Source organism: Aythya fuligula, chromosome 1 (genome assembly GCF_009819795.1).
Source record: "Aythya fuligula isolate bAytFul2 chromosome 1, bAytFul2.pri, whole genome shotgun sequence".
Classification (NCBI taxonomy): Eukaryota; Metazoa; Chordata; class Aves; order Anseriformes; family Anatidae; genus Aythya; species Aythya fuligula.
Window position 1 is genome coordinate 43,098,385 of NC_045559.1, and position 139,490 is coordinate 43,237,874.

The 139,490-nt window shown below is 49.1% G+C and overlaps 7 protein-coding genes across 11 annotated transcripts; 3 read left to right on the forward strand and 4 right to left on the reverse strand.

Moving 5' to 3' along the window:
• The first annotated feature begins 2,619 nt into the window (after positions 1–2,619).
• WBP2NL (WBP2 N-terminal like) lies at positions 2,620–9,276 on the forward strand. The gene is made up of 8 exons (XM_032195997.1): positions 2,620–2,760; positions 3,638–3,746; positions 4,265–4,400; positions 4,856–4,948; positions 5,713–5,994; positions 6,236–6,364; positions 6,725–6,801; positions 7,320–9,276. The coding sequence occupies exons 1-8, from the start codon at positions 2,702–2,704 to the stop codon at positions 7,365–7,367; spliced, it is 933 nt and encodes a 310-aa protein (XP_032051888.1). The 5' UTR covers positions 2,620–2,701; the 3' UTR covers positions 7,368–9,276.
• Positions 9,277–9,795: 519 nt separating this feature from the next.
• Positions 9,796–14,570, reverse strand: NAGA (alpha-N-acetylgalactosaminidase). Its single transcript, XM_032207582.1, has 9 exons — positions 14,429–14,570; positions 13,676–13,802; positions 13,287–13,461; positions 13,014–13,191; positions 12,666–12,760; positions 12,315–12,476; positions 11,912–12,109; positions 11,525–11,668; positions 9,796–11,380 (listed from the first exon to the last, which is right to left on the reverse strand). The coding sequence occupies exons 1-9, from the start codon at positions 14,568–14,570 to the stop codon at positions 11,198–11,200; spliced, it is 1,404 nt and encodes a 467-aa protein (XP_032063473.1). The 3' UTR covers positions 9,796–11,197.
• Positions 13,971–19,867, forward strand: PHETA2 (PH domain containing endocytic trafficking adaptor 2). Its single transcript, XM_032196826.1, has 2 exons — positions 13,971–14,033; positions 14,432–19,867. Exon 2 carries the CDS (start codon positions 14,924–14,926, stop codon positions 15,698–15,700), a length of 777 nt encoding a protein of 258 aa, XP_032052717.1. The 5' UTR covers positions 13,971–14,033; positions 14,432–14,923; the 3' UTR covers positions 15,701–19,867.
• Positions 19,868–20,004: 137 nt separating this feature from the next.
• On the forward strand, positions 20,005–21,437 carry SMDT1 (single-pass membrane protein with aspartate rich tail 1). Its single transcript, XM_032207625.1, has 3 exons — positions 20,005–20,139; positions 20,223–20,362; positions 21,150–21,437. Exons 1-2 carry the CDS (start codon positions 20,005–20,007, stop codon positions 20,358–20,360), a joined length of 273 nt encoding a protein of 90 aa, XP_032063516.1. The 3' UTR covers positions 20,361–20,362; positions 21,150–21,437.
• A 1,150-nt stretch (positions 21,438–22,587) lies between these two features.
• Positions 22,588–24,325, reverse strand: NDUFA6 (NADH:ubiquinone oxidoreductase subunit A6). Its single transcript, XM_032207624.1, has 3 exons — positions 24,186–24,325; positions 23,952–24,067; positions 22,588–23,232 (listed from the first exon to the last, which is right to left on the reverse strand). Exons 1-3 carry the CDS (start codon positions 24,304–24,306, stop codon positions 23,101–23,103), a joined length of 369 nt encoding a protein of 122 aa, XP_032063515.1. The 5' UTR covers positions 24,307–24,325; the 3' UTR covers positions 22,588–23,100.
• A 1,399-nt stretch (positions 24,326–25,724) lies between these two features.
• On the reverse strand, positions 25,725–33,419 carry LOC116502036 (cytochrome P450 2D17-like). Of its 3 annotated transcripts, none has more exons than XM_032207744.1 (9): positions 33,084–33,419; positions 31,447–31,618; positions 31,035–31,187; positions 30,294–30,454; positions 29,992–30,117; positions 28,497–28,638; positions 27,627–27,814; positions 26,554–26,695; positions 25,725–26,163 (listed from the first exon to the last, which is right to left on the reverse strand). In XM_032207744.1, exons 1-9 carry the CDS (start codon positions 33,282–33,284, stop codon positions 25,985–25,987), a joined length of 1,464 nt encoding a protein of 487 aa, XP_032063635.1. In that variant the 5' UTR covers positions 33,285–33,419; the 3' UTR covers positions 25,725–25,984. The 3 variants fall into 3 exon arrangements, with proteins under 3 accessions (XP_032063635.1, XP_032063634.1, XP_032063636.1); XM_032207743.1 differs by having other exon boundaries at positions 29,992–30,165; XM_032207745.1 differs by lacking the exon at positions 25,725–26,163 and having other exon boundaries at positions 26,685–26,746; positions 29,992–30,165.
• Positions 33,420–47,330: 13,911 nt separating this feature from the next.
• On the reverse strand, positions 47,331–89,295 carry TCF20 (transcription factor 20). 3 transcript variants are annotated; one of them, XM_032196846.1, is made up of 5 exons: positions 83,639–89,295; positions 62,149–62,242; positions 55,917–55,966; positions 52,836–52,930; positions 47,331–49,481 (listed from the first exon to the last, which is right to left on the reverse strand). In XM_032196846.1, the coding sequence occupies exons 1-4, from the start codon at positions 89,261–89,263 to the stop codon at positions 52,880–52,882; spliced, it is 5,820 nt and encodes a 1,939-aa protein (XP_032052737.1). In that variant the 5' UTR covers positions 89,264–89,295; the 3' UTR covers positions 47,331–49,481; positions 52,836–52,879. The 3 variants fall into 3 exon arrangements, with proteins under 3 accessions (XP_032052737.1, XP_032052729.1, XP_032052746.1); XM_032196838.1 differs by having other exon boundaries at positions 52,836–52,963; XM_032196855.1 differs by lacking the exon at positions 52,836–52,930.
• Positions 89,296–139,490: the final 50,195 nt, after the last annotated feature.

Genomic DNA, 139,490 nt, shown 5'->3' on the forward strand with positions numbered 1-139,490 from the left:
GCAAGTTGGAAGTGGATAGATGGGAGAAGTGACAGACTGACATGTTTTGTGGTGCGGGGGAAGTGAGTGGGGGGAGGAGACGCAGAATTAGATTTTGGGCTGTAGCAGCTACCTGAAAAGCATCAAAGTACTTGGGGGAAAGAGCCGTATTTTCCAAAAGTAAAGAGTAAAAGAACATCAGGATGTCTCCCTTGGTCTCCACTGGTGGTAGGAACACAAGAAATACTTTCTCCTCACATCTGTGCTGGCTACTCCAGCAGTCTCAGCCCGGTGCTACTCCCCAGCCCTCCTACTCTTCTCCTGGCTTCCCTGTCCTCCTTTATTTTTGTCCTCATTCCCTTTTAACTCTCCATACCCCTTTACCCCTTCCTTTCATTCCCTTTCTTTTTTCTTTCTCTCTTTCTTTTTTCATTCTCTTTCTCTTTCTCTTTCTCTTTCTCTTTCTCTTTCTCTTTCTCTTTCTCTTTCTCTTTCTTTCTCTTTCTCCTTCCTTCCTTCCTTCCTTCCTTCCTTCCTTCCTTCCTTCCTTCCTTCCTTCCTTCCTTCCTTCCTTCCTTCCTTCCTTCCTTCCTTCCTTCCTTCCTTCCTTCCTTCCTTCCTTCCTTCCTTCCTTCCTTTCTCCCTTCCTTCCTTCTCTGCTCACTCCCCTTTCTGTTTCTCCTTCATTTCCTCGCAAACCTTCCTCTTCCCCAGGCCCTTTCCTTCCTCTCCATCTCCCCCAGCTCTCACACCTCCTCCTTATCAATGCGCTGTTGTGTCACGTTGGTGCTGCTTTACCCTCCCTTGGAGGAGGCAGGGAGGGAAGGCAGAGACCCAGGAGCAGAGGCACGACTTTTCTGAAGGCTAAATGCTCACGTCTGCCGGTGGCCAGCTCTTCTCTGCATGTCCCCAGCCAAGCCGAGGGCACCAGGGCTGCCTGGGCAGAAGGGAGGAGCAGGGGACATCTGAGTGTGGCAGTCTCTGCCTGTCACCTGGCCGATGTCACACAGCTGCCAGGGGCTGTCCCCTCCAGAAGAACAGCTGGTGGCGTTGGCAATGCGCATGCAGAAGGTCTGGGTGTGGGGTGGCAGAGCTGTGGGTCGGGATGGGGGAATGGAAAGGCTGGTGCGGGGGGAAGGGGTCCCTGTGAGGGGACAGCAGGGGTGACTCAAGCAAAGCCCGAGGTTTGCGGGTGGAGCTGTTTGGGGCTAGGACTGGGATGAGGGTCCACCAAGCCTCAGCAGAACCACCTAAGAGCTTGTGTCCACCTTGTGGCTTTCTCTGGTGCTCTTCCATCTCGCTCCAACCCATCCGCACAGATCAGCCATTCTCAGCACCGCCAGGACATGCAGGCCCTCCCAGCCCTTCTCACTCCCCTCACCACCCATGTTCATGGCTCCCAGTGCTCCATACAACCTCACACCCACCACCCCATCCACACCAGCCCTCCGAGGCCCCGCCGGGATCGAAGCCTCCTCAGGGCTGCCCACCACCACCACACGGGCCTTGCAGAAGCCCCCCGGTCACGCTGCCAGCCGTCCTGCCAGCCCCATTGCCCAGCGTGGCGCAGGAGCCTCCTCCCAGCTCGTCCCACCAGGAGGCCACTCCAGGAGGCCACCAGGAACATCTCCTCAGCCTCGCCAGCCTCCATGCGACGCGTTAAACCCAGTGCAACGGGAAAGCCCCCGCCCGGACACCCCGCCACGCTCCATGGGGTGGAGGTGCTCGTTCACACAGGCCCTCGGTGGCCGTGCCGCTGCCTCATGGGGACCGTGCCACCACCGGGCTGTGTCACCCTGCCTGTGGCAGGCACTGCCGGTGCTATGTGCCATCGGTATGGCCACCTCGGTGACGCTGGGCGCAGCCGGGGCCGTGGCATGGAGCTGGCACCGCTGGTACGAGTTTCCCTCGCTCGTACCTTGAGCTGCAGGGACAAGGTGGTGTGGCTCGCCCCATGTGTTTGGGATTTTTGGGGTGCGCTTGTGACCAGGGGGGGTTTAATCTCTGCTCTGTAATTCTGCGGTGGGCTGTTTATAAAGGATGCATAAACGGGTGACCCCAACCCTTCAAATGAATGCTCCTGGCGTGTGATGGTGCTGTGCTGGGGGGGCAAGAAGGGGCAGGGGCCCCGTTATGCCCTTGGGGATGGGGGTTGTCCATAAAAAAAAGGAAAAATGAAAAAAAAAAAGGAAAAAGAAAAAAAGAAGGAAAAAAATAAAAAAAGAGAGAAAAATAAAAAAAAAGAAAAAAAAAGAAAAAAGAGGAAAAAAAAGAAAAAAAAGAGGAAAAAAGGGAAAAAAAGAAAAAAAAAAAGGAAAAAATAAAAAAGGAAAAAAAAGGAAAAAAGGAAAACAGAAAAAAAATAAAAAGGAATAAAAAAGAAAAATAAAAAAGGAAAAAAATAAAAAATGAAAAAAGAAAAAAGGGAAAAAGGAAAAAAAAGGAAAAAATAAAAAAGGAAGAAAAAAGGAAAAAAATAAAAATAAAAAAAGGAAAAAAATAAAAATGAAAAAAAAAAGGAAAAAAATTTAAAAAAAGAAGAAAAAGGAAAAAATAAAAAATAAAAAAAAAAAGAAGAAAAAATGAAAAAATAAAAGAAAAAGAAAAAAGGAAAAAATAAAAGGAAGCCAAAGCCCCGGCCCCGCCCCGCTCCCCGTCCCGCTGTGACGTCCCGCGCGGCGGGCGGGGCCGTGACGTCACGGGGCGGAGGCGGCGGGGCAAGATGGCGCTGAACAGGAACCACTCCAAGGAGGGCGGCGTCGTCGTGCCCGGCGGGGAGAGGTGCGGGGACGGCGGGCACCGGGGGCACCGGGGGCACCGGGGGGAGGTCCCGGGGCTCGGGGGCGCGGCCGGGCGGGGCCCTGCTGCTCTGCGCCGCGGGCAGGCGCCGGGTGAGCGTCCCAGCGGGCGCCCTTCGTCGGGGCCTGCGCCCCTCGCTAGAGCCGGGCCCGGTGTCGGGTCCCCCCCCGGTGTGCCGGTTTTCCGGGTGCGCCCCCGCTGCCGCGGCTGCTCGGCCCCGATGGCCGCGCCTCGTGAAACCGCGGGGCTCCTGGGTGTCGCCCCGTGCCCTGGCCCTGCTAATTGCAGCGTCCTGCCCTGCTCGGGTGCCTGGGGCAGGCCCATGGCGCAGTCACTTCAGATCCGGCCTCTTCTGGCTTGTGTTGAGTCATGTTTGTTGTTTTTTTTCTTCTTTACACTCCCGAACCAAAAAATACTTCCAATATTCCTGCTGTCAAACACACTGCAAGCTTGTCACACCCAAGGCTGTTCCGTTTATTCTGGAACTTTTCTTAGCAGGTGGCAGGTTGAGGGTCCATGCCTTGATCTCAAGCCCGTGGTTTCAGGCAGCTCACCCCTTTCTGTGCCCTGATCTCTGGGCTCAGGCTCGTGCCAAGCAGAGGGAGCAGCTCCTTCAGCCTGATGGTTTTGGATGCGGTTTCTCTTCCCATCTTTTAAAGTTTCTCTTTGTGGAGGAGGACAGGGGTTGTCAACAGTAAGAGAAGGAATTCTTCCGCTCTGGGTAAATCATCCCTGTGTGTCCAAAGGAAAACCGGAGGGCTTGCTTTAGGATCCAGTATTTTGGGATAACATTCAGGGACTGCGTGATAGGAGCTGCCAGTGAGGCTGTCTCTCCAACTGGTCCGATTTCCTCCTGCAGTGTGCTCAAGCAGTGCAAAGATGTGGAGCTCTCCTTCAGTGACGTGACGGGCAAGCCTGAAGCCTTCAAAGGCACGAAGAAGGGGATGCTGTATCTCACCCCTTACAGGGTAAGTCTGATTTGAACAGGGCTCCCATGTTCTCCAGGGAGCTTGTAGACAAGAAATGTAGCTGGTAACAGGAGTGATTTGTGTTATGAGGGGAACCACGGGGGATGCTAGGCAGGAGGAAGGCTAGTGGAAACAGGACAGTGCTTGCCTGTGTCACGGTCCTGGATGTGTCCAAAGGAATGTACACACCTGGAAATCACTATGTGGAGAATATGTTCAGGAGGCATTACTCTCTTTGAAAACTGTCATAGCTGATCCTTAAAACATGGAAAAATAGAACTGTAAATGCCTGTGTATGTCTTAAGCAGTATGCTATTTTGGAACATGCATTCTTCAGGTGAGTTAGTCATGCTGTCAGATCTGTTTGGGATTCCATCTCACGAAGGCTGTGAAACAACACAACACATACTGATAATAGGGGGTAAATTATCCTCTTTTTGGATGCTACCACAACCAGAACTCCACAACCACATTATATCTGATTAACTAACTCAGAAGTGTTCCTTCCTGTCTTGCAGATGATCTTTGTGTCAAAGGGCAAGGATCCTATGCTGTCCTTCATGATGCCATTTTATTTGGTGAAGGAGTGCTCTGTTGAGCAGCCTGTTTTCTCTGCCAATTACATCAAAGGACAGATCCACGCTGAGCCAGGAGGTACGTGCCTGTGCTCTGCAGACTGAAATCTTCCTGAGTGTCACAAGTCTTTTTCTCTTCTGCTGACCACTGAATAGTGCTCACATGCACAGGGACAGGTGGACAGTGTAGCTACGGCAGCGTAGTTTGCTTGTCCAGGCTAAGGTAACCCAGGTCTGCTGAACTTTTGGTGTTACTGTCTGCCCCCAAAGCTGGTAACTGACTTTTGCAGGATGGCTTTTATTTAATCCTGTAGCTTTCGTCTTGCTCTGCGTATCATGTTTATTTGGTTTCTGCTTGTGCTTGTTTTCCCGTCCTTGACCTGGAAGTCTGGGCAAGAGACCAAGTTGCCAGCCACTGATGTTGATAGAATTAGCAGCCACTTTTTTGCTAATTGTTTTCGCTAAACTGTTCTGCTGTCTTGACGGGTACTGAGGAGGTTAATAGTCTTTTACAATTCCAATTCTCTCTCCTAGGTGGCTGGGAAGGACAGGGAACATTTAAATTGACTTTCAACAGCGGAGGAGCCATTGAATTTGGACAGCTGATGTTCAAAGCTGCCTCTAGTGGTAAGGGATCTTCAGGCTGCAGTTCCCCCACAGCTGGCTGAGCTGGTTAAAGAACGGTGCTCTTTGAAGTTTGTGGGTTGGGGGGCACCCTATATATCTTCCATAACAATATATTTTTTGTTTTCCAGGAAACCTTTTGTTTTTCCTTCCAATCCTTTTTCTTTATTTCATCTTAATGCTTTTCTAAGTGATATTCTGGAATCTGTGCTTCTGGGGTGGCATATGTTTTTCTATGGCACTTAGGGGAAAAAAAATTGAAATACGTAGTGGAGAAAGATTGATCCATGTACCTAGTGTCAACTCAGTTCTCTAATCACGGAGTGAAATGGGGCAAATTTACATCTCCACATTTGGAGAAGGGTAAAATACATTTTTAAATAATAATATTAATTTCTATTTAAAGCTTTTAAAAGGAAAATGTACATTCTGTTCTGATATGAAATATATATTAAAAAAAACAACACACTTTACTGACCCTGATTTAGAACAGCCCTTTCTTCCAGCTGTGAGAGCTCTGTGCGTGAGCTGTTGGCTGATAGCTGGTGTTTTTGCAGCTGGTTTCCTTTAGCTCCCTGTGAGCTTGCAGTGAGGAGACCGCATCTAAATGCTTTCCAAACCCAGTACTGCGCCAGGACCGTGCACTCAGCATCCATAAAACGTAGATGACAGGAAATGGGGCTGCATGAACAGGACCTTTTCCTCTTTATTCTATGCATTCAGTTATAACAAAGGGACATCTGGCTCACTAAATGTCTGCCCCGTAGCTTCCAGCGGAGTTCCTCTCCAGACCCCTGGCTATGGATACACGCCTGTGCCCGGGGGGTACGCACCCGCCCCGCCTGCTCCAGGGGGCTACGCTCCTGCTCCGGGTGGCTACGCTCCTGCACCAGGGGGCTACGCGCCTGCACCAGGGGGTTACACACCTGCACCAGGGGGCTACGCTCCTCCTCCAGCCCCAAATGGCCCGTACCCTTATGCACCACCTCCGGCGAATGCCTACGGACCTGCGCCGCAGCCCATGGGGTATCCGTACGCCCAGACTCCAGGTACGGAAGCCGCGTGATGAGGAGCGGCGGGTGCTCTGCTGCTAGCTGTAGGGAAGTGTTGCTGCAGCGGTGAGGGTTGCTGTAGCTTTGTCTCCGTCGAGGATTCTTGTCCTTATAAAAATCTGTCGTGTGTTCTGGATCACAGCCGTGTGTCTCTGCTTGCTGCTGGGCCTGGGAGCTTGCTCTCTGCCTCTACCCTTGCCCCAGTCTACAGCACCCATCTGGTGTCCTCTCTTTGCAGGTATTTACCCACCACTCCCCAACATGAACCCCCCGTACGTGGCACCTCCTCCCCCCTACTCCGGGCCATCTCCTGCAGGACCCTCAGCCCCACCTCCTCCCGCAGCCTGGGCGGCCCCGGGGATGCCAGGTAAATAGGGTGGGGTGCAGCAGGGTGCTCGGGGGTTTGGGCTCTGGGAGGCACTGGGGGCATGGCTGGCATGGGGAAGCTGTTGCTGCAGGAGCTCGAAGTCCTCTTGATCTGTTATTTGAGATAACGGGGGCTGGCAAGGCACTCAATTCCGCACTGTGCATCTCGTGGTCAGCACCAGCCAGTTTGCAGCCTTCCTGAATTGCTCTGAATTCAGTCAGCTTGCTGTGGTTGCTGCTGGCTCTTGGGGTGTTTGTCCACTCCTCAGATGAGCTGCAGCTGGGCGAGCGGGCTGGGGGGGCTGCATAAGGCAGGTGAGATGGGCATGTCCTAAGCTTGCTCCTTTTCTTTCCTTCCTAGGCAACAGTAAGGCCATGGAAGCTGCTTCCAGTGCGTACTACAACCCTGCCAACCCACACAGTGTCTACATGCCCATGGTAAGCGCTGTGCCTGTGGTCTGTGTGTGTGCCCGCTCCCTCTTCCGTCACTGATACAGCCAGGAGTTTGCTTTCCTAGTAAAGCCTGGAGTGCCTTCGTTTTGAAAATGCACAGAAAGCGTGCACCCTCCTGGGAGGAGGCGTGGATGATAGCACCAGTCCTTGATCAAGAAAGAAAGAGGAGGGCTTTAAGATTAATCCAGCCGAATCTCAGTATTCATCTCACTCTTAAACATACAAAAGACTTGCACGTGCCCAGAGAATACAGAGCGCCCTGCTTCTGTACTGGGTGAGAATGAGGGGAGAGAAAGATGAGCGGGTCACGTAAGGATGCGAGTATTTGGGTTTTATTACATGTTTTTCCCTGGGCTGTCACGGTGCAGGCAGTGGCAGCTGGTAGGTGGGCTGTAGCCTGCGTGTGGTGGGTGACAGCTGGTCTGCCTGTGCCCTCGGCTGCATGAATATGAGCTCTTCATAAAGCAAAGCAGGGGTGTTGACTCTGCTGTACCTCCTTCCAGGATCAGCCACCTCCTTACGCGCCTCCTGAGGACAAGAAGAACAACTAACACAGGGCACTGCAGCCGGCCTCCCACGCTCTCTCTCCCTGCAGACAACTTGGCTGTTCCTACCCATCGGTTAGCGCGTCTCTAGGTCTCTTTGTGTAAATACAGTGTAAGTAGTGCTGGGCAGCTGGGCGCCTGCCCTCCTAAACATTAAGTCGGTGGCAATACAAGGCAGAACGACAGCACTTTCCTGCTTCTTTGCTTTATCTCACGGGGTTGAAGCACTAACCTTTTGCTCTGCCTTTGGCGTGAGGAGAGAGATGGACTTTTAAAACCAGTAGACCACATCACTGAGAGTAAAATACGAAGGCTCTGGCATTTTGGAGTAAAACTACATGGAATGCCAAACTTTTAACTTCTTCTGAAGCACCACCAAAGAAGAAAAGTGTAGAAAGCCATGAAGTTTCTCACATAGACTCTTGGGTAGCCCAGAAAGGTGTTAACTTTCCTTATACTGTGGCACAGCTCAGCGTGAGATGGGACTCTGGAAATCCTGTGTCATGCTGGGAGCACTTTTTGTGTCCTGGACTAACAGTCACGGGGTGATCCTGAGACCATCCCGATCCTGAAACACGTCCTGAGAGACACTGAAGCGTTTGGTGTAAGAGGATGGGCCCCAATGTGGTGAGGCCAAACCCATCAGCTCGGCACAAGCTCTGGGATGGAACATCCTAATGCACTGCTGATAGCAAGAGGAGTTTCTGGGCACAGACACAGCTGCTTTGGAAGCAGCAGATCTTCTGCTAGCTTTTCACCATCTCCTTTCCCGTTTAACCTAAATCCTTACAAAATAGGGCAGTAAGTGGAGGTGAGGCGCTGCACTCACTGCTGTCTGTGGAGAGCCAGCACTGCCTGATGTCACCTCCTCAGGTGTGAGACACTTCTTTGTACTGACTGATCGCTGAAGACACAGTGTGTTTGCTGGCAGGTCTGTGATATGCAGCGAAGCCAGGCTGCACGTAGTCAGTTTTCAGATGCTGATGGCAGAGGAGCTGTGAGAAGTGTAACTGGAAACACAGTGACTCCATAAAATCAGCCTGCCTTTTAGACGTTGAAGAGAAAAGCAAACAAAGGTGTGCCGCAGAGCAGCGGGCCGAGATCGGCAGGCGTGCAAATCCTTCTGCAGTCTTCCTTCTGTTCGCTCTCCCAGAAGCAGGTCCCATATCTCCGCAGCGATCCCGTGTCACAGAGCTTTCTTCACGCCTCATGGAGCCGAGCTGAGCAGGAGGCTGCTTGCCTCGGAGCCAAATCTGTTACGTTAGGAAGACAACCTGGCACTGGCCTTGTCAGGAGACAGGTCCTGCAGCCCTGGCTCCCTCTGCTGAGCAAGCCTGTGCCACCCAGCTGGGGAGAAGTGAGCGGCCTTTGTCTCTTCCTCGGGCTGTTACAGCCAAGACAGGCGTGCCCACGTCCACACAGCATCAAGGGCAGTGCTGCAGGACTGGAACCTGGTTGCTCAGGGGTGCGGTGCCCGCTCCGCTGGGAACTGCGGCCTCTGGTGTGGTGTTACTGACGCTCGGCTCTCGCAGGGGATGTGGCTGCTCTGTCACAACCTTTCCTCCTTCCGTAGGGCACAGTGCCATTAAACCTGCTCCAACGGGAACCTCTCTAGTCTGGTGGAGACCCTCGTGATCTTTACGTATGGGGTGACTGTACTTCTTTCCTGCAGCCTTCTTACCTTCACAGTGAAGGGGAAGGGTTGTTTTCCCTCTTTACCTGGGTGCCAGGGCTCTCCTATGAGTCAGGCTTGTGTGACTTCTCTGTTCCTAAAGCAGCCCTGCATGGGGGGAAGTAAATTTCCTTATCTAACAACAACTTTAGAGATGTTCTAATGACTCTGTATTTAAAAGAAAACAAAAAAAAGTTTGTAACTTTTGAATTGCACTTTAATACAGAAGTGTTGATACCTTGAGCTGCCTGCTCAGTGGTGTGTGTGTGTTGCGTCGACCTTCATTGTGCCTGCCTGTTGCACAGAGGCCTGGAACAAAACCACGGCTGCTGTTCTCACGTGGGCCATGGGCTGGTCCTGCTGCGTGGCAAAGGTGAGGCTGGAACCAAGTAATGGAGAGAAGGGGGGACAGAAGCTCATCCTCTCTCCCTGTGGCATTGCTCTTGGCCAGATCTCCAGAACTGGCACGTAATTGTGGGCAGGCACAACACTGCCCTTAGCAGGGCCGGTGTCACCACCTGACTGCTCACTGATGTGGTATTTGTGGCTCTCCTGTGCATGTTCACTGCCTGAGGAAAGGCTTATCTTTAACAGAATCTCCTACCTAGCTGGTTGGTTTGTGGGCTTTTTTTTTTTTCCTAGTAAAGGAAAAATAAATACATGGTAAAGGAAAAGGGCACCTGGTTGTGGACTGTAACATCCGGGTTTCCTGTGCCAAGAAAATCTGGTGCCCAACTACTGGCAAAGCCAGTTTCCCTCTGCATCAGCCCCGTCCCACAGGAAGCCACTTCCTTCTTGCTGCAGTTCCTGTTTTGAGGAACCGACCCTAAACGCCTCCACTAACCAAGGGGCTGAATAAATTCGAAACCCAGTCTGCGACCTGCTTCCCTTTTATTTCAGCAAAATTGTCAAAAATCACAAAAACAAAGCCGGCTCCTGTACAGACATGAAATAGACTTCTTTCTTTTCAGTACTGCAAAGCATCGTGTCCAGTACCTTGCTGCTGCACCACAAGACTGTGAGAGGCTAGAATCAGCCCTGTGGCCCTGCAAGGAGAGGGCTCCCCACCCTTCTGTGTTTCTGAGTAGAAAGAGGAAGCTCCTTTTCTGGCTAGATCAAGATGGGGTAGCTCCCTGCTCTGAGGCTTGATCTTGCATCAGTCTCCCAGGGCTGCCTGCACCCTGACGGGGTGAGCTTGGGGAGTGCTGCACCCATCCCCGGGGCTGTCGGGGCGGCCACAGCTCACCTGAGCTGTAGGATGCGTGGGGCAGGCAGGGTTGGGGCTGCAGCATTCGTCCCACCACTCCCGCTGAGCCCCTTCTGGTTTATTTGTGCGGGCTCCTCCTCATAGTGGAGCGGTACGTGAAGCTGCCCTGGGCAGGAGGAGGAGCCTTTCCCTGAGAAATGCAGGAGTGTTCAGCCTGGCAGAGGAACATCCTACAGGAAGGAGATGCAGCGTGCAGTTTGGTGGCACCTGTGACCAGCTCCCAAAGTCAGGAGCCCACCGAAGACGAGCATCAGCCCTTCCCAGCCAGCACCCACAGCACGCTGCAGCTCTGCAGTGCCTGGTTGCACCACAGCACGGCAGCTGGGGCTGTGCGTGGCCAACTTGGGGTTGTGCTCTGCTGTCACCTGACCCCAAAGTGGCTTCAGTGCAGCGCTGACGCACACGTTTGGGTTTTGTTTGGGGTTCTTAGCACGCACGGCAGGCTGTGGCAGTGCTATCTCCGGGATCCTGGTAGCAGAAGCAAAGCCAGCACAGCAGGGAGCTGCCCCGTCCTCTCTGCAGGGCCATCCTGGCCCCGGGAGCTCTCACAGAGGGTTCCTGGGGAGACGGGTGCAGCCCTGCTGAGCCCCTGTACTCTAAGCCAAGCTGATTATAGCAAAGGAAAGAAGGTGGCTATGTCTGGTCCCTGAGGCCGCAGGGGATCCTCCTCTTCCCCAGGAGGATCTCCGAGTGCTTTGCAATCACAGAGGAAGCACGCTCTGCATGCCCTCAGGAGGGAGTCACGAGAACTGCTTTGCATGGGTTGAGCAGAAATCATCAGGTGACACCGGAGGAGCCCAGCACACGGCCCGGCCACTTGCACCAGCAGAAGGCACTTGTGCAGCAAAGGGACAGGCCCCAGGGGCACTGGCCCACGTCCCCACCAGCCGAGCCCCCTCAGAGGAGGAGCGGCCGGGCGCCCCCGCGGGGGGCTTGCTGCTGGACAAGGCGCCAGGGCTGCTCCCGCAGCGCCGTGGGGTAGAGGTACCACATCACCACCCCCGAGGGGTTGACGACCACCGTGAAGTTGTCTCCAGCCTTCAGGCCGCTGGTCACCTTCCCGCTGTACACGTCCTGCACCTGGGAGAGACAGGGGGGTGCTGCCGGGGTGCCACGGACCTTCACCGCGGTGTCCCGATTTCCTTGCCCAAACCACAGCGGGTGTCAAAAGGGGGGGGAAACTGGAAGGAGGGGGTGCAGGCGCGGTGTGAAAGGGGGGCTCACCTCATACACAGCCTTCTCCGGGAAGCCGAGCTTGGCCAGGCTGGTGGTGTAGCGGTAGGGCATGTCCGTCCTGCGGCTGAAGAAGACGAGGGCGCTGGCGGCCTGGGAGAGCGGGCGCAGGAACACCTCGATGCGGTATTTCTCCTAGGGGTGGGGATGAGTGGGTGAGGCAGAGCTGCAAGAGCCAGCCCTGGCCCTCCCTTTGTGGGGAGGGAGCAGAGGGAAGAGCCTTGCCTTATCCCTCTCTGCTCTTGGGGTTAAGAATGTTTTTGGCTTGCAGTGAACTCGAGAAAAAATCATGGTTCTCTGCCCCCCTCGTTACTGCCTCCCACCCGGTGCTGCTCGCTTGCTCTCTGCTCTCCCAGACACGTACGCCTTCCCCCTAACCTTGACAATCCTGCGCCCCTGGATTCCCAGGGGGTCCTGGTTGATGCGGATCATCAGGCGGTTCTGCAGGATCTCCTTGGCGCCCGGGGCGATGGTGCGGAGGTCGTTGGACATGAGCAGCGGGGCTGCCATGATGGTCCACAAGGCCATTTGGGAGCGCGACTGCTCGTAGCTGAGGCCAAAGTTCCCGATGATGAGCTGGAGGGGAGGGAGAAAAGGGTTAGGAGCTTGGGTTAGCAGCTCGTGATGCTGCAGCCTGCTTGGTGGGAGCAAGCACGGGAAACCTCACGTGTGCTACCGCTTCCTCTGAGCCAGGACACCCTGTGCTTCATCGCTATCTCCCCCTCAGGCTGCTCAAGGGAAGGCCAAAAACACTCGAGGGGTGACGGGTTCATTGCAATACCATGTCCGGGTCGTTCCAATGGCCAGGGCCAGCTGCTGGCTGCAGCACGTCCTGGTTTGCGAAGAACCAGTCCACGATGGAAAGCACGCTGTCCCACGAGTCCTGGATGTCGCCGTAGTTGCGCCACAGGTTGCAGATCGTGGCCAGGAGGGTGTAGTTCACCTGGAAGAGTGTGGGAGTCAAAAGGGAGAATAAATAAATAATGCTTTAAAGTCTCACTAGACGTTACAAGTGCTGTGGGTGCAGGATTGTCAAGGTTAGGGGGAAGCAGTAAGGGGTGCAGAACATGGGCACGCAGTCAGAGCTCTCCCATGGCCCAGGGGAGCCAACAACACGCAGGACAACCCTCACCTTGGGCGGGAGCCCCCCCTGATATGCCGGCCAGCTGCAGGAGTAGACGATGGGGCGGCCTGTGGCGTTCAAGGCCCTCGTCATTTCTGGGTAGCCTTCGGGAGAGAAGCAGCAGACTGGTGAAGGAGATGGACAGCAGCAACCTGCACGGCTTCCCGTGTTGCACTGGCTCTAGGGCTCCCCCAAAACCTCCTCTTTGCCCAAGAGGAGCTTTTACCCCGTGGCTGCGGTGCGCACAGCCAGAAGAAGAGCTGTGAGGGAGGAACCAAAGCCGGCCAGCTGTCCATCAGATGGACGGCCACCCCGACTGAAGCAGGGACAAATGCTGGCCGAAGAGGCAGCCTTTACCCTTCGCCTGCTCCTCGCCTGATGAGTAGCACCCGTCCAGCTTCAGCATGTCCACCCCCCACTCCGCGAAGGTCTGCGCGTCCTGCTCCACGCGGTCCAGCGTGGTGCCCGGGTAGCCCCCGCAGGTGAGGGTACCCAGGTCTCCGTAGATGCCCAGCTTCAAGCCTCGGGCGTGGACCTGCGAGGAGAGGAGAGGACGAGGGGTCCCGAGGTGCCTCCTAGGGACCGAGCTCCTCCGCCCAGCCTCCACGGTGGGACAGGGGGGTCACTCACGTAGTCGGCCAGGGCCTTAATGCCCCGGGGGAACCTCTCGGGGTCGGGCACCAGCCGCCCTTCGGCGTCCCGCTGCTTGGCAGACCAGCAGTCGTCGATGTTGACGTACTCGTAGCCCAGCTCCCGCCAGCCGTCCTCTGCCAGCCGGTCTGCCATCTCCAAGAAGAGCCTCTCGCTGCGGGTGGGTGGGCGGCGCGCTGAGCCCCTGCCAGTGCCCCGAGGGGACGGGCTGGGGCTCGGGGGTCACCGCGCTGCGCCCCCCAAGGCTATGGGGGCCCCTTTGCAACCTCATCCCCGACCTGAGGGACCCGATACCCGATGGCCTTCGCTTTAGGGACCCCCCCAACCACACCAGCTGCCCCATGGCCACCGTCCCGGTGCCGGCTGACCTGATGCAGTGCCGGGGGTCGTCCCTGCAGTCCACGTTGCAGCGGAACCTCTCCCAGGCCAGCCAGCCCATGGGGGGGGTGCGGGCCAGCCCGTTGTCCAGCCCGCGGCCGGGCAGCACCAGCAGCACCCCCAGCACCCCCCCCAGCAGCAGGAGCCGGGGCCCCGCCGCCCCCATCCCCGCCTGGGTGCCCCCGGAGCAGGGCAGCGCCGCGGGGGCCTCTCCGCCGCCCGGCCCCGCTCTATGGGGCCGCCCCCATCACCTGACCGCCCGCGCCCGCCTCCCGCACGGCCCGGCCCGGCTCGGCCCCCCCGGCCCCCCCGGCACACAGCCGCCCAGCCGGGCTGCCGGGGCCCGAGGTGAGCGGAGCGGGGCCGGGCAGGGCTGTAGGGCCCGGGGGGCAGGCGGGGGGACAGCGCTGCCCCAGGGGAGGGAGCCCGGGGGGGGGCTGGGGGCTGTGGTCCCGCAGAAACAGCATAAAGCGCGGCTGGGAAAGCCCTGCCTTAACTCTTGATTTTATTGTTTTTTCGACTAAAAGCCGAGCGAACCCGCGGGAGCTGGAAGCAAAACCCAGAGGCGTTGCCGTGGGTTGAGCCGTGCCCGTGTCCCCGCGCAGCGTGCCCTGGGTCCCCCACCCCTGCCTTCCACAGCCGCCCGCCCGCCGCTCACTGCTTTTTATTTGTGCTTTATTTGATTTATTAGAGCCTCGCTGTTTCAGCTCCCTGCTGTTTGTGACTCTCTCCTTTCCTCCGACCAGGGATGGGGCTCGGCGCGGTGGAGCCTTGGAGGCGCTCGCCGGGGAAGCGATCGGCCGGAGGAGGAGGACGAGGAGCTGCTGTCTGACCCACACGGCCAGCATGGCTTAACCCGACGGAGCCGGGGGCAGCCTGGGCCATGGCGACATTGCTGGAAGGCCGGGGGGGACGCCTGGTCCTCGCCGTAGACATGGGTGCTCAGACGGAGGTCCCGGAGATCTTGGGTCTGAAATCGCCCTCTTTATCCTGTCCTGCAACAGAGGAGAGAGCAACACAAGCGCCTCACATGCACAGAGGCAAATTTCTTCGGTCGGCTCCATAAAAATCCTGCAAAGTAGGTCAGTGGCGGAGTAAGAAACAAAGCAGCGGCGCTGACATCTCTGGAGGAGGCAGGTGGGGCTGTGGTGACCGTCCCCACAGTCACCGGTCCCGCTGCACCGCACTGAGCCGGCCTCTTCCCCCTCTGCTCCCCAGCTCGGGGTGGCCGCGGGGCCATGAAGCTGAACGAGCGGAGCGTGGCCCACTACGCCACCTGCGACTCGCCCACCGACCACGCCGGCTTCCTGCGCAAGCGGGTGGAGCGTCACCACCACCATGGCCACCACGGCACCTCCTACCAGCGCCGCTGGTTCGTCCTCAAGGGCAACCTCCTCTTCTACTTCGAGGAGCGGGAGAGCCGCGAGCCCGTGGGGCTGGTGGTGCTGGAGGGCTGCACCGTGGAGCTCTGCGAGGCCGCCGAGGAGTTCGCCTTCGCCATCCGCTTCGACGACGCCGGCGCCAAGGCCTACGTGCTGGTGGCCGACGGGCAGGCTGCCATGGAGGCCTGGGTGAAGGCGCTGTCGCGGGCCAGCTTCGACTACATGCGGCTGGTGGTGCGCGAGCTGGAGAAGCAGCTGGAGGAGGCCTGCACGAGCTTGGCCGCTTGCCGCAAGTCTCCGCGGAGGTCCTCGGGCAGGAAGCGGCACCTCTCCAACCCCGCCTTGCTGCCCGTCCAGGAGAAGCCCGCTGTCCTGGAGAACGGGTACTCCACCTGGGGCAGCGGCCCCGAGCGCGACGGGGGGCACTCCAAGCCCCCGCCTCTGCCTCCGCGCCGGCGCTCGGCCGCCGGCAGCCCCGCGGGGTCCCCGGCAGCCGGCCTCTCACCTGCCTTGCAGGAGAGCCCGGTGTCGCCGGAGACAGCCTGCTTCGCCAAGCTGCACCACTGGTACGGGCAGGAGATCGCGGTGCTGAGACGCGAGTGGCAGGAGAGGCAGAAGAGGGGACACCCGTGACCCGGGGACGCGGAGTGCAGCGTGCCTGCCGGTTTCTGGCAGAGCAGCGCAAGGGATGCTGCCTGTCCCTTTCCCTCGCTGGCAACTGATGTGCGGCACGTGGCTGCCTGCGTGCTGCCTGGCCACCCGGGAGGGACGTGTGTCTTCCCCAGGCCTTGCCTGGCGTTTCCAGCAGCGAGCCTCATCTTCTTTCCACCGAAACAGCCGGGCTCAGTGCCTTCCATCCTGGTGCAGCAGATGCAGTGTTTTGTTTGCCGCCTCTCCTTCGCCAGTTGCTTTGGTTTTGTTTCTCAGCGTGGAGATTTGCACAGGTCAACATTTATTATCGTCTGTGGTATTGAAGCCCACTGAAGCCCATCTGCCTTTGCTTTTTGGCTGCAGATAAGACTAGACTCTTACCAAATGCCTCTGATGGGCCGCTTTGTGCCTCTTGGGCCACACGCAGGCCTTACGAGGACGTGTCTGAGACGCCGTGGCTTCGGCTGGCCCAGGAGCCGTGGCTCACCTCGACGGGTGCTTGCTTTGGCCTGGCAGAGTGGCTGGCACGGGCTGCCACCCCTGGGGCTTCTGGCTGTGTGGCAGCGTCAGGCCCGGGCAGGCGGGACCCCATGGTGGGACCGTGGGTGGTTCCGGAGCCTCCTCTGACCCTGAGGAGCAGCTTCCCCAGCAGGGTGGGGTGTACCAAGCCAGAGCAGAGCTGTATTCACAAACATCATTGGTGGTTTTTTAAGTTTTCTCCTGTCCCAGCACCTCCTCCCTGCTGTGTCCCTCAGGGTGTCCTCTGGTGTGTGTTTCACAAGCTTGTATCTGCTTCTTGGGGCACCCAGTCTCCTCATCGAGGCTTATGGGGACAGCAGAAGGAAACATGGAGCTTGATCTGAAGCAATAGCAAGGATCAGGAGCTCATCGAGTCCGAGCTGGACTCTGACTACCTAGTGGTAGTCAAGCCTATTCGTTTCTCTGGCTCAAGCCTTCCCTGTTACAAAACAGGAATGCTACAGGCTGTTTGTCTTCCTGGGGTGAATTTATCAGGCTCTGCACTGACTGTAGAAAGTGCCATATAGGGCTCTGGCTGTTTGCTCGTCAGATGCTGGAGACAGAGTCCAGAGCTACGCTCATGCAAGGCCCTTCTTGATGTTGTGGCTCTGCCAGGTGCTCTGGGGAGCTGGGCAGAGCCATGTAGCTGGGGAAGAAGGACATCAGCAGGCTCTGGAGGAGTGAGGTCAAGGACAGGGGCTGGCTGCAGAAGGCCCAGAGGTGCAGGAGTGAGTGACCAGTCACTCCCTGGCCCTGGGTGTCAGCAGTGTTTGGACATGGCCTTGCTAGTGTAAAAGCCATATCTTACCAAAGCCAGACCTGCTGGGGCTTCCCTCCAGTTTTGTGTCAGCTTCATGGGGCTGATCGCAGGAGCACATCCCATGTCATTATCCACTAGGTCAGAAACCTTAACCAAAAGGCAGACAGTACAAGTACATGGTGCTGAGTCTAGTAGTCCAAGGACTAGGACACCCTGGAGAGGGTGTTTATAAATCTCCTCACTTGTCCTCTTGGCAAGGGCTGTTTTTCAAAGGAGAAGAATATATGAGACTATCTTGCCTTTCCCATGATCTCTGAAAGCGTTAAACCTATTTTTATTACCCTGTTCCACAGCAGTCTTGCTAGGAAAATAGCACACTAGTCTGTTACAACTGGTAGGTACCCATTCACCTTTCTGGAGCTGAATGCGCTCAGCCTGTTACTTTGCAGTAGCCAGTAGAGATTGTCAGAGGCAGAAATCAAATGGCTTGCATTAACTTTCAGTGCCTTTGAAAATGTGTCTTTGGTAGTTTTTGGTGACAAGCTTCCTGCCTAGTTATGGCTTGACAGGACATTAGCGTAAATCAGATCTTAGATCTGGCTTTGGACAGTGGGAGTGTGACCTTCACATACGAATGGTGCAATCCAACCCCCTCTAGTTCACGTCTGTATTTCTTCATAGTAGTTTCTTCAAGGTTGGTAGGAATTTGTTGTTGTTGTTTTACTTTTTAAGTGAAAACAGTAAGGAGAAAGGAGGAACAGAAGGGCCAGGCGTAGGTCCGTGTCCATCAGAAATGCTTGTGACTCCTGAATCGCATGTGTGTGGCAGCAGCATCAGAGCTTGGCGTTACCTGGTGCCTCCTCATTCCGAGTGGGGGTATTTTGGGGCCAGGATCAGGTTTGGTGAGTGCTCTCTCTCTCACCACCCCCCTTCCTATCTCCCTCCCAATACAGAGAAAATATTCCTGATGTTTTGGACTTACATAAGGAAGTTTGACGGTAAAGATTTAACTTCCACAATAAATCAAAATGTAGTGGGAGTTCCTACATGAGACCCAAGCATCAGGAATGACTTAAAAGAGAAAATAAATTAACAAAGCCTGTCCTGTCAGAACTGGACCTGAAACAGTATTATTCATTTAAGAGCAGTTTCACTTTTAAGAAGCTTAGTTTGTTTAAATAAGCCAGGATTGCACTGGTAACGCTCCTAAAGAGCTTATATTTAATGCTTTAATCAGTCCCATTCAAATCACACAATTTCCACGCCACCTGGCTTTCCATTAGTACATACTCCAACTAAATCCTAAATCCTGCAAATGAGGAACTGAAAGAACTGAGGAACTGACAGAAAGGAGAGCACCCCTTTCTGTCCAACTGCATTTTAGGTAATTTTATGGGGTTTTCTACAGCATTGAGAAGAAAATGGCAGAATGTTGCAAAATATTTGTGCTTGGCCCAGCAGTCTATGCATGGGCATTGGTTAGGACTTCAAAGTGCTGCGTGACTTTGGATGCACATGGTCAGGGCTTCCTCTCAGTCCCCGTCATGCCCATTACATAGCAGGGCCTGCCCTTTCATGACTAAAAAAGAGCCATAATCGGAGCCATCCTCAGATTTGTATGCGCCTGCAGATTTTTCAGCTGCCCACCGCCACTCGCTTCATTAGGCAGGGAACACCTAGGTGCTCTGAGACATCAAACCAGCTCATCTGCGGATCAGCTGTGCTGCCTGTGCCTTCGAAGCAGCCCCCGGGCAGAAGGTCGGGATTTCTGCTTCCTGAGATTGCACACTTACCTGGCTAATGGACCGTGCCTCTCTGTGTCTGCAGGCAGAGATCATTACAGGAAAAGGAGCAGAGTTTTCGCTGCTCGCTAGCACATTGTCCCCTGCAGCAAAATGAGACTGATTGCCACACGTTTTTCTCCAGTCTTTCAGGTCTGGGCTGCTTCGCTTCCCACCTTCTCTTTCCGTATTATTTTTTAAAAATAGAAAGTGTCTGAGCAGCACAAAACAGGAGCCTTAGCAAAGGGGGACTGGATGTTTTGAAGCTAAATGGCTACTCTTCTTTAAGTACCGAAGGCAACATTTAAGAATTTTCCTTGGAATAATAATGCAAAAGTGAGGAGAGAAAGATGCATGTATCTGAATGCTTGAACTTAAAATAGTTTAAAGACTGAAAAAAGGGAGGGAGATTGTGACAGCTTTTGTAAGCTTTGCCAAGAAGGGAACCCAAACCTGTTAAAACAGCTGGTGAAATCCTTATACTTTTCTGCGGATGGGATTCCACATTCAGGCCCATCATACATTGTTTTATTTGTGCACATTTATCTTTTTATGAAACGCCTGTTGTGATGTTTTCCACTTGATCTGGAGCCAGGTCCTAGCGATGAGTAACCCGAAGCGTCTACCACTGGCTGCTGCTTGCCATTTGGGACATTTGTGACTAAGCGCGGACAAATGCTTTGCATTACAAGTTACCGCATTCATAGTTTCGGGCTTGGTCACCCCGGGATCAGCCCTCACTGCCTTCATGGAGGAACTCGAGAAAGGAACCCAGCGAAACGCGCCGGGATCCGCGCAAAGCTCCAGTTCCAGTGGCACCTTTGCACCCAGCGTCCTGCAGGACCTGCACAATACCGACACTACAAGCAGCTTGCGGAAACACTCCTGTCTCCTGCAGCGCTCACACCGCCAGTATTTAGCGTGTTCTTTTTTCAGAGCCGAGTTTGCATGCGCCCCTTTTATTTTATTTTATTTTATTTTTATTTTTGACGTGCGGAACGTGTGTGTATGACGCATTTCAACCCTGTAACCACTTCTGTTTTACGCCGGCCAGCCCAATAAACCACTTCGCGTTTGTACACCGCCTCAGCACCAACCCTTGCCGGGGCCGCGCCTCAGCGGGGCCGCCATGGGCCGGGCCCCGGGGCGGGGGGCGGGGAGCGGGGCCGGGCGCAGCCTCGCGAGAGCCGCGGGCCCGAGGGGAGCGGAGCGGGGCGGGAGCGGCGATGGCGGCGGCGGGCGGGCGGCTGCTGGCGGCGGCCGCGTCGCGCTCGGTGCGGGCGGGCTGGGCCGGGCCGCTGGTGCCCTGCCGCCGGGCCACCGTCACCCGCAGCGGCGCCATCCTGCCCAAGCCCGTCAAGGTGAGGCAGTGGGGCTGGGCTGGGGGAGGCGCGGGGGGCGGCGGGGCCGGTAACGGCGGCGCCTGTGTCGGTTGTGCCCGCAGACCCCGTTCGGCCTCCTGCGGGTGTTCAGCGTGGTGATCCCCTTCCTCTACGTGGGCACGCAGATCAGCAAGAACTTCGCGGCGCTGCTGGAGGAGCACGACATCTTCGTGCCCGAGGACGACGACGACGACGATTAAAGGTGAGGGCGGCACCGGCAGCCACACGGCCCGCGATCCCTGCCTGGGAAATGGGTGCTCCTGGGACGGTTCCGAAGGATACAGCCGTGGGTAAAGCAGAGATACCAGCAGCTGTATTGCCTCTGGCTCCGAACGTCGCCTTGCTTCGATACTGGAGTGGGACAGATTGGTTTCTGAGCGAGAAATCCCCGCAGCAAACCGTCTGTGGAGATCGACTGATCGTGCTTTAGATCTTGACCTTTTAGATCTTGCCATTTGAATCAGAAATAAAGCAGTCAGTGAGGGATGATATGGCCTATACTGCAGGCCTGAAAGGGGGACGTTGCTGCTGAAGTGTTGTTAATGGTCACCTGTTCGATAGTCTGCTAACCCGTGACTTTTAAATGAGAATCACAAATTGTATGAAATTCTGGTAGAGAAGTGAAAAATCTTGAGAATTCCTGAGCGCAGTAGATCAAACTGTCGTGTGGGTGCTGATCGCTGGAGTAGTCTGACCATTCAGACAAAAAGAGTGGAATAATTCACCTTCATCTACAGCATGCCACACTTTCTTGTTTGGTATTATTCCATTTGTAAAGATTTTAGTTTGTGTGCATCTTAGAGAATTCATCAGTGTTGTTTTAATGTATGCACTGTGCTAAAATCAAAGAGTTAAAAGGTTGCAAAGATCGCAGAGGCCTGTTAGAAAGCCAGTTTTCGTAGACCCCCACCTCGTGTGGTTTGGGGTTGTACGGCCTGGAGCTTGGTGCAGTGCATCTGAAAAGTAACGTGGTTTTATTCTATCCACAGAACCATAGTGGAAGAACGGAAGGGAGGAAGCCAGTGTGAGAGAAATGCTTCCAACATTTGTCACCTGCATTTTGTCCTTCCTCAAGGGGACGGGGGTACTGCATCCCCTTTGCCAGTCAATGTCCTGCACGTGCCCGTGTAAGAGAAATCTGTAAATCAGGAATGAAGGAGGCACTTGATGGGTTCTGCATCCTTGCACACACACACTCACCTCATAAAGGACTGCTTGGGATTCCTTTTATTTGCAATATAGGAAATAATTAAAGAACAAGAGATTGAGATGCTTGACTTTGTTTCCGTGTTTTGTTTTTTTTTTTTTGTAGATTATTGCCTATGACCTAGTACTTCTGTCTTAACCTTTCTACCTTCCTAAGTCTGTTCCAGTGACAAGGTTCTTTTCATATTTTTTTTTTCCTTTTAGGAGTCTTTTCTGTAATTCAGTCCTAATCAATGGAACAATATAGGATCCTAGAGGAAGCAGGAGCCCCACAACACAGCCCCAATAAAAGAATGGAGTTCATATTGACAGTGGCACTGCAGTTCAGATAACACTGACTTGCAACCTAGCACTGTGCAGGTATGCCTGATAGAGACTGGCACATTAATTTCACCTCACTGAGGATTAAGTGCAGTATTACCAGTGCACAGTAAACATTAAGTAGGTTTAGTAACATACAAAGTTGAGATCATGAGTAGCAAACTAAGGTGATGCTTTTCATAGCACTTAATGTGTGGACAGTGAAACTCTGAGTGCTCTGGCTCCAAGTACTTGTAATGCTTAGGTAGTTCTTTACTTTTGTGTGAGTCCTGATACATTTATTTTTTTAACTATGTGTAAACTTCAGTGTTCCCCCTCTTTCCTTATAAGTATTTGCTTTTGCAATTAAATAATTACATAATAGATTTCCAAGGTCTTCTCTGCTGACGGTATCTTCAGTCTCATCAGACCAGTTGCATGCCAGCTTGACCTTGAAAGGTCAAAGTCAAATGATTCAAATGATTATTTCATTAAAGCCAGACATGTTTCTGGGACAATGCTTTCTCATGGTTTCTGGCCACTAGATCTGGCCTCCTCTTTTAACTGCCCACTTCTCCCTTAACAGCTCTCACGTGGGGATGAAGGCGCCAGTATTTAGGCAAGGATAGAAGTCTGAGAGCACCGCAAGGATGCAGTGCTGATCACACATGGGAAAGCTCCCGCATAGATTCAGCTACTGAAAATGCATTCTGACTGGCAAAAGAACAAATTTTCCTTCCTCTTCTCAGTAGCAAACTAGTAATTCCTGAGTCAATTATCGAGGTGATGGTAGGACACTACCTCCTGCTAGGCATCACATGCTCTCATGGAGCTTCCCTGTTCCAGACAGCAGTACAAAAAAAAAAACCATTTTTCCAGGTAATTTAATTTTACAGCAGGGAAATGGACTCTACTGATCTCTTCATTGTACAAAGGGCTTTATTGGCCTATTGGATTGTAAGCCATTCTCTGCTAGAAGTAAACAGAGAATAGTGTCAAAGTGAAAAACAAGGTCAACACAGTTACGGCATGAAATTGTGAACACTGCAGGAATACACGTGGGCCTCAAGCGCAAAACCTCTGCGACTACAACAGCTTTTCCGAAGGCCCACTCTTGCCTGCTCTTTTTTCCAAGGAGCTCCCACCCATGTGCAGGGTGCAGGCTGAGCAGACAGCTCCACAACCCAGTTGTGCTGTGGTTTTTCAGCAGACACTCAGGAAAAATGATGAGACAAACTCTACCCACTGAAAATACACGTTGGCAAAAGCTAAATCACAGCTCTGCATAGAGATCATTAATGACTTGTGCACACGGTGGGTTCAGATTTAGTCGTTAGGCACCTAGGCTGCTATACAGTCTGTCTGTACAGATTTTTTCTGTCATATAGAACTTTATTTGTAGTACAGGACAGGAAGACACAGAGTCAGGCTGTCTCATGGATCGTGGCCTGCATAGAATTTGGACATAAAGTCTTTAGGCCGTGGGGTTTCCGTCTCATGGAAATACCTCATGATGTGAGTCTTCTGCTTCCATACGTGAATGGTTTCTTGAAGATCCATTTTTCCCTGTGCATAGACAAGAGATACATAATAATGAGAATGATTATAAGAATATTATAATAATGAGGCTGCCTGGAAGTTTCACCCACTGGACTATTACCTTGGACTGTGTTTGCAGATTTTTTCCTTTCTTTAAGGATAACCTAGCTGTCTTGGAATGCAAGAAATACAACAGGCGAGCATGGCAGCTCTTGGCTGGAAGGTTTCTAATGCTTTAAAACTGCAAATGTCAGTTATCCTTGCTCCAGCCTCCTCTGAATCCCTATCCTACTCTTGGCACGCTGAGGAGTCCTTCAGACAGACGGGTCTCAGGGCTAGGACACAGCTAGATACGCTACGAGATCAGGGTGTACTGCTACCTATGCAAACCCAAGGCCGGCCTCCCACAAAGTATGGCCACTCTAATGTTTGTTTTAGAATCAGTTAAGGAAAATACATCCCAATCTAAGGAAGTACTGTAGGGACCAGAAAGGTCGTTTTTAGTGATAAGCTAGCAGCAGCATCTTTGTCCTTTTCTTTGATTGCTGCTGCTTTCTCAAAGGAAACCTGCGTGTGTTTGAGCCACCGTTTTGTTTACCATACACTTCCCCTTTTAAAATCTGCACATTGTCACGACGCTGAGCGCCAGAAACGCATGTTCTAGCACCACTGACCCCCGAACACAACAACACTGCTGCCCTGCCTTAAAAGCGGGGCGCTTCACCCCTCGCCCCCCCGGGCCGCACCTTGATCACCAGCATGTCGATCACCCGCGGGTCCGTGACGTGGGCGTTCTTCACGAAGAGCTCCCGCAGCTTGTCCCGCGCCTGCCTGACGGTGATGTCCAGCTGGTAGAGGTGCACTGCGGGGACACCACGGATCACGGCCCCGCTCCCCCCTCACGCAGCCCTCCCGCCCGCCCGCCCGCCGCGACCTTGACGCGGGGCCGCCTCCCGCGGCTCCCCCCGGCGCCCCCTCACCCGTGTTGGGCACCTCGCGGTACCAGGCCCGGTACAGCTCCCGCACGCGCCGCTTCGCCTCGCCCAGGTCGCGGCTGAAGATGGGCCTCACGGCCGCGGCCCCGCGCCCCGCCACCGCCATCTTGTCCCCGCCGCCGGCACGGCGCCCAGCGGAGCGGGGCGTCCCCGCCTCCCCATTGGCCGGCCGCGCCGCCGTTCCGCTCTCTGATTGGTCGCGAGGCGCGGGGGGGCGGGACGGCGGGGCGGGCCGCGCGGAATGGCGGCCGGGGCGGGGCTCGGGGGCGGCCCCTGAGGGAGGGCGGCTGAGGGCGGGCCGCGGGGGCTCTTCGGGGCGGTTTTGTGCCCTTTTGGGATCTTTAAATGGAAAACACTGAGGGGCGGGTCCCGCTGGAATTAACACCTCAACGGTGGTGTCGATGAGTGTTCGTGCAAGTCAGCAGCCTGCACAGAAATTACCGTCAGAAAAATAAATGCGCGCACACACACACACGGTCTCCGAGTTGTGTTTTTTTTTTTAGTTGTGGTTATGCGCAGTTATGGTAGTTACTACCAGTCTGAACATCAAACCTTTATTTTTTTTACATAATTATTTTGTTAAGGATGAGTCTGAACATCGAGCCTTAATCGTTTTGCAAACCTCACGAAACAGCTGGTCAGAAATAACGCAGGAATAAAAGGAGAGCTAGCCCTGAAATGTACAGCTCACCCCCAGGCAATGTAACTCCATGGCTCCGTGCCAAGCCTGCCCGAGAGCTGTTTTTATGTAATGCTGAAGAAAAGCCGTTTCGAGGAGCTATTCGGATAGGAGACGGTAAACCTAAGCACCGCGGTTCCTCTTGAAATAGATTGGTAGGAATTTCTGCATTTCAGAAATTACCTGCTTCTGTGGCTGAGACTCGCACTGATTATTTATGTACTACTTGGTATTTCCTCCTGTCTAAGGCATAGCGCAACATAAGGGTTGTCAGGCGTTTCTCTGGATTAACATTTCCTTTCTTTGGGGCTGTAAATGATGGCGATGCATGGTATGCATTGAATAAACAGCAGTATGCAATAAACATGAAGTAATGAAGGGATTGTATGTTTATAGGATTGTATGTTTACAGGATGGTTGTGCTTTTTCAGGGGCACTGCTCTGTGTAGTCCCGCAGGGAAACGTTGCCCAGTGAGAGCTGAAGCTCTCGCCCTGCCCTCCGCCAGCGCACGCCAAGGCAGCTGAGGGGCCGTGGATGGTTTTTGCAGGAACCACGCCAGAGCTGAGCTGCCCTGGGCACTGCAGAGGGGCAGGCAGGGGCACAGCAGGGAGGCAGGCAGTGGCTGGGCAGCAGCGGGGCTGGCAGGGAAGGGAGGTGGCCAGGAGCTCTTTGCAAATCGTTTCTAGGTTTGTTTGGTTGGTTGGTTTTCCTCCTAGAATTGGCAGGACCCCAGAGTTCTCTTTCACCCCAGATACCTTTGTATTTCAGTACACAATAAGCCAGGGCTAATACTCTCTCAGTAGCCAAGTGCTCAGAAAACTGTTTCTGCAATGAGAGCCCAAAGTACAGCAGAACTGGTTTATTGGTTATATACATCCTTGCAAATGTGACCGTCACCTGTAATGTGCTATGGCTGTGTGATTCAAGATCCAGGATGGGAATTAAGCTGAGCTATATACTGGGCTACAGCGTTCTTTACACTGCTAGGGACATCTGCACAGGTTTAGGTAGTCTTAAGTGGGACTTGGCATCGTCCTGCCTAGACCTGCTGCATTTCTGACAGCATTTGTGGTGGTCTCTGAGTGAAAGGGGAGTGGTGTGCACTTATCTTGGGATAGCTCTCAGCTTGAATGGGTGTGGGCATTTTATGAGGGCAAAGTAGCCATCCGTCCGTGGCCTGGGCTGATCCTCGGGGAGCATGAAGGTGAATTGCTGCAGGAGAGTGGTGAAGAAGATGAAGAGCTCCATCCTGGCCAGCTGTGCCCCCAGGCAGACACGTCGACCTGCAGGAAGGAAGCATCCATGAGAGAGGACATTAAACCACGCTGGAATCACTGTGGGATGAGCAACCTCTGTGTGCAGACACAAGATGGAGCAAAACAGAGGATCAGAAGCTGCTTTGTTCAGGATGGACAGAAGGAAGAAGGCGAGAGTGCCTGGTTAACCATGTCAAAAGGGCCCAGGCACTCACAGCTAGTTAGACGGGGACACCCTGTCTGTTGTGCACAGCTTCATAGAATAATTTAGGTTGGAAGAGCCCCCTGCAGGTCACTTTTTTACCCCCTGCTCAAATGCAAAGAGGGAGAAAGAGACAACCCCTGGACTTCCCAGGAGGCACATCACCGCTCCTGCTGTGCACATGGCTTGCAGCTAGATCCTCCCCTTAGATTTACCTGCTGAGAAAGGCATGAAGGCCTCCGGTTTCACAAACTGCCCGTTCACATCCAGGAAGTGTTCAGGGTAAAACTCATTTGGTTTCTTCCAGACTGACTCATCCTTCAGCACGGAAGACAAGTTGGTGATGACTGTCGTCCCCTGCATTCCTCCGCAAGACGAAACAACTTACGTGAGAACAGCAGAATTATCCTGGAGAGGTGGATCGGTGCTCTTTAGTTGGTCTCTCCCATCTAATAGCAACTATCACTAGATGCTTCAAAGTATGGCACTGAGCTCCTCTTCTCTATCTTAGATATAGCGGAGGTAAAGCAGTGCACTTTTCCAATGACATGCTGCCTGCCCTATGCGCCTGAAGCGTTTGAACTTTTGCAACTTACACCCTTACAAAGGCCATTGCATGCAAATGCTAATTTCATGGTAAGATAGTGGAAACAGCTTCCACTTTACAGATCCTTCTGGACTTACTTTGTAGCTGGGGAGAAAAAGCTAACTGACAGACTTCAAAGCCCAACTTTCACACATGGAAAATGGCAAAGCTTTCTTGTTTCCTGTGTCAATGTTTTAAGCTTAGTGGAGTTACTGCAACGCTGAAAAAAACATCCCAGGCTTGTATTGCTACCAGCACTGCCAGGACAGAGTGCTCTTGATTCCTGTCACAGTGTCAATGGACCGAATGCCAGTGGCAATTGAATAACTGCAGAGATTTAACTACTGCCGTCTCAGGAAAGGCAGCAAGCTGGTCTCATGTGCCTCCAAAGAGCCTGTCAAGCTGTCCTAGTTTCTTTTTCCAACTCAGGCAGTGAATGTCACAGCTCATCGAGAGGAAAGTGAACCTTTGCACTGAGCTGCCACTACAGTTGGGTTCCCACATAACTAGTGTAAATCTAGAGCACAAACGTGCCCATCTGTCTGGTCTTAGCATTTCAATGTTCAGTGCTTCAGAGCTTGGCAGTGAGCGTGATTTGGGGCTGGAAACACAAATCTGCAAAGCTGTGTGGGGTCACCCACACCCTAGACCTGGCATCTGCACAAGACAGGGATGCTGCATTGCCCGTCTGGCCGTGCTCACCTTGGGAATGAAGTAACCCTGAAGCTCGGTGTCCCGGTATGTCATGTGAGGTAGCCCAACAGGAGCGATGTCCCCACAGCGCTGTGCCTCATGGATCACGGCATTGGTGTAGGGCATGTTCACTTGGTCCATCATGGTGGGTGACCTCTCTCTTCCAATCACCATATCAATCTCTTTGTGGATTTTACCTGAAAGCAGCACAGCCAGGGACTTAGAGCTCCCTTAGCTAAACAGAAGGGGCTGGTACAAGCTGGAGGAAAGCTGGCAGCATGAGCTCAGTAGGCACTGTGCGAGAGTAGGACAAGCAATTACAGAAAGGAACAGAAACTACAGGGGAATGCCTTTTTTCAGTTGCTCAGAAAACAAAACAAAACAAAACAAAACAAACAAACAAACAACAAACCAAAACAAAACAAACCAAAACAAAACAAAAAACTCTGTTATTTTTGCACAGTGTCTTTAATAAAGGTCTTGGCACTTGACATGCTACCTTACCCCTCCTCAATGTAGCTGGAAGTGTACTTGTGCAGGCAGCATTTGAGAGTTAAAACAGATCAGTGTTTATTCCAAGTCTAGGAGGGAGGGTTCAACAACCACTGGAAGTCCCCAGGTAGCCTTCAGTGTGAAGGAGAGTGAACTGCCCTTCCAACTCCAGTCTTTTCACCAGGGCTTCCCCACTGCCACCACTGGGCCTGCCAGAGCAGCTGTGTTAGGGGAAATGTTTTCTCCTGGTTTCTTCTAGACCAACAATCACCAAAGCTGCTTCTCCTTGCAAAAGCCCCAAACCAAGAATAGGAGATGTTGAGTGTCCTTACAGAGAAATGAGGGCTGAAGGGAACATACCGCACCTCTGCCTGTCCTCTCACTTACTCTGTGTTTCTGGGTGCAAAAGCATGTAGAGAAATGCCCACCGGAGGGTGGTGGAGGTGGTATCAGAACCAGCTGCAAACAAGTCTGCGGTCACCAGACGAAGGTTGTTGTAATTGAAGCCATTCTCTTCAGCCTCCTTACCCTGCGGAGAGCAAACAAGTGTGTGACAGGAGCAAAGACACTTGCTGGTGAGAAGGCCTTCTTTCAGAGCAGTGCTGAGGAGCGCTAGATCCACTTTTGCTGACCAAGAATTGCATTGGCAGAGAAAAGCACACCACAGGCAGTGGGCTGTGTATGACTGATGTGCTCCAATACCGCTGTTACCAGAGTATTTGAAGGTCATCAGTAACCTCCCACAGCCTGCGAGATGAACATTACTCCTGCCTTCAGGACAGAAGTAAACACCTTGCGCTCCCAGCTCAGCAGGACACTGCCACTTACTACGGCGTCCTCCCCCAGAGGAGGTGGAACACTGTTAGTCAGGCTTGATCAGATCATAAAGCCCACGCAGCAGCGAGGAGGCTGCCTTGATGCAGCAAATGCAAATTAACAGCATTTTGAGGGGGCTATCTGTAGCTACGCATTACGGATTCTCACTGCTTCTGCCCTGGTGTTTTCTGATGATCAGGGGGGAAAAAATCAGGGTATCATCGCTGCCTATTAAGTCTGCAACACCGATTTCAGCAAAACTGGTCTCTCATCCAAATACTAATTGAGCTCAAATTTGCTAGCATATGAGATATGACAAGCTCTCTGCATGAGTTCATCTGCTTGTCTTTTCTAATCCTTTTTATACTTTTCTTTCCTAGGGACTAGCTTCTGCTGAGTTATTCTGTATGTTTTGATGCTGTTTTAACATGGATAGCAATTAATGAGGCATTTAAGTCTCAACTGTTATTCAAATAAAAGGACTCTGGCGAGGGAGCTGTGGGACTGGCCTGACCGAAGTTAGCCCAGTGGAGGGATTTATCAGACCAGCTTCTCAGGGGACCTCAGTAAGCAGGAGAGGGATGTGACAAGAGGGAAGGAGGCCAGGCTCAGTCCCTCCCAGTAGAAATGCTCAGTGCAGAGCATGTTAGGTCACGTTGCTCTGCTCTAAAATCAGTCGTTAAGGCACTGACAAACACGGGATCTTGCATGTCTGACTTCTCCGCCACTGCAAACGTAGACATATTAATGAATTCTCAATTATTGACTTTTAAATGTCTTCAAAACGGTGTAGGTTAAAAAGAAGGGAGCTGCCAGACACGGAGGGAAAAATGGAAGTGGAAGGTGAGGGCAGGAACATCAGCAGATTATATGATTTCTGAGGACAATCAAGGAGGGCACAGCATGAAGAAATTAATGCTCAAGATGTGAAGTAGAATGAGGAAGTAGAAAATTAGTTAGTAATGGTCTTTAGAGAGCTTTATGACAAAAGTCAGCTTTCATCAACAAGCTCAGAGAAGTAGAGGAATTGCTCCTGGGCTCTAAGGTTCTGCTGGTCCCTCCCTACCTTCGACATCTCCTTTAAAAACGCATCAGTGAAGTCTCGGGTGTATTCAGGGTTCCAGGTCTCCATGTGCTTCTGTATGAGAACGTCTATGAAGTCCATGTATGCCTTTTGCCCTCGAAAGACTTTCTGCGGCAGTCCAGGGATGCGCAACAAAATGGGCATCACGTTAAGAAACTGGTAGGCCAGAACCACAGAGCAAGAGACAAGACATCACGAGATGCAAAAAGAAAAAAAATGGAAACACAGTGCTCTCCAGCGACAGAGGGCAGCCTCTTACAGAACATACCACACTTCTGCGTTACCTGAGTCAGGAATCCAGCTTCTTCACTCAGGGAGTTTTCAAACAAAGCTACCATTTTCCTGAACACCTCATCACCGTAGTCAAAACGCCCTCCATAGATGATGCTGCAGATCATGTTGCAGACTGCATTGTTTACAAGAAAACGTAAGTCGAAAGGGCGACCTAAAAACAGAAAGGGAGACCAAGCAAAGAGGCTAAGCAACATCAAACTATTGAACCTCAGAGTTCGGCTACAAGAACACACAAATACCTCTTAGATGTTCTCAAGGGAAAAAACGAAACACACTCAAAGTACAAATACATCATAGTAGGAAGAAAAGATCTTCTCATCTCCTGCTGTGGTTCGGTTGGTTGTTATTTAAGGGAGAAAGCTCCCAAAGAAAAGCTGATTTGTAGGGTTGTTCTGCCACATGTCAAATAACACTTCTCTTTCACCACACATCATAAAGGTAGCAGTTACCAAGCCGTGGGAATAATTATATTTTACCTCTGTTTATTTCTATTCATGTCCTATTTCAGATTGCTTAGTAGCCCCAATGCATCAGGTAGAAGTGGCTTCAAGGCAGAGCAGGACCAGTAATTATTATGATGATGGACTTGAAACACTGCATACATATGGGAGTGGCTGTATTAGTACTTCTCTCTCTGCATTGTTCTATTGCCTTTTCCTGTTTTTGTTTGTTTTGTTTTGTTTTGTTTTGTTTTGAAGAGCAGTTTGCCCATCCTTCTGGATGTGACGTACCTTCTTCTGCTTTGATTGCAGAGCACAGGAATCCTGCTTCCTCAGTCACTCGCTCCTCCAAGGATTTCTTTCCCATTCCAAAGTCCCTCAAGGTAGAGAGTGTGAATTTCCTTATCTCCTTCCAGACATGCCCGTATCTTGCTACAACAATCCCTGGAATTATGGATGAGCAAGAAATGTCAGGAGCTCTGACAAGTACATCATGCAAAGTTCACTAGAGAAGAGCAAATGTGAGTTTGGAGGTGCAGGTCTGCAGGGATAGATGAAAGGCTCTGATCTTGTACAGCTTATTCACACAGCCATTCTAAAAACTTACGACTGTGCCTTCTACATGTCTAGTAAAAGTGGAGGGGGAGTGCAGTGAGAACTTGTGCCCGTGCCTGCAGGAAATGCCCATTTCCAAGGGACGTACCTTCAGATTTATCTCCATAGCCTATATGTTCATACGCTGGGAAGTACGGCCGGTCAGCAAAGTCCTCCGCTTTGTGGACCAGGGCTTCCTTCACGGTTTTGTACCCATTCAGCACTACCAGGTTGGTCCAGCAGTTCTGGAGGCTGAAGATGTTTCCGAACTTCTTGTGAAACTGGCAAGATAAAAAAAATTGGCCCTGAAAGTGACCTCACACCCAATAGTGCCGGCATGTAATGTCCAAAATACCCCTGGAGCCTTCCTTAGGGCCTTTACTATTTAGGGGTTTGAGCTGCTTTTATTAGGAGACCTTCAGCTGACCTTTGACTGTTGTCTTTGCAGTGAAACGTCTCAAAGCAGTGTGAAACACCAGCTGAAGCAGGGAGCAATGCACTGCATCTGGCAAGACTTAATATACAGCTATCCAGCTCAAACTGCTGCCAAGAACATTGTGCAAGCATTTTGGATTTTGTTTGACAACACGAGGTCAAGGATCTCTTTTGGGATTTTCAAATAGTGCATGCTCAACAACCCGCTATTTCCTAATACTTGGATTTTGAATACCGTGTGTTGTTTATCTGTCTCTGAAAGCCTAGGCAATTTTTGAGTTAGTTTTGAACTAGTTTTGAGTTCTTTCTGCTAGAAGGAAATATCGATGATAAAGTGATATGGAGTTTCTTTACATGCTTTTGTTCCTAAAGATTGACCCAAAGCCCAGTTCCCAGGAGCATGCTTGGAAGAGGCAGCTCCACGCTGGAGTTTCAGGTCAACTTTCTGCCCCAGAGGAATAAACACACCTAGTAAGGCTGGTAATTGGCACATCCCCTACATCTGCTGTGATCTATAAAAGACACGAAGCTGACAGCTTCCAGGAAGCCAGGCTGAAGCTGCACGGCTGGGCAGTAACACTGAACACAGTGCTCAGGAGCGTGCTGTTGGAAGGTGGTGTCGTAGTAGTGATGCTCACAAAAAACACATTATTTATCTCTGTTTTCTTCTTCTTCTTCCTTCCTTCCTTCCTTCCTTCCTTCCTTCCTTCCTTCCTTCCTTCCTTCCTTCCTTCCTTCCTTCCTTCCTTCCTTCCTTCCTTCCTTCCTTCCTTCCTTCCTTCCTTCCCTCTTTAACTCTTCATTTCCATACTCTGAGCAAATCAAGGAACTGAAATACTCTGAGTGTATTTGCAGTGGGATTGGAAAGGGAATTAGTACTTCACTGGCACTAGAAATACATCATTAAAAGTGATTACCGGTCAAGACTGCAGTCAGCATGACCCTGATGCGATTTGAAAATGGTAATCTTTTGGACTATATGAAGGCAAACAATACAAATGCTGTATTTAGTTTCTCCATTTGGTGGATTTTGGACAGACAGCTGAGCAGTGTTGTCCTAAAGAAAAAAAAGGCCTTTAGAGTTTGCAAAGTAATCTGCTGCAAGCTGTGCTGTGCCTTTCCCTCGAGAAAGGATAAGCCCTGACTTTGATTGGGAACGCTACAGACATTTTGGGCGCTGCTGCTGGGGCAAATCCCGTGAGCTGATCTCCTTAACTGGAGCAGCCCCACGCCTGTAGGCAGGCTGGAGTAACTCACAAAGAAGCCTGCCATCCCCACCGCCACGTCCCAGCCCGCAGGGCTGGCACTCACCTTGTTGAAGGAGAGGTGCGGGTTGTGGAAGTCGATGTATGGCATGGTCCCGACGAACGGCAGCGACATGGGGCCTGGCGGGTAACGGCTCCACTTCTTTCTGCGCTTCATGAAATCAAGAACCAAGGTGAAGACAGTAAGGAAAACTCCCAGCACAGCAATGTTGCTCCAGTCAGATGACAGCCACAGGAGCAATGTCATTTTGCAGCCTGCCTGCTCCTCGGTCTTCCTCTTTTGACCCAAGACTGTTTCTGCCTCTCCCTTCTGCCTCCTTCTCCGTTCTGCTTCCCTCCCCAGGCAGCTGTCCCCTTTTCCTTGCTTCCTCCTGTCCCCTCACTCTCCTTTTCTGTCTCCCTGCTCCCCTCTCCCTGCAGCTTCTGGCTTGTGAATGTGGAACTTGGCTCAGTCTCGAAGCTCCTCCTCTGTTCCACTCAGCCCCAGGGGAGTGGTGATGAGGGTCATTCCTTCTCCTCCTCCTCCTCCTCCTCCTCTTTCCCCCCCTTTGACAAAGCTCAGAGGCTGCTTTGTCCTTGCGACAAAGAGGTGCTGGGGTGCCCTCAGAACAACGAGCACAGCAGCAACCCAGTCCTGCTGCATTCTCATGGGGCGGTTTTGTAAGGGTTTAAGCCCGTCACCTTCTTGCTGATGCAGACAAGCCCAGGCAGACACAGATCCTAAACACAGGCTGTTCAGCTGTCTGTATGCAGGGCCAAGAATTTGTTCCATTGGAGCTTGAGTAAGCCCAGGTTATGTCAAGCTTTCCCATACAGAAAGCACGTAAGTGACAGAAATTAGCCTAAAACAGTGACCTGAGACTAAAACCATTTACGGGAATAACAACCTTTATCCAACCCCAAATGTCAGTCAGTGCAGCAACCTTGATTTTGGTGGGATACACCTCAGCTACGAGGGGGAAGCACATACAAGCAGCCTTGCATTTCCAGCCCTTGGGGCAGCAGTAATCCAAACGCAATTATGGAGATAGTCAAAGTGTTTCCTAAAACAGCACCGCTCTGTGCTCCTGGCGTTGCTGCCATCGGAGATCAATAAAGCTCTCCATTATGACAGTTAGCTTGAGCTGAAGAGAAGCAATAAACCCATCACCGCTTGATCTGTGATCTCGGTGTGATCACAGAAAAACTCCTAATGGAGCAATTGCCGCGCCGGTGATGGAGAGCTCAAGCTGCAAAGCGACGAACCCACAAACACTCTGCAGTGATCTCTGGTGCATAGCCAAGGCCTCGAAACGCCCCCTACCTGGAGAGGCACCTAAATGCTCGTTATTTGTGTGCAGAGGTCCCCTCTGCGGGGTCTGTACAGCACGCTCAGGGAAACCCTGGCACGTCCCTTGTGAAAGCACTGTGACTCAGGGCTTATCTCAGGCACCTGTAAACAAACATTCAGCACGGGAGATCAAGGAGAGCAAATCAATGGAGCCACCTCATGTAATCACAGGCCCGAGGACTCACAGGTGTACTGTGACATGAAGGACTGTATGGTCAGGTGCAACCTAGGAGTGTGCTGGAGAAGGCAATTCCTTGACACAAGTGACTGGCGAGCCAGCTAGGGGGATGCTCACAAACAAGGAAGAACTGGTTCAGGATATTAAGGCCAAGAGTAAGTTTTCCTGCAGCAGTCATGACACTGTGGAATTTAAAATCCTGCGAGAAGTCAGCAGGTCAAACAGCATCACAGCCCTTGCCTTCAGGAGAGCATATTTCACCTTGTTCAGGGATCTGCTTGCCAAGACCCCAGAGGGATCTGCCTTGGAGAGCAGAGGGCCCCAGGAGAGCTGCTTGTTCTTCAAGGACAGCCTCCTCAAAGCATGAGAGCAGTGGATATCACTGATTACCTTGACTTTGGCAAAGCCTTTGACATGTCTTCTGCAGTACTCTTGCAGCTAAATTGGTGTGGTACAGACTGGCAAGGCAGACGATAAGGTGGGTGGAAGGTTGTTTGCTCCTTGGGGCTCAGAGGGTTGGAGTTGGTGGTACAGAGTCCAGCTGGTGGCTGAGCACTAGCGACACATCATTAGCTGTCCCAGGGCTGTTAAAGTTTAACAAATTTATTATTGACTGGGGTGACGGGACAGAGAGCGCTCCTAGCAAGCAGACTGGGAAAGCTATCGAGAGCTGAAGTGTGCTTGTGAGTTTGTTGGCTTCGAAGCACCCACCACATTTTGAACAGCCCTGCTGCAAGGTCTTAGGAGACAGAGCTGTGACAGGGCTGTACTCAGCGACCTGAGGAAGAGGGGTCTGGATGCTTAAATGTGATCAAGGGATTTCTCTCAGACTCAATTTTGTGACCCACGCACACAGATGACAAGTGGAGAGATGGGAAAATGTGGTCTCAGGAACATGACAGACAGTGCCAGATCACCCACCTGGTAAAAGGATGTTACTCTTCGGGTTTCGATTTATTTTGAGCTCTAACTTTACAAATTTCAGCTGAAACATATCCACCTGTGTTCTTTCCTTTTTGCTTGTCTTGGCTACAGCTAAAATCTGTCAGACTCCCATCACTCACCTCCAGGCTGCCAGAAGGATGGCTGGATGATGGGAATGCAGGCAGTGGATTTACTTTTAAGGGACATTGCTTTGAGAAGTCACCTAAAGAGCAACTCTCCAGCTGCTCTTCTTCCAGGGGCTTGGCCTTGATGTTTGGGCTCCAAAGATGCAACAGGGATGTGCAAATGCAGTAGTTTAAGAAAAGATGCTCCTTCCCCCCTGCCATATACACCATTCTAAATGGTCTTTGGGCAAACAATCCTTTCCTCTCCCCTCTTCAGGTGGCAAACTAGACGGCTCCTCCACTCTTGGTTAGTAGCTTGGACTGCCTTGGCTGGAAAGGCCTGGAACGAGTGGCACAGCTGAGGTCATTTCAAAAGAACGATTTTCAAAACAAGCAAAGAAACCATAGGTAACACACCTCTGACTGAGAGAAAGGAAGAAAAAAGGGTAATGATGCTTTTGAAGAACAAAAGATGATCATTGGCATTTGTTTTCAATAAAGTAGTATTTTGAGAGATTTTCAAATTCTGTGGGGAAAAAAAAATCAAAATCTGTACATATTAATTTTATCTAGCTTCAGCCCCACTGTGTGCTTGTCTTTATGCAATACCAGTTAAGAGAGAAGCTGAGTGAAGATACAGAAGTTGTGTGTGGACATTGCTGTTCCTAGACTGGAGAACCCCCAGCACGAACAGAAAGCAAGGTTTGAAAAGCAGCCTGTTGATCTTGCAAAAAGAAGCACCCAGAGGTAACATAACGCCGGGATTAGTGTTGCCTGCACAATGTTAATTGAGATTTCTTGTCCATATTCACCATAAGACCATAACTAATTGCAATCTTTTACTATTTTTCCTTCCTGAAGGACCCTCCCTCTGTTTACGGGATAGATGGCGAGCATTTAGTAACTCTATTTTAATTACAGCGTTTGGATTCAAAGCCTGTTTTGCTACCTGCTGGTCGCACCCCGCCTGGTGAAAGCCCCGGTTCCTGGGCAGCTGCCAGCAGCAGGGAAATGCTCTTCTTTCTCTCCTCCTTTGCTTCAGTGCCGGAGCCAGGAAGCAGCGGTCGCACGACATGAATATTTCCTTGAGCTTTCAGAAATTTCTCACCCACATCCTAGCAGGCTGGCTGCTTTTCCCCTCGCACCATTAGGTGGATCCAAACCTCAGCAACATTTCCTTCTGGAGAAGCAAAGCCCCTCGCAGGAGCACAGCTGCTGGGTGTGATGCCTGCTGCTGCTGCCATTCCCCAGCCATGTAGTGCTGAGTGAGACCCCTGAAACCTTTCCTCTTCAGCGGCCTCTTCGCTGGCCTTCTGCCCAGTCCCAGGGTCCTTCCTTCCCTCCAGTCCTGGTATTTTTGGTCCTTCTCTGTATCCTTTTTCCAGTCTCTTTTGCCCGTTTTGCCTGTGCTCTGACTGCTTCTCCTCCCAGATCTCTAGTGCTGGAAGGGGACAAGGGGGGAGCGGAGGAGACCGGCCTCGTGTTCCTCATCCTCCCTCGCCAGCCCCCAGCAGCCGGCGATAACCACCACCTGCTCCCTTCAGACGGCTCCAGGGGATTTGGGCTGAAAAAACCCGAGATCTCTATCGAGCACAGGCAGGCCGGTTTTTCAAGTGCTTGTCAAGTGGCCAAGTTTGAGCACAGTTTTAGGGAGCGGGCGCGATGTGTCTTCCTAACAGAAAGCCGCCTCCTGCCAAGTTTCAAGTGCAGCGCTTCAAAGCATTAAACTGAGAGAGGAAAAATGTCGCCAGAAATTTTTCTAGCGGGTTAGAAGGAGGTCAGGCAAACAATGGGTTTCTAAGAACGATGTCAGCCATTAGAAATGGATTAAAAATTTTTGGCTGAATGCTCCCAAACAAATTTAGCCGGAGGCACAACCCCAGCTTGGGAAATTTTAGTCTCAGTCGGTTCATTGTGACTGTCTTGGACTTCAGATAAGGCTTCGTAAATTGGAATTATTTGTACAGCTTTAAGACGGGCTGTGCAAACAGCTTGTTCATAATAAAGCAGTCAGCAGAACTGAAATAGCCAAGTCTTTCATAGTTACTGTTACTATGACTTACTGCCAGCCTTCCCACATTGCAAAGAAATCTGTTCTTCAGGCTTTTCTTCTTTAAATTCCCCTGGCTCCCTACCCTTTTTCCTACACCCGTCTCAGCACATCACCTGTTACCAAAGCAGGTCTTGGTCAGGCTTTGCTTCTGCCGCCCATCCCCAGCCTGGCTTGGTTTCCACCAGGTTAACAGAGAGATTCAGCTCCAGATTCTCCTGCAGGCTTCGATTCCTCAGGCCAGGCGGCTCCTGCCAGCGCCTTCACCCCAGCTCGGCACGGAGCTGATGAACCAAACGCTGCTGCCCAGGTCCCGTGAGAGCGCCGGTGCCGCTGGGCTCCGGGGAGGCTCCTGCCCTCTGCAAGGGTCCGGCAGCGCTTGGCCTGGCTCACGCTCCGCTGGGAAACTGTCAGGAAAATACAGCTTACGCCCCCGGCACCACGGCTGCTGGTCTGCCTCAGCTGCTGGGTTTGGTTTCTTGTTCTTTAAGCTTCTCAGGAGCCGTGGATGTATTGTGTTTCTTTTCATTTTTGGATTAGTGCTGATACCGTGGGGTTTTTTCTTTGCTGTAACAAGAGCATCCAGGGGAATTTTGGACGGAGGTACTGGCTAAAATCCTGTTATTAATTTTCTTGTAAAAGAAGCATTTAAATCCATATGGGGAAACTCATCCTGCTTTCCTAAAGAGTGAGATCAGTGGGACGCTTTTGAAAATAATGAGGTGATTAACTACAAGTTTGGCAGCCAAAGAGACAGAAGAACCGTGGTTTAGTTTCAGCCATCGATTTGAGCTGTGACTTAGAGGCAAGCAAGCAGCTAGCTGGCATCTCCGTTGCTGCTCTTGAAAAATGCGTTTAATGGTGCCATTTGCCCAGCTGTGATAAAGCATCTGCAAATCGAGGTGCAAAGTACATCTGCGAGGCCTGCCACAGTAATTATTACACAGCAAAGAGGAGGGTTGGCAGAGGGCTCGGAATAGAGGTTAGAAAAGATAAAACAAAAGTTAATTCGAAGACTCCATTGCGACAGGAAACGTCCAACGCTGATCTTTTTGTTTTGGCATGGGGAATATTTCATAGGGAGTGCCCTGCTGCTGCTTCCAGCTGCTGGGGATGCCATGCTTCTTCACAATTAGGCCCCCAGTTCAGGGACTGCTGCATCAAAACAACAAGGGGAGCTAATCTGGCTAAAAGAGAATCACATTTTTCTCCTCTGCTTATGGCCCTCAGGAGCAGAGGCGATAACCCTGATTGCTATATTCTCCTGGCAATTAAGTCAGTTTCCAGGAGCTGGAATGGATAAATGAGTGGTACTCCTCCCTCCTTCCACTCCAAGCCCATCACCCTGCTGCTTGTGGCTTCTGAGCATCCCCAGCTTCCCAGGAAAGCACTGGAGCTGCACGGAGGCTCAGCCCAGAAGGATGAGCTGCAGGAGGCATTCCTCCTGGGACATACGTCCTGCTACAATTCTCTGAGACTTATCAAAGGTACAGCTGACGGGCCCTGGCCACATCACCTTCCTGCAGGCTTGGTGGCTGTGGTGGAGAGAGAAAGAGAAAAATCTTCTGGCAAAGCTTCGCACGGCCTGCTTTGTCTCAGCGGATGTTCAGAGGGATGTTCAGAGCAGACCCAACTTCTGAGGCAGGGGCAAAGAAGCCCTGGGCAGAAGCAGCACTGCGATTTTCCCTGGGTTTAGGGGACGGTGGATGCAGACTCAGCCAATGGGCAAGGGGTTGGATGCTCCCTGCAGCTGCTTAACTTTGCACCACGTCCTCCTGCTGTGCAGCTGGGTACCTGTCCCTGGGTGATGCGGGCTCGTGGCGGGCAGGGCCAGGCCGGCAGCTCCCAGTGCCGCAGTGGGAAGCAGCGTGAGGCCGGCCGGGCCCCCACCAGGAGGGTTTTGCCCCTGCCTGCTCCTTCAAAAGCCCAGGTGCCCCTCTGGCTTTGCCCACTAACAGGGCGGCACAAGCCTCGGCGATGTCTGTGCTCCCCCAGGTGCATGAGGAGCTTCAGGGGGTGGGGACTGGTGACAAGGTACAGGAAAACAGTGACGGGTGGGGGAGAGCACGGGGAGAAGGAAGGAACAGAGAAGACGTGGAGAGCAGACTGCTGCCTGCAAAGGCACGTGTATCTGCAGGCCAGGCTTAACCGATGAAGAAAATGTGCCTGCTGTTTGCTGGATTCAATCTGGTGATTGTTCTGCCAAGCGATTCACGAGCCCCTGAATTCTGCCCTTTGTTAAGCAGTCCATTAAATGAGCAGAAGATGATCTGAAGAACTGGCATTGATTCTACGAGCATGCTATAAATAACGCAGCACTTCAGCAGTGAAAATAAAACGTGTTTGTCGGAGCTCTTTTTGCTCAAATGATTATTAATACACCTAAAATTAAAATGCTCGAACGTACAATTTAGATTATCTATAACCTGCGTTAATCATTTCCAGGAGCACCGAGTGCTTCGTGTTAGAGTACAGAGTTTATTATTTTGTTATTTTCATGAATAAAGCAGTGTCAGGCTCTCATTTTTTTTCATGTGTTTATCTGCACTTTTCATGTCAGCATAAACAATGGCTTGAACACAAGTTAGCATTTAGGAGTTTTTATCAATGTATTGGGAACACAGAAGATCGTTGCGTGTTACTGTGGCAGTGGAAGGGGCTGTTTGTGCTTGAGTTCTGTATGATGCTCCCAATGAGAGTTTATGCCTCGCAAACCCAAATGTGCATTGGAAATCGGAATGTGTATTTATTTATGAACAGGAAAACCATGAATAACTGTTTGGGTTTGAAACATTGGCTCAGCCATGCTCACAGTTGGATTAATAACCGTGAGAGCATGTGGCGTGAAATAGAAATTAGAAATGGTGAAAATGCATGCAAGGTCTTAATATGAACAGTTCTGCTACTTGGGTGCATTTTGGAGCTCTGTCCTAAATGAACTGTCAGCTGCTTTTGCCAGTGGGAGCTGCTACATGCTCACAGCAACTGGACATAACAAGCTGATTTTTCTGCATTATTTTTTTCCTCCAGCTACGTAATTGTGGTTTTGTGTTAAAAACATTCCCTCAACAAAAACACCAGCATACTTTTACATATGGGGTATCGGGAAGAAGTCGTCTTTCCTAGAGGGGAAGGGAGGACCTGAAGCGATGGGTGCAATGAGCGCTGGAAAGCAAAGTATTTTTCTCGGTTATTTTTAAGCTGTTCTGAAGGCAGGCGGTAAAAATGGATATTTGGGTGGTAACCATGCTTTGAAAAGCATTGGCTTGTTCAAAATGCTAAAATTTGGAGCTTTCAAGAGCCATACTCCACACAGAGATGACAAACCTTAGTCCCCATGTCTGCTGAGTACCGGTGCAGCTGTGTGAGCTGACGCCTTCCTGCAGCTCCCCGCTGGGCTGCCTTGCTCCGAGACAAGGCACACTGCTTGCTACCCACACAGAGGAAAAGCCCTCAGATCAATCTTTAATTGCTTTATACTCCTTGTTGCCTATCCCAAAGTCCAAGGCTTCTTGATTTGTCTTCACCGTGTTTTGAACGCAGGCCTAACACCTACAATAGCCTTTGCACTAGGGATTAAAAATCCAACAGCTGCTTCTGACATAACTTGTTTTCCTGTGCAAGTCTTATCAATTGGATTGCATGGGGCTCGTCCTGTCATGGAGAAAATATAAATAAATAAAACGTGTGGAGTTTCAGTTAGAAACTGCATCCCCCTGAAGAAGTAAGGCTTTGAAGCAGCTTCCCTCCTTGGGGTTACTCAGGCCCCAGGCAGCCTGCTCTGGGAGCAGGGCTCGGGGCCTCCATACGTGCCTGCCCACCTCAGCCACTCCGTGATGCTGTGAGGACACAGGCTCTGCTAACGTTTCTCTGAAGGCTTACACGCAGGCCGGGTGCTGTGCTGCCTCTCCCTGCTGGCTGCAGAAGGTGCAGGTTGGGGTTCAGGGTAACCTCTTGGGCTACAGGTCTACAACACAACCCTTATGAGCTTCAGACAAATCATGAAAAGTAAGGGTGAGGTAGTAGCTGCAAATACCACCAGCATGTAATGCACAGATTACCTGAAAGTGACAGAAGATGGAGAAATGCAGCACTGCAGTCTTCCTGTAAGCAGCAGAAAGAAGGATGAAAATGGCTCAGCCTGTTCACACCTGTTGTGAGCTCTCAGGTGCTTTTTGAATCTTGGTGTCACCAGGCTTCTCCAAATCCCTAGGGGTAACTTTTTTCTGACAATTACAGCAGTGTGAGCCACAACAGCTGCAGTAGAAATCAAATTCAAACTGCTGCTGCTGGTGCAGAAGTAAAAACAAATGGAAATACACGAGTCAGTTGCCTCTCTCTTCTCTAAGATGGCTTGTGCTGTGTGTGTCTGTTCAAAGTTTATTTCAAGGACTGATACTTAGGAAGTTGTGGCTTGAAAGTACAAAGACTGCTTACTGCAAGGAGGATTTTTTTTTCCTGTATTGGAAAAAAGAGGCACAGCATCTCCTGGGAAACCTTGAATTGAGACATTTGAGTTGTCCGAGTGTGCCCTGCACTCACCATGGAACCAAGCTCGTATGATTGGATTCTTACCAGCACTTCCACAGAAAGCCGTGCAAGCTGGTCAGTGAACACAAACATTACTCATTTTTCTCTGCTGTTGAATATCTATACTCATGTATTTACAGATATATGCTCACGGATCAGAAAGAAAAGGATGTGTATTCCTAAAAAGAAAAAAAGCAAAGCTGTATTTCCTTGATGTGCCAAGCGAAGAAAGAGGAAGGTTGGAGGACTGTTGCAAAACAGCCAGCTGAAAAGGCTGTTCAAACAAGCCCCAGACAGACCCTTTCTTTTGCATCCTAAAGGACAATAAAAGAAAGCTCTACCAGACACTTCATTAAGCACTTGACTACAGCCTAGGAAGCACTTTTGTTTATTTGCTTTTGGTTTTGATTAGCTACTCTCAAATTCCAAGTAACTCCAACAAGTGCTAAAAAGAAGGGGCGAATCTCTCTGCAGAATGGGTTTTTAGAGCTTGCACAGACTTCTTGTGTCTCCCTGGTGCAACCAGCCCTTTTAATCAGCCCACATGAAACCCTGGAAGACTAACAGCCCTCCCTGCGACAGGACAAATGGATGCACATCCCATCTCAGTGCCTAAGGGACCAACCCCATTCCTGGGCTTTTTGTAGCCCTTGGCCTCTGCTCTGCAGACAATGGTGAGCAGGCATGGAAGCAGCCTTCCTTTTCCACATTCATTGTGGGCTGCTATCAACTGGCATTAGAAAAGCAAAATAAAGCATGTGTGCTTTGAAGAGGGACAAACAAACCCAGGTGACCTGGCCAACAGTCCATTTTTAAGAAGAGCAGAGTCTATCTTGAACTGCCATTTGGATGAAAAATTGTTGGTCCACGTTAAAGAATTGATTTGGGAACCTGTCGTATGACAAGTGGCACAGAGTGAAGTTGGCATGGTACCTACCTAGGCTGTTCTTCCAAAACCAACACACATGCAACCTCAAACTTCAGAGGTGGTCACCAGATACAGTCGCCCCCCAGCGAGGCCTTTGCCTGTCTTTTTGGTGGTCTCAGGTCTCCTCCTCTTGTATCTTAGCGTTCCCAAAACGGAGCCCAAGGACAAACCTCCCTGGACTTCTCCTACTGACCCCGTTATCTCTTCCACACCGTTGGGCCCCTTGGAGGAGGTGGTCTCACCTCCCCGTGGTGGTGAGAGGCCCTCGGACCGCAGCAGTTGTTCAGCGGTTGTTTCAGCTTCAGTTCTACTGCAGCTGTCGTGGCTCACGTTGTAATGGCTGAAAGGGTTACCCCTAAGGATTTTGGGGAGCCTGGTGACACCAAGAACCAAAAAGCACCTGAGAGCTCACAACAGGTGTAAACAGCCTGACGGGGGTGTTGGGCAGTGCTTGAGGCAGTTGGGCCGCGCTTCCAAAGGCCCCTTGCACAGCAGAATTCATTCCAGTAATGGGCAGGCTGCAGCCACTGGGGCTGATCATTAGGGATTGGGATTATTTTTTTAGCCATTTCCACTTCTGATTTGTGCATCATCTAGACTGCAGCAAGTCCGCAGAGTCCAAAAGGCACACCTTTTTCTGAAGCAACAAACCACAAACTTGACATTTAAAAATCCTTCTTCCATATATTGTCGTAAGGTATGCTCGTACATCTGCTGTAACAGCATCTTTTTCAAGTCTTTGGCTGGAAGTCCAATTATGTTTTCCTACTACAAATGCTATAAACTGTACAGACCTTTCCCTTTTTAACCGCCCCATTAGCTGTGGTGGTGCTTTGATGAATTAGCTTCAGCCCGCAGGAATCTGGTTGCTACACAACGCAGACGTGTCTGTACAGCTCCCAGCTCCCTCCCAGACATCTCAGCCTTTTTTTGCTTATCCCTGCTGAAAGATGCGAGACTGAAAAGATGTAATTTCAATAAAACTCAGGAAAGTCACTGTCAGAATGTCTCAAAGCCTGACCCTCAAGCCCACTGTGACCTCCAGGTTTGGTTATTAGCAAATCTGGTTACAGCCCCGACGTTAGCGATGTGCTGTGTGTGGTATTGGCAGGTAATCTGGTTATGTTCACGTGCAGTGGGTTTTACCATGCAGAAGAGTATGCAGTCAGTTTGGATCCCAATCCCCCAGCCAGAGAGGAATACTTCCATCACAGGAGGCTTGCTATGGGCTAAAAAGTTTGTTTGTTTGTTTGTTGTTTTTCCTAATTATTAGGATGGGAGATAACTTCATGCTGCTGAGAAATACCAGCATTTCTAAAGCTAGGCAAGGTCAAAATCCTGAAACGACAGCATTAAAACTGAGTTGAGCAATGAATTACAAGAAACCTCTATAGGACAAGGAGAAAGGGGAAGCAATCTAGGCTCTGAACATAACCTCATGAAAGAGATGAGCAACCAAGCCGTGCTTTTCTTCCAATTCAGGCTCCCTTCAATAGAAGGGCAAACTAGCACGTGGGTCCCACTTAAGAAATGAACTCTTACAAAAAGACCCTCTAAGGAACACCCTGTTCACTTTTTGTCTGGACAACAGGGTGAACTTTTTGGATCTGATCAAAAGCACAGGCAGAGAAAAAAAATAAACACTCATGTACAATGACAACAACTGTTTCACTAATCTGTAGGCTGTAAGTAAAACCTTATCAGTATGGAAGTGATTTTTCAGTGATGTGCATTAGCCAAACTGTCTGTGGCATGCAGAAACAAAAACAGGCAAAAAACAGTGTGTGAGTTAATGGTGTGCCACGATATTCTAGTAGTTACTTTTGCTCTCTATCTTAATTGAATAAATGATCTGGTTCACAACACACTGCAGGAGCTCAAAACAAACACAACCAAAGCACACCAACCCACAGGATGGTTGTTACAAGTGCACCATCGCCAAAGGAGAATCTCACCCTGCTTCACGATAAAGAGAACTCTGATCGAAACCTTCAATTGTAGCTACACTTTTGACTTCTCATAGGACAGTCAGTGCCACAAAACATGAGCTCCATCTTTGTATTTTCTAGATCTATAACTAAACCTGCATTACCTCTGGATTTTCATGCAAATTTTAATCACTAAAAATATAAATAGTAAATTCCAAACCAATGATGATTGATTTATTTATCCTCAACCATCCAGATACCCTGTTCAGCTTCCAAAGGCCCGACACCTAAATTCAGTTTTCTGTGGCTTTAGATAGAGGCCTGTTTATTCTGGCTATTCTGATAAACCAGGAACTAGGTCAGACGAACCAATTCAGTACCCTTCTAACCGAGGATCTCTATTACACCCAGCACAACCATTGCGCCCCAGATGGCACATACAATTCCTGATATCATAACAGTTATTAGCCATAATTTAGAAAATTTGTACCTGACTCAGCCCCAAAATATTCTCCCCCTAATTGTACCAGCTTAAATGCATTGTCTTTCCTCACATATGCTGCCTCTTTACAGCTGTAGCTTGTACATTGCTTTTACATTGTAGTTTGTACTGCATGTTACACCATTTAGTTACCCATACCTTGACAGCACTACCCACCTCCTTTTTTAAAATTATTTGTATTTTTTAAATGCATGTCCCACCAAAAACGTTGTTCTTTAGCTTGGCGCTAGCTGGACTCCATGAACTAGACGTATGATATTCTCCGGGAGCTGTTCTGCCCTGGGGCCCTTGAGTGTTTTTGTCTCAAAACCATTGCACGTCACCAGTCTGTCTTGTTCTGATTCAAAAGGTTCAAGAACATCACAAACCCAGGTCAAATCCCCAATCACACCTGTGTCGTGCACAGATTAGCAAGGGTGGCCACCACCTTCTGCACTGGGAGCTTTTTCCTCTGAAGCAATCTATAAATTCCACAGAAGTCTATGCCTTGGCTTTCCAAGTGTAGATTTCACACGCAATAAAAATCCATGAATGTAAATCAATCAACAGCTCCCAGTAACAGGATATGCTTGCTCTACATATCCCAGATTGTCCATCAATTCCTGCAGGGATATCCTTTATCCTTCTGGCCTCCAGCTGAACTTTGATCAGCTCATATTTATAGACATCCTTTGTGTATTTCACCTGTTGCACATCCTTTAAAGGGAAGAAAAAAAAAGGAGGAAAAACAAAAACCACCACCACACCACTATCTTTGACCATGTTGAGCAGTGTTGATTCACTCAGGTGAGCTGTTCGGCTTCCTTTTTAAATGGCAACCACTCACTTGGGAAGTGCTGTTAGACCACCACATGTATTTCCCAGGAAGCTGGTGTTAGTCTCTGCTGTTACAGATCCTGATCAGAGTCCGACAGCATGGAGAACCACTTTGAAAATGAGCTGCTTTATCCAAACTCTCAGTTCGTTTTCTCATCAAATGGTAACTCACAAATTGTTGGAAGGCCACTGATACGCTTCTTGATCCGATTCAGCTGAGGGTCATTGCTGCTCTACAAACTCTAAATTAGCCAATATTACCAAACTTTTTTCCTTCTTTCAGAGCTGGGGTATCCGTCGTATCAAGCTGCTATTGCTTTTGCAGGAAGGAACTGGAAAACATTTTGCACACAGCTTTCAGAATCCGCTTCGGCACTTTCAGCTTCTGATCCAAAATAGATTTTTATTTCCAAGTGGATTTTATGACTGCTCTGGACCATATCCAAGTTCTCCCAAGAATCCATTAAACATTCTTTTAGATCCTCTTAGCTTGGCTTCAGAGTTGCTGCAGCTCAGGTTTCTGTACATGACTGCCATGCAGATGGCCAACCTGCAGGGCCCCTCTACGGGAGAACATGCTCTGCACCGCCAAAAACCACCGTGATGAGGGGCCAAGTGGAAGCTGACTTGAAGGGCTCAAAATACTTCCCAACGAGCAGTATTTGTCATGGAGTTGAGCGTGGTACAATTTGTTGATTTATTGTTTGTGACTCCCTCTGCCTTCCAAACAAGGTGTGCAAGCTCTAGAATTGGCACAATGGCCATGAGCACACACAAGGAAAACCTGAGACTCCCTCCCAGCCATCCCAGAACCTTCTCTCTCTGCTGTGACACCACCAAAAAGAGCCAAAAGCATCAGATCAGCAGTTTTACCAGTTTTCTGCTGCTGTAGTACCACAGAGCTGATTCCTCTCCAACATCAATCAAGGCAATGACTTCCCCCTCCCCTCCCAACAGGTTGAATAGAACAGACACTACGAAAAAAAAAAAAACATTTTTTATTCAGTTGAAAAGAAGTCATTTACTCAATCACATTAACTATGCTAAAAATGATTTTTTCTGACTACACCAGCAGTTAAATATTTTCAGCACCAGTTCAGGACACATTAGTGACATTTATCACAACAGGTCTATTTCTTAATGTAGAAGGACATACTAACTTCAGTAGCTGCTACTGGGAAAGGAGTAAGCAGAAGACTGCCCTTTCTTTCCAAATTCTTATCAGCAAAAGTAGCAACTTCTAGAAATAAATAACTGCCAAATTATCTCCCAAATCTTTAAATCGATCTTTTAAAAATAGAGTTAAAATAGATATCTTAATATGAGCTATCATAGATTTTATTTTTTATGTGCTGAATACTCCAAAATGCGAGTAGTTGAGCAAGCATCCAGTACATAACTTTTTAAAATAGTTCTTCCCTCCCCACAATATCAACCCCCCCGTTTTTGTTTTTGTTTTTTTTTTGTTTTTTTATCCAAGTCATGCTGGTTAGATCCCTATCTATAGTGACTTCCCAGTAAACACCACGCTGTTTGATATCACTAGGATATGCTACCATCCTATGAGTGAAAGAAGTCAGTGAGCCGGTGAAAAGCCACCGCCTCACACGAACAGAAAATTCATCCAGTCATTGGCTCGTTCTCTTGGAGCATCAAACAAATCCTAAGCTTTTATTTTTAAAAGCTTTTGTGGTCTTCCTCTTGCTGGGCCAGTTCAGAAGGTCATCGCTGAAGGCAGAACTGATGAAGGCAAATAAACCAAAAAGCAGCAGATAGTAGTGTCTCTCTGTCCTTTTAAACAAATCAAGTTCGCACAAAACAAAAGGAGACAAGGTTAAAATGAAGTTTATTAGTTTTTTTGGTTTTTTTTTAAGCTTTTTTTATATAAAACTGTTTGTGAAACAGCTATTTTATTCCCATGGCAGAGTGACCCCTGAAAGATGCACTAACCCCTTTCTTAAGGCCTTAATAAGAAAAAATTCAGAATTTTTTTGTTGTTGTTCCTTAAACCCAAAAGTTTTACAATTCACATAATTTACAAGAACAAACAAAAAAAAACAAAACAAAACCACATAGTGTAGCCTGTTACACTGACATTCCCTCTTCTCTTTTGGAAAAGCAAAACGTAAAATAAAAAAGGGCTAAGTGGATATTCTGAACAGTTTGAAAGCACGCTGACTCCACCAACGTTCAGACTTCCCTTCCATTTCCCCAAGCTGGCAGGTAAACCACGTCTTCCGCCTGCCTTCAGAACTGAAGGCAGCCTCTGGGAATGATCTGGGGGTGCATGCTGTTGCCACAGAGGACAGCTGCTCCTTTCCCCAACATGGCACCAATGTTTCCACATGTACAAGGTTAAGTTTGTTCGCATGATCTAAGCAAGCAGCAGCTACCTCTTCCTTCGTGAGCCACGACCTAGGAGTCTTCGGATGTTTTTCAAGCTTCCACTGTTAACGTATAGTGTTTCTTAAAACTCTAACCTCCCTACCCCACATACACAAAGTACAAACACCCCATCACCTGCATCCATCCAAGCCTTCCTCCCACACCCTACAATTTATCCTGTGATTTGTTTACCTTTTAAAATTGAATTTCCTTGGATGTTGTGAGAAAGAAAGCGAGAGGAAGGGAGACAAATCCAGTCCGGAGTACTCCCAGTTCCACTGTTCTTTCCTGCAAAATGTAAGGCTCCGCGAGCCTTGCATTGATTTCGGATTTAATATTTAACTTCAGCTTCGGATTTGTTTTTTTAATTTATCTGGGTTTTTGTTAATTTTAATCAAAAAGCATCAAAAGGGATAGCGCACCTTTCATTTAAAACAAAGTCTTTCGAGACTAAAAAATAGATCTTTATATATATATATATTTATCCCTCCCTCTTTAGTTCCCCCCACCTGTTTCCTTTTTCCCCCTCCCCTTCCCACTGTCACTATGGAGATTGTGTCCATGGAAACAGCTGGTTCGGACTCCTTGGTCGGATTCGGTGATGCCATCGGTCTTGAGTGTGATGTAAGAATTGATGAAGGAAGTGCTGGCGTTGGCAGGCACGTCGAGAGGGGGCATGGCTGCACAGTGGGAGAGATTCCATTCACTCACGAATGTCCACCGCTTTTTTTTATCTCAACAGCCTAACCTGAAAAACAAAGCGACACCGGTGATGTGTTGGGAGGCTTCGCTTCCTCGGTCCTCCAGTGCTCTCCCCACGCTTTGGGGAAACGCACCGGGCAGCCTGCTGCTGCAGCAACACCCAGGTCTCGAGGTTTGGGGGCTAAAAATGGACGCAAGCACAATGGTGAAGAGTTCATAAAAGCAAATCCATGTAACAACAAGTAGGAGCTTAACAGCCAGCAGAAAATGAATTAAGCCTGGCTACGGAGGAGCCCAGAGGGCAGAGCTGCCTGCACCCTGACCAAGCAGATAATGGAACTGGTCTCAGCACCAGACGAGTCCGGGCACAGGAACCGAGCTCCTGAAATGGCTGGATTTCACAAGCTAAAGGTAGAGCTATGGCTATACTAATTGCTGATCAAGTAATACCCATTTGTGTTGCCTAATGGCCAGGCTGTGGTGGCAAAAGTTCATGGAAGGACTACACTCGTGATGTCTTTCCAGACACATGTGGGAACGTCCCAGTGCTTGGCATGTTCATTCTCCTGTCCAGACGCTCTGAGGAGACAAAATGAACTCCAGGAGTTCACTACGCTGGTGGAGGTGTAGTTCAAAAGAGAAACTGCAGACAAAGTTAAAATTTCATTTCTCTAAGCCACAGTTCTCATTCTTAATCTGCACAGCCAAGAAAGCAAAGCTTGAAATAATATATTCCTTTCTTCCCTTCTCCCGCAACACAAGCGAGGCCCAGAAGCAATGCATTTATTTAGTAAGTTAACCCTTTGATGCAACTTGGATAAATCCCTCCCCACCAGCCAGTGGGATTGGGTAAAGAAAAGCTCCCGACGCAAGAGGCACATCTGGAAAGCCGTTGATAGCATTCGGGGTGTGCCTGTGAGCAAGGTAACACCCCTGATCACTCAGAGCAGGCAATTAAACTCCAGGAGTCCTCGGTGTGATACAGAAGGCAGTGCCCCTCTGATTAGCAGCACACCAGTTAGATCACATCGCAGCAAGCTACCTCTTGGCTGCAAACATCCCCTCCTACGGGGGTGCCAGGCTCCGAGCGAAGAGTCGGGCAAGGAGGTAGGAAAACAGACGGGTGAGCCGTGGAGTTACAGCTCGAGGGGAACGGGGGGAGGCTCCTAGGCAGTTCAGGCAGCTGACCTGTGTGGTGCTCATTACCGTGCAACTGCGAGCCCGCACTGAAGGAGTGTCAAGGCCGTGTTGCTGTCTCTGGCTCCTGTACAAGTGCCGCTTGCCCATGCCTGGAATCCATCCAGAGCATTAGGCACTGGCTCCGGGAGAAAGCAGGCTCACCACACAGAGTCCTTCCCCGTTCCTGGACGGGATCCAGAGCACCAGACTCACTCTCACAGTCACTCTCCAGATCTGGAGTTGATCCAAATGTTCTGGAGGCAACTGGCTCAGGGAGAAAGAAGCAACAAACAGAGACAGCATACACTGACTTGCCTGGAAGTGATCCAACACGCAGGATTTTTCCTAACTTGCCGGGCTGAGGAGCGAAGCAAGACGAAACAGCCCAACAGCTGACTGCCCCTTCCAGCTTTGCACTAAGGCCTGCGCAGCGGCAGCTACTGTTCCACCAGGACAACAGCAGAAGTCCTCTAAACTTAGTTAATTACCCCCATAATGCAGCAACCCTTTTTTTTTTTAAGAACAGGGCCTTTCGGATTTGCGTGGTTTTTGTTTTGCGATACGAGGTCAGGCTGGACAACTTCATCTCTAAAATATTCTCAGCCCCAAAGGAGGCGGCTAAACAGGACCTTCAGGTGAGAACCACCCGAGGCAAAAGCAGAATTGGGAAGCAATGATGCCTTCGAGAGATGCCTAGAGCACACAGCTAACATGGTGCTGAGATTCCACAGCCTGCAAGGTCTTAAGCCAATACATTGCTGTTGTATATATAAAAATTTAGTGCTGGAAAGTGATGCAGTAAACAGAGCTGCACAAAGGTCTCTGGGACATACTAATAGTCACAAACTCCTTATTAAAAAGCCTACAGAAATCATCCCTGAGAAGACAATTCCTCATCTTCCCTAGTGTTAAAGAGCTGCACCTGATGCACTGTCTGTAAGGCTGCCATCCTGTTCAAGCATTATAAACCACACTGGCTTTTACACTTAAAGAGAAAAGCTTAAAAGAATCCCAACGTCCCTTCCATAGAAGGAAAAAGTTACTCGAATAATAAACTTTGACGTTTAATGCTGTTTGCATGGTAACTGTTTTAACAACACTCCAAAACCAAGAACAAATATCATTAAAAATAAAATCACAGAAAACAGACCTAGGCCAATGCAGCAGTCACTCTACAAAGTGTTTATAGGAAACACTAGCTGTCTTCTGCACTATACTAAAAACCAGAATTCTTCAGTTCATCCCTCATCTTTCATAGAAAACACCATTAAAAGCCCTTCACAGGTACTTAGTTGGTAAACAAGCAAGATTATAAGGCAACGGAGGTGGCTGGGAAGCGAGGAAATGGTGCTGAGGGAAAGGGACCACAGTAATCAGCTCGGACAGCAGGCATGAAAGAGCAACTTCAGCTGCAGTGTTGCAAGAAAAAGAGAAACGACTGCCTGGAGTAAGAAATGCACCTGAGCACTGAAATGAAGTCTGGAGACTTTATTGGGCTAGAGTTAATGGGTAAACGTGGCAACAGGACCTAATTTGAAACCACTTAATTCGTTTAGACCTCCCTGTCGCCACCAAATGGCAATGAACTCGACGGAAATGAAGTAAGAAATCCCTTCCTCATCATATTCCCCAGTGCTGATTCCCACCTCTGCGCTGCTCCCTCCTTGTGCCAGGGAATTCACCCAGCCACACAGCAAACCAGGTTAGGACGAGGGCCTAATCATGGTGAAACTTAATTTCAGACAAATCGAGTTTCTGACCAGGTTCACACGTGGCTGTATGAACGTTTGGGCTCGGCAAAGGGAGAGGCAGGAGGAAGGAGGGAGCTGGGGCTCGAGAGCAGAAGTGCTGCCTTCTGCAGCGCTGCAGTTGCCTGTGACTTAAGGAAAAACCCTTCAAATCCTTATGGGCATGATCAGGGGACTACGAAAAGAGATTTCTGCCACTGGTTTAGCTGGGGGAGTAATCAAGCAGTTGCAACAGCTCACAAGCTTTGTCTCTCACCACTAAACAGAAGAAACTGCTGCAGAAATACAACCAAATTCAAGCCACTAGCCTGAACAGTCTGGTAGCAGGACAAAAAGGAAACACGAATTAGCAATTACAGATTTTCTGCATGTACACAAGATCACCTTGTTATCTCATAGCAGCGGGGAAGAGCACTGCAGGTAAGGAGCCACAGGAGAAGGCAGGTGGAAACTGGAAACTCTCCCCAACTCACCTGTGCTTGCTTTTATTTCCATTCCCAGGAGTACACTTCCCCCCTCACCCCCGCTCCGACTGCTCTGTGCTGAGGCTGCCTTTCACCATCTTGTTCTGCAAGGAGGGAAGAGAGCAAGGAAGGAGGGGCTGACGAACCAGCAAGCCAAAAAGAGGAGGAAAAAGAAAACAAGGGAGAAAAGGAAGACAGGGGTAGGGAAAGTGAACATACAGAAAGTGAGAGAGAGAAAGAGAAGTCAGTATTGAAACCAGACACAGATTTTCAGACAGAGTTTTCCCTGTGACAAAAGCAGGCAATTTTGCAAAAGTAAAGAGGTTGGGATACGAAAGCCTGGTTAAGAAACACAGAATTTAACACAAAAAAAGTAGACCAAACTTAGCAACATCACTTGTAACTACCCCGCAGATGGCTTAAGAAAACCTAAGAGTGCGGTGCCCCCGAAAGGAGAGGTGTCCCATCCCTCTCTGCCCCCCTCTGTGCCTCTGCATCCTCAGCAGTCCTCCCGCAGCAGCACTCGCTGCGCTGCAGACACCCAGCTGGCTGGGGCTGCCAGCGGAAGCTGAACCCTTCCGAAGATGATTAGTTTTCAGACAGCATTCTCCCCGTGATAAAAGCTGCTGTTTTGCAAAAGTAGCACATTCAGGACATGGATGGTTGAAGCATCAATGCTGACAGAAGGAAATGGGGAAGCTCGCTGGGGAGCGCAGGGGAAGGCAGGAGCAGTCCCTCCGGACTTCGCCTGCCTCTGCCTCGAGTGTTAAGCGCAGTTAATGAGGCACGGAGCACCTTTGCTCTCCAGGAGCCACTTATTATGATGAGGTGTATTTACTGACGTGAGGCACGGACTAAAAAAAGGGTAAGAAGCGCTATACTGGGGGACTTAGTGAGTGTCAGTGGATTTATGAAGTTAGCTCCTCCACCCATTAACTACAGAACAGAGGAGTGAGACATTAGACAGCTACTAATTAGCTACTGATGTTAAGCTGTTGCTCCCTAACAGCCTGGTTTTAAACGGTCTAATCTAAAATCTCTTCTCCTTTCAGTTGCTCATGCTCGTAGCTTGCAAAAAAAAATGGGTGTAATTTGTTTCCCAGTCATCCTAGAGCAATGGTTTTCAGCCTTGCTGTTCCAGCCTCCCAGCCGGCTGGAACTCCCCACTCCAGTGACTGCAATGGAAGGAGCACGGCGATGCTATATCCTGCCCTGCAGAAGAATTTGCAGCAAACCAGCAATGAGTAGTGAACCACAGAGCAAGGGCAGAGTCACAAGCAGGCAACAAAAAGCCCTGCTTGACTGCAAACAAATGATTCGTGTATTTACTAAGCAAAAGCCACCAAAGTTCAGTGTCAAAGGCTGCTGATGTTGAACTTCTATTTTTGAAGCGACACAGCAAGTGTGCAGCGGGGTAGTTTCACATAAAATTCACAACTTTTATTGCCTCGTGAAGTACCTTAATCAACCTATTTGGCAGTGTTCCCCCTCTCGCCCCCTCCAAGATTACTTCAGAAATCATTGTGCCTCTTCAGCATCTTTTCCAAGAGGTTGGGTTCCATAAAACAGTCGTTTCCTTTCATGGTTTGGGTACCATCCGAGCGAATACTAATATACAGCAGTGCTGACCCAAGCCAGCCATGAAAAGCTTTAGAACCATCTTTCACTGTAATACTTCAGGCAGCGGGCAGCAAAAATAAAACAGCCTTCATAGATGCAACCTTCTTACTCTCTTTAGGCAAGTATCCAAAGCTGGGAAGAAGGTGGCACTTCTGGAGTTGCATTCCACAGTAAGGGGAGCTCACCCCTTCCCTTTTTGTTAGGCAAGAAGTGCAGGCTCATGCAACATTAATGCATCAGTTTAAGCTCGCTGTGAATTTTCAACATCCTCTCCACAGTTTTACAGAGTAAGTGATTTTCTTTTGTATGATGGAAAGTAGGCCAGGTCTGGATCACTGACTCAATGCCCCCAGAATCTTCCAGTGCATTTTAAATACATCTACATAAATGCATCATATTGTGGTGAAACATCTAGAAAGGAACATGAGACTAATTCTTGTGTGTTTACAAAAGACAGATTAAAGATAATCTGTGAAGACAAAAGACCACCAGATGTCAGTCTAATTCTAGGCAGAGAAGAGATCTGCAGACAAGAACTAAATGGAAACTAATCCCTGCTAGAGAGCAACAGAATTACTCCCTATTATCATTTATTCTTCCAGCATGTGCCATCCACACTCTCACACAATTTACGTTGTACCCAACTGGCCACAAGAACACCATTTTCCTGGATACTAGAGATGCAACCTCCCTTATGGGCTATGGATTGGGGGAGTGGGAGTGGGAGGCATGAAGGTGGATGGATGTTCCCAGCCCTGTATCACACTGCTTATAGGCACAAGAGAGTCTGTTCTGTCTGTCTTGCCTCCGCTTTCCACCCAGAGCAATGAACTCCAGCTCCTAGCACCACTGCATTTGCAGGCTCCAGGGACATTCAGTGAAGCATGCCCAAACCCTAGGCAGAAGCAGCATGCCGAATCCATCACCAAAGCCAGGAAACAGTGGGTCTTTTGGAGAGCCAAGGATCTACAGAAGAGCTGAACATATATTGTAGGCTGAATGGTAGGACTCAGTCGAGTTACTACCAATTTACTAGGACAATGTGTTTCAGGTTTGTGACTACAGCAGTTCACGTTTCCATGAGCTACTCTTCTTTTTGCATCCTCAGTAAATCCATGAAAAAACCCACACCACAGCTTGCAACGCAGCACTTGAACAGAGGCAGTGAGCAGTGTACTGATTCTATCACAGAAGACAGGAAATGAAGCTGGGTTTTCTAAAGAGTCATCAAGGATCTAAAGAACAACTGAGCAGATACAGCAAAAAACTTCATTTATCTTCTTAAACTCTCCGCATTCTTCTCAAGTTGGTGTTTGCCCCCAGAACATACCACAAGCACACATCACAGAAGAATTCATCTAAAAGCATCTCTGACTACAGATGTTATCCGGGTCTGAAATTACTGAAGCAAATTTAGATACCAGAAGAGGGCAGCAAAAAAGCAGGTCTAATACAGGAGAAGATTCTTACCTTGTGCTTGGGGCACCTCACTGAGAAATTCTCTTCGTTTAGTAAACAATCTAGGGGAGGAGAAGACAGCAATTTATTACATTTTTAATATATATAAAAAAAACAACTTGAATAATACATCGCATGTTAGTCTTGCTTCTCCGGTATACATTTTTATTTTATACATTTATACATTTTATTTTAAACATCTTTTTTTTAGGAATACTGTCTTACTAGCAGGTTTGTCCCTGACACCCCCACAGTTTTAGCAAATAAAATTCCTAAACCTCCCAAGTGACAACATCACCTGGATGACCAAGCCAAGTCCAAGCATCCCCAGTCTCCCCACTCCTCTGCATCGCCGAGAGGAATCACAACAGCAACTCTACAAATCCTGTACCCCAACCCCCTTCACCTACTCCAGCCTTCCTTGCTACAGCACAAGGAAGACAGGCACCTTGATCCGATCTGAACAGATGATCCCTGCTTCATACTTGGTAGGAAAATCTTTGCCTTTCATGCTTACCCCAAGGCCCTGCCAACATGGGGGCAGAAGGGGAGTGTGTCTCTAGCTATGCGTGTATATGACAGTTTATTTGCAATCCCAAATCCCGGTGATCAGTTTACACTTTGACACTATCCCTGGTAGTCAGGTCACTCATGCTGCTCTTGGATCTGCTTCCACGATTCGTGTATGTGAAGCCTCTATGATCTAAGAAATAGCTTAATTAATGATTTAAACTTATTACGGAAATGGGGCACCTATGCAGAAGCGCTTGTTTAGGAAGGAATTATGCAGTACAGTTGCCCACGGAGCATTTCTTCACGGGCAGAGACAGTTCAGGTGTTGCCTCCCCTCTCACCCTCGTGCTCAGGTATCTCCAAGAGCTGCAGGGACAGCAGCAGTGCTGTCCGACTGCCTCTCACCCTGCAGCTTCCAGGTTGCCTGTACTTCACCCTCACAGCCAGGTCAAGGAGCAGCAGCACCCTGCCAAGGAAATTCAGCTGCCTTCCCTGGGCACCCTGAGCTGCAGAGGCACCTCTTAACTCGCCCAGACTTCTCACATCATTTTTTCTGGTTGCTTCAGGAACCAAAGGCAGGCTGACCCGACAGAGTGAGAATTCAGCAAGGTGCTTACAGCCGCCCGTCTTCTCCAACCTACCCAAAGAGTGAGCAAGGAAAGAAGCACGCTGGTAAATAAAACGTGCTAATTTAAAATGCTCTTAAGTATGTAGCATAACCAGCGCTACCTGCTGCTTCAATCTGCTGGAAGAGTTTAGCAGACAGCAGGAGACTGCAACTAAAGCTTGAGGGAAAAGCTTTCGAGACACCCAAGCTTTGGCAGAGCATCTCGCCGCTATGAAATGCTTATGTTTCAACATGAGTGCCTCTGGCCTGAATCAAAGGGAAACAGCATGCACTGGGCTAAGTTACTTGAGAGATTTTAGCAAGGAAGAGTGAAACCCTTAATCCTGCCATGGATAACGATTTCAAATGTGGTATTAGCAAATAACAGAAAAGAAGTAAAGAAAATGTGTCTCTTTATAAGGGCAGGAATCATACATTTAGACTATACATCCTGAATCACCACTGCATAATACAGCAATATAATAAAAAATATACAGAGCAGTGATCAAAAATATAAACAATATGTTAGAATAGCATTTTCTTTTTCTTTCTTGGAAATTCACCATGGGTAGCGAATGCAGTTCTCTATCTCATGCATCAGAAAGGAACAAGGATCATAAAAGGATCAGGAATGAGAGTCAGATACCTTGTACCTCACGTCTGATCTGATTATGGAGCTCTATTTCTTTGTAAGTCTGGCATTTTTGTTGCAACAACTAATAAAAGACCCAATTAATGACGATTTTTTGTTTCTCTTAAGGGACAACTGTGAAAAATAGCTCACTACAAAACCAGCTGAATAACTGAGGCAGCAGAACTTGCTCATCATTACCAAGTTGGCCTGGATTTCAGTTAGCAAGTATTTCATATCACAGATTACAATTCACCACGAAGTCATCAGACACATCGCTATGATCAGCTCATCGTGGCAGAAAGGGAAAAAGAAGAGAGGCTTGTCCTTGTTTGCACAGATTTTCTTCCATAAAGTAGTCAGGGAAAACCTAAGACATTTTTAATAGAAGCAGTTTTTCTTCTGCAAGCTTCACACTTTGTCTCACCCTCTGTGTTCTCCTTGTTACTCATCTTTAACGATACTTGTGAAGACACAGGATTTCTGCTCTCTGAAAATTCGTTTTATTTTGCTGCTAGTCTTGTCCTAATTTACTATAAAAAAAAAAAAAAATTGTGTTCCTGATACTCCCTACCATAGATGCTGTGGGGGTAAGCGTGCCCCAATAGTCCGGATCTGACTCCAGGTGGGGAGGAAGAAGCAAAGGGAGCAGATACAAAATTTCAGAAAACAAAGATCCTGTTTCCATGGAGACATCCCTAGGACTAAGTTATCTTGAGATATCACAGGCTCTTCATAAATTTGGACAGACGGAAGCCAAACACAGACAACGTTAACCGCAGCCATTTCCATATAAAAATTATTTAAGTGGCACTACTCATCTTGATTTTTATGCAAATGGCTAGCAGGAGTCCTCTTGCACAGAAGCACGCCCAGTATTGCCAAAGATTATTTTCTATGAAAGGAGATTAAAATGAAGGCTGACTCGGGATATATACAAGCATCCATATGTACAAACGGGAGGGTTACGGAGCCGCATGCCTCGCATAGCAGCCAGTTAGCAGCAGCAGCACAAAACCTGGCTCCTCACCAGGGCCAGCACCAAGCCCAGGTCACGCCACAGGGCCTGCCTCCAGCACTGCAAGGAGCTGAAGCATTTGGAGGTATTTCACCAAAAATATAGTGCCTTTCAGCTGGGGGAACAGTAGCTGTCAGGGCGCTAGCTTCTAATCCACAGGAATGCAAAGGTGAAGACACATTTCGGCTCAGTGTAACTGCCTAGGAATCCACCACACATCTTTAGGCCCAGCTACGGCACCGTCACACTGCCAGGGCTGACAGAGTAACTCTGTCAAATGCTAAGTGCTTGTGACCTGACATACCCTAAAAAGCACTCCAGGAAGTGTTTTCTGATTTTTCTTCCTAAGGTACAAAAGAAGTCATACGTATTCTAAAGGCCTGAGAGCCCCTGTAAATGGCCGCACAAAGTTTTGAGGCCTCAGAACCAGATCCTCAGTAAAGCAAGGGGGACTCCAGCCTTCCTAGCAGGACAGGGGACTTCAAAGAAAACTACCACAGAGCTGAAGGAACTTGAGAATTATCTGTATTTGATTCACTACAAGAAAGACAGCAGCACTGCATAACCAGTAAAAAGGGTTTATAGGCAGGCAGCAGACTGAGGCAAGAGAGAAGACTGCTGATCTGCTTCTCCAGGAGGCCTGCATTTTGCTGCTTGGGCATAAATGAAAATCATGTCCTTTCCCATACAGCTTTCTTATTTCTTTTATACAGATTTACTGGAAGAGCAGCTATAGATTAGGACAGCTTGATTATTTCCATAGATAAAAACAACTGCAAGCAAGGTCTTTACTGTCATACCAGCAGACTGAGATTTTCAATGCTAAGAAAATGCTTCAAGCTGGGCTCTCTTGTTTGTTTTGGTTGAAACCTCCGGCTAAAGCAGTCTAACCATTTCCTTCAAACTCTCTTGGAAAATGTTATTCTGCCCATGTCAAACATCCCAGCAAACTTTGTCTGACAGTCTCTAACAAACTCTAATCTGCAACAGGATCTGAAGTTTAGCTACGGCATTCTCTTGCCAACTTAACACAGAGTCAGCAAACACAACCCTCTGCAAGGAGGTAAAGGGATTTTGATCTGCATGCCCTCAGGAGAGGTTTTGTAGATTTCAGTAGTTAAATCCCTGAAAATTCCACCCGATGTGCTTTTGAATGGGGACAGACCGGTCTTTTCTGTAAATGAACCTGTGGCCTCAGATGCAGGCACCAGAACCCAAAGCTGTGAGGTTGTCAGGGCCTCCTGAAGTCTGTGCAGCCTGAAGGAAGGAGGCAACCATTTCAAAACTGTGAGGCACTAGTCCAGCAGGCAAAAAGGCTAATGGTAAGGGAAATCTGGGGCAGGAGAAAGAGTGGAGCACTCGCCTAGGAGAAGTTAGGAGCAGGGATGAGTGGAAACAGAAGTACGCGATCGAGGAGGGGAAGAGAGGGGAGAGGAGAAAGCCAGAAGTCCTTGTTCTCAGTAAATCATACTGTTCCTGGACCGAAACCAGAGTTCCACAAGTTTTACCATTCCTCTGCTATTCTTTAAGTATGCTGGTGAAACTCACAGCCAAAGTATCCTGTCTCCATGCAGCTCCAGCCCACCAAGTGGCTTGCGATTTATTCCTGCCATATTACTCAAAGCAGGGAAATTAGCTTGGAATGGTGCCCTCTGACAGATGGCCACATGACAATGCGATGTCTCATGACAAAATTTCAAGTACAAGAAAACGAAGCAAGCATAGCCTTGGAACCTGAATACAAAAAGCTACTCCAAAAAAAAAAAACCAACTACCTCAGAGGTTGCAATGTCGAGACAAATGTTAGGAAATGACAAATTTAATGTAGCCCACTTCAATGTATCAAATGGTAGACATATTATACTACGTTTAACATGGATTTAATACAGATTTAATAGTAGGGATTTAAGAGTATGACTGTACACTATTTTTTCCATGGAACACTGCCTCTTCTGTGCATGACACAGAACTGCTCTTGGGAATCAGTCATGATTGTTCAGTAAATTTGTCATCTGGAGGATCCTACTGCATTTGCTGAAGTGGAGTAGATTTAATGAGGAAGGTATTATCTGAAGAAAAAGGACAATATCTTAAGTTTGATACCTGTATTTAGAACAAAGAAAATGCTACATACTATACATAAAAATTCAAATTAAGCACCTTGAACTATTGGACACATTCTCTATAATTCATTTTGCGTTTTCATGGCATTGAAAAGGCCATGTCAGAAACCAGAAGTAAACTACTAAATGCAGTATGAATGCAAATATGATGATTCTCTATCTCAGATGTACAAGCCTGTTAACATTCACAGAACTCTTTGGCATGATGGACATGAACATTAGAGAATTCCCCAGCTCTACTTTCAGAACTGAGAAAGAATCTTATGTGGTAAATTAAATACAGAGTTACACAAACAGCGAGGATAACGTAATGTTCATTAATTGAGTTCCCCTTCAACCTATGAGCTAAGGTAGAGCCCTATGGAAAAATAAATCTTTAATGAGGTGATCACTATCTTATAAGATACATTCCTAAGATAACAACATTAAACTTGCAAGGACAGCCTTATTTCTGGCATTTTTGAGTGTGATTTTTTGCAACCTTAATAATGTTTCTTTAACGTTGTATTTCATGTAAAATCAAGACTTCTCCATCTCTATTGTGAGAATAGTAGTATTCCACTGCTATATTAATTGCATTAAATACACTTCTATTGGAATGTGCTCCATTAGGGTGGGATTTCACAGCCAGAAGTGCAATGTAGTCATTCAGCAGTGATCATACCTACTTCGTTTCGTATCTACTAACATTTGAAAAACAGCATAAAAAAAATAGATAGAGCTACTGTGGAAGTGGGATAACAAACAGGAAGCTTGCAATTATATGCCAGACAAGAGATGCAATCTTGAATCCTTACTTCCTTGATACTAGTGAGATGCACAGTACTGGAATACTGGGACATTATTCATTCTAAAATTCTAAAACTCCTCCTCTAAACACTGAATAAAAGTAGCAAATTCAGCAAGTGCAAACCATCCAAGCTGTTAGCTTACACAGTAAGTAAAAATTGGACCTACTGAACAGACTGGCTGAAATGCTTGTAAGGAAGGGGGAGAAGGAAGGCTGTGCTGCAAGTAGTACTGAAGTTTCTACAAACATTTTGCACTTGAAGTCACTATAATGCCTATCTATACGAGTCTAACTCTGAAAGAGGGGAAATATCTTTCTGGTTGCTTGCATCCTCTTACAGTTTTTTTCAGCCAGTTCTCACATTGCAGCCGCTTTTCAGTTGCCGTAGCTGCATTCTGCAGAAGCAGGCTTTTTCTGCACTTTCAGGTAGATTCCTTTTCATTACGAGTTCCATCTTGTCCCAGCATGTTACTGTACACTGTTTATCTGATGCCATTCTTCATCATTTCTATTACTGTGTTTTCATAGATAGAAATGTAGTTAGCGTGTCATTCCTTCTTACCTGCATCGATGGCACATGGGTAATGGTATCGGAAGGAGCAGCCTTTGTTGTAGCAGCCTAAGGTGGCTCCTGGTTCCTGGCAATGGGAACATTTCTGAAAGGGAAACCAAGAAACGGCAATGAAGACTGTAACGAGCTTTCCAAAAATCCCTGTTTTCCTGGGAATGTTATCAACCACATTCCAGCACAAATTTCTTGAGTAACACAATGTCAGACTGTGTCTTTACACACCACAGAAAGAAAGGCCTATTGAATAAAGGCAACATAAGCTGTTTCAAACGAAACTTTTCAGCTGTGCTTTAACCAGGCAAGATACACCAACTGTTCAAACCAACCGTTCAGAAAGAACTTGAAAACACTTCTCTCAAATCCATCTCACTGAGCCATGTCTCAGTACCTGACAATGACATCAGTGTTAGAAGTGGCAAAGAGCATTTACGAATCTACACTAGCTTTAAAATGAAAATTAGCACGACAGCGAAGGATTTAGAAGACACCATTAGCATAACAGTAATTTGGTCACATCGATTTCATTATCACCAGCGGTCCAGTTGAGCCTTTTTTCATATGTGATCAAAAAAGGTTTACATGGAGCACAGGAAGATGCCATCAAGGTAAAATACCTCACCAAATGGCACATCTCCCAACAAATGCTCGCAGTGCCAGAGACGCTCATACATTTATTTTCAAAGTAGTAAAGCTCATCTGATGAACGTGTTCAATTTCCATTACTTAAATCCCAGCATCTCAACTGGTCAATGATGGATTTGATCGTATTATCAGACAGATGTGAATGCGGCAGAATGAAAGCCACTCACCCATTTACTTCATCCCGAATGACTTTACGGGATAGGCCCACCGTATATCTCATTCAGACAGCAACTTTTTCTATTGGATGTATATGGTGAGTGATTTTCATCAGCTCACCTCAGATTCTGATGGAAGCTGATTTCTGACAGCTTGACATTTTTCAAGAAAACAAAGTCACATCTGGCAGCAGGCTGAGAGCCCACTCTGATCTATAAAGCAAAATGCAAAAGGACTACTGGCAGAAAAACATCACCTGCAGCAACTTCTTGGTTATACCTAAGAGACACAGGAACTGGGCTTTGCCGATAAATGTGACCACCACAACATATTATTACTGGTACAATTCACCTTCAGCTCAGGCTATGAAAAGTTGCCTTTGGTCACTGACTGCACACAGACAGATGACGACATGACCTAAAATCTCTCTTTCTGCTGGAACAGCTAGCATCAAACTACACGTACCCCATCGACACTAGGAGAAGTACAGCAGGCAGAACAGACGTGCCCAAGCTAGCAGCATGCCTGGCACTGCACAGAAGTGTAGTTGCTCTACCATTCCAGCAGCCTCAGATGCCAAGGTGGCCACAGGGGCTCGACCACACTTCTACACATCCTTGACGTACGTGCACGTGGCAGCAGAGGTCTGCACAACAGACATGGCCGATGATTATAGCCCCAGAGAAATCCCCCAGTCTGAATGAACAGGGCTTTCGTTACAGCATTGCAAAAAAGTACTAAGAATATCTGACAGTCGCTGCTCTTCCCACTCTTCTGTGCTCCGCAGACAGCGATGACTGGAGTTTGTATTTCAGTGACTGAACGAGGATGAAAGCAAAATTAGCTCCAGCCATAAACCAGGTGGCCCTCTTCAAATCAAAGCAGATGCAACTAGCAGGCAAGCTTGTGAGGCATCACTTCTCATGACACGTACAACTCCAGTCTTGAATACTGCCTTCTCTTCTCAGTTACGCCAAAGCACTTTGAGCCTGATCTTCAACATTCCCCATCGCGTCTATCTTCTAAGCAACGAACGCGTATCATGACAAACTACTGCAGTATTTTAATGTAAGGAAAGTGCCCCTGAGGCTTAGAAAGAGACACCCAGGCAGCTTATTTTTGCCTGTCAGAACACGAACGCTGGTTTCTAAACGTTAAAACAAAAAAAAGGCTAAACCAATAGTTAAATATACACCAAAACGCATGGACCTCTAGCCAAACTGCTCTGTAATTCATTCTCTCGTGGGAGTAAAACCAAGTTTCATGTATAGAAAATGTCTTTTCCTGGCTATGAAATCAACCCTAGAAGAATATTATGTACTGGCAATAGTCCCAGATTCACCTATGCCAAGTACTCACAAAGTGCAGCTTGAGGAGCTCTGAATCGGAGCTCTTTACCTGGACGCGCTATTCTCTCTTTCAGATGTGGCTGCCGAAGATTAATTATTCTAGCAGCCCAAATTGACTATTCTTTTTGAACACAGATATGAATTTCTAGTTTTGTTCCTCAGAGGCATTCTGTCCTCCCCACTTCATCCAGCCTTTGAAGTACCACCACGCTGCTGCAGCAGCAGAGGTCATTGTTCCCTGGAACACCGTGTCCTGTATGGAACAGTCAGTAAGAGCAGAAGAGCTACAGCAGCGGAGATTAAACTGCAGCTGTGTCAAATATTTCTTATAACTAAAAAGGCATGTCACAAGAGCGCGCCGTGTGATACAGCCGAAAACAAAAAGACCCCCAGCAACATTTTTGACGCTTTTCCAAATGTTAATTTAGTCTTTGAACTAATTCTTTATTGCACCTAGCGTGGTTTGCCTTGCCGTTCTGAAACCTGCAGCCGAAACGCGACCGGCAGATTGGGGACTTTTAAGAGCGCCTGTAGTGCTCAGCTGAGCAGAGGCACAGAATATTTTCACTCTGGCTGCAGTTAGGACTGGCTAGGCAGGAAAAGCGGGGAGTTAAGATGCCCGAGGACGAGCATCGAGCCTTTATGTCCTTTTTTTTTTTTTTCCAACCTGCCTGACCAACTAGATTATTACCAAGGTTACCTGCAGCTACGCCCACGACAGCAATTCCCCAGTGGACTGCAATACCATCGACTGCTCAAGGCAGAGATCATCTGCTGCTGCTGGCTCCCCTGCTGCTGAACAAGTCTCCATTCTGGCAGATGCTTCTGCTTTTCACAAGCCACTGACAGTCTAATGGCCCCATTTCTTCTACCTCCTGGGACCCCCGACCATCTGCTTCTTTCAGGGGAAGCTGGGGGAACCACATACACAATAACTACTCTTTTCTTCCGAGTTCTTCCTTCTTGACACGCCACAGACTGAACAAAGCAGATACCCTACAAAGTTGTACGGTGCTAAAACACCTTACGAGCCTATCACTTAACCTTTGAAAGAGATGATAATAACGTAATGCCACATGGTTTCCAAATATCTCCAGAAACAAGACAGAATATAGTGATGACAAACTTTCCAGCTGGTTTCAGGCTTCTTTTGCAAGACATTATTGCTGCGTCTTGAGAAGCATGGCTCCCGTCAGTACCTTTTGAGGCTTTGGCCAGAAGCTTACCCTTACCTATTTATATTGCAAGAACAAATAAATAAAAGAGGGACGCTACAATTAGAAACCGATCTAAAACCGAAATAAAATCCTGGAGTTTCATATGTGAAATAAGTAAATTGGGCTTAATGACCGCTAATCGCTCTCCTTGGTCCATGAGCACATTTCCACCCAAACCCCACCATCCTGCAGCCATTCACCAGCAGATGGTAGCAGCCTGCTTGTCACTTGTACAGGAATTATAGCATTCTTAGCCAGGGAAACAGCACTCAGGCTCTCATGGGAAGAGAAATTCCTTTTGCTCAGTAAGCAGCCTGCTTAACCTCCCCTGCTTGATAGAGCTGAAGGCTGGTACTTGGAGCGCGCTCCCATTGGGAGGTGCCAATGGGTAGCAATCATTGCCAGGCATCTAATCAACTCCTGGCTTCGATTTCAAAAAAAAAAGAGAGAAAGAAAGAAGAAAAGACCACACAGCGAAGATTGATTCTGAGGTCCTATCTCCACAATTCATCTCTGGCCACAAGGCACATACATCTCACTTAGAATAGGCTGGAGAGACTGAAAAGTGCCATTTAGAAGAGACACTCCATCCCTTGAACTAAATTATCAATAGTATTAACGCCAGATACATTGTCTCTACTCCTCCATGCTATTAGCAGCCCATTTCTTCCTCGTTACAGCTCATCCTTCTCTGTCCACCGAAATGAAGCAGCACCCAACCTGGAAGTGGGAGCAGCAGGGGGACGCTGCCACAGCCCTAGCAGCCTGCTCTGATTCACCCAGAACACTAAAACCTCCTCTGGCTGCACTCCTTTTGTTCCAAGGGCTTTTGCTTTGTTTCTTGTTTTGCTTTTTGTTTCGTTGGTTGTTGTTTTTTTTTTGGCCACACATGCTCCTTCATTACTACACAAGTAAGCTCTTCTGGCAGCACACTGTTCTCAATAAAATACAGAGGGGTGTGCATGTTGGGTACCGTTCGTTGCCTCCCTCAGGGCTGCAGCAGAAGTCGTTCCCAGCTCCACACTGGTCCTGAGCCAGCCAACCTCCCTGCTCCTGGGCTGAGCACTGGGACGAGCTCTGAGCACCACGCGGCTGTGTCCCAGAGGCACTGACCAGTGCCTACCCAATGCTCATGGACATCCACAGCAGATGTGACCGTGTCATGTTTTCGACTGTCTATAACCCTAGAAGGTTTTTCTCACCCACTGGTTGCTTCTTTCTGTTTCTTACCAGCACGCAGGCCTCCTGAATACCTCCCTCCAGAATGCCTCTTCTTCCTTTGCTCTCTCTTTTCTTCCCTTTTCCTTTGATTTGCTTTCTAGGTATCTCCTTATTTTTCCCCTTCCTGCGTAGCAGTGTCAGGAATAAATACGTGAAATGAAATGGAAAGCAACAACTAAAGGTCACTTAAAAAGAAAAGCCAGCAATATAAAATAATTAAAAAAAAAAAAAAAAAAAAAGAAACACATGGTGTTAATTATACAGGTGTAAATCCTCACTTTACACAAATTTTCCATACTCTCTCCTTGATCTGTTTAAATCCTATGCTTTCAGGAAAACAACTGCTCCTGTAGAAGAGCACGGCACAAACTCAGCTAGAAGGCAGGGCGGCTTTCAGAGCCGGCCATGTCAGGAGGAGGAGAGCCACCAGCTCCTTGGCACGCAGCAGCTGGCAGGCCAGCAGAGGACTCGGCTGCAACATCCAGGCGAAAGGGCAGCAGAGGCAGCAGGCAGCCACCTTCCCGTTCCTGGAAAGCAGGACACGGAGAGACGACTTGCTGCAACGAGCCACGAGGAAAAGCTGAAAGATCTTGGCTATCACACACTGTTTGCTAAAAGAGAAAGGGAAAAGGGATTTTGGAAGACTGCTGTTAAAAGGGACTGGGATGGAAAAAGGCAGGGGGCTGACGTTTTTAGGAAGTAGGAGAGGAGAACAGCATTTTCACTCTGATATCCAGACACTGGTTAATGAAAAAAATTGCTTTTGGGATTGGGGCTAGAGATAACAACCACTACTAAAGGATACTGAATTATTAGCTTCCATTTCCTGTAAGGCAATTTAAGTTCTCCAAAGAACAGGCACAAAATATCAGAAAAAAATGAATCCTGCAATTAAAAAGAAGAAGAAAAAAATCCTTCACACTTGCACTATTAAAAGATATCTCCTGCCAATGGTGATACGCTCGTGTGGCAAGCAAATCAAGTAACAACAAAGAAATAATCACTCAAGTAGGGCTGGGCAGCTATCTCGGATTGAAGAAACTAAGGGCTAATTTAGATTTCAAGATTTCAGCAAAGGGACAAATCAGCGATCTGGAAGATGCCATCGCTGTGCTATAAAGCTGCAGCAGGAAACACAGAGAAGAGTCAGAGCTGCAGTGCTGCATGGGCTGCTGAAGCACAAAGGGAAGCTGCAGCTCAAAATGGATGGCATGGAAAAAGAAATACAAGAACTAAAAATGTCTTAAAAAGGGGAAATCCTATTCAAAACACACAAAACCGATTAAAGTGATTCAAGTACAGCAGAAGCACTTCAAATAAACATAGAACAGAGCTTTATTTCCCTCAACTTGAAGGAAAAAAGAGAAAGTAGCAAGAACAGAAATAAATTGTTAGTTTTGACAAGGAATGGGGTTTGTCAGCAAAAATTTCTAAGGGTCTATGCAGACACCTAGGCCATTCAACTGCATTCCTAACAGATGTCAAAAGGGGGGTGAACAAGAAGGTGATGAAACTCGCAAACTTTGTAAAATTATGCAAGGTAGTCAAATCTCACTGCTGGTAAAGAGCTGCAAAAAGCTCTGACAGTGCTGGGTGAAATGATAAAATGGAGATGAAACTTAAATGCTGATGAGTGCGAAGTGATACAGATGGGGAAAAATATTTTCACCTATACATATACATGATGGTAGGCTTGAAATTAGCTGTTACTACTTGTGAGAAGGCATTAGGAGCCATCCTATAAGGAGACATCATGCAGTCCTTGCTTCCACAGGAAAGGCAGTCAGAATATACCGTTATTAGGGACAGAAATTGATAATGAAGGCAAAATCTTCCTTATGTTTATGTATTACACTTGTAGCATCCTGACATCCTGAATATTGTGTGTGGTTCTGGTCACCCTATCAACAAAGCAATACGACAGATCAGGAAAAAAAAATTTATGTATCAAATCTGGTGTGCACAAGGGAATGATTTTAGCTATTTCCAAAGAGGAAAAGCAAAGAAGGAGACCATCAGGCGGCAGGTTTAAACTGTAAAATAAATCCACTTCTCTACAGAACAACTAATTAGACCACAAAGCTCCCTGCCAAAGGCTGCTGCACTGGCCAAAAGATAAGCAAGTTCAAAAACATTTCAGACAAATTCCTCAGGGATAGGTACGCCACTGTCTGCTAAACACGGTGATCTGAAGGAGAACAGGCTAAAGCTGTGGCTGCTGAAGGCAGGGGAAAATACCTACATACCACTCTGAACACACCTGGTTTACTACACTCCTCTGAAGATGACTGCTCCTGGCCGCTGCTGCAGATGGGATACCACAGCACGTATTTTTGTACCTGCCCAGAACGGCATTTCTTTTGCAGACTGAGATTTGATTGTGAAATTCCACAAAAACAGCAACAAAAATGTGCTTATTAGAAGGAGTGCAGGCACCCAACAGCAGACTGTGAGGTTACAAGCTTTTAAGACTTCAGTCTTACCTCCAGAGCAGGAAGGCCAAGCTGAACCATAACACTGTGTGAAAGGGCTGAAATTTGATCTAAGCACTGAGTTCACGTTCAGCACTCCAAGCAAGCCTAAGTGTTTCATTCACTTGGTGCAGTGATCAAAGGCTTACATGTGCATGAACACACTCCAGGAGACGAGACTGGTGAAAGGTTGCGAAATCATGGAAGATGATGAACCCTCTCCGCCCCTCCAACAATGACAAGAGGAAAAAACAACAAAATAAGGACCGGGCGTAACTGAACTAGAACCAAGTTCAGATATTTCAAGAATAAACTGAAGGTTAACTTGAACAGATTCAGGAAAATTAACAAAATCCAGTAACTGAAGATGGTAATGGGAAAGCACGTTTAATTTTAAATTAAGCAGGCTGAGCACACCCCTTTGTAGCCAAGACATTTCAGATTTTAAAAGGAATATTAATAGGCAGACCAGCAGGTCCAAGACGACCAGAAATGCCTAAGTCTTGTTTCCTTTGACGACAAAGAGCCACCCTGAACAAGAGAAACATTTCAGACAACCACTTACAAGCACAGGGATTTGAATTTGCTAAAGCACGCAAGTCTGTCTAAAAAAATTATACAGTTTATGTTATCTTGGCTATTCATTTGGGGATTTAAATGTGCAACAATAAGTGCAATTTAGCTTAGAAAAGGTCTGAAAGATAGAAAAGGAGACTTAAAAGAGGAAAAAAATGCAACTGTTCAAGCGGTGATTCTGCGATAAGGCGACACGGGCACAGGAACAGCGCGGTCAGCAACAGAGAGCGCTCGCTCCATTTGGGTTTTCTGCCACTACTGGATTTCTTTCCCAGCCACCCTGGGTACTGATTATGGGAAGTATCTAAATGCGTGGTCAGTCCCTCCTTAGCACAAGATCTGATGAATACAATCTAAACCAGCAGCACACCGTTGCCTTAAAACAAAGCCATGTCACCACCATAAAGGAGTCTGTGGATAAATCGTAAACCAAAACCCTTCCCCCATAAAGCAATACCTTTCTATAAAATGGCTGGAATGACATAAAGGATTTTCTTTTTTTTAATGACAATCAAGGAAACCCAACAAACTCAACTCCACTTTTATATATTTGAGGAATTTGCTTTCAGGAGGCAACCTGCATGACGGAACCAGTTTTTCTCCAGCCGAACGGAAAATGGCTGCTTACTGTTTACGAAGACCTGAATAGTTCAGTTGGAAGGGACCTACACGGATCATCAGGTCCAACTGCTGAGCACTTGAGGGCTAACCACAAGTTAAAGCATGTTATTGAGGGCATGGGCCAAATGCCTCGTGAACCCCGACAGGCATAGGGCATCAAGCACCTTGCTAGGAGCCTGTTCCAGTGTCCGACCACCCTTAAAACAAAGGCTCGAAGGAAAAAGGTCTAATTCATTAAGTTGTTAGTGGCAGTGGACTCGCTACTAACAAAAGTAAAGGTTTAACAGGTAATAAATTGCTTTTGAGCAAGGCAAACCGTAAATGGGCAAGATTTTGACAAGATAGCAAATACCTGGGCAACCTGGCAGCAGAAAGAGTGCAGAACAAGTCCACCCCTCCCACGATTCAAAGGCTTGCAACATCACACAGAAATAAAGCAGTTATTGGTAATAATCTCTGCAAGCCCTCATCAGAAACAAAGCCCTGCTGTGCGAGACGTTTCTGCGATACAGAGTGAAATGCTGGCGGATGCAACGGGATGAAACGGGAGCGGTGAGACTGAGCCAGCGGCGCTGGGCAGTCTGTCACAGCAGCAGGCGAGGGACAGCCACTTCTGCAGAGATCTCTGCCAAGGAGGGCTTTGAAGCGATGTATGAACTAAAACCAAGGTAAGCACGCAGGTTTCTGAAAGAGAGGAACTTCATTTAGGAAATTAAAAACATAAATAGGATGCATTGGAAGTAGATCCTTGAAACCAAAAGAAGACAAACGAGCAGGATGCAGGCAGCTAAGGCAAAGATGAGTAACTTGCTCGAGGCACAAGAGGAAAGCCTGCAGCAAATAAAACTGTGAGTCTGTGGGTAAAGAGAGCACGAGAAGCTGGCGGCTCCTCCAGAAGGCTGCTGAAGCAGCAGCTATGGGCAGTGCTGCCCCGAGGAGGAGGTGAGCAAAATGCAAGGCGCACACTGGGGTCTGCTGGAAAAGCGGCTGAGGGTGAGCAGCAACAGCAGGGGAGGTGAGCCCAAGGGAAGTGAAACAATGGAAGGGCAAATGCTCGGGGGGCTGGACATTGCCCATTAGTGGTGTGCTGTCAGGTAACATCAGTGTTAAAGAAAGGGGAAAAGAAGTTTAAAATAGCTCGTGGACTTGAGCAATAGATATTCAGTCACAGTTTGGAAAACTAAGCAGGTCAGTGAGACACATCGATGAGAAGATCTTAGAACACCTCTGAGTCTATAAAAAAAAAAAAAAAAGACAAAAAAAGACTGCTGGCCAAAATCATGAATGGGTTTAAAGATTATTTCACTATCCAATAATCAACAGCAACCAAACGACAGGCCACACTGATAGCTCAAACTGCCCCTTACAACAACAACTACTTCTCATGGATTCTGAAGTGTGTTTATTTTAAAATATCGAGGAGCAGCTGGCTTGCCAAGGCAGCAAAGCTTCGTACGAAGTAGTAGCAGCTCAGAAGCGGCAGCAAATATAAATAGCAGCCGAAGCCCAAGGCCGGCTGGCATTCCAGCTGGTGCGACAGGGCAGCTGAGGAGGTCTCAGTCCGCGCGCTCCTTGAAGGACAGGCTGAACGTCGCCCTACCAGGGGAGGAACTGCCTCTGTCTAAGGATTCGGGAGCTCTGCTCTTCTTCCCAGGCTTGAGAGAACAGATTAAAAAAATGAATGAAGATCTTCTGGGCTCAGGCCACTGCTGAGTCATGATAAAGGCTATCTGTGTGACCTATTTGCTAGCTACACCTTCAGGTTTTATAAATTTAGATGAATCTGTGCTAAGATAAGAAGGACTGGTATGAACTATAGAGTACTAGAAATAAGTCACCGTGTGAGATCAAGAAGAGATTTCATTTTCATCTGAGGCAGAAACAGAAAGATAAAGGCATTCTTGTTTTGTTTTTAGTTTATTTTACCCAGGCACACCCTCCTCTCACTTCTTATTCCTCCATCTTCTGAGGGCTCCAGCCCAAAAGCAGAAGCACAAGGCAGCAGCGAAGTCTTCTTTGTTCAACAGCTTCAGAGACTCAGAATGGAAAATTCGTCTTTGGGCATTCCCCTTCGAGTTATTTGTCCAGAAAGCTGAATTTGCTGGTAATTTGGTTAAAATTCCTGTTCCCCAGAAACCACCTCTGCAGATTGCTGCTGAGGAAGGCTACCACGTGGCATCACTACGGAGCCCTTCTTCTCCCCAGTCCCAACATGTGACACTTCAAAGGTAGAGTAGTTAAAGTTAAGTACGGGAGTAAAGACAGCAGAAAAAGCTCACAGAACAGCTTTATAAAACTGTAATATAGGCACTGGAATTATTTGAATATAATGTAAACAATTTCCTTAACTTAACATGAAAAATGTTGGTGTTCTGGAAAGCATTGGTTACGCTTTGTGTCGAGCTTGAAATTTTAGCAATGAATTTCACTTGGAGCCCTTCCTCCAGAAAGCATTTAACATTGACATTTAATAACGAATAGATGGATGGTGCCAGTACATTCAAGCTAGGATGTTCAGCATTTTAACTTCCTACTAGTAAAGAGAAAACTAGCAAAACATTTTTATCCTGAATCTAAACGATACACGAACAGATTTTCAAGTGACTAACTTCCTCTCATTGCATCTACGCAACTGAAACATGCAAGCCCGTATCACCTCCCTCATCTTGCGATTTAATTATGAGTACCTGCCAATTTAGGAACATATCATACTTTAAACTTTCCAAGCACCCTACAAGTCTGTCTCGATGCTCACAAAATGACTGTTCTTCAGTCCTGTTTTACACAGTAATTAACTGACTTGTCAAAGGCCACAGTGGGAATTTCTGACAGCACAGGCACGGGGTTTGAAAGGACCACAGCTCTCAGAACTGAACTCAAGCACATGACGTTGCCTTCCTCCCATTTTTTAAGTTTCATATTGAGCAGCAGAATCCTTTGGTGGCCTCCTGGTCTCAGTTAGGACAGAGTTGATTTTCCTCCTAGCAGCTGGTAGGGTGCTGTGTTTTGGCTTAGGATGAGAAGAGTGCTGATACCACGCTGATGTTTTAATTGCTGCAGAGCAGTGCTTACACCAAGCCAAGGACTTTCCAGCTCCTCGCTCTGTCCTGCCAGCGAGGGGGGAGGCTGAGCGAACGGCTGCGTGCTGTTTAGCTGCCAGCCGGGTTAAACCACGACAGGTGGAAGTCCCCGTTTCAGAGCTTCATGCCATGACACCCTCCTCCTTTTTCTCTCCCTTCGTAAGTCTTCCCTGAAGCTGCAGACTCACCTTTCAGCAGCAGTAACTTTCTTAAACTTAGCGAGCTTGAGTCCTCAGTAAGCAGAACGCAACAACAGAGCCAGATTTTACCAAGAGATAAGCCAGAAGAGGACAAATACACACCTCGGTTATACCTACTGAAGTGCAAATCAGAAGAAAACATGCAAGGAGCAAGAAATGGAAAAAAAAAATCACAAGTGATGACTTCAACTGTGTTTTTAACTATAGCCTGGCTGGCAAAGCAGGCTTTTCCCTGTATCCACACTGACAGTCAGAGCCAAAAGCTGGTTCGGCCAACAAAAAATCGCTTGACAGAAGTGCATGTGCGTGGAGTTTGCTGGCCGGACCAGCTACCTGCACTAGTTCAGGCTGAGAGCAGTCGTGCTGCTGGAGGGGAAGGCAGTGGGGTGAAGAATGGCTCCTAACACCTGTAACATCGATCAGGGTTAAGTTATCACCGGGCTTCATCTTCACAGCTGCTCCAGGGAGGTGTCTGAAGGGCTTTATCAAGGTGAAGGGCTTTATCAAGGATGCTCTTCTCTCTTTTGTACCTCTAAAAACCATGCAGTCTTGACCTGTTATTATATTTCCACCATCCCTCCAGCTCCATTTTTACTCCCTTACTTTATTCCCCACCCTGCACTCACCTTTCCCTAACTTACTGCACTGTGGCACAAGCATCGAGGACTGCTGCTGCAGTGAACATAGGAATCACATCAAGTTTAAGCAAGGGATTTTGAAAAAGTTTTTAGTTGTAGGCATAGCCCAGGCATTGCCATCTCTGAGCCTGTAGGAGGAGAAGCCAGCAGGACTGAGAGCACAACTTGGAACTCCAAGAGGCTTTCTGATGAGGAGGATTGTTTGAAGAGCTCCCTAGCTGAGGGCAAACCCACAGCCAGTCGTCACTTCCCAGGTCCCTGCTGCACCATTTGGGCAATCTGCTCCTCTTCCTGCTCCTGTCTCGGCTCAGCACTGCAGCAGGAACGAGCTGTTGAGGGGAACCAGCGTCACAACTCACATCCCCATATTCCCCAAGCAACTGGGAGCCCCCCGCTCCAGCTACATGCCTTCTCACCATGGCTCAATCCACTTGTGCTCAACCATAGCCTTAGCAATACAAGACTGCTGTTAAATGCTAATTGCTTACTAATGAAAACTAATCATCACGCAATTAAACTTTAATCACTAAGCAGCTGGCTGAGATCCAATCCATAACAATGAAGGTTCATTAATAACTTTTTCAGAGAGCTCTACCCATGAAGACTACCCTGCACTTGGCATCCTGAACTTCACCGAGTCCATGCGTGTGTAGGAAATTCTGATGGAAAAATATTTCTTCTGTTACTAAAAAAAAAAAAAAAAAAAAAAAAAGCCAACACCAAAATAAACCACCCAGATCACAGCTTCAGAAGAGCACAGTTTAAGTGAAAAGCACGGTTTTAAGATGCAGGGAACCCTGACTCCATCCCTGGATTCCTCATTAATAACCCCAGGCGAGATTTGCGGTACAGACAAAAGCTCTTCTGATTCTTGTCTCTTCAGAATATTTGTTCTTCAAGGCAAAAATGTCTTCTGAGCTTTAATTTTGCTACAGTTTCCACAATTATTACATGAATCCTCATCATAGTTCTGTTTTGCTTTTACTCCTCTTTCTACATTAAGAGAAATTAATTTAACCTCTTCCAGAAAACAACTCTCTAATTAAATACTGGTGTTAAAAATAATGGGAAGAGATTGAAATTATTCTTTACAAAGATAAAAGTTTAAAAATTGCTTTCCATATTATATTAAAAAAAAAAATATCTCACACCACGTTCCAAAAGTTGCTCAGTTTTGTCCTAAACCCTTCCCATCCCAGCGTGGCTACTGCACGAAGCATCATGGTTCTGCAGGCAGCTTTTTAAGAATTTGGGTTGCTTTGTAGTGTTTGAAGAACTTCCTTTTACTCTGAAGAGGAAAACATTTGTCTAGTTGAAGCATTGGTTTTTGCTTACTCAGTGGTCAGAGAATTCACAATAACATTTTAAAAATAAAACTGAGCCTAAAATTTTATTTAAATATGAGCTTGCTAAAGACAGGATGTATTTCTAATAACCCATACAATATTCTATAATGGAAACACGAATTTTTACCTTCAAAAATTAACTTTTTAATCTCTCGGGTCAGTTTGATTAAAAAGAAATAATATTTCTTTCCAAAATCAGGAAAAATGTTTTGAGAAATCTTCATTTTTGCCTAGCAATAATTAGATAGAGGCTACTAGAAACATGGAGGAGTAGAACAGAAAAACCTTCTGAAGTTCTTGCCATGTCCTTCAACACCTATATCTTAGTAGCATTCTTTTAACGATGGAGGCTCGAGAGACTACCATCTGGAATCGTTCAAGTTAAAGAAAAGTTAGTTCATTAAGTTAAAACAAAAACACCAGCAGCACAACAACCCTCCTCCCCAGTTTTTGGAAATCTTGCAACCTTTTGCCAGCACGGCTTAAAAAGATTCAAGCTAAGAAGATGCATAAATGGGTTGTGTTCACTCATTATTGAGAATTTAACAAGAGTTTGGCAACTTGAATCAGACAAAAGGGATTGCGTGAGCCAGACAAAGAGCTCTGAAGCTTTGTTTAGAAATCTTCTGCACAGAGAAGGCCCCATACACATTTGGAAGAGCTTCTTAGGAGTTAAAGTTACTTAAATGTATTTTTAGGTGCAAACTGTACATAGAGTTCGAGGATCCCTGATGCTTTATAGAAAGGCCACAACTGTGGCATAACCAAGCTGCATTTTACATACAAAAGTTTCCAGTGCTCCTGGCTACAGCTAAGGCAAGCAGTTCGACATCCCATTCTTTCCCAGTGCTCTGTTGTCAGTAAATCTCTTCCCTGCTTTCCTCACCCCACACACTAGACAAACAGTGGAATATAAGGACACGCGTCAGCAGCCGTGATGCCCACACTGATGGCAAGGAGGCAGCCAAACACATGCAGAAATGACTTCCCTGTACTTACCCTTTACCTTCTCTGCCCCCATACGAAAGGCTGACAAAGGAGAAGTCTTTCCTCTCTTCCCAGTATCATCTTTACATGAGGCCTCAAGTAAAAGACGCTTCCTGCCACCTACAAGCCGTGGCCACCAATACGCTGCATCAATTTTACTCACTTTCTGCTTGCGATAAAGCCAAGGAAAGCAAGCTTTATCTCCCCAGCATAATTAATGCCTTCCAATCACTTGAGATGTTGAAATATATGTATTAGAAATGTAAATGCAGATTCTGGCTGCTCACCTCCTTGGCAGCGGAGGATTGTGATAGCAATACACGGAGCTGCTGGGAGCTCCAAGGCTCCGCAGCACTGCTCGTTCACACCTCCAGGTCCCCACCAGAGGCAGGCAGCGAGCTGAGATACAACAGGGGCTCCTACCAGGCTCTCATCTCGGTGGTGGCACACTCACAGACCAGGAGTCACGACAGCACAGACAGTTTCAGTAGCGCAGCAGATGGCAATGCTTTCCCGAGAAAAGCGGATCAGAAATGCATTATTCAGCCTGTCTTTCAGAATTTCTGCTCCACCAGAAATTTCGTGCTTCCGGATTTTCGCAGCGCTGCAGAAGAATACTAAGGACGCTGCCATGTCTTGAGGGATGAGAAGAAATGTTGGGCTAATTGTACTAGGGGCTGCCTTCAAGAAAAAAAAGAGCACGTTTTTAGTTGAGCCAACTAGGTGTTCACTGTCCGTCAAAGAAAACCAAGAAGTTGATCACTTCAAGGGTAATTGTAGAAGGTGCCTCAGGATTCTGTGGCACTCCCCATCGGTGGGGTTAAAGCACACTAAAAGCTGTTGACAGAGAGGAACACGCGATGTTATCAGTCCACCCCTTTTTCAACCACTGCTAACAGGTAGCTGTTAAATTTGTTACTGGTTTCCCTTCTTTCACAAAGGAAAATTAACAAGCTCCAGTGTCACTCTTCCTCCTCTGGAAATTTCTCCTCAGTGTTACAAGTCTGGGTGTAAGAAACACGGGTTTCCCTTCCTGTGGCTGTCAGGCACGTGGCCTTTGAAGCAGCAGATTATTTCAGCTGAACCCTGACCCGATGCCGAACTTCACTTGATAGGCTTTTGGCAAGGAAAAATTAAGAAAAAAAAAACACGTCAGGTGCTGCACATTTTCCTTCTTTAAAAAGGAAGGATAATGAATGAAAGGTGAACACAGAAACAGCAGCACTGTGGGACTAAATCACTTCTTAGTTGTGGTGCCAGTTTTGTGTTATGGCTAAACGGAGATCTCGAGGTTACAGCCACCAGGGAAAAGGCCCTCACCAGGCAGGGCCAGCAAACGTGGTCCAGAGAGCAAGTGGAGGGAGCTGGCTGACCTGGCAGGACAGAGGGGGTGTGGGATTGGTCTTCTGATGGCTTAGCTAGCTAAAACATAAAAATAAAAGCAATAAAGTGGTTCTATGAAAGCAACAGAGCAAACGAAGTTGTTATACATAGGCCGTCCTTATTCCTTTACGGCACAGATTTTCAGACAGATGCTCTGGGAGATCAGCTAGCACGAGTCTGAAGTGATCAAGAACAACTTTCTGTGCAAAACCAGCAGCTGTTCTCCGGGAAATCTGGGAAGCAGAGATAGGTTTATCTCCAGCCCCACGGACTACCAAAGGCATGCTGAACATGAGCCAGAAGGTTCAAGGACTTCCTTCCACGTACGAGGATTAGAAGATTCCTCAAGCTGGGAACGAAGCAGAGATTGATAAGGAAAGCATTAGATTCTTCAGACTTCTTACAACGGGGATAAACAAGTTTTCCTTTCACAGAGCGCTGGTGGCAGAACCAAGAGCGAGATTTACATTCATCAAGGTCAATTCGGACAGCGATGGCAGGGGAAAAACACCCAGAACCGGTGTCTGTGCTGGGTCAGAGCCTTTGCCTTCAGGAGGAAGAGGGGTTTTACAAGAAGGAATCCAAGCAACAGCGTAGCACCTTCTGGTGAACAGCCTTCTAGAAAGCAACAGCAAAACTCACTGTCCTTGGGCTCTGCAACTCCATGTGTAACCCAAAGAGCCTTCTCTTCTTCTTCTCTTCTCCTATTCTTCTCTTCACCTACAGCTCCTTAAACTTAATGCTGAGAACAAAACCCATCCCTTCTTATGAACAGGAAATCAGCTGAGGGCTACAAAGTGGCTTGGTGATTTTGCCAGTTTCAAAGGTAACCAAAATTTCCTCTTGCAACAGTTTCTCATGAGTAGGAAAACAAAGAAATGAACAAGGCAAGAAACTGTTTTTTTTATTGTATGTACAGCAAGGTGCATGCCACTGTTAGATTTCCGTATTTATATGTGCAAAGAGATGGCTTGACATGACTGTAAGAAGAGACACCTCAAAAAAATCCCCACAGGAAGAATATGGATATACTGTATCCTACCAGGTAGGGCCAGGAATCCTTAAATATTCTCAAATCTCCTGTAGGAATACCAGCCATAAGGTTCCCTATATCATAAGGCAAAGATCTCACCCCAGTTCTCTAATGATCAGTTTTACCTGGCCCAAACCACGGTGCCCGACCACCTCCAACATCTGAGAGGGGGCATTCTCTAGGCAACACGTCCCCCCAGCACCAGGGAGGTGGCAGTTTCTCTGTTCCAGATTTCATCAGCCTTGGAACCCCAAATGTCTAAGTGCAAGAAGGCCAGCAAGCACCTCACTGCGGTGTAACGACCAGCACAATGAGGGAAACACGGTCCCATCTGCTGGGGAATCCAATTTGTAACTCAAAATACGAAGGCTTAAGGCATTCTGCATCTAAAGCAGCCCCGTTTATCCGACCAGCTCTTCACGTTCTCAGAAGCAAGGAGCCCTCTGGGGAGAGCAGAGCAAATGAAGTGCCTGCTCCGGGCTTCAAGAACGGTTCTGCCGCTTTGAAATCCAGCTGGATTGGAAGATAATGCATTCACATCATTTTCAGTCCAGGGTGAAATCAGGCTTTATGGAAAGCTCAAAGCTCAAGAAAGTCACTGCAGTTTAACAAAAACTTCTTTTATTTTTTGAAAGAAAATACTTTCTCATCTCAAATTCTCCTGCAGTGCTTGGTATAACTAGGACCTCGAGCAACCACACGTACATTTTAAGCCTTCAATGCAATCAACTACGGGGCCATTCTCAAAGAGGAGCCATAAGGCCCAGACATTTACTTGTGTAAGGAGCAGAAAGTTTAACGTAGCAGGAGAAACACTTCAGATTCTTTACTGATTCTGGAAAGCAAGGAAGAATCAGACTTTGGGGAAAAAAAACCACTGTAATAAGCTTCCATGTAAGAGAGGGGAAAAGAAAACAACATAGGTGAGTCGGTGTGAGAAGAAACACTGGGTGGGCTATTTACACCACTACCATGGTTCATGGCATGAGACCAGCAGTTTACATTTCTTATTTCTACAGGAGGATGCTGCACAAGGAACAGCAAGAGAGGTAGATCGTTAAAGAAATTATTTCAGCTCATGTAATGGTACAGATTCAGTTTAAATTTAGTATGCATCCACCCTTTGTGGCTACTCCAAACAGTTTATGTGAATTTGGAACTGCAGCAGTATTTTATGTGCACAGAATGCATTACATACATAAATCGCTCATTTCCAGGCTCACAATCCCTTCATATGCCATAAATTAACATCTCCCCTTTCCCTGGACCGAATCTAAGACCCAGATTACCAAATGCTGGTGCACACACTTATCTCCTCGCTCCTGCCAGCGAGCAGCTGTGTGGTTTGCACGTCTGCCTTCCCAGGACGCTCTACCACTGCTGAACTGCGTGTCAGCTGAAAAAAAAAAAAGCAAGGAGGAAGCACAGAAGAACATACGCAGCAAGCATAGGCAATCAGCTGTCGGAGCCAGAAGGCTGTCCTCAGGCAGCAGGGCAAAAGAGAGTCTAGTTCAACGCAGCCTTTCCACTGCCTGAGGACGGCCTGTGGCAGGCACACCTCTTGATACCCTGCCTGCCAGCTCCGTGCCGCGCGAAGCCCTCTCCGAAATCAGGAGGGGAAGACACGCAGCTCCCAGGGAGGAACACAGCACTATTTGCTGCAGTAGCATAAAAAGGTTGAGAAAAAGAGATACTGCTAGGAAGGGGAAAAAAAAAAAAAAAAACCACCCTATTCCATTATTTGTGACAGAGGTGAAGGAAAAGACGGATTACTTTTCGCAACGTAATGAAGAGGAGCCCAGCATTCAGCTAGGGCATCTGTGACCGTGTTTGTGTGAGACACAGCATAACAAGACGTGCACACAAATGGTCCCTGTCTAAAAGTTCACAGCCCCAGCCAGAACAGGGGTGAGCACTAACAGGATACGTGCTGCAGCTCACACACAAAGAGAAGGCAGTTATTTCTTACAGCGTTAAATGGAAAGAATTAGAAAAAATATAAAATCAAAGAAGATGCTTGTTGCTCAGATTCCAAGTCAGAACAAGATGGCAGAGGATGGATTAAGGATGATGTAGATTAAAAGACAAATTTGAAGTGAGACCTCACCGTGAATTCCAGAAGAGTTTTTAAGCTTGTGATAGAAAAGCAGGGATCTGGAGCAAAAAGAAGGCTCTACAAGCCTAGAACAAAGCAAGCGGGCTACCAAAAGTTACCCAAAGACTTGGCAATCCAGGACAAGGGTGAGGAAAGCACAAGCAGGATCTCAGCAAGCCACACAAAAAGCTGGGAGTAATGAACAACAGCCTCTGCAAAACCAGTGGAGAGCAAAGAGGTAATCAAAAGAGGCCACAGCCAGGAAACGAGGTGGAACAGTGCTTCAAGAGCCGCACAGCTGATAGTGACAAATGTAGCTGACAGAGGAAGGAAAATGAAGAACTGGATCTGAACTTTAGCTAGGGAGAGATCACAGTAAACACTGATTACAATTGTTGTAGAGCACAATTGAAGGCACGGTGGAGGACAAGAGCACCAGACAATGCTCTCAAAGAATTTTGAGATGAAAAAAAAAAAAAAAGGAAAGGAAATGAAGAGGTAGTTGCAAAGGCAAGAGAGGCCACGGGCATTTTGTACACCTCTTTTAAAAATGTGAAACACTTGTGTCTACAGGTTACTACGAGTGAAAAAAAGCTGCGAGTTGAGTGAGTGATTAAAGGAAAAAGGCAGAGAGAAAGGACAGCAGGTTCAAGAGAGATAAGGGGATATTGCTGCACGGTGCCATAAGGGCAGATGAAAGGGTTAAGAAGAGAAGCAAGAAATTCGATTTGTGACAAGGAGATGATCATAATGGTTGGAAGAAAGCGATAAAGAGTAGGCCAAAGTGTATTCAGTCAGAAAAAGAAAGTTGCCAAGATCCCATACAAAGAAAGAACTAGAGGTGAAACGGAGAACAGGTAAGAACCATGTAACAACGTTGTGGTAATGGGCTACTATCTGACAAGTTTGATTAGAGCCCATGGACACGGCCACGATGTTCTCATGGGCAAACACCTTTTGCAGGTACAGAACACGAGGAGGATTCCTGAAGGACAGCTCGAGCGGTTCAACAACTTGTGAAGAAGGCGTTTGCTATTGGGAAGACAAGAATCATAAATGAAGGGCACACCCTGAGAACAGGGAAAAGGGAAAAAAACAGGCTGGCGAGATCCAAACTGAAAGTACTGGTGAGCTACAGGACACACAAATGCCTCGTCACATCGTAAGTAAAATCCAACTGGCGGTGGAGAACCTGAAAGAAACCTTGCAATTATCAGAGACGAGAAACTCAGCACACAGGCACTACTTGGTGAAAACCAAATGAAATTAACTGACTTTGTTTAATGAGAAGCTAGAAACAAGAATGCAGGCCAAATCAAGTTAGGGCAAAGAAGCATGTAATTACTGTCAGAGAACAGTGAGCGAAAACGCAGAACAAGCTGGGAATCAAAGTTGAAGAGGAAAGCTCACGGGGAGGAAATGAGCTGCATATAACAATGCAGGGAGAAAAGAAAAATTGGATCCTGGCGCTGCTCAGAAAGAGGAGAATCTGAAGGTAACAGGAAAAGTCACCTCACATCTCTTCCCTGGCCTGGCCCAGGATGGAAAGCATAATGCAAAAGGTAGTGATAAAGGGTTGTAGCGTGCTGATAATGGCACGGAAAGCCAAACAGCTGCGGGTTCAACGTGTCAGCTTCTGTCTCGGAGAATCAATAACGATCGTCTCCATCCACAGCCACGGGATGGTGAATAAGGCTCTCCCTCTGTCCCCGCTCGATTTGACATCTCTCCTCGCTCGTTGTGTACTCGCACTTTGGAGAAAGTCCCTTATCAGTCAGTCTGACTCCTGGGGTAACCCAAGTCACACTCAGCTTGCAGCCCTCTACGCCTTCCCACTTTATCAACCTTATTTTGTAGGGACTGCGAGTCCTCCTGAAGTTGTATAATACGTGTTAGTCAGAATAATTTAGCTTGGAAGGGGCCTCTGTAGATGTCTGGTCTAAACCTCTGCCCAAAGCAAAGCCACCTTTGAAGCTGGATCCAACTTCAGAGGCACAGAGGGTTGCTTGGGGCCTTGTCCAGTCCTTTCTGTCCACCTCCAAGATCAGGTACTCCACAACTTGTCAGTCCCCCTGCCTCAGGCCAATGTTGAGCCACCCTCGCTGCGATTTCTTCTGCCCAATATCGAATTGGAATCTCACGTGCTGCAACTTGTGTCCTCTGCCACTTGCCTTTTCACTGTACAGCTCCAAGAGCAGCCCTGGTGACTATATCTAACAGGACACAATAAAGAGCACTGTAGTCATGAGAAAGCTTTTGAACATCCAGAACTCATCGTAGGTAATACACACACAGATTTTTGATGCCTGAAAAATCCGTGTGAGCCAGACAGGCATCGCTGGAGATTTGTTTCCAGGTGAAAGATGGTATGTTAAAACGTGAGGGAAGAACAAGGAAAAACAGCATTTCACATGGCATATTTATTGCAAACAAACAAAAAAGGGCATAGTAAGTTTTGGTACTCACCATCTCTCTCGCAATCTCCACAGCTTCCTGCAGCCCATAGAGCCTGCCACAGACCAGGTAGATCCCATTGGCCCAGAGAATACAACCCTCATGGACCCAAAATTCATTGCTGTCAAGAGGTAGTTCAGGAATTTGTAACTCCAGCTCAGTGCCACCTTCTGAAGTGGGCATAGAGGGTTTTGAGTCCAAAGGAGTCTTTTCACCACCACTGCCACCCTCAGTGGTTGCTTTTTTACAAGAAGCTCCCCTTGAAAGTGACCGAGAGGCTCCGCCACAGTCCTCAGAGCGGTGCCGCCTCTTAAAGCGGGGATGAGCAGCGAGGCTTCTTTGTTCCTTCTGTTGTTGCTGTTCCTCCTCCTCCTCCGTGTCCGTCTTGGAACCATTAGAAGCGCTTTTGTGCCGTACCTTGACCTTGCTCTGCATTTCTGTGGCCCTCTTTGGAGGCGGGTTCTTGGGCAAGGTGGCCGCGTAATCCTGGGGGTAGAAAGGACCAAAGAGGTCGCCCATGTTACGGTAGCTGGCCCATTTGCCACACAGGCAGCACACCAGGTGCCCCAGGACAGAAGACTCTGTCACTACAGGGCCCTGCAGCATGAACGTGGAGGTGGGCAGCACTTTGCTCTCCACGTTGCTGGGAGGGGGCGTCGAAGACCTCTGTCCTTTCCGGCCTCTCACCAGTTTGTTCTGCTCCTCTTCCTCCGCGTTAATGATTGTGCACACAGCGCCTAACTCACACTTGTTCACCACGTGGATGTAAGGGAAAAAGGACTTATTCTTGGAGTCGGTTTTATCTACAGACTGCGTGGCGTATTTAAGCTTGATCTCCGGTTCTTGAGGCTCCACGATGGGAGCAGCCCGCCTGGGCTTCCGCTTGCGCGGCTGCGCTGCGGGTTTTCGCCTCTCCCTCCTCTGCCTCTTGGGTTTTGGCTCGCCACCACCGGCCCCTTCTGCGGGCTGCGGGGGCGCAGGGGGGGGCGGCGGGGGCGGCGGCAGTTGTTGCTGCTGCTGCTGCTGTTGTTGCTGCTGCTGCTGTTGCTGCTGCTTCTTCTGCTTGTTCACGCTCCCGATCGGCCTCCCCTTTTTCTTTCCGGAGGGGAAATATCCCTTTGGAGGGAAGCCGTCTGGCTTGGGCGAAATGTTTGTCACGTCTCCGTCTTTTTCCTCAGCCTTTGGGTTTGGTTCAGAAGCGAACGCGCCGGAAGGGGGGATTGTTTTTGAGTCCGGGAAGGCCAGAGCCCCAGCTCCGCTCACAGATCCATCCGACCTTCCCTGACCGCCTGACTTCTGAGACGGTGGCGCTGCCGCCCCGGACCCTGCTCCCTCTTTACTACCACTGGCAGTTTCGGGGGTCTCCTTCTTGGTTTTATCATCCTCGTTGCCTTGCCACTCTTCTGAGGACCGTGGGAGAGCTATTTCGCTCGCGGTATCCTGGCTCGCTGAGCCCACTTGATCCGAGAGCATCTCTCCTTTTCTCTTCTCGGCCTCTGGCCCGTGTCCTGCCACGCTCCCTCCTTCAGGCCCGCTCTTCAGGGACAGGATGTCGTCCAGAGTGACGGCGTCTGCCCCGCTCTCAGCGCTGTTGGTGGAAACGCTTCTCCTAATGTTGGGAGACGTGATTTTCTGAACGATAGCTTCCAGTTTTAATCCTCGCCCCTTTCTTGGGGGCAGTATTTTGGTCTTCGCCGGGCTTGTGAGGGAAACAGCAGGGCAATTCCTGCTATCAGGGCTCGGCAGGTCCTTGAAGGACTCTCCCTTTCCAACTGGCTTGCCAACATCTTGGCTTTGAGATGAGTGGGCATAGGAATTGTAGGTTTTATCAGCTCCTTCTTTGGACGAAGTCATCATCCGCCCTCTGTCTTCACTGCCACTGTTCTTCAGATCCTGTGGCTGTCGTTTGGTAGGGATAGGCGAGATGAAGGAACGGACTCTCCTCCTCATAATTAAGGGATTTTGAGGAGACTGGTCTTCCTGGCCGGGGAGCCTGAGCATGGCATTACTAGGCTTGGGCAAATCTGAAGATTCCTCTCGCCTATGCCCATCGCTGTCTTGAGGGCAAAACCTTTTTTGGTTGGCTGCTCCGAGGGGGCCGCTGCTTTTGGCAGGAGAAGTTTGCCGAGAGAGGTCCCACCCAGACTCATGTTGCAGCTTCTGGTTACCGTGCTTCAGGTCAGCGCACTTGCTCTGAGTACTGTCACTCCCCATAACGCAGCGCCCAGGCTCCTGGCTTCCAGCATCGTGGTAAGAGCTGCCCTGAAGGTACATCATTCCGTCCTTGTCGTTTTTCAAGGGACTCCTCACCCTGTCCAGAAACTGCTGTTGTCTGGGGCTCTTCCTCGCTCCCTCCTGCCTGTGCTGAGCCGCAGCAATCACACCCTGAGCAGCGCTGCTCGCCCAATCTTTGTATTCTTCTTGCTGTTGCTGGTATATCTGTCTCTTGTAATGATACTGGGAATTTAAGCCCTGGTTCGGGTCGCCGAAAGCGTGAGGCCTGGCATTTGCGTGATACGCTGCGGCCAGAGACGAGCCTTCTGAATTCTGAGGGTAAGCAGAGTGCAAGGAAGCCCTGTTCACTCTTTCAGACAGCGTCATGTGGGGGTTCATGTGGTGCAGATCCGCTCCCGGGCCCCTGCTTCTGCCCGGTGACATTTTCAGCTTATCGGCAAGATCGTGATATTGAGAAGGTGACTTCCCCCTGCTGCTCCCAGTCCTGCCGGGTGCCCGCCTCATCTGCGTCGCCCTGCCCTCCTGCTGAGGAATGTAGTCTGCAGCGGAGTCGGACACCGCAGCTCCAGGGCTAGCATTGCCTCGGAAAGCCTCGTGCTTGATGCCAGCAGGATGACAATGGTCTCCTGTCTTTTTATTATTAAGACTAGCTGAGCTCTTTGACTGTTCAAAATCTTCTTCTTTTATTTGCCCACTGTGAGCTTTCATTTTTGTTTCCATGGATACTAAGCCACCGGGGAGTATTACTGACTGGCTTAGGCCGGGGGCAAGACGTTCGCTCCTTCCACTTCTGGCCTCGGGACCCATGTGCCCCATGGGGTGAGGACCGGGATCCCTGACAAGCTGCCTTAATGGAGATATGTCACAGATCACTGATCTCCGCTCCGAGAGCGCTCCCCCTTCGTGGGCAGAGGACTGAGACTCCACCTCAAACTTCCTAGCAAGAGGGTAATCAGCTAGATTTATCTGTTTCATGTCAGGAGCTGCGCTGCTGGACTTCCTATCCCAGGGACCCCAGTGAGGGCCTTCCAGGAGAGACCCCATGCTCTTGTTTAAGAGGCCTCTGTTGGCCAATTCATTGGTTTGACTAATTAAGATATTGGGCCTCATGGCTCCCTCCAAACTCCCGGCCATCCCCGAATGTTCTTGTGCGTTCCTAGAATACCTCCTGTCCGGATGATGGTGGTAACCCTGTAGGACCTCCTGCAGGAGGCTGGGAAACTTCTCATTCCGGCCCTTGCGCTCACTGTGCCCGGGAAAATCCCCCTTTTCTTGGCCAGAAGGATACTGCGGAAAGCCGCCGATATTCCTCTGTATGCCTGCCGCTATGTTATCCTTGTAACTGTACCTCAAACTGCCAGGAGATTTGGAAGGTTCTGTTCTGGCAGGAAAGTTTGACCCGACAGCTGCGTGGCCAGGCTGGCTGTTCCCCTCTCCATTGTGGTTAGTGTTATCTCCACTTTTGCTCCCTTTGCTTCCTCCTTGAGCTTCTGGCTGTGGCCCTGCGTGCCCAGACTCCTTTGTACCACCGCTAGCGCTAGCTGGAGCCTGCGTGGCTGCAGAAGCATCATCTTGCGCAGGTTTCTCTTGCCCACCTGACTTTTCTACTCTCCCTGCCATGGCTTCCCGGGAGACAATCACTCCAACTGCCTTTTCATTCACTTTGGGGGCGTTTTCCACTGCCACTACGGCTTCCTTCCCATCAGGGGAGGCCACGTCTTCCCTAGCTGCAGGGCTGCTGCTGAGTTTTGATGGCTCGTTCTGAGAGCCTTGTGCTGGTGAGGAGTTGGATCTCTCTAAGTTCCCCCCTTTGTAGGTGGTGTCTGAGCTCGTGCTCTGCCCACTCAGCTGTCTCACCCTTTCCCCGTGGTCCTCAGAACTGCTGGAACAGCCCCCATCGAGGGACTCTGCCAGGGGAGACTTGAGCTGCTCCTCTGCCTGGGAGGAGCCCTCCGAGTTTGTGCAGCTATCGGCCTTCTTTGAAGAGGATGACCTTTTGGAACTTTTTTTCTGAGGCGCCAAGGCATCCGAAAGCAACATGTGCTGGACAGTGTTGGGCAGGTTGGCCACTTGAGAACTCAGAGCACTCAGGCTGCTCAGCCCGGGATCTGTGAGCCTTTTTTCCTGCAGTCCTTCCAGCCCAAACCCCTTGAATCCCCCTGCGTGAGCGTTGGGGCTCGGCATCATGGATGGCGTAGGACTCAGCTGAGGCATCATCTGCAGGATTCGGTTTCTGGAGCCCATGGACATGTTGCCTTGCCCGCACTGGAGATTTTCTCCACCCGGCATGAGAGGAGAAGGGGTGGAGCTGCAGCTCGGGGACTGAACCACTGACGCAGCAGGAGACGGGTTCGAGATCGGACTGAAGTTCTGGTGGAACTGCATGGGTGACCTTACAGGAACTTCGGTTTGGCTGTACTGCCCCACCTGGCTTTGGAGAGAGAGCTTGGAGGCAGCGTTTGAGTACTGCATCACGTGCTGAGGCGGGTGCTGCTGCTGCTGCCCCTGCTGCCCGCCCTGGGGCAGCTTAGACTGCTCGAAGCCTTTCATGGGTTGAGTCTGAAAGCTGTAGTTGGACTGGCTCCCGTATGCCTGCGCGTTGGAGCCCACGGCGTGGCCCTCGTACTGCGACCCGGAGTTCACGCTGTAGCTCCCATCGTAATTCTGTCCCGACTGGCCGAAACGCTGCGGGGAGGGGAAAGAGGAGGAGGAGGAGGACGAAGGCGGCTGGTAGTGTTGGCCGAACTGACCCACCCGTAACTGGTAGCCAGAAGCAGAGGAAGGCAGGGTAGACGGACGCTGCATCGGCTGCAGGTGCGAGGTGCTAGAGGCAGACTGGCTGGAGGCCTGGGGCAAGGGCTGATGAGACTGGTAGATCTGCTGCCTCAGCTGCTGCACCTGCTGCTGCTGACTGGAAGCCTGCTGCTGATACTGGGCGCTGCCCGGAGAGAAAGGACCCGTGTAGTCCTGCTGATAGTGGGATACGCCCCCCAGGCTCGAATGCTGTGTCTGGAACTGGCCCACGTGTCCCTCGCCCCCGTACTGACTCCCGAAGCTGCTCCCCTGGGGGGGCCCGTAGCTCTGCACCGGCCCAGAAGGCCGGCGCTGGGGTGGCTGCTGCCCTCCTGACGCCACCGGATCTTTGTTGGCAGCCATGTAGTAAAACTCTCCTGCTTCTTTTCTGAAACCTTGGTAGCTCTGGTGGCCGGAGCTCTCACCAGGCATCGCTGTCGAGGCTCCTGCTGCTCCACGACGTCCACTGCCGGCGCCTCCTCCGAAGCTCTGGAACATCTGGGCCTGCTGGCGGGGGCTGAACTCTTCCAGGCGGGAGGAACCGTGCACGTCCTGCGGGTAGCTCTGCTGGTTTCCGTGGTAACTACTTTGCTCCCGAAAGGACTGCATGCTGTTCAGCAGCAGAGCGACAGCTCGAAAGCCCTCCTAAAGGGGGGAGAAAAAGAAAGAAAAAAAAGGTATAGCATCCGCATCTCCCAGTCACGTCAACAGCGCTGCTCAATTTCAGTTCCATCCCCTCCGCTCGCGCCTTTCGGTCATTCTGGGGAGCAAAAAGGAGGCACCACTTCCCACGAAAACGCACGTTTGTAGCCTGCCGCCAGCTGGAGCACGCTTTCAGCATGAGTATTTCCCTGCAGTCGGTCACTAACGGGGGCTGTTTACACGCGGAGACAAACTTCCAGCAGCACTCTGCTCAGCCAAGGAGGAGAGCGGTGCTCATCCCCCAGCCACGCTCTATGACTAATGCTGGGAGTAATCAACTGCTTTGCTCCCATGTGGAAAGATTTAACACCAAGAATCAGGCAACAGCCTCAAACCACCCTTGGAACCATTTCCAAAGGCCTACCCTTCGCTCGCAGAGCTTGGTTACGCTCGAGATAGAGCTGATAGAGCTCCAACCAAGATATTCCAGGGAAAAGGGTCTATGGGAAGCTGTGGAAAAACTGGCACCAGCACACTCAAAGACTCCTCTGGTGAGGCTTGTAGGTGAAAACCAAAGCAAGACAACAAATATCCTCCCCCTCCCCCAACACCCGCTTTGTTTTAAAAGATGGGAAGTCAGAACCAGCCCACTCTGCTTGATCAAAGGTGTCCCCAACTTCATCCTCAGGACTTCAGTACAATAAATAAAAACCACGACCTAACAAGTGATAAAAGCACGTTGTTCCTGAGCAACCTCCCAGCTTTCCCTTCCTGAGAACACCCTGGATAAATCCACCTGGAGAGACTACCTTCTTTAAGTAAACGCTAAGACAACACGCACTTTTCCAGGAGACCCAACCCTAGCTCCTCAGATGGGAAGCTCGCTAGGATGCTTGCCTCCATTGTACCTTCTCTTTTAGTCATGTTTTGTGCTTGTCACTGCCAACCCAACACACTCAGAAGTAAAGCCTGGTTCTGCATCTGAAGTTTTGTTCAAGCTGAAGATCGCTGAAGAGCTCCAGGAAAACAGGCACACAAAGAAGATGCAGGTTGTGTGTGGCACCGTGCCCTTTTCCCATATGCCTCCCAGGATTTCACTGTTAAGATGCATCTTATATGGAAGCATCCAGCTCCACCGCTGGGGAGTTTGCGAAGGGCAACCTGGTTATATTTGGGTTTCTACTTACTCGTGTGCACAGGCTATGGAACATGCAAACACCCAGACCTCCTCAAAACAGAGTTTGGGTTTTTTCTGGGAAAGCTCACTGCTCTGAATTATTTCCTTTTTTTTTTTTTTTCTTGGGGGCGGAGGGGGTCAGTTTGAAGCTCCTGCCCCCAAAGCTGTGTGTGAGAGCTAATTCAGGCTTCTTTCTCCCCTTTTGTATAACCAGCTCTTACGGCGAGCAATCAGCCAAAATAAAAGCAGGGAAGAAAACCTCCACAGAAATAGAAGGAAGTTACCAAACCGAAGGTTAGAGAACGGCTACTGTAAGCGGCAGATGTTAGAAAACAGCTCCTCCAGATAAGCAGCTTGGGGCTCTGCCATCAGCAGCACTCCCGTAGTACGGAGCCTGAGCGCAGCCCCCAGCGCTCACGTGCTCTGCATCCTCTTCTCGTAGCAGCAACATTGCCACCCCCAGCACAGGCTCCCACAGAATCTCACGCTAGTTTTTTAATGCGACTTCAGCAACGCTTCCTTTGCATAGCCCAAACAAGGTCTCGGGCAGCTTCTTTTGCATTGCATCATGCAAAAGCTTTCATCTTTGATTAAATTCATTCTTCTACAATAATGCTAACAAGGGCTGGGAAACCACCAGCATACCAATGTTAACGGCGCTAGGAAGCCTCCTGAAAACTTCCTCACTATTTGAGAAGTACAATTTTAATTACTTTACGGAAAGGCATCAGCACAGGATCCCTTACACTAATTTAACAACAGCGATCCAGCAAGGATCAACCTGAGGCACAGATGTGCACCCTCCATAATCTCACACTATCATAGCATGGGGTATTTATTTAGTTCAGAAGATGCAAAACTCAGAACAGTGACAATATATTTATGTATCTTTAATCTTGGCTTCTTATCCTGACAAATAAATACAAATTTTTGGTCAGGTGAGCTTACAGTGCTGGTGCCCTAAGCAAATGCTCTGTTTTCCATTCTTCTTCTTCAGCACAAGGCTTCTGTTGCATATCTCACAAGGAACTTAAGTAACACAACCAGCAGAATAGCAGCCAGAAAAAAGGCATTTCATTAATAACAGGAATAAAAAAGATAGGAGGTGCTTCACTCCCTTACATCACTGGTAACTTAAGACCTATAGCACATTTCCTGTCATTACCGTGCTATAAATACAGGACTATTACAATTACTATTGTAATAATCTTTCTTAATAACAACAGCACGGCAAAGTGCTCGGATCTAAGTGCTGTCTTCGTAGCAAAACCACCAAGGATAAGTCCATAGGCAAGCTCCGTCAAGCTAAGTAAGAGCCATTCAGACAGATGAAGAGGCCTTCAAAGCCTACCTAGATCCACAGGAAAATATATATATATATATACATTTATTTGATTAAAACTTTGCCAGCAGCAGTAACAGAGACCATTTTCAGCTGGTAGAGACTCCTCCACACGCAGAACTCCACAGAACGATGCACCAGCTGCTGACTGAAGGCTGTACCAGTCAGAGTCTGGCACGGTGGCACACCTCCGTAATTTCATCCCCAGCAGAAGGGTGAAGCCCCACCTTCAAAAAGCACTCCACCGACAGCCACAAATTGCACACATTTACAGCATCGACCAACACACAACAAAAACATCCAAAGCTGCCTGCCTTTACTCACGGGGAAGAGAAGGTTCTGGCACAGCTTTCGCTACTCCAGCATCACACCTACCCTCTCACGGCAGGTGCGTGCAGCTCACCAACAAAGCCTCATAATTCTCCTCCAGTATTTATAGCCTGTAGCTTCACAGCCATCCAAGCAGATCCATCCAGAAACTACAGGCTACATTCGCTAGGCTAAGCTGTTTCACTCTGCTCCGATGGTTTTGTTTCTTCCCAAATATCCCGGTAACCAAAATGTTTTGTCTTCAACGTGGTGGGAACGAAGGAACCGTATCACAAGCTCTTGTGGTTGATAAAGAAATAGCCTCCGTTAGGAAACCTGAGTTATGTGAACTGATTTCTAAGCACATCTACAATGCAGATTTTGGTTCTGGTTTCATCACCTGAAACACCTTTGCAGAACAAATTTGTTAATGTGGAAGTTCCCAAAAACATTTTTAAATGCATGTAGATCTTCAAACTTTTTTGTCCCGATTACTGAAGGCTGTATGGATACTGGACAGCTGCCCAGATTTTCCCAAGTCACACCAATGGCAGCACTACAGACAGACAGCTCTAAAACGACTGAGCTAAATGGCAAAATGCTGTGGGGCTACGCTTAATTCTTAACGATGAGCCTATCTATAAAAGAGCAAACCAAACGAGCATCGCCTCATTCCGTAGGAGGTAAGCGAGGTCCTTCTGCTTCGTTAAGTTTCCTTTAGCTTTGGGTTGACTCCTGCGACCCATCTGTGCAGAGAAGTCTCAGGAAGCAGCCAAATGCAATGTATTTTCGTTGATCTGTCAAAGACCTCTCATCCTAGCGTGCTGATCAGAAAAGAAAGCGTAGTTACAGACAAGTGACAAGCATTAAGATGCATTTTCCTAGTCCTAAAGTATACGCAAACAACTGTGTGTTGTTTTTAAATGGGACACATCCAGGTTTCTAATTAAAATAAGACTTATTCTCTAAATGCTGTGCAAGTAAGAGAGCATAGATGCATCTCCACAACCATTTCTAGTCACCACCTGTACGAACCAGGACAGTTTTTGTCCTTCCTTCCTCACTCCATCTTCTTAAAGTTGCAGACCCTGCCCTCAACCAAAAGTCCCAACCGTTCCAGAACTGCAGCACAAGCACCTCAGCAGCACCATTTGTAACCCCAAACCTCCAGGATCCGAATTAAGCATAAAATAGAATGAAAATAGATGTCCATGTACTCAGTATCACTTCCACGGTCAAGGCCAAATTGCTAAGCCTCGTTTCTGCAGGTACTCAGCTATAAGCTGCACCCCGAGCAATGGCTAGGAAAAACATTCCCTCGTGCACTGCTTTCAAGATAAGGCAACCCAGCTCCGACACAACCGAGTGAACTGAAGGATCGAACCTAAGGCTACATTTAGCTAATTAACAGACTCAACTTGTTTCTCCTACATTTGGTGCCTTTTTAAAAGAAAAAAGGTAGTTTGAGCTTTCAGCATTAGGTGTGACGTGAAAGTAAAGCGGGGTGGCCAGCACCCCAAGAGGTCAGCAGCTTGTCCGAGCAGTAGCATTCATAGCTCGCATCTTTCAAGAAGTTGTGGTCAGCCTGAGCTGCAAGGCAGATTTTCTTCATACCTTTCTACGAATCTGTTTCAGATCCTGCTCCATTAACAAGCTATTTTTGTATACAACAAATAAACAGAACAGTCTAACACAGAGAAACTCCCATTGTCTCGTTCACCACTGCACTACTTCGGGAGAAAACTGCAGTCAGACCTGGCTCTAACCAAGGCATCACAACTCATTCTAGCAGAGCAGCTTTACTGCACCACCCCAAGTTTAAGCAGGACACATTTCAGTTTCAGAGAGTAGCAGAAAGTAGAGAGGCAGCTGAAGTATTTACTTCAAGCCATCTTCACAAGCATGTAAAAATGGAAGTTTAAACCAGAATATTTAATTAGGTTACTGAAAGCTGAGTTTTATGTTCTAAGAAGAATCACGATCATGTCTTAAATACACACAAATGTAGCTATTAGAAATGCTTACGCTGCTAATAAAAACCCAAGTTAGCAGTGTCTTGCCAATCAGTGCCGACACTGGTAAAATAAAAACTGCATTTTGTTCTGCCCAATGCAAATTTAATCTAAAGATTCCCCAAATAAGTTAAAGTTTGGACAACTGGATTCTAGTTTCCATCAGCTCAGAGTCACTACGCCTTCTTTAAAAAAAAAAAAAAAAAGTCTGCGGATATTTTTGAAAAGAAAAGTCAGTATATGTAAGTTTAAATCCAAACAATTCAGCAAATGTTTCACACAGAACGGGTGCAGAACAGCTGAGCGTGGCAGAAGGAACGCGGCGAGCTCTGTCAGTCGAGAGAGGGGAATGCTCTGGGGATTATTGCGCTAGATGAGATCTAGAGTCACTTCTTATTTCATCTATTTCCCTAAGTGGCCACCAAAAAAAGGAAAGCTAAGCCTGAGTCACTGCATCTTCCTATCTCACAGGGGAGACGTGAGCAGACATACAAGAACCTGGAGCGTTCAGCCGCTGCACTAAAAGGCACCACATCAACAAACAACGCGAACCAGAACCTTGCAGTGGCTGTTATTTGACTGGGGATTTTTTTTCCCAAAAAAACCATTTTTCCCCATTTTTTTTTTAAACATACCGATAGCACCAGATTAAAATATCTGAACAGATTTTTTTTTGCGTTTTGCAAGTCTTCCTTACTCACTGCCTACGTGACCAGAACTGCAAGACTAGCTCCAGTTCAGCCCCGCGCTTTGATGGAAGCGTGCTGTTACATTTATATTCCTAAACATGATGAAAGGAACAACTTGACAAGAAGAACATTTTGTTGTAAGCTAGTATTTAAATCGGGACGCTGTGAAAACATGCATTTCGAGGAATGGAACTGATGATCAAGGTTTAGCAGAATTTTACCTGATTTCATGCATCTGAACTTATTACTACGTTATTGGTTCCCGGTCTAAATTAAGAGCACAGATGCACTTAAACAGCTTCTGAAACCCCACCACCTGACTGCTCAAAGTTATCCAGCTATTTTGTTTAATGGCAAGAAGCTATGCAAATCAGTCAGGTTGCATTTTATGCCACAGATCCAACGATGATCCCAGTCTTGCACTCAGGGTCCGTTCTCCATGCACCCGATGAGGATGCCTCATCTTCACTTCACGGTGCTCAGGTCGCACGGCAGACCAGGGAACTGAAATGGTCAAGAAATATTTTTGCAAGGGAAAAAAGCCATTTGTGAGCTGACAGTGACCCGCTCACTGTATCGGCCCACAAAGATCTGTGCCAGCAAAACGGACACAGCAGGGACGGCTCAAGTGCCGTGGCTACTGAGTGCACTTGAAATCAGAAGTTGGTGTTTAAAAGGCTCTTCATCTTGACAGTCACGCAAATTGTCATTTTGATGGTGGGTGAAGAATACTGAGCCCCCAGCTCCCCTCGTTCCTCCCAACTGGTTGTACATTCCTAAGGCAATTCGGTAGTGCTCCCCGAAGTTTTGGCCCTTCGTTACTGAGCCACCAGTTCACGGGCAGCTCCTCATCTGCTCTTCGCCACCTCAACGTGCGAGGCAGGACATTCAGCAACAGCACAACAATTCTCACCTCACCTCGCAGGTTCAGAAATTAAGGCAGAGGGAAGGAGAAGTCAATTAACTGCAAGAGGGGAGCAGACAGGAGTGAGCAGGGCTGCCTGTCCTACCTCCCACCTGCATCGCAGAAATGAATCCAGGATTGAAAATATTCAGAACTGTACAGCAGCATTCAGCAAGTATTCAGAACTATACAGCAGTTATAAAAAAAAAAATCTAGCACGTTATTTTTAATTAACTTTTAATAAATTGTTCATACTAAGTAGCAGCCCTGCCTTTAAAGTCTTAAATGCATTTTCTCTTCAAATTATGACAAGTTGCTAAGATGAATGCAGAGGTCACACATTAAATATTTAAGCAGTGATACGTGTTTTTTCTATTCCAAGCAGTCCACACAATCAAGCCTTTTCATTCTGTTCTACAATGCCCGGTGCAATGAGCCTGTAACTAGGACTCCTGGGAACTCCTCAAGGCAAATGAAGTAAATTAACACGAAATCTCTATCAGTTACGTGCAACTTCATTACAATACAGGTTACACGCTGTATACAAGAATTAAATCCACTGATTAGGATAAATCCGTGGTTGAGGATCACACAACCCAGTCTCATCACATGCAAAAGTGACAAAATCAGATAGAGACATAACCTCAATCTACTTAAACATTTCCCATCCCGCTGCAGAAAGGCTGTACTCAGATTTATCTCCTCCAAACTTCTTGCCAATAACCTTTATTCCTTCAAGGTAATACAAGAGATGTAGTTATGCACTGTACCGCTTGCAAGTTTCACTAGCCAGGGCTATCAGTCCTCCTCTCAAGCTGGTACTTTCGTCCCCTGAAGGGACAAAAATTTAGGAGTAATTTGGGCGTGGAAAGCCTGCAAACGTTCCTGCTATGAAGACCTGACCCTACATTTAAATACATCTGATGCTTACTGACAGAACATGAGGAGGGAATTTTATTTATTTATTTATTTTATTTTTTCCCAGATTACCCATCTTCTTGAGCCATCCTCGCTGTAGTTTATCCTCACTGTGGTTTGCTGGCACGCCCACCAGGCAGAGGACCAAGAGGAGGCAGCACGCTGTAGTGCTGGAGCAAACAGGGAAGAATTCCTTAGGTGCAGGTTTTTTACACTCCGGTATCGCTAAGCCTTAGCCTAAAGCACCTCAGGTGGCTCACTCTCACCACCTTCCCCGTGGAGTCAATGCAAGTCTTCCAGAAGGTCTCTTTCCATGTCTATTTCATAAGTATTAGGTGATTGAACTCCTAATGCCCCTCAGTCAAATGTCTGAAATTATACAGTATGAACAGGCCATGGTAATCAAGAAACAAGATGTTGCATCCCGCTACTTCCACCTGTGGACGCTCAACCCCTGCTCCTAAGCTCTGCTGCCCTAGCCAACGGGGGTGAATGCCAACAGCAGTCAGACCACACCACACCAAAATTAATTCCTACGAGCATAAGCACTTCACAGCAGCAAGGAAGCTACAGCTGCAGATCTCCCCACAAGCGGGGTGCAAAGCTTTCTCCTCCCCAGCTGATTTCAGGATCACCGCAGTGAAACTGCTGAGCAGCACCTGGAACTGGGGATGGAAACATCTCGCAAAGCTGATGGTGTACACACAGTGGAAGCTTCGTCCGTCTCCTAGCCTACAGCATCTATCCTGAAGAAAGCGAATGAATTATAAAGAAGTTAACAGTTGAAGGCAAAGAAGTGAGATGAATTCAGCACGGGAGAAGAACGAATACTTCTATGAATACGAATTAGCAGAGGATAACAAAGATGCTGCACTCCGAGCGTAATTTTTGTAAATGCTAGAGTTCAGGCTTCAAAGTAAGACAGAGGGAGCCGGAGCTGGCCCACTACTCTGCGAATCAGCCCCATCACTCTGTTCTGTCTGGGCCCCTGCAGTCATTCATCCTGTACCTCGGGGACAACATGGTGGAAAAAACCTGAACCACCACCACCACAGAACGCTATTTCTTTCTCCATCCTGCCTCCCCTCAAGAGGCTAAATAAAGCCAGACAATTTCCATAAATCACGCATGATGGGTTATATATAATCACTCCACAATGCTCACGTCGCTGTAGAGGTCTGCTAAAAGAACAGAGAGATGAGATGGCGTTTCCTCCCCTGCTTTAAAACATCCAGACATTCAGTGAAAAAAACAGAGGCTGCTACCTTGTTTAAGCGAGAAAGATGAGGATGAAAACTAGCCATTAGCTTATGCCTTCAGAGCTGCTCTGATTTAATTCTTTACGTCTTGTAACCTAACTGGGCAGAAGGATCTTGCTCCTTGCTGGTTTCAGGCTGGCAACATACACATGGATCTAGTCAGGGAAATCTTGCGAGTAAACACAGCCTAACGAAGTCTTTATCCAAAGAACCGTGGTTTATAAGCAAGGAAGTTTATTTCTTAACTCCTCTCCTGTCTGCCTTGAGGAACTTCCTGACCTTGTTTCTTACTGAGCTGGGAGATGCGCTTTCCCCGCGAGCCTGATCCAAATTCACTGAAGTCAATGCAGCTTTTTCCACCAACTTCAACAAGTTTTTGATTAGGCTGTAGAAGATGCACGCAGTTAACCTCTTCACTTCCCCCTGCCTCTTTCAGCAGTGGGTACGAGCAACCAACCCTTCCAAAACTCCATTACATGTGCACACAACTTTGGCTTTCCACAAATGCCATCTTTCAAACATACAGAAAATTTTAATTCCCCCAAGACAAAAAAAAAAAAAGCAGCAGTGAAACAAACAAAACGAACACCCGACAAGCCAAGCTTGTCCATCTTAACTGCACGACACCATCACTCAAACCACCTGCAGTCAACTGAGCAGCTCCCAAGAGAGGAGTTTCACCTCTGATGACTGGGATACGAGAAGCAGGGGCAGGTGCAAGATGCTGAATGGGAAGAGGGGAAAAGAGCAGACAGCAGGACTCCCCAGCCCATTCCCCAAACTGCACAAACACGATGCTGACTCAAGTCAGCAAGGCAGAGACAGAAATCCAGAAAGCCACACTGCAGCACAGGAGAGTTCCCTGTGCGGGAAAGCAAGGGACATTCCTCCATTCACATGCAATGGTGTTGAGGGAAGGTGTAAGGATGGCACAGGTGAGTTTTCCTTACACACAAAGCACGCAGTGCCACTCCCCTGGGACACAACCCCACTGCCACCCTCTGTATCAGGGCTGGGCTCATTTATTTCACTGCTTGTTAAGCATCTATCAAACTTTAAGACCTACCTAAAAGCACATTTTTATGCCCAGTACGCACAACACATGGGCAGGATGAAGAACACATCTGATAAACACCATGTTTTGTAAGGAGGTTGGAGAACAGGGAGATGGGAAGCTTCCTCACATCAGGAGGGGCAGAAGGAAACCTTGCAGGGACACACCAAAATGCACTGCACGTGACATAATGCTGTTGTGGACAAGGAAAAAATAAAAAAGTCTAGATGAGAAACAGAAGTTAACCTAACACTGATCACCCAGCAGTCGCTGCGTGCTCAGTACTGACAGGAGCCACAGACACTGCTCCCGCTATCCCAGAACTTTTACTCCTAGGAAGCTTTGTTGGACAAATCTCTCGGATGTTCAAGTTTGTTGCCACCTGTACCGCCAGCTCCCCCAGCCCCTAGCAGGGAGCAGTACCTGGTCTGCAGCTCAGTTACAAGCTCCTACCGAGGCAGAGTTCAGAGCACGTGTGCTTTACAGGAAAAGCGATGTGAACAACGCTCCCAGTAATGCCTACGAAAGCTTCTAACCAAGCAGGTCCCTGAGCACTTCCCAGCTAAGCACGGAGCTCTTATCGGAGCCCATCTGAGGGCTCTGTTTACGACTTGAAATTTACTAGCAATTAGATGACTGAGTTCAGACCAGTAAAATCCTCCAAATAAATCATCATATTCTAGCATGAAATCCAGCCGTTCCATATGCAGTTATTAGGGTGAACAAACACATTCTGTGTGCTTACAAAGAGGAGGAAAAGTCATTTTCCTTGCGTTTTTGTACTTGTTGCATCACAACAAAGGCAAGAAATACTGGGTTTCTCAAATTGAGAACAGACCCAAGTCCCAAAGGGACTTCAAACCGGGGCTTTCAGACAGGAACCCTGTTTCTTCCAGTACTATCACCAGCTACAAGCACCAGGGTAAAAATAAGAAGCAGAAAGAGCATTGGGAAAGCCTGCGCATATTCACCGTCACCAGGTCAGTCCAGCACGAGGACGTGAACCGTACTGCAACGTAAACGCCTTGCTGCAGCCAGTTAAAAATCAAAGTCTGACTGCTTGTGCTGCGTTGTCCATAAACTCAGCACAAACTAGTTCAAGAGTTGGTCATTTTTTTTCCTCCAAAGGCAAATAGGCAGCACATTACAGACTGCAGAACATCCTGAACTGACCTTACCCTCCAACGGGGCTCAACAGAATCGGCTTATGATTACAGGTCAGCTTCAACTTTTGAGTCTTTGGTTTTGGCTTCTGTTTTTTTTTTCTTTTTAAACCAAAAGGAAACCCATGTAAAGGCACAGAGAAGACAATCGCACGCATTTCCATGTTTCCTCAAACCAACCAACGCACAACTTTGTGGTAAGCAACAGCAGAAAGGCTCAGCTGAAGAGATCAAGGAGTGGCGCAGCAGGACACTGCAACGCGACACAGATGCACCAGCACGTAACTGGAGGACAGGCATTGGCATTTTCCCATCAGCCAAGACTGATACTGAGATGAGAACCATAAAGGAGGGGAGCCAGGTCAGAAGAGTAACAGTACCAGTATTAAAAAAGAGAAATTGATAAGAACAGAACCATATATTAGGATCCTATTCCCAGGAGTGAAACACAACGGTCTCTCCTGCATTATTTGAGAACTTACAACTCTGTTTACGTTGTATTTGTGTCCTCAGCAGTACTATTTTTTCTATTCAAGGTTTTCTACACAGCACATCAACATTATTAGAAGTAAAACTACTAGACACTATCTTCAGTTTTCATTTTAGAAGCCCAAAAGCTAAACAAGCAAATAATTTGCTTATTTATTTTGAGAAAGATCACCAGAAAGGGTCATAAAAGCCATTTTTGCTCCCTGATTTTAGTTACTGGAAAAGGGAAGAGGTGGCTGGTCTCAGCCCCGTCACTATCAGCAGATAAGCCACAGAACACTCCACCAACTGATACTGATAGCTGGCTCTTCAGAAACTTACGTTGCTGAACACAATCCTTACTGTCTCAGAGGCTCATCACAACGTTAATTAACACCAATCCTCACCCAGCCAGGTAAGGTACGCACTGAAGCCTGAGAAGTTAGCACTGCCAAAAACATTCCTGAATCTTTGGAATTTGTCAGAACTCTGGTTCCAAAAACATTGGTCTTAATACCCTCTGCAAGTATAAAATATAATTGAACAGGTTATGAAAAAAAATGAAATGTATGCTTTAATTAAAAAGCTACCCCACCCAAACGGGAATCTGGCATACCCTGTGCAAAAAGCAAGATATGCCTAAGCCAGCTATGAACTCCTAAATACACCCTTACCTCAAATTATAGGGGAGCCAAGCAAACAGCATGGAAATTATTCAGCTTTATTACAACTTATGCCCTCATTCCAGATCGCAACGTGCCAAGCTGGTGGAGTAGCAGCAGGAATTGTGCAGCACAATTCCTACGAAGCGACCCTTCTAAGAAGGGCAACTATTGTCATTTTGCTGTGCTTCACGGGTGGTTTAGTTAAACATGACCTAAAAAGGAAGGCAGAAGAGGGTTTATGCAGTGATTTGCTTTTTAATATTGTACTAAGAACCCAAATGGACTTTGTGGCACACGTTTCCACGATGGAAAGAGGGAGAAAGTAACCCCAAAGCCTGCACATTCCAGTCATTTTCCTATAGACTTTATACCTCTAACAATCACATACAGAGCAGCATTAAGAATGTTTTCACTTACACTGTTTAAGCTTTTAAGTTTAATCCAAGTATCCTTTACAACGTAAGAACGCTTAATCTCTCTCCACTTCTTCAGCCAAAGGTTAAAGAAACTTCTGACAATAAAGAGCTCCCCTCTCAAGTAACACGCGAGCGAGTTTTCTGTTTGATTTGAGTAACCTTCAGTTCTTACTTATGCATTACAGAAACAGATTTACTGCTTTCATAAGAATTCACCTCAGGCCTTCTTTACAAAGCATTAATAACTAAGAAAAGCGCCCCTCTCCCTCTCCGCCCCCCCCAAGTCTGACCTCCTGTTAAAGACACTCAACCAAGCGCTTTCATACCGAAAACCATCTTTAACCTGCCCCAGGCTGGAAAGGTACATTAAAGTACACATCTCAGGAGAAAAAAGGAAAAAAAAAAAAAAAAAACAGGTTTCATAATTCCCAAAGCCTCTGAAATCTGATTTAGAGATCAAAGCCCAAACTATGTCAAAACACATACTATTCCACTCAAAAGGATGCTAACAAATTTAAAGCTAAGTAGTCTAGAGAATACCAAACTTGCAAGAAGGCCCAAAAACCTCCCCTAGAGATTTAAGCGCATTAATACAAAGCCCCAGAGCTATCAGTCTGTCTGAGGTTATTCCCAAAACCGTAAGCAATAAAAATGTACAGTGGCAAGTCATATTTTTGACATAAAAGGTGTTGTCATCCTCCCACTCAGAAAGAGTAGTACCTTACTTGCTAATTTAACCAGGAGAAAGTTAAGAAAATACAAAAATATGCATTCCACATGCCAGCAATTTACAGGTGTGGACAAATAGCATTCTCCTCTCCCTGTACTATTAACGAAGTTTATGAAGAGAAAGAGGACTGATAAATCTGCTTTTCCCCTCTCTTTTTGGTAGTTACACTTTCTGCAGTGTTTTAATGCAGCTGGCTTTTTATATGTGAGCTGAACCTAATGCAGAGACAGACTTAAAAACAATACAGCTTCATACAACTCGAGGCAGAGGAAACAAATGCACGTTTTGTAGGGTGGCACACAGAAGAAAAAAAGCTTTCAGTCAACTGGAAACTCAAAACACTTAATATTGTTGTGTGTAACACATACACTTCACCAAGTGGACACCTCTTCCTGAACTGAATTCAGTGAATATGCTGCATCTGTAACGCGAAGGCTGCTGCACGTCCATCATCCATCTGCTCCGGGGAAGCAGACAGGTTGAGCAAAGCCAGGCTAAAGGTGCGCCAACTGCTGCACGCACAGCTACTGATCGGGAAGCACGCTGGAAAGCGAGGACTCCTCCGAATTATCCGTGGAATCAACAGATGGCAACAGCTACTGCAGACATGAATAGCTTTCAAAACACTAACCTAAACATAGAAAGCTCAGAAACTGATCCCCGATCCCCTCGCAGGCATTTCGTTGTCTTTTCCCCTCCTGTTTCAAAGGCGGAGAAGAGAAAGGGAAGGGTATGGGAAGCAAAGCTGGGATCGAAGCAGGCTGCCTGCCCCTCTAACAGAGGTGTAGCTGTGCTAAGAGCCATAGCACCGTGGCAGCGCACCCAGAACCGAAGGATCCTGGCACAGCCGAGCCCCCCCGTGCAGGCAGGCGCTTGCTGACCCGCACAGCGCCGTCAGCCCGGTTTCCCCAACTTCCAGCTAAGCACCGGAGCCCGGTGCCGCCTTACATAACTTCCCTCATCCCCCCGGGGCTGGGGGCAAGCAGCTCCCGGCAGCACCGCCAGCGGCCCGGCCGCGCTCCGCCTGCGGCCGCCAGGTCAACCCGGCCGAGCGGCCGGGCTCGGGGGGGGGCCGGGGGCAGGCCCAGGGCCGCCGGCTCCCTACGGGAATCAAGGGGGGGATAAGGGGGGGGCGAAGCGCTGCGGGGGCACCTCCCGGCTCCGGGGGGCGGCTGCCGGGGCCCGGCCCTTACCTGCGGCCCCCCCCCACCCCGTGCCGCGGGAGGCGGGCGCGGGGCGGGGGCGCTCAGCGGCGGGGCCCGGCTGGGGGCCGGGGGGGGCCCGGCGGCGGCGGCGGCAGCGGGGGGCTGGCGGGATGCATCCTGGCCGCGCGCGCGCGCACGCACGCGCACGCAGGAAATAACACGGGGTCACCTGACCCCCGCCCAGCCAATGGCGGCGGCCGCTCGGCGCCAGCGGGAACGGCGCGCGAGGCGGCGGGTCCCGGCCGGGCGGAGGGAGGGGGGGAGAGGGGAGGGGGGGGGCGGCGCGTGCGCGCGCACGCGGCAGCGGGAGGGACCCTCCCCTCCCCCCGCCCCCCAGGGACCTCCCCAAGATGGAGGCCGCGGGCGGGCGGCGCGTGGGGCCGCTCCCGCTGCGGAGCCGCCTCAGCAGCGCGGTAACGGCTCGGAACAACGGCCCCAGCAACCCCCCGCTGCTCCGGGCTCTGAATGTGGGGCTGGGGGCGTCCGGGGACCGGCAGCGTGTGGATGGGCTGCCTCACGCCCCTCACGGGCAGCCCGGGGCTCGCCACACGCAGCCGTCCCTCTGGGGCTGGGGGGCCGCGATAAGAGCCGTAATGGGGCGGGGGAGCCCGATAAGGGGTTTGTGAGGTGATTCCCCGTGAGCTGTTGTCTGATCCCGAAGGGAAATGTCAACTGAGGTCAGGCCTTTCTGTGGGTTTGTAAGGCAGGAGCGCTCCGAGGGCGATACCTGAAGTTAAACTCAAATGTACCTCAAGGTAAAACCCTTTAGTTAAATGTACCTCAAGGTAAAACCCTTCAGTATACGGAAATACACGAAAACACGGCTTATTTATACGTGCCTGGTGTATCCAGGTATTTCTCACCTCACACACAAAATGAAGTTGCGGCATGAACAGAAAAAAGTTCTGCTCAAAAAAATGCTACAGAACTGTAAGAGAGCTGGCCATCAAGTCAAAAATTTCTCCAAGGCATAAAAGTAAGTGAATTTGCATCCTTAAATACCCGAATCTCTGTCTGCTTCACCACAGCACTTCCCATCTCTGCTACTGACTAACAGGTGGTGTAAAGGAAGCACAAGAGGAGGCAGGCTTTAAAATACTCAAAACCTCAACATATTAGAAGGGTAAGCTGAAGTTGTTTAAGAAAAAAAAAAAAATATATATATATATATATATATAAATACAGGCAAATTCCACACCATCGTCAGCTGCTACACTACAGCAGGCATCCCTGGTAACCTACAGCATCACCTGAAGTCTCGAATGAAAACAAAAGAACCCAAATATATTAATTAAGTACCACGTGAGCGCAGATGCCATCTACTTTGTTGCTTTTGAAGTGATGTATTGGGCCTTAAGATACAACCCCACTGAGCTTAATGGAGAATTTAATTCTCTCAGAACCTAATTTTTGGCTGTCTGCAGACTCCGGAAGAAAAACCACCGTCATTAGTATACCTTGTTCACATCGCCAGTTTTTTCCTTGCCACTGAGTGCTTCGCTTTCTTTCCAGAAGAAAGAAACTCAGCCTTCTGACTTACCCATTCAGTGACAACTACTCGACGATGATCAGTTACAGAAAATATTGTTATAAATAAAATATCGTTAGGACTAACAGAGAAAGTAATCCCGTTATGCTCCCGTTGGGCTCTGATCCCGCAGATGGGTGACCAGGGCTGATACCCAGCATCCACACAAGCAGTTCTAGTTCAGCATAAAGCCATCAGTAGTAGCCACACGCGCCTAAAGCTTAAAGGATTTAAGGCCAAAATTGGTCACTTACCAAAATAAACCCTTAAATGACCAATTTTAATATCAATGGAACAAACTAAACAGGTTTGCAGGTAAATTTCCAGCAAATATGTTCTGTAACCTGCGAGTAAGTCCTATAAATTGAGCAGATGCACCGCACCACCCTCACAAGAAAGACTGAAGTGCCTGATTTTTGTGGAAGGAAATCAGCTCAGCCCTAATAGTCTGCAGCCGCTCCAGGACCAGCAGCACAAAACCCTCCCAAGCCCTACTTGTGTCCCCTTAGACACCTTTTCCTCCCACCTAACCAAAGTGCTTACACAAGAACAAGACAGAGACGGGAAAGAAAATAGCCTTGAGACTTGAAACCCTCCCTTAGGAAGGATGGGAGGTTCTGGGTGAAACTGAGCCCCATAAACAGCCCTTGGGGTTAGAGTCACTGTTCCTACACGTGCTGCTGTCGTCGCATATGGAAACAGCACTGACTCTCAGCAGACACAAGCTCTGCCAGTGGCAAAAGCAAACCTTTTTTTCCTTTCGTGCCTCAATGTAAGGCTTACCTTGAACATCCCTTTCCCCTCTCCCACAGATCCCTGAGAAAAATCTCCCTCTGACCCTGAGAGGACTGACAAATGGAGATGGAGAGTCTCCTTCTGTCTTTGAGGTCACCACTTCTGATCTAGCCATAATTCAGTGATTGCTCAGTTGCTATGGCTCTGCAGGAGCATACATCAGCAGCCTGGGGGGGGGAAAGGAAGGAGTGCCCGGTTCCTGACCTCCACCACACCTCATCTCCACCCCCCTGAGCTCCCTCTGCCTGAGCGGGAGGAGGACTGCCGGGGATGCAGCCTGCGGGACCGAGAACAAGTCTGTGGGTAGCAGATGCTGGGAAGGCTCGGGGCGCCCCAGCGTTTGTTAGCCCAAAGAGGATGTCTGAACGCAGCTGGTGGGGTCCTCCGAGAGATTTCCTCTCCTTTATAAAAGGTTTCATTGCCGATGAAAAGCACTGAGCCAGCGGCACCAGAAGGCTGAAGGCTCCAGAGCCAGGCAGGCAGATTTCTCACAGGCGCGAAAACCGTCCCCTCCAAGCCCTGCCCTCATCCTAATCCTTCCCCCGCTGCACAGCTCCGTGTCACGCACAGGCTCGCCGCTGCACTTTCACAGCTTTCATCTCCAGGCACTTAGATGCTCGGGGAATGGGCATTAGAGACTAGCTGGAAGACAGATGATACAAAAGATGACAGCGAGATCAGGCACCTACAGGTCACGCAGCCAGGGACTGAAACTGATGCTCACGGTGGGACAGCTAAGTCTCGAAGCAAGTGTAAAGCAAGGGCAGCGAGCCTGTTTCTCTTCCTCCAAGAAAGACATCAGCATGGCTGCATTCATTACCGTTCCCTGCCTCTCTTCCCATCTAGCCCCAGGATTCCCCACACCTTCCTCCTATTTCTTTTACGCTTACTTCAGATAAAAAGCGTCACGCCTGACCCTGGGCAAGGGAGAAGCAGCATCAGACATCTCCAGAGGAACTGCTGCAAAGACAGAGAGGGCTCTCCTCATTAATTCACCAGCACTGAACTTTCCCCCTAAGACAGCCACAGGAGCTGAGCACTTGCTGGAAAGCGTTTTGGAAGGACGTGGCTTCTCAGCCCACCTTGGGTGCATCGCTTGGACGTGGCTCTCCTCCAGGCACCAGAAGCACCTCCACAAGCCCGGGTGCTACGTCCCAGAGCCAAATTCCTGCAGCAGAACAACAACTGGATGGAAGGACTTTGGAGCTTCTCAAAGGAAGAAAAACGAGAAAGCAGCTGAAGGCAGGCAGCGTGAATCATAGCAGGAAAAAAATTAAATCGCCCATAGAGGAGACAATTCTGCTCTATCTTTTAATGCTGCAACACTTCTGGCCTCTCATCTTCCCGTTACAAGGAGCTGATTCATGAAAATAGGATCTTTGTACCTTAAGACCTGCTCAGCTTCTTCTGCTTATTCCTTTTACCTCCTGCCAAAAAGCTGCTCCTGGCAGAATCAGAATTAGTTGCTGTGAAAGTGATTGTGATGTTGCAGACAAAAGAATCCGAGTCCGGTAAAAAGGCTAGGAACAACAGAAGCTGAACTTTTGAGGAAAAAAGGATCGCATTTCCATGCTGATGTCCAAAGCAATAAAGGTGGAAATTAAAATAGAAAGCCACACAAATATGATTCTCTGGCAAGACTGTCTCCAACAAGGCAGAAAAGGCCATCAATAAATCTTCATTATCTGAATTGCTAAACATATCTAAATAAAAGGAGAAATTCAAATATTAGAAGGACTCATCTTTTACAATGGCCTTGCATAAAACCAACTCTGCCTTGCCAGAACATGTTTTACAGAAAAGGATTTTTTTTCGTTCCTTTTAATTCTGCTGGCCTTTCACAGAGGTTTCATTTGTTGGTTTTCTTTCTGCCTACAGGGAAGTGGGAATTTCCAGGCTTGACAAGCTTAAATCCCCATGACATGCAGTCCCAAATTTTAGAGGCAGCTAAGATTTTGATTCTTACTTCACTCCCTGTTGGTTTCCTCCCTGATGCACGCAGTGGCTGTTTTGAATCTCAGCTGTTCCAGCCGGAAAAAAAAAAGAAAGGTCCCTGAAGGAGCAGCGTTAGTCTTGCAGGCACCTTGCTGCTATCGTACTACAGACACCAGGCGCGTCACTCAGCGCAGCAGCAGAGAGAGGCAAAAGCAGAGCACATCAGGCTAGACCAGCACCAAGGTCTTCTACGCCCATCTGCTGAGAAGGCTGCATTTATTTTCCATAGCGGTAGTCTTAGGGTCCACTTAAGATATACATTACGTGAAATCTCATTATCTTCTTGGCGCAGAAACCGAATTATATCTTTTTTTCTGTCACGTGTGGTGATGTTTTCTGGTCCCGATTCATCAGAGACATTGGTTTATTAAAAATATTTTAGCGGTTTCACCACTGTTTACTTATATATCTCGTATTGCTAACAAAACATGGGGAAAAAAACACTTCAAACACAACCGCTTTAATTACTTTGTATCTTGAGACCCATAAAAGTACATACAATGCTCAAAAGCCCTAATTCTAAATTTCAGAAGACATTAATTTCTTATTTTAGTGCTCTGTATTATGTTAACAACATGCTCAATCCAAAGAAGGGTAGGGCACTTGCGAACGTACAGAACTTATGGCTTGCAACACAGCATCTTCAAGTATTTAGGAGCACTGCCTGCACTTTCGGGGTACGGGAAAGAAGCATGTATTCATGCTCATACCCCAAGCGATGATGATGCTTTAAAAGCTACCAGGTAACAGAAGAAACAGACCCAGGTTAAGAGAATTAGCTTTTAATTTTGTGAAGTCTGTAGGGATCTATCTTAGAGGGTCCAAGCGATGGGAACACCTCATAGAATCTCACACAGTTTCTATTTCAGGATGCTGGGGACCCTTCCAGTTGCCTCCTAAAGGTCAGGTTTAGGTTGATACTAACAAAACCTCCGCTTATGTGTCGGGGCTGTCATCATCCCTCTTGAAGAGACCACCTCTTGCGGCTCGTAACCCTACTGGCACCTCTTCTTAGGGCACCACCGGTGAGCACAGGAGCAGGGAGAGAAGACTCAGCAAGCACGATGCACGTCTCTCTATCAACTCTATGAGCCTCCGTTGTGTTTACCTAATTTCAGAAATAGCCCAAACCCACAAACTAGATTAAAGATACCCCAACACAAACACTTTCACACAACGAGTGCTCCGGAGGGCTGCGGTGGGGCCCGCAGTAACCCTGGCTGAACCCAGGTCTAACCAAGAGATGCTGTTTCGATTAGAGGAGCAAAACTGCTGAAATTTCACCTCCTCTGGGGTAGCAGCCTAAACTTCAGGAGTCCCCCCGTCACAGCCACGCAGGGTGAGCGAAGGGACGACTTCCCTTCTCCGAAAGCAGCGGCGCTTCCCACTCCTGCAGCATGATTCATTCCCCAGGCTGCAGATCAAGGTGCCAGCTTACTCCTAGCGCTGATGAGAAAGGGTAGTCACCCTGTTTGTAATCAGCCAGCATTATCTCGGCTCCAGAAACAGTAAGTCAGCAGCTAGCCTTAGGTGGTAAGTAGGGGGTTTCCTTAGCAGTTCTCTTCATTGAGATTGAGAAGTTGTTTTTTTGGAGGAAAAAAGAAAAGTAAAAAAAAAAAAAAAAAAAAAAAGTGGTGGTTACAGGAAAGGGAATATCTTAACAGAAAGGGGGAACCAATTAACACTTGCAGCTTGTTCCCCTTTCCCAGTGCCTGGAAAGTCTGCTCTGACACAAGCATCTCCAGCCCAGGGCTTTTTGAGAGACCCTTGCACATCCTCGCTGATTACTTCCCCTACTCAGGGAGACAGACTGTCCTTTACCCTAAATGCTTTTATCCTCTTGATGAGGTCTCTTACCCAGCTGGATCCTGCCTCACTTCTCCCACTGCAATCTCCGAGCCTGAGAGAAGACACCTGGGGACCTTTCACTTTGCTTAGGAAAGAGATTTAATCCTTTCACATCCTGGCATGGGGTTGAAGCGATGCACTCCTCCCCCTCCCTGAACACCTCTGGTTACAGTCCTGGGCGACGGATGTCCCCAGCTGAAGAGAAATCAAAGCAAAGGATTTTCTCCACTGTTTTTTTTTTTTTTTTGCTCTTTCAGGAGTAATTTAAAAGCAGGTGTAGATAAAGAACCGAGGAAAACCCTGTGGGGAACAATCCTGCCGTACCTAGACAAGATGATGAGGCTTAAAATCTCTTCCGCATCTAATCATGGCTAAATCACACCCTGGACGTCCCCTGCCACCCTGGATGCCACAGGGAGCGTGTCCCTCGTTGTCCTCGCAGCGCCTGGTCCCATGAGGTGACCCGCGGGGCTGCCCTCCTGGGCCTGGGGGAGCCGAGGGGGAGGCAGAACATCCCTCAACATCACCACCGTGATGGAGCCGAGGTGCAAACAACCCCGTGTCGGTGCAGGGGTCCGGCTGCCCAGCATTTTGGGTTGGGTTTTGTGTTTTTTTTCCCCACCGAGGGTCCCTGCGGGCGGCAGGGCAGGGCCGAGGGGCGCAGGCCGCGGGTCCGGTCGCAGAGGGAGCCGCAGATGGGGGCTTTCCCCCAGCCTGCAAAAGTGCCGCACGATTAATTATCCATCTGCGCTACAAAAGATCGGCTCTATAACTGCAGGGGGTGCTATTCATCAGCCTGGAAACGTGCTGGCAGAGGACAGCCAGGGTCCAGCAGTTGACATAAAGAAATAAATAAATACAAAAGCGGGACGCGCTGCGGGTCGCGGGGGCGGACGCGCGGCGGGACCCGGGCGACCCAGGCGCGGAGGAGGCCGGTGCCGCAGCCGCTGGGCCCCACGGCTCGGCCACGGCTTGGCCACCAGGATTAGCCCAGCTGGCCACCGGGGCGAGGTGCTGGGCAGAGCTGGGGGCACCGGGAGCAGTGACACCTGCACGCTGCCCCCGCTCCTCAGCCCTCCCCTTCGCGGGCTGAACCCAACATCACGCTCGCAGCGGCCGGGGTCCAGGGCTGGCTTCGCCGCAGGGGCAAATTTAGCAGGACCCCCGGTCCCCGAGCCCTGTCCTTTGAAGCCCCCGTTTCCCGGAGCGGGCATTTAGCAAGTCCAAACGCAACACGGTGTCAGGCATCCTTCCCCTGCCAGTCTCTGCCAGCCGTCCTCCTCCAGACGCACGCACTAACACAAAATGACGGCTTCCTCAACAGCCTGAATGAGCAGAGCCCTCGCGCCGATCCCTAATTGTCTGCCTTTTACTCTCTCGCTCCAGTCATATTATATCACAAAACTCAAAGCAGCCCACCCACTGTCCCTGTCTTTGTCCGAAATCTCAAATGAACGGTAAATTGGACAGAGGAAAAAAAAAATATGCTGAAGAAGAAGGGAGGGGCAAGCTACCCCCCCCCTTTTCCTCCACCCCCTTTTTTTTCCTTCCCCCTTCTTCTTTTTTTTTTTTTGAGGTTGCTCTTTGCTGGTGCACCCACACTGCTATTGTGCTGTCGTCAGTTTAAAAGGGGAAAAAAAAAAGATGGAGATATTAAAAAAAAAGCAATCCCATCTCCCAGCCCTTGAGAATGTGACCCTGAGGCCCTGCCCTCCTCCCTCCCCGCGCACACCCATCGCCGTCAGGGCCCCCACCCCAGCACCCCCTCGCCGCTCTGAACCTGCAGAACAGGGAGGGGGGAAAAAACCCAAACACCTCAGGAACCAAAAGAAAAAAAAAACAAAAAAAAAACACAAAACAAAACCAAACCACCGTCAACAGGATACAGCCGGGAGGGGGGGGGGAAGAAGGAAGGATGAGGGGAGGAGGGGGGGGGGGGGGAGGATAAAATAAATAAATAAAAATACCCCAGGCAGGCACATGCACAAACCCAATAACCCATTTCTGGCGCTCTCCCAGAGCTGGAGCCAGCCTGCGGGGAGCAGCCACCAGCTGGGGCCTTGGCAGCGGCCGAGCGCGGGGGGCTGCAGCTGCGGCCCCGCCAGAGGCCGCGCCGAGCCCCTGCCCCGCGGCCCCCCGCTCGCCCCGCTCGCGCTCCCCGGGCGGCCGCGGCGTGTCGGGGTGCCAGGGCCGCACGCGCGGGGCCTGCCGGCCGCGGCCTCCGCCGGGCCATTTTCCACTGGAAACTTTGGAGAAGGAAGAGAGACATAAAGCCCATTTACTGTACCTTTCTGGCATCTTTTCTCAGCTTTCCCTGCTGCTTCTCCCCACCCCCTTCCGATTTATCTCAGCTACTGGTTTTATAAACCGAGAGGGTGGAGGGGGGGTGGGGGGGGGAGGGAAGAGGAGGGGGCTTTTTTTTTTTTTCTCCTCTCTCAGCCCCGTCTGCACCTTCTGCCTGAGCCCGCGAGTGAAGTCACAAGGCTGGGGCTCTGACATCACGCCGAGCCCACAAACACAGGATTGTGACTTCACTGCAGGGTAGAACGGGGAGGACGAGGAGAGGGGAGGGGAAACGGCTCTTATTCAAACACATATCTGCAGTAGTAACAAAGGGAACTCAGGAAATGGCTGGCCAAGAAAATGGCTTGTTTTTCCGCAAAAAAACACACGTATCCTCTTTTCTTCTTCTCCCCCCCCTCCCGGTAAAGTTTGCGACCACCGTGGAAATACCTTTTACAAGTGCTTTGAGCAGCACGGGCAGCAGCAAGTGGCAGCCTGGCCACCGTCCTCCAGCGCTGCCCACGCTCCCGCAGCCCTTTGGGGACGGAGCTGCCCCAGTGACCCGCGCCGGAGGCAGAAAAGGTGCCGGGGCTGAGACCCAGGAGCACGGCAGGGGACAGAGAGGCTTTCGGGGACGGCAGGAGAGGGGGAAAAGGGCCGGGATGAGCGGAGGCTGCAGGTCACACCCGGGATGCACCGAGAAAGCCAGCTGGGATAAGCGGCAGCGCGCTGGCAGTGACGCTCGGCAGCAGAGGTCTGGTAGTGGCGGGTTGGGCTGAGGTAACGCTAATTAGCATGCATTCATTTTTTTTTTTTTTTTTCCACCTGAGGATCTGAAAGCACTTTTAAACTGTAATTGGAATAAAAGAGGTATTAAAGCTCAGGCTCCAGGTAATGAAGTTGTACTAGAGGCCTAAGCAAGGCGACGGAGTTCAGCGGTGAGGTTTTCGGTTCCCCGTCGTATTTTCGTTTTTTTAGGTGCCCTGGGGAGGGGCAGGGAGACTGGGACAGGTAAAAGAAAGATCCAGTGTGCTCCCCGTGCACAGCAATGCTTGCGTGTTGCTTTGGGAGCAAATGCACGTGATCTAAACTTCTCGGGTCATTTCTGAAATAACACCTCCTCCAAACGGGGATATTAAGTAGGTATGGGCTTAATTTGGCCTGGATAGTTGCAGGATTTGGCGTCCTCTTCATTTATTCAGTTGGAGGGTTTTTAATAGCAATTTACCGAGATTTAACACAACCTCAAATATTTTGGGACACAGGCAAAAAAAGACCCTCTTAGTTGTGTTCAAAATGGCATTTTCCTCCTCCCTTTGAAGAAAGGCAGCTCAAACACTTGCACTGTGCTAATAATGCCTGAAGGCCAGGAATTCAGAGGGATAAGCCAAGGGCACAGCTACAGCCAAGTGAAAGGAGTAAAAAAAAAAAAAAAAAGGAAAATTAAAGCACGCTAATTGCAGACGATGTAATATTTACCAAGTTAACCGGATTGCGGAGCCAAAGGGGAGGCAGCCCCGCGTCCACCCCTCTTCTCCAGCCTCACCAAGGCCAGCCTGGGGGCAGGAGCGCGCCGGGCGGCGGCAGCCTGCCCCTTCCCGCAGCTTGCCATGCCGCAGGAGGGAAAGCTGTGCATGGAGCGAGCGAGAAGCACGAGGGAAGCGATCCAGATCCCCGCCACGAGCCGGCTGGCAGGTAGGGCTGGGAGGAGCGCGCTGCCGGGCTCGCAGGGAGGCTCTGAGAGGCTCCTCCAAGCCAGTGCGCTCCGTCCTGGACAGGCTCTGAACGGCAACGCCTTGGGCACCGTGAGGGTTTTCCTCCCAGCCCTGGCACCGTCTCAGCACCTGGGAAGATTTTTCCTGGCTGCCTGTGGCATTTTATGGCTCCCAGTGCCAGCGCGGCAATAAAACTGGCTGCAGTGGAAGGGAGATGCTCTCCTTCTGAGAGGGAGGGGAGAAGGTGTGCCACGGGCACCCAACCTTGTACCCACCGCGCTCCTCAGGAGGCCTTGCTCCTCGTTTGGCCACGGCTTTGGCACAGGTTTAATACAGCCCGAATCCCCCTGGATTATATGGGAGAGACCGTGTTTATCCCACCCCTTCTCCTTGGGGATCGCCCTGGCCTGCCCGCGGCCGGGCACACAACATGGCCGCTGTGGCGCCAGGGTGCCCACAGACGGCAGGAGCATGGCACACGCTGCTGGGGGAGCGCAGCGAAGGAGCGGGGAGAAGAGAGAGAAACCCAACGCGTGCACCCAAACGAGAACGGGCCTGCTCCGGCTCGGCCCACGGCGCGATTACCTGCCTTGGAAGGCAGCCAGGACGCCCGGGCCGAGTCCCTCCGCGCTCGTGTGAAGCGCCAGCAGCGCTGCCGGCACCGCCAGCAGCCCGCGCTTCGGCGGCGCGTCTCACCCCAAAACGCCAAACCGGAGCCAGGGCAGGGGCTGCGCGGGGTTTATTTTCACACAAGCGCGATTGTTTTGTTGATGCGGAAAGGTAATTAAAAAAAGTTCTGATTTCAAACGTGCCACAGAATTCCCAGAGCCCGGAGGCTGCTGCTTAGAGGCAGATTAATCACACTGAATTCTCCATCTAGATATTGCATGCACTCCAAACTCCCACCGCTAATAGCTCTAATATTCTCCTCAGCGTGTGCATGCTGCTGGTGTTATGTTCCAGGAATATTAATTCCCCAACTCCAGCTTCTTTCACTCGCGCATGTACCCTACAGGCTTGCTGCCGGGCACCGGGAGATTATGGAGGAGAGAAAATGGGGCTGGAGGAGAGCCGGGGTGCAAAGGTGCTGGCTAGAGCTCCTCGAGGAAAGTCATTAATGTTCTTTGGATAAGCAAGCAGTCCAAATAAATTCTACCTGAAGGCCAAGTTCTTTAAACAAAGACAGCCAACTACACAGGCACAAGATGGTTGAAATTAAAATGAGTTCCCGACGCCGGCTTTGTCTTACCCGCTCCTGCTACCCTGAGACTTGCCCAAAATTGTGATCTTATTAATTGTGCGCTCTGCGTTACGGGTTTCATTCTGCTGGGGTCATCCCCAGTCCCTTTCACCCCCAAGTAAGGCTACACACATCTGAACTCCGCTGTTATGCAGCAGCAACACTGAAAATACATCGGGTTGTAGTGCCCAAAGAGCAGGAACTACGCTCCACAATGGTTGGCCCCATTGGGGAGCATTTGCTAGAGCCAGCAGGCTCTAGGAAAACGGACAGGAAAATAGCTTAGGGAGTCCAGCTCAGGGTCTCTCTGCCCGTCGGGGAACAGAAGGTACACCCTGGCATCCTCATCCCACACAGAAGAGGGGAGGAAGGAGGCAGAAGGGAAATATGTATTTTTTCTGTGGGTTGGAATAGCTGCTGTTCCTAGTAAGCAGTTCAGTGTGTGTGTGATCTATATATACGGCCAAAAGGCCAGCTGCTAAGCTTTAAAACAAATGCACACTTGAAAAGTACCATTTAAGATGCCTATGATGTAATTTTCAAAGCTGCTGAATGCTCACAGCTCCTAGTGCTGTTCAGGGAAGACTGCAAGCAGCTGCCAGCGTAAAGCCCAGGTCTCAGGTCTCTGCAACCAGCCACGCCGGGGCTCTGGAAAACACCGCCCAGAAGACACCTCCAAACAGACGGCTGTGGCCATGCTGCCATTCAGGAGGACTGCTTGCCTGACAAGAAGCTGTCATGGATCTCGTTTTTCTTTGTCAAGCAGTCAAAATACATATTGCCGTGTAATATGCATCAGCACGCCTGTGTCAGCGCTGGGAAATAAAAGGGACTTTGCCCCTTTTGTCGCAGGCATTTCCAATAGGGACAGCGGCACAGCACCTGAGCCGTAGGTAGATTGTGCTGTGTGGAGCAGCCTGGCAGCCGTGAGCACAGCTCACAGCACCTCCGCTGGTCTCTGGGCTACAACCTGTAAGGCCACAGCTGCACAGGCATAGATGGTGGTCTTCTGACAGTCATGACAGATCAAAGAGAAAAGGCAGCATTTTTACAGCTGAATACTTCGCAGCGATCTGGTGGTGGTTGCAGGGAGATGCAGCAGAGCAGAGACATTTTTCTGAGCTTCCTCTGCTTCCCGTAGATCCCACAGGTCTACAATCACACATGTGGCCTGAACTCTTAGCCCCAATTCCTTAAACTTGATTCCTGCTGCAGGGAAGGGGGAAAACGGGGCTTCAACCCCAGCAACGGCTGCATAAGGCCCTTGGGGCTGAACTCTGCTGTAGTGCAAGGGGAGAGGCGCTGGCTTCCCTCCTGGTGATAAAGCGAGGCATCCCTCTGTGTAGCTTAGGTGCAAATCTGTGATCCTCTTTCTCTCTTTGTACACAAAGAATGAAGCAGATAGCGAGGCTGACATCTAAATCCTCGCTATTGGACATCTGAGATAACCCCGGTTGTTTTTGTTTTTCAAGCTCAAACATATGAGAAGGGAGAAAGACAGAAGGATTTCAACCCCTGCCAAGCCCTGTCGCCAGCCCCCTGAGTTACAGATCTATGAACTCTTATGGGATGAGGGCTCTTTGCTTTTATCTCCCTGTGCAGCTCATGTCCTCAGCCCTTTGCAAACAGATGTTTTGCCCTCCGAAAGGGAAAAGAGGAAGCGAGAGAGAGAGCAAGCAGGAGCAGGAATGTTGTCTGCAGATGTCAATCAGGACTTCAGTCTCGGTCTTACCTGCCAGTCCTGCAGGAGGAGGATACATGAATTTTCTAGTTGGATAGTCAGTATCATCAAACAAGAAAATTGTGAGGTTTGGATTGTAATGCAGCCTCACGTTCAGTAAAAAAGGCCCCGTTACACGGAGAAGATGTGGGACTGAGGATCCTATTCCTAGCACCTTAAAAATTAAAAATTTCACTACTAATCTCCTAAAGAAACGGACAAAAATAGTACAGCATTTCAGACCGTTTTTTGCAGAGCATGGTAACGCTGGCAAGGGGGGGAAGTGATTGTAGGTAGCATACCGTCAGGTTCGGGGGAAGCTCTCCCTGCATTTTTTTTTTTTTTTTTCAAAATTACACGAAGGCAAAAAAAAAAAAAAAAAAAAAAAAAAAAAAAGCTTCTCGGGAACGCAAAGTCTCAGGATTGCACGTACACAGCCAGTGTCATCTCCAGCGCGGCGCTCGCCGCGGCAGCCGGCTCCCCCCCCCGCCAGCAGCCTCCCCTGCAGCCACCCACCCCGCTGCTCCCCCCGGCCGGGCTCGCCCAGTACCTGCAGTGCAGTGGGTGCCGTGGGCCTGGCGGAGCTGCTGCCGCTGTCATCTCGGCGGAGCTGGCAGTCACCTGCCAATCTCGCCCCCACTTCCTCCTCCCTCCCGCTCCCCCCACCCCTCGCCAGTGCTGCTTTCCCTGGGGATGGATCACTCTCCCCCCCCCAGCAGCAGCCTCGCAAATAACCACCGTTAGCTCAATCATAATCCCCTCCAAGGGTTTTAATTAGCGGCCGCTCCGGACTGCGAGGCACGGGACGGAGAGCGGGGCTAGCAACAGGGGGTAGGGAGGCTTGGGATGGCCGCGGGCTTCACATGGGGGCACGGCTCCTTCCCCTCCACATGGCAGCCCTGGCACGGGCAGGTGGGGAGCGGGCGACCAGGGGAGGTCCTGGAGCACCTCCAAGAAGCCCAGCCCGGGGCAGCATCGAGCACGGGGACCAGAGACAGAGGGGGCGAAAAAATCAGGTGCATTGCTCCCTCCTCACGAAATAGAGATATCTCAACATACAGAAAGGCCTGGTTCACGTTATCGTTGCTTCCTTGCAAGATAACAGTCTTATTAAGCCCCCCACCCCCTTTTTTTTTTTTTTCCTTAAGATTCACGGGTTTGTGGTCTGGGAGGCATCTTTTAGCCCCGAATGAAATGGACGCAGCTTACCAAACTTAAGCTCTCCACCTAATATTTGTTTGTTCGCACCCATTGCAGCTCCCTTAATTTTTAACAGGTCTCAATAAGTCTTTTTTTTTTTTTTTTTAAATAATCAGTCACTGAAGTTTTATCTGAATAGCCCTAAGCCTATTAGTGCTGGGGTTGTCCGTGGAGCCCCCTCCCCCCGAGGTTAAACAAGCCCACAGTTCCTTTTGTACTCCAAATAACACGCTGGGAAGAAAAGAGGCAAAGAGGGATAAAAAAGCCCAAGCCCCACGCTCGGTCCTTTTTAAGACATAAAGAGACACTGGAAAGGGGCATAAATGCAAGGCCTCTTTTAATTCCCTCCCTCCCCCCCTTTGTAGGTCACCTTTCCTATGAAGACATTGATGCTTTGAGTCTTCATTTGCTTAAACCAAGAGGAGAAGTTCAGGTAATCGCCGTAGCAGATAGTGGGGCAGAGGAGGCTTCTCCAGGGGGTGTGCTGGGAAGGGGACAGGTGTGAGGGAAGGAACCCAAAACCCAGAGGGGCAGGGACCTAACACACACTGGGCAGACACGTTTTGCTCTGAGGGCTCAGAGCCCAGCACCACCCTGCCCATGCCGGCCTGGCAGCCCCTGGGCAGCCACCTCTCCACCTCAGGGGGGACCCAGCACCCCCAAAATCCTCACTCCACTCGGGATCCCTAGGGATGGAGAAGGGCTACGTGCTGCTCCGAAAGCTCCAACAGTCCCACGGTGGAAGTTACTCCCCATCACAGCATCATCCCTGTCCAAACACGACCACAGCTCCCATTAGTCACCAGCACGCTCCCCTCGGTGAGGTGAGGTAGCAAATTATGTCCTCTTGTCCCCGGTTTTCTTCCTTTTTCTTAAATCATGCTCACTGTGATGTATGCCTTAGCACGAGCTCCCTGCTTCCGTCGCCTCCTTGATGAATGACGGGAGAGAAGACAGGATGAGCTGCCCCTTCCTTCTCTGCTCTCCCTCAGAAAAAAAAAAACAACACATTCTCAGGAAGAACTGAATGAAAACTGGCAATTTCATCCAGGCCTCAAGTGCACAGACACACTCTCGTCCCTCCACTTGCTCTCAGTGCTGTGTTCAGAGTGGGCCGCTGGTGCTCCCAGGCAGGTCAGAGCAGTCCCTCAGCACGGCTCCCCTTCCCACCAAAGGAACCCAACGCCTTGCCCGAGTCCTCATACGCACCCAAAATTAGATATATAAGAACAAGCCCTGCTTACTCCGATGGCTCTGTACAGAAAAATGTATTTCCATGGAAAATATAACCAGCAACAAAGGGCGAAACTTGCGGGGCTGTGTGCTACCTTCAGCGCATATCCTGCAGCACAGCCCTGCAGCACGCAGACCGCTTCCAGCGCCTTCTTAATGTCAGCACACGGGCTACAAACACCCAGAGGAGGCCTGCCAAACTGGTGAGGAGAGGAAAACACCTCGCTCCACAACAGCAACAAATAAAGGAGCGCTATTCACCAAACTCGGGAATCCAAATCTGTTTTGTCCTGTTTTCCATGACTACTGACTGCGAGTAGAGGTCTCACAGGGACGAGCATTAAGTATTTATTCCAGCTCTTGGTTTTGTCAGATTCTGATGCCACTAACATGCTTCGACTCTGCTCGGAAAACAACATGTCTTTTTTAATCCAGGGATCCCAAAACAACACTGCAGCAGTACCTCTAACCTCAACCACAGCACCCAGGCTTCACGCAGCTCTGCAGCACGCGTTTCCCAACAGCAGCCAACGCTGCCCTCAGAAACCTGCTCCAGTCTAGAGCCTGCACAATTCGTACACCCTACTCCTCTCTCCTTTGTGGTAATATTTAGCCTTGTCAAATACTACTTAGCTGCACATTAAATATCACAATTAAGGAAGAAAAAGAGGGGAAGAAATAAATTAGGATCTTCCAGATTCTGGCCGCTATTCAGATTCAGATTCTGAATTGCACAAGGAAGTGGCACATGGAAGATGAGGAGCTGTTTATAGGCATTAAACAACTCGCTAGCAATCTTGTAGGAGCAAACATAAAGGCAACATGTCCTAGCAACCCTACAAAAATTATCTGAGAGATCCCACCTCCGTGACAGCGGTCAGCATTGTAGTTAAGGGTTTCTGAACAAATCTAGAGCAGAGGTAAATAAGGGGCAGGAAAATGTAATCAAACACTCCAGTACAACGCTCCCAGAAAGAACTGCTACAGCCCATAAAAGGGATGTCTCTGAGATGAAGGGAAAACAGTACAAACACTTTGTCATCAGCCACTGGAAACAATAGTGGCGGTGGGAGGAATATTGCCTTACTTCTGGAGGGGGATGCAGAAAAAAGGGGAAGCTTTCAGCTACTTGCAGGAGAAATTGAGGGGGGAAGCTGAGAGGGGAGATGTGTGTGCACACCACTGCAGCTGATGGCCACCGGGAAACTTGGCTGGAAGTTGCAGGCCTGCCAGCACTGCTGGTTTAATCACCTGTCTGCTACTCTGGAGGTTTGCGATGTTCCCATCTTCTGGTTCTCTCTTCGTGCAGGACTCTGACCTCTCCAAAAAATGGTGCAGGCGAAATAAGCAGGTTTCTAGTTCTTAAGCATTTCTTCCAGGCAAGAAGAAGTTGAATCCCGGAGGCTTAAAACCAAACCAACTCCCTGCCCGGAACAGAAACCAATCTGTGGTTAAATCTCAGGTTTTTCAGGTAGTGCCAGGGCGTGGAGGGAGAGGAGGCTGACAAGTCCTGAAGCCCAGGGCCACCTGCCCTGACCTGGCCTGCTCTGCGCCCTGTCCCCACCTCTCCAACCACCAAGCGCTCGCCGCCCGCTGCTGCCAAACCCCCTTTAATTTCCTCCACGCTCCTCGCTAATTAAGCCTCCAGCCCGTTCCGCCTCTCCTCCCACCTGGCCCAGCTCAGCTCCCCGCTCGTGCATTTTTTTCATTCTTCCCCACGCCCGAGAGATTCAAGTTTCGGGAGCCTCGCGGGCTGCCCCAGCCCAGCCGAACCACGGCCTGTCCTCCTGCTGCCAGAGCCGCATGGGATCAGGAGCGGTGCTGGCTTCAGCGTGCGCCCCACGCTCGTTTTCCCCGGTGCTGCCATACATGATTAATCACCCCCGGGACACGCCTGCCGCCCCCCCGGCCCTCAAACAGCCACAGCAGCAGCGAGAGCAGAGAAACCTCCCCGGGTGCCCGGCCCCGGCCTTGCTGGCGTCTCCCGGCGGAGACCTCCGATCCTCCGCACGCCTGCCCCTCGCCCGCCTCGCAATTAATCTCTACCCTTCCCCCATGTTCAAGCCGGCCTCGCCTCCCCCCTCCCCCAGCCCCCGTCCATCTGTGTCTAATTGCGTTTCATCTGCAGTCGTTCTCTGGAAGACTCACCGGGAAGGTGTCCAGAAGACGCGCGCAAGCCCAAGCACGCGCTCGACGTGGGGCGCGGGGGGCGGCGGCGGCTCGGGGGCGCCAAGTTGGGTGCTCCAGGCCCCCTGTCCCCTCCCCGGGCTGGGGACGAGGGACCACGAAGGACAAATGGCCACGCAAAGCGGCGCAGGACAGCCGGGGAGCCGTGAGCTCGTCCCCTGGCCTCCCGCACACCCGCTCCCCTGCATAAATAACGCACGTGCGTGGCGGTTCTGCGCGGCTCAAAGGGTTTCCTCCTGGAGGGCTGAGTCCCGAGCTGGGGCTGCTGAAGGGTTCAGAGCTCAGGTGGGACATGCGCTGCCCAAGGGCTGAGTGCACCGTTTCCTTCGGGGGAGGCTGGAGCCACGTGGTTTCACGCGCTGCTGCCAGATAACGCGAAGGCATGGGGTAACGTGCGGCAGCTGGGAAGCCGAGCCTGGCGCCCAGCAAGGGAAATGTTCTCCAGCTTTTCTTCACAGAGTCAACCTCCCAGCTGCCAGAGGTTAGGGACTGAGCTACTAACCTATAAAACACCACCTTAAGCCTTGTCCGTGCGCTGCCAAGACTTTAAATACACGAATTCGCAGCTCCGGTGGGGGTGACACGATTCCTGTAGCAGGACAGCAACTTGGACCTGAACAAATCTTTCAGGGGTTGCTCGTATCCACGCTCCCGGTGAGCAGAGCTCTAACTGGTACCTCCCAGGCTTTTTCTTTCACTCTTCTTCCAACGCAGCCCCAGCCAGGCAAACAGGGGAGCAGGCCGTGGAGTTGCTGTGACTAACGAGTTGCCATTTGCCGGCTGAGTCACAGCACCGCTACACCGACCGGCCTCCCGGTGGCTCGAGCCAACGTTTTACTTCTCACTGCAATGGGGAAGGACTGCAAACAGAGTCAATTACTACAGCCCAGATGACGACTTATAATCTGATCACGGTAAATCAACTCGCTGGCAATCATCTGTTCGTACGTTTTGCTCTGCCAGGATCAGATTCAGTCAAATCTTTTGGTTGCACCAAATGCCACAAGCTGCCTGCGTTTCTGCAGCACAGCTGTAATGCTGGTTGTGGTGAAGACGCTGAAAGCTACCACCCCATTTTTATCCTTTTAAGCCTCTCCTCAAGACACTTATTCTAATGAAAAGTGCCACATTTGAAGATGTCAATCAACAGAAGCAGATGTGGCCCAAACATATATATAGGTCTTTAAATAAGCACAAAAATCATGCTCCCTTCTCCCTCATCCTTCTTGGGTATTGGACACTGACTGCGAGTCCCAGAAGTCTGGGTTCAGTCCCCTGTTACAATGCAGACCTTCTGCACCATCTTGAACCACAACACAGCTTTTCATGAAGCTATAAAATGGGGACAGGCTTAACTCTGACACAAAGCAAGGAGGAATACATGCATCAACACTCCTAAAAAACTCTGTACAAAAGACAAGGGCTGTATAAATAACTAAATATAAATACACACAACAGATTTACCACTGCCCCAGAACCCTGACTTTGTGAGGCAGCCTCCAGCAAAGGGTATTTTCCTGACGCTCACCGATTTAAGGAAAACAAGTACCTGTGAGAGAACAGACAGCACTCCATCTGCAGATGAATTTTATCTGCTTGCAATGCTAGTTCGGAGCCAGCACATGCTGGGAGTAAACAAAATTTGTGAGGAGACAACAGTATGTGACAAATGAGAGCAACACGTGGACTAAGGACCATCAAACAAGTCCCCGTGCATGTCAACATCACAGAAACCTCCACTACCCATCTGAAGCCTTGCAGAGAGAAAGACACAGAAACTCACCTCTCCTCCCACTGCGAGCGGCCCTCTGGTCCATGTCAACACGCATCCTCCACACTGGCAGAGGAAGTTTGCACTGGCATCGCCTAACCTGTATTGTCACGGTGCAAGGACTGTCAACCCTCTATCTTTCATCAGCACAGAGTTCTCCTTATCAGAGAAGGAAAGCACAAAAGGGAGGGAGAAATGCGTTCACACAAGCAGTGTTTCTCTGATGCTCAGCATAAAAATCTAATCAAAATTGTACCAGAATGGTGATGTGAAAAGCACCCTGCCAAGTCAGTAATAAATATAAAATTCATATCTTACATTTCCACAATATATCACCTCTCATCCTGCAGTACTTTCCGCATTGTTAGGACTCAGATGAATCCCCAAATCAGCACAGATTTGCACTGGAATCTAACATTTTTGTTGGCTTCATATTCATTCAAATTACATCCTTAAGCGAGAGTAGGATAACAGACACTTAAAATGGCCCCTTGAATGCGGCAGCAGCCATTTTAAACAGGGCCCGACTCCTTCCAGCTGCCCAACTCGTTCCCCAAAGCTTGTCCCCCGTCCACCGTCTGTCCCTCTCACTCCCTGGGCCTGGCTCACCACGCTAGCCATCCCGTGGCAAAGCAAAGGCCACGTGGCAATTTTAGGGTGCACAAACAGCTGTCAGCCCCAGTAGGCTCCATCAACATCCCAACTCCAAAACTCCAGAGGCTGCAGCCTCTGAGATTTCACCAGACAACAAAACCCTACCTTCTCAGCTTTCAGCTTGCTCAGGCAGTAGCAGACAATGCCCTGCAACGCTGTTATGCACGGCATCTGCAGGGACCAAGAGCTAACACCATGAAGCTAGCAGTAGTAACAGCTTCTCCTTATTGTGAAGACCACGTGGATTGGGAAAAAAGTGGAGAGGGCATGGAGTAAAAAGTGATCTCAGCTTGCTTTCCATTAGTCATAGCCTACCTCCCCGTCGCCTGTTACCTGAATACTTATCACCGAACCCTTCCCAACAGATGCATTTGCCAGTGACTCTGATGGGAGCAATTAGCTGTGCCATTCTTTCTCATCCTATCAATATGCTTATATGACAAAACAGCGTCCATTTTTGGCCCAAAGATTTCATGTTCTGCAAGACAGGTGTATAAAAGACAGGAGGCGTTAGAAAACCCCGAGGAGCTGTGCAAGTGTTAATAGCAGTGGGTGCATTAAGATAGAAGGGCTGATTTTAGTCCTTCATGCATCATACCCTATCTGAGCACAGCAGGTCTAAATAGGGAAAGCATATTCTCAAAGCTCAGCTAGCACTAAGGTATCTAAACAAAGACCAGGTTTTCATGACTGCTCAGCAACCACAAGCAGTAGGTGTTCAGTTCCTAAAAATTCTGACACTGCATCTAATGAGCCACAGACAATCTCAAACTACTCCGCTACTAGTGGTAGCACAGCCAACTAGGGTTAGCAGCAGTGAGACGTACTGCAAGCTTTCCCCTTTTGTCAGATAAGGCTTCAGGGATCCTTCATATTGTTCATACCCATATCTTTTCACTTCTTGGTGGCATTGCCTGCAGACCAGCATTTGGGGGAAAAGTCCTTGGAAGCCACAAAGATATGAATGATTTAAAAGAGTCCATCCAAAGGAGGAAAAAGGAGATACTAATGCTTGAAGATGCTGCCAAAAGAAGGTACACAATAAAGGTAGGAGTCTTGTGTAGTTCCATTTACATTTATCTGCATCTACGCTGATGAAATCAGGACGGTTATTTCACCTCTAGCAGCAGAAACACAGCTGCAGCACAGTCAGATTCAACTCCTGATAAAATAAATAAATAAATAAATAAACCAACACAATGTCACTTAGCTTCACAATGCAACGATAAACTATGCATCATTCGTCTTCCTTTTCGTAGCATAGATAAGGCCCTGGAACAGCATCACCTGAACTGCAGTCCACAGGTCGCTGCTGGTGTGTGAAGCGTGATAGGCGGTCCGTGCAGCACGCTATCTGCAACCACCGCACCTCGTACAACTCCCCATCCATTGCCCGGTGTCATTTTTCTCATTATAAACACCGAATGTTTTTATGCCTATATGCCAGATAAGCACTTACACCTAAATGTAAAATATCGGCCAGAGTGCGTTTATTTTGACCAAGGGGAAGCAGCGGTGTAAGACCCTTCCTGAGCACGCCGGCTATGTCATTGCACCTGCAACGTTCAGCATGTTCTACTCACAGTCATTGCAGTGATACAGGCATAGGAGATGTAGGACATGTTGCCAGGGCATCTATTGGAGAAGACTGTTGCAACAGAGCTACTTCTGTGTGCATGTGGGCACTGTCACAAGGAAATAGCTGCACTTGCTGCATGCCCTTGCAATATTGGCAGTTTCTAGAGCTGACAAGCCTCAAATTGTCTTAGTTGCAACCGTATCTGAAAGCCAGTATTTAATTTTGTGCAAAACCTGCTCAAAAAGCTCATGATAAAATAGAAGGTCACAGAAGTAGAACCAAGAAGGGAAGACCATTGGCTTGTTACTGCACGGTACAATAAGCGAAAGAGGACAAATCACTTTAACAAGGAGGCATATGGTCTGATCTTCTCAGGGAAACGATGGAAACGCAATCATTCGGGACAGTTACAACTAAATTGGACACAAACACAAGAAAACACGCGGAAGAAAGTATCACATCTACTGCATTTTGATCATGCATGGAACGAGGTAATGATATCAGTGATTCTTGTAGAGTTTTTGTTTTTGCTTGGTGCTGGCAAAAGGATATTTAATTCCTCAGCTGAAAGCAGGTTTATTTTATATGTCCAATTTGCCAATGTCTACCCAGGTTCCAGTGTGGGACAGTCCCTGTCACACAGGAATGTGACAAATGTGTACATACAGGTCGGAACAGAAAGGCGTCAGGCAATGCCACCATTCTTGACTCCATGAGGATAATCAAGTAATCGTGCTGAATCAGACGGGCTGTTTGTTTTGCTTAAAATGAATTTACTTCAACAAGTAATTAATATTTTGAGAAGAGAAGGCCTTTGTTAAAGATTCACCACATTCACCCCTTCAATTAAGGTTTCAAATGTTCACATTCATAGATTCATTTACACCTCCCACTTGTCCTTCAGCAATGCCAGGAAAGACCAGAGTTTACGTTCCTGGCATCTCAAAGATAAAAGAGAAACAAAACCAAATCATCCACAAAACAAAACACGATAAAAAATAAAAATAAAAATTAGAAAACACTCCAAACAAATTAAAACACCCCAAACCTACCAGGTCTTTTATCCATCACCAGCGAGAAGAAATGGTGTCCAAGATGAACCGCGCGGGCACCTGTCCCCTCTCGTGTGCAGCACGAGCGGTGACATGAACCAAGGAGCCTCGTGGGCAAGCGGGGCGCCACGGGGTGCACCAGGAGGAGCCCTGAGCCCCCCTGGGCCAGGCCTGGGGCTGTGGAGCCGGGCTCAGCGCGGGGCACATGGGGCAGCCATCTTCCTCTGCACCTGCACCGGGGCCCACGGCTCTCTCCCCTGCGTGCCACGCACCCGGTGCGCTCCGGCGGCCCCGGTACCCCAGGTTGCTAGGGCATTTGCATATGTTAATTGCAATGTCAGGGTATTTGCCTGTGCTGATCACCGGAGCGATGTTTGGCCCCAGCTCCTTCGCTTATTTAGGGGAAAACGGCTGGATCTGACTATACCTGTGCCGTGCTGATGTCACCGGCTGCTATTTCCAGCCCGGTTGCCATGGAAACAACCAGGCCTCAGCACCAGTTAGCAGTTCAATATATAATTTACTTATTCTTTTTCACCTAAGTGATTAGGACTCAAAATACAGAAGCATCTCACATATATAAAATCTTCTGATCGTTTCACAAGGATTTCTTGAAGACAAAAAAAACAGCCAGAAATACCACACTGCACTTTTCCCCAGGGAAAGGAGAGACAAATAAAAGCCAAAACGAAGGAAAAAAACAATCCTTTCCTCCTCTGTCCCCTGCCCTTCCAAGTTTCAAGGGAGGCAAAAGCTAACGTAACACCTGCCTCACCACGCACAGCCGTAAACCCCTGCAGACGAATGGCAGCCTGACCCCAAAAAGGCCTTCCTTGGCTTCTACAGATGACCGTCACAGGTTAACCTAAAACTCTCTCTCTCCTCCTCATTAATCTCAGAGGAGGCAGCAACTCACGCTCCTAGCCATTGTACTGCTAACCAGAGCCTTTGGGAAGGCCACCCTGCTCCATCGCCACCGCCTGCTGCAAGACACAACTCCAGCGGTTCCCTATACTTTCCATAACTTTTTAAACTAACGTTTTGGTCCAAGGTGAGGTGATTTCTCTGGTTTTCCACCGCCTAACCAGTCACTACCGAAGCTGGTACCAAACCCAAAGGTTATGCTTCAAAGTACTGATCCAGCGAGAGACAATACAAATATTTTTATGGAGGAAATTTTCAAGGGATTGCTCCATGGTCAGGTAAAGTATTGGCCTTGAAGTTACACATTGTTTCTCCTTATTTTCAAAACGGGAAGTTTTAAACATTAATTTTGAAAAACAAGAGCTTTGTAACTAAGCTGTGCGGTCTGGCAGAACAATAGCTGGAGCAACCCCCCAGAGCTTCCAACCAACGCCGGCCGCCCCCTCTCGCTTCCCCACCAAAACAAGCCATCGCAAACCATCTACACTTGTACTCCTTTTCCTGGCCGCTTACTCCTCCCATGTACAGCTGGGCACCAACCACCGATGAGAACCCAGAGACACATCCCAGGCAAAGCTTTAAGCTGGGCACATTGCTTACTGAAGAGTAAAATTAAACAAACATGCACAAATATTCTTCTGTAGTTGCCTTTTGTTCATCTTCAACATTTTACGGCCTAAGATGTTTTCACCTGCAAAACAGAACAATGCTGGACAACAATTTGAAAGCCACCTGGGTGAGTTAGCAGGGGACTGTGCCAAGCCTTTAACTATTTGAAGAATTTGAGGGGTTATTTGCTGGAGAGAGGAGGGTGCCATCAGGCACCTGGGCCAGTATGACTTTGGGGGCAAATTTTAGAGGTCTTCCTCTGCAAAATCATTGACAAGGGAATTTGGAGTGGTCAGATGCTTCAAACAAAACCAAAAGAAACCTCCATCTTCCCCTATATAGTAACATAGGGCAATGGCTCAAAAGTAAAAATCAAATACATGTAATCGATAAATCTAATTGACCTGAATGAACCTTTGTCCTTATTTTCTTCCTTTTTCTTCCTTCCAGCTTTCTTCCTTCCAACTCCTTGACTACCTTTCTCAAAACCACTGCTTTCGTTTGTGCTCCATTTCCTTTTCTTCTTTGACCTGCAGAGTCTCCTTCCCTCCCACCCTCCTGCGAAATCCTCTACATTCCCCACAGCTCAACCCCAGCATTCCCCTGCACCACCCCATCCGAGCTTCCTCTTCATCCTTTTCTGGAGCTCGTCCCCTTCTGTCCCTTCATGCCCTCACCCTAATTCTGTTGGGTCACGGTGTGCTTCTCTCATGTTAGCATCTGGTGCACGCTCAACCAGTATCAATCAAATCAAACAGCCACAAAACCCTTGAGAGTTTATCAGGAGCCCCCCTGATTTCAAAGCTAACGGAAATAAAAGATAAATTTTAAGCAATTTGGCAAAGACACCACATGGGAAGTCAGAAGCAGTGCCGGAATTGAAGGCAGTGTCCAGAATCACTCGGATCTATCCCCGGGTCATTGCATGGTCAAGAAACAGATCGCGCAATCGACAAACCAAAACAGATTTATGCCAAGTCCAAACGAGAAACAGCCACTGAAAAAATAATGTTGGCTGCAGGTTGTGAAGCATGATTAAAAAGCTGATTAAATGTTTCTATTTTAGGGAAGAAAAAAAAAAAAAAAAAAAGAGTCTTTTTTAAACCCCTTTGCTACAGCAACTTATCTCACACGGGGAGTGAGGCTAGAAAAACATGTTGTAGTGAGTTTAGCTATGGGGAAATGACTGATGCTTTGGATAGAGCTGACAGCTGACTCAAGAGTCATCACTGGGGCTAACATCTTCCTTCTCCATGCAGCCTACAGTGGTCTGGCATGTCTCAAAACTTGAAAGAAAAAAAAAAAAGCTGCTGATTTCATAAGGAAGTAGCCTAGGAGGCTGTTTGGAGGATGAAGTCAACTACATATGGTTCTATTTATTTGTTTGTTTTGGGGTGGGGAGAGGGAGTCAGTGGCAAATTCTCAGCCTTAACAACCAGCTCACAATAAAAGCTTATGAAGTCAAAGGTTCCTCACTGAAAGAAAAAAAAAAAAAAAAAAAAAAAGAAACACTCTTGAAGATTGTATTTATGAAATAAATGCCAACATATTTGCAGGATTCCAAAACTCAGGCATTCGGCTCTAATGATTAAAGAGTGTTTCTCCTTGAGGCCACCATTTGAATCTAGCCCAGATAAGCTGTAATCCAAAACTGCCTTTGGATAGCAGGTCAGTATAGTTTACACAAAAAAAAAGCCTTCTGTGTTTGGAGGTGATGCAAAACAGGTACACTAGGCAGGTCATGTCCTAATACACAGCTAGACCTCTACACCACAAACCAAACACAGCTGCATTTGAATGCACAGCCAAAGTTTTCTGCATTTTCTTTTAGTTAAAAAAAAAAAAAAATCCCCCTAGGAAACTCTGTACAAAAATATCCATTCTCTGTGCTTTATGAATGAGAATTCACATACAAAAAGGCAGGAAATGAGGTAAGGTTGCTTTTTCCCTCATTCTCTATATTGTGACCACAACACACACACACATTTATAAATTTAAGAATATAGCTGCGCACACATATAGATCTGCAGCTCATCCAAGTGCTGCTCACTTGGGAAAACTTTGAAATTCAAGAATTCTGTGACTCCGATACTCCAACCATTACCAGTTGGGAGCTAACATACATTTCTTTTTTTGTTCATCCTGAAGCTTTGAATTATAATTTGCTCATTAGCCTAATAAATATCTCATCGTTGTGTGGCCCATAACAGCAGAAACAGCAGTTATTATAACAGTTCCCCGCTGCACCAGAGGAAGCTCTTCTGACCTCAGCATCCCACAGCACCTTAAGCAAACATGGATCCAGTATAGCCACAGTCCTCCTGGAGCCTTCCTGCTAACCCAGACATATGCAAAGCAAAAGGTGCTGCTCTCCTTCCTCCAGGGCACACACAGGCTCTTCTCCAGCCACAGGAGAAATATCGCCAGATATCCCCAGAGATTTTCTCCATCTGCTCTCTGCGAAAAAAATTGAACAATCTATGGCACAGGGGCAACACATGCTGTAAAAAAGGTTCCCTCACTCAAGAGCTTTGGCTGTGCTGAGCATTTGGTTTTGACCAACATAATTTCCTGCCATTCCACTTTTCCCAGGTTGCCTCTATATCTGTCCTGAACCTGCGTGAGTCTCCTGCTGCTACGTGATCCAGAGCCTAGCAAGAATTCCCTCCCTAGCAAGAATGGAAGGGTAAGAAATCTCAGACTGGAAGGGTAAGAAAACTGGGTTATTTAACCGTTAACAGATTTACAAACAGAAACAAACAACAACAACAACAAAAAACAACTTTTCAATGCATATGAAAATGACCCCAAAATAATGAGTCTGGTTTTGTTTGGGTTTTTATTTTTTCAAGTTGAGATTGTGATTCTGATTCTGCTGAGACCTCCCCTGGCCCCTTCCCAAAACATATGCGTGATGAGAGGAGTGATGACTCTCCCAAATGTACTAAATAGGGCAATTTTGGGACCTCCTCCAAGATCTCGCTCCATCTGCCCACCTCCTGCCCAACGATTCGTTCTGTCCCCCAAATCTCCAGCTCCACCATGTTCTGCAGCCCCGCCACCAGTGGCTCTCGTCTGGGTGCCACTTTTCTTCTGTCATGACCCCCACCCCAGCAACACCTTCCCTCCCGCTGCAGCCCTTTGCCTCCCTTCTCAGACTTGCACTGGGGAAATTCTCTGGATTTCTGTTCCCAAAGGCAGATGTTCCTGGGGCACAAAGGGGCAGAGCACGCTGCTGGCAGAGCAATCCTACATTACACCTCTTTGTCTCCTGGTGTAAAAAGCAGGCATCATTTCCAAAAGCAGAGGCAGCAAGTTGTGCCTTTCTACACCACCTCAGACTTGCTCTTGGGCCCACTTGTCCCATATCCCTTCAGGGTTACTTTTCAAGCAGGGCTGAAACTTCTGGCATCGTTAGCAGACCAAATTCAGCCCTGGTGAAACCCCATCACCTGCCCATACAGAAAGTGGGAAGAATTAGCACTGAGCTTAGCACCTATGCTGCCAATTGTCCCCAGACAGAGAACACGTAAGTACTGATGTCCTGAGCACCCGCAGGAGGTGGCAGCAAGGCTTCTGCCTGCAGCAGGTGAGAGACAGACTTCAACTTTCCTGAGAATCAGGCTTTTTTTCCTCAGCGTCCTGATTTACAGCACAATCGATAGGTTTCTGCCCACCGCTGCCATCCCCTTTAGGTTCAGGATTGATGGGCGGCAGCGGCCCAGTGCTGCGGCGTTCTCCGGGCTGGGAAACGCCACAGAGGGGAGCGCGGGGCTGCCTCACACGAGGGCAGCAGGCTGGGAGGCCACCACTGAGAACACATTGTCTGGTAACACATTGAGACAATCCAAGTTTAGTCAAATGGGCCTCCGTGAGCCTGCCTTGAGCCAACCTGGGCCAAGCAGAGGCCCAGCTATGCCCAAATTCCCTCTCCGACAGCTGCTGGAGGCAGGCAAGCCCCCGGTGCCCTTTCTCAGCATGCAGCAGCTGGGTCTGTCCTCAGCCCGAGGACAAATCCAGGGGACTGCATTTGGCACCCACCGGCCTGAGCATTTCTACTCATTTGGGCGGCACAGACTCCGGTGGTGGTGGTCTCCTCCCTTCAAAAGGGGCTCACGCCTAATTCCTGGCCTTCTTCGTCAGAGGCTCAGACACAGAGCTTCCAGAGGAAAGCCCTCTGGGGCATGGCCTGGAGATGCCGGGATGCTGATCACCCCCCACCCGGCACTCTACACCTTCTCTTCCTCCCTCCAGCTGCCTGTGCTGTGAATGATATCGTGGCCACGGCTCCGCAGGTACAAGTTAATGCTCACCTGCAGCTTTGTGATTACTTTGTGTGTCCTACCAGCGAGGGCTTATACCACGGCGTGCCACTCAGCCCGTCCTTCCACCCCCCAGTGCCTTCTGAGGGCATTTTCAAGGAAAAACTTCACGCGTGCAGACTTCCCGAGTTCAGCAGATGTAAGGATGTCTTAATTATGCTGCGGTAGATCACAGGTATTTTCAAAGCTTTAAACAAAAGCCAAAACAAAACAGCACAAGTCCTTCCTCCCCCTTTCTCCCTGCAGAAGGGCCCTGAGGCACCGCTGGATTAGCTGGCTGCTGGTGACAAAGCAGGTCCCCACTGCTGCTCAAACCTTCCCCGTGCCCTGTCCCCAGCAGGATGGGTTTCTGTAAGGGCAGCCACCAGAGAAAGCCTCCAGCCACCACCTCGGGTTCAAAGCCTTGCTTGCAGACCAGAGGGGGCCTTGAAGTTGGCTCTGGGCAGCCGGACAGCACAGCATTCCTCCCCCGTGAAACCCCAGCGAACGCTGCCTTTCAGACAGGCACTTAGTGCTGTTTAACACTTTCCAAAGGAAAGGAAAAAAAAAAAAACACATTTAATCAGTATTCCCAACTGGCTCAAGTGCTCGTATCTACAATGGAAGGAGAAGAGAAATGCTAAGAGGAACAAGAGAGGGAAAAGAGAGTGTTTTCAGATGAAATGAGACACATGAGAGAGAACCAAGAAAACAGGGAGCCGGTCAGGACCCACAGCTGTACAGCAGCTTTTTGTAGCTGAGGACGAATTTTGCATCAAGCCAGAGAAGAGAAGAGCTGCTCCAAAGGAGTGCAAGGTAGGGGAATAAAGAGAAAGGGAAGCAAAGGGAAAGAGAAGCTCAAACAGCTCGAGCAGCTGTGATGCCGTGACTGGAGCCAGTGGACAGTGAGCTATAAAACACGTTGGCTGTATGTAAGGAGAGGCGTGAACAGAGGGGTCCCTCATTTTCATCTCCAGTGCCTGCAGTTCTGGCAGGAGGCTGCCTGGATACTTGGCGGCGGAGGCCACGGGCAGTTTATTAAATGCAGGCACTGATCAGACCGCCCGAGAGGAGGCCTGGCAAAATCACAGCCTCTGCGCCCTCAGGACAGATGCGCACGGAGTGATGCAGTTCCCCAGTCCAGAAAACAAACCAAAAAAAACCTGGCAGTATCTTAATTCGAGCGGGCTTTTCTGAGGACAATGAAAACACCCACCGTGGTGTCGGGCAGGAAATCAGTTCTGGGCTCGTACAGAGCCTCACGTGTCAGAGCACAGGCACGCCAGCTGACAGACACAACGCAGCAGCTTCTCTCTCAGGTCTGCTGCTCCAGACTATCCACGGCGGAGTTGTTCTTCGCTTTCCAGTGAACGCTTGGTCTCAGCTCCAGCAGCGCAGCCAGCCCCTGCGTCAGACAGCGCAGCAGACTGATGGGAGCAGCGGTCCGAGCAGCATGGCGGGGCTGCTCTGGCACCTCCTGCTGCCTCCCGCGTGAAGCAGAGGCCATGCTTCTTCGGGTCCGTGGCCATAACCAAAGATCACAGCATAGGGAAGTTTTGGGTGATGAACTGCCCCGCTAAAACAGATGTTTTGCCACTGGCCAGAACCCCAATCATTTTTTTAACATCCTTTGAACAAGAGAGTTCATCACTAACCTGCCTTTTTCACTCTAAACTTAGAGGAGAGCATTAGATTAGGCCTGGAGGCAGAAAAGGTAGGAGACTCTGCTAATTGCTCTTCTGTTTTTGACAGCTAATGAAAGTCATGCGTCTCTGCCAGCTCTTCTGTATTGGTCATCTGCCTGCAATCAGTCAACATCAGTGGACCACAGCAACAAAAGAGAGACTGCTCTTGAGGGGCACCAAGTCTCCATCATCATGCACGGGATCCTAAGTGACAGCTCCAAGTATCGTCCCCACATCCCAGGACATAGCTTTAGGTTTTGATAAGCAGTTCAGTGCTTGTCTTCAGACCCCAGGCAGGCTGGAGAGGAACGGTATCTTCTGCCATCCAGTTCTGTAGCTCCACCTCAGGCAACCCAGTTATTCAGGCCAGGTCAGACGGGAGAAGCAGCAGCACCTCACTGCTGAAAGAGCCGCCACACAAGCCGTGGTTCCCAGTCCTGCCAGCAAGATGCCAGGGTAAGAGGCTCGGGAGCAGTGCTGACAGCAGCTGTGACTCATACAGCAAGCATCTCACTCAATTTTGCCCATCAGTCATGTTTATCCTGAGCAACCAAGATAATCAGGGAAAAGCCAGTTCCGTGGGATATGACGCTGACGGCTGGGCGAACCCACTGCACCTGCCTGCAACCCAGGTCTCAGACACAGCCGAATCCTGTAAGAAATAAGGATAACCTGCAGGAACCGGGGGAGCCGATGCTCCTTCCCAATCAGGCTTAAAGATCACAGTCCTTTCAGGCAGAAACATAAAAACCTGCGGGAGGGGACTCCAAAGAAGGATTGAAAGGTAAGGCTACATCAAAGAGACAGAGACCAAGACATTTCTGCTGTGCAACAACCAGCACGGCCCACGTCCACCTGAACTGCCCACCTACGGGGTCTGAGCCACAAATTACGTGCTCCACCAGCAAGGGACCGGCCGGGTGGGTACAGGCAGGTGACACCGGGGACTTCTTCGAGCTGTCTGTGACCTCTGCTCTCCCAAGGCAAGAGCTGAAAGCCAGCACTCGTAAAAGCTGATGGTAAAAAGGGAGAAGGCTGGGGCAGAGGGAAGAGATCAGTGTCTGTATTTAAGATTCTGGGAGCTGAACGAGGATACAAGGCTAGGCTAAGGCTAGCAACCTGCTCTGCTCGAAACGGTACGTACAGACCCGGAACGAGGCTGATTTTTCACTCGAAACCAGTAAATGAGGTGGCGGGAGAGCGCAGGACAGTGCTGTGTTTCTACATTAGGGTTTTTAAGCACACTGCAGGATTTCTGTCTCAGAGTACTCATTGAGTTACATCAGGCTGTAATGGCCTGTTGATTTTGAGAGATTATGGCAGCGCTGTTGATGCAGGGGAAGAGGAGATGGAAGGGAAGAGACGATGCGATGCATCAGCCAGCGTGCGCACACATTTCAGGTGATTACCTACACTCCCGGGCGAGCAAGACACGGCGGATCCACAGCGGGACCAGGACAGGGAAGGGAGCGTGCACAGGGCTCAGTGAGCACGCAGGGCTGGCACGGCGGGCGGTTTCGGTCCGTCCCCGAGCCCCGTTTCACTCCCTGGAGGCAGCAGATGCCACCAGCCACATTCTGCAGGGCAGTCCCCTCGAGGGCCGGCGTCGCATCGCGTCCCACGGCGTGGCACGGCCGGGCACAAATCCCCTGTGCTCAAGGAGACGCGCCGCGCGCTCCCGAGATGGATTCAGCCTCGCTCTGCCAGGCTCTGACAACTTTGCCTGCCTGCATTTCTCTCTCTCCTGTATTTCACAGCGAGATGGTATCCTTTCCTTCTCCTTTCTTTGCTCCCGGGCACAAGCAATCAAGAACAAAGGATGAAAGAAAAATGCAGTGGGGGGGAGTGAGGCGGGGGAGGGACATTTGAGAGTTAGGAGCAATCTTCAGCGGAGAGAAGAGAATTTAAAAAAAAAAAAAAAAAAAAAAGAGGAGGAAGAAAGGAGATGCAGAGGCTTGGGGGAAAAAAAAAAACACAATATGCAAATGAGGCAGAACAAAAATCAGAGCTGGGGAAAAATCAAATCACACCAAACAAACCCACCTCTCCGCGAGCTCCCTGCCTCCCTCAGACAGGGGGGGGGGACACTGGGGCCAGGGGCTCCCGGTGCCTTCTGCCACCCGCCGGCCCCAGCAGGCACCCGCGCTGCCCTCCGGGGCATAGCGAGGGAAGGCAAGAAGGAAGAGCGAGGCGAGTCTGGAGCCGTGAAAATCCTTGTTTTCTCTCTGAGGTAGGGAGCTGTGGGGCAAACAGAAGCAGCCAGGTGCTTCTAACATGATGTTTGTCAAACAATCTGATTTCAAGCTTCACTGGAGTAGTCCCTCAGCAGCTGCTTTAATCTACCGCAGCACTTCTCCCCCGCAGCAGGCTGCCTTCCCCTCATCCCTCCTCGTGCTTCCAGTGGGACGGCGATCCCCCGGGCGCAGAGACCTCCGCCCCGGCCAGCAGCAGCTCACCTCGTGAGCCTCAGCCACATCACAAGCCGAGCAGGACCGGGATTCAACTGGAGGCTTCCCAGCTGCCAGAGGAAAAGGGTGGCTTAGCCTCTTGCAGGTGCCAGCACGGCCCTCGGCGCAGAGGTGGGTGTCAGCGAAGGTGGCCTCTTCCCTCCAGGCTGGGGAGGAAATATCTCAGCCATCAGCCCGGTCATTAGTGCCACCAGAGCTGGTGTTGTGTTGTGACACGGTAAGGCACTCACACTTCTCCTCATGGTCACTTATTTCTTCTCCTTCCGAGGTGATGAGAACCATCGGTGCGTGCTCCTCAGCTACAGCACTAACAGGTGTAGAAGGGTCCTAGGAAGCAGAAGCCCTTGCCTTTGGGGATCCCGTTGCTTTAGGGCCCTGGCTTACCCGAAATGCCACTCTCCAGCACCAGTAACGCCCTCCTTTCCCCCAGCCTTCCGTTCTCCCTCCTGCCCACGTTTCCACTCCAAGTATATTTAATTGTTCACCCATTTCTGCCTGTCAGCTCCTGATGCTAGGGACCTAACAGCTACGGGATGGTCTTTCCGACAGAAAATGTTAAAAAAACATCTTCTATCATGTCAGAAAAATGGATTGCTGCTTTTACTTGCTACCAAGGGGCACCAATTAACTGAGTAAATGCTAAATGCCTAGAACCAGGAGGCACAACTGTGCTGCAAGTGCCAGTTAGGAAACAATATCAAGAAGCTGCCAAATTGCACAGCAGAGGCGCCGGCACGCCGGTGCGGCACGGGAAGGCAAAGGCAAAGCCTTGCCCGGGGGCTTGCAAAGGACTGCGGATGGCAAGGTAGGTGGGACATGGGAAGCCTGGCTTGCAGCGAGCTGGGGAACAGAGGGGAAAAGCAGCAGCAGAACAAAACCACCGTGGAGAGGAGAGGAGGGAGAGGAGGACAGCACGGGCAGAGCGGTGAAGGGGGACCTTCACCGAAAGCCCCTCGCACCTCCAGCGACCGGAGCGGCTGTGGGCACCCGTGCACGGGGCCGCAATTCCCCGGGGCCACCCTGCTCTGAGTGCAGCTCCCCGACCCCAGGGAGCCGCGGGGAGGCAGAGCAGAAGGCAGACAACATCTCAGCTCGCATCTTAGCCAGGTCGGCGTCCCCATCAGCAAGAGCCACCGCCGCCGCTGACACTAATTGGCTGTCTCGCTGCCGTGCCGCGGAGGTGACGAGGAGCTGAGAGGCCTCCCCCTTCCCCGGTCCCCTCAGGTCACGGCGAGGAGCCCCGGCGGGAGCTGGCGGTGCCACGGTGCTGGCTCCGCAAATAAAGAGCATCGCTATCTGGAGCTGTCGAGCCTGCGTCACTCACTGCAAGGAGCGGGGGGGGAAGACGGCTACCAGCTTAAACCAGATTTCGCTGGTAGGAGCACCACCACAATCCGGGCTCGCGGGGACTTCACAAGGGAACCTGAAATGTTACGAGCTGCGCTCGCCGCCGCCGTACCCTCGTTCGGCTCGGGAGCACGGCAGTTAGCACGCGCGTGTGTGTTTGCACGAGGCTGCAGTGCAAACAGGTACCATAAACGGAGCGAGGAAGCAAGACCGGTGTTTGAAGCTCAGAGCGGCAGCTAATTGCCAAAAATCATCGCGCAAGTGAGGCTAGAGCAGAGGAAAGAATCACTTTCTGGGAGGGAGAGGGGGGCAGGGAATTAAGAACACACACACCCAGGAAGAATTAACGCTGCTCGCGCGAAATGCACTTCCCTGGTTCCGTGAGAAATGTGACATAACGTTAGTACCTCGCCTGCAATTACTGGCACTTGTTTAGCATGGCAGGGCACGGCACCGCCACCGGGCTCGCTCCTCTCTGCTCCCAATTAGCATGCCAAGTGCTCCAGCCGCACACATGGGCTCGCGGGTCAGGGATTGGCGCGGCGGAGCGGCAGGCAGCTCCCTGCCCTCCAATGAGGGAGCGAGCGCCGCGCTGGAAAGCTCCGGCTCCCCTCATTGTACATCCTCCCATCCCTATCACGCTCCTTTCCTCCACTCCTCCAGGGTCTCTGGAGGCAGTGATAAAAACCGCAAGCTCCCCCTCTCTCTCTCAGCTGGTCTCATTCACGGCTCATGGCAGCCCCAGTTTCCTCTGGGGACTCACTAATGAAGACGGCCAACGTTAATCTCTTTCCCCCTCCCTGACGGGTCGATTTATAGTTCCACGGAGAGTCCTGGATTGCAGCCAGAGGGCTTGACACATTCTTCTTGTTCCAAGACGGAAGGGGGGGAGAGACCGGCTTGCGTGCACACACACACACACACACACACACACAGAGAAGACACACGCGCATTTATGATCTGGATGGAGCTGGAAGATGCGGCTGGGAAGCCTGTTTACCTGTTCCGAAACAGCGACCAAAGGGAACGGTAACCAACCGTGCCTTTGTGTCTGCGCGTGTGCTCCCAACACCTCCGTGTTTCCATAGCACCCCTTTCAGCCCGAAGACCCCGAATCGCAGGGATCACTCCCTCGTCGCTGGGATGAAATAAAGCATGGGTTGTGTGCCAGCAGCATTACCCGTGAGTCATTAGGAGAGGAAGCAAATGATAACTTCTCCAGGATAAGCGGCAGGGGGAGGGGAAGGGGAAATTTTAGATGGGCAGAAAGTAATGAACTGGAATCGGGCCAGGACGCTGAGGTTATTTTCCCCTAATCTGGTGAAAAGTGCAGGGGGATCTTTAACAAGCGATGGATCGAGGCCTCGGCTTTGCATCCCATCCGGGAGAGGCTCTGGTGGCAGCGCAGCTTCCCGGAGCACCACCAGCCACGGGGTCACCCGGAGAGACGCACGCACCTGGGAGCCTGCACCTCTCTCTGCAGCGCCGAGCGGAGTCCCTCGGACCCGCAGGTCCGAAGCTGCCACCTCCAGGGGACCTAGAGGGAAGGGAAGACTCGGATTTTTTATTACCGTTATCATTACTTTACCACCACCTCTTCCTCCCCGGCGCCGTCTGATCTTTCCCCGCGTGGCAGCCGCCGCGTCCCCCCCGCTCGGCGCTCCTCGTGCGGGTCCCTGCCCGGCCACGCACCTGCCTCGCCGGCGATGACAGAGCGGCTCTGCTAACGGGGTCAGGCAGTGAGCTACT

What these genes read in the sequence shown, in the direction of transcription:
- PHETA2 (XM_032196826.1), top strand. Translation starts at nt 14,924, where the DNA reads ATGAAGCTGAACGAGCGGAGCGTGGCCCACTACGCCACCTGCGACTCG.
- LOC116502036 (XM_032207743.1), bottom strand. Translation starts at nt 33,284, where the DNA reads ATGACATTGCTCCTGTGGCTGTCATCTGACTGGAGCAACATTGCTGTG. An exon ending in CTATGGAGATAAATCTGAAG is followed by an intron (nt 31,188 to 31,446) that starts GTACGTCCCTTG and finishes CCATAATTCCAG; the next exon opens with GGATTGTTGTAGCAAGATAC. An exon ending in TTTGCACCCAGAAACACAGA is followed by an intron (nt 27,815 to 28,496) that starts GTAAGTGAGAGG and finishes TGCTGCTTTCAG; the next exon opens with GTAAAATCCACAAAGAGATT.
- NAGA (XM_032207582.1), bottom strand. Translation starts at nt 14,570, where the DNA reads ATGGCCCAGGCTGCCCCCGGCTCCGTCGGGTTAAGCCATGCTGGCCGT. An exon ending in AGGCGAGGAGCAGGCGAAGG is followed by an intron (nt 12,761 to 13,013) that starts GTAAAGGCTGCC and finishes TCTCTCCCGAAG; the next exon opens with GCTACCCAGAAATGACGAGG. An exon ending in CGGAGAAGGCTGTGTATGAG is followed by an intron (nt 11,381 to 11,524) that starts GTGAGCCCCCCT and finishes TGTCTCTCCCAG; the next exon opens with GTGCAGGACGTGTACAGCGG.
- WBP2NL (XM_032195997.1), top strand. Translation starts at nt 2,702, where the DNA reads ATGGCGCTGAACAGGAACCACTCCAAGGAGGGCGGCGTCGTCGTGCCC. An exon ending in TGTATCTCACCCCTTACAGG is followed by an intron (nt 3,747 to 4,264) that starts GTAAGTCTGATT and finishes CCTGTCTTGCAG; the next exon opens with ATGATCTTTGTGTCAAAGGG. An exon ending in ACAGTGTCTACATGCCCATG is followed by an intron (nt 6,802 to 7,319) that starts GTAAGCGCTGTG and finishes ACCTCCTTCCAG; the next exon opens with GATCAGCCACCTCCTTACGC.
- NDUFA6 (XM_032207624.1), bottom strand. Translation starts at nt 24,306, where the DNA reads ATGGCGGTGGCGGGGCGCGGGGCCGCGGCCGTGAGGCCCATCTTCAGC. An exon ending in CCGCGAGGTGCCCAACACGG is followed by an intron (nt 24,068 to 24,185) that starts GTGAGGGGGCGC and finishes GTGTCCCCGCAG; the next exon opens with TGCACCTCTACCAGCTGGAC. An exon ending in TCGACATGCTGGTGATCAAG is followed by an intron (nt 23,233 to 23,951) that starts GTGCGGCCCGGG and finishes GTCTATGCACAG; the next exon opens with GGAAAAATGGATCTTCAAGA.
- SMDT1 (XM_032207625.1), top strand. Translation starts at nt 20,005, where the DNA reads ATGGCGGCGGCGGGCGGGCGGCTGCTGGCGGCGGCCGCGTCGCGCTCG. An exon ending in TCCTGCCCAAGCCCGTCAAG is followed by an intron (nt 20,140 to 20,222) that starts GTGAGGCAGTGG and finishes TTGTGCCCGCAG; the next exon opens with ACCCCGTTCGGCCTCCTGCG.
- TCF20 (XM_032196838.1), bottom strand. Translation starts at nt 89,263, where the DNA reads ATGCAGTCCTTTCGGGAGCAAAGTAGTTACCACGGAAACCAGCAGAGC. An exon ending in TGGAGATTGCGAGAGAGATG is followed by an intron (nt 62,243 to 83,638) that starts GTGAGTACCAAA and finishes TTTCCCTTTCAG; the next exon opens with AAATGTTCCCATTGCCAGGA. An exon ending in TGAGGTGCCCCAAGCACAAG is followed by an intron (nt 52,964 to 55,916) that starts GTAAGAATCTTC and finishes CTGGTTCGTCAG; the next exon opens with CCCCTCCTTCCTTGCTCTCT.